The sequence below is a fragment of the Barbatula barbatula genome, assembly GCF_947034865.1.
Source record: "Barbatula barbatula genome assembly, chromosome: 8".
Lineage (NCBI taxonomy): Eukaryota > Metazoa > Chordata > Actinopteri > Cypriniformes > Nemacheilidae > Barbatula > Barbatula barbatula.
The window spans coordinates 13782660-13913310 of NC_136771.1; the positions used below are offsets into that span (position 1 = coordinate 13782660).

The 130651-nt window shown below is 40.6% G+C and overlaps 1 protein-coding gene and 1 long non-coding RNA gene across 6 annotated transcripts; both read left to right on the plus strand.

The window, feature by feature from the left end:
- Window positions 1-5281: 5281 nt before the first annotated feature.
- Window positions 5282-120679, plus strand: LOC306898024 (glycerol kinase 3). 3 transcript variants are annotated; one of them, XM_079463234.1, is made up of 20 exons: window positions 5282-5455; window positions 15676-15749; window positions 17300-17406; window positions 17514-17591; window positions 17717-17796; window positions 18528-18665; window positions 18805-18914; window positions 37070-37136; window positions 50836-50871; window positions 69047-69114; window positions 69263-69305; window positions 80068-80148; window positions 90030-90108; window positions 90202-90298; window positions 99217-99301; window positions 101834-101954; window positions 102198-102341; window positions 107365-107451; window positions 117832-117915; window positions 120175-120679. In XM_079463234.1, the coding sequence occupies exons 1-20, from the start codon at window positions 5357-5359 to the stop codon at window positions 120183-120185; spliced, it is 1689 nt and encodes a 562-aa protein (XP_079319360.1). In that variant the 5' UTR covers window positions 5282-5356; the 3' UTR covers window positions 120186-120679. The 3 variants fall into 3 exon arrangements, with proteins under 3 accessions (XP_079319360.1, XP_079319359.1, XP_079319358.1); XM_079463233.1 differs by having other exon boundaries at window positions 119488-120649; XM_079463232.1 differs by having other exon boundaries at window positions 117832-120652.
- Window positions 80155-87407, plus strand: LOC306898025. 3 transcript variants are annotated; one of them, XR_013787073.1, is made up of 4 exons: window positions 80155-82675; window positions 83631-83697; window positions 83840-83894; window positions 84319-87407. It is a non-coding gene; the product is annotated as an uncharacterized lncRNA (long non-coding RNA). The 3 variants fall into 3 exon arrangements; XR_013787071.1 differs by having other exon boundaries at window positions 80155-83701; XR_013787072.1 differs by having other exon boundaries at window positions 80155-83697.
- Window positions 120680-130651: the final 9972 nt, after the last annotated feature.

The following is a 130651-nucleotide window of genomic DNA, read 5'->3' on the forward strand; positions in this document are numbered from 1 at the left end:
AAATGATTTTCTCAACAGCATCCTGAGCGAAAGCATGCTGTGCAGCAATGACAAACTGCAATCTATTCAAAAGGTTATAGCGGTATATTTTTAAACATGTTTTGGCCTGGGGGTTGAACTACTAGAAAAAGAGTTGTTGTGAAACAATATCTGTGACAGGCCGGTTTGGATTGAATATTCTCAGCAAGTGAAACTGGGCCTTTGAAAAGCTTGTGCCTTTTGCTTTAGAAGAGATGATGTCTACCCACCATTGCAGTCCCATAGAAAGGTTCCACCGTGTAGTTGCATTTCTGTGACCCGCACACCGTGACCCTCTGATCAAATGCTCCCTTTGTAAGCAATGGTAAAAAGAAACATGCTATACAATGGTGGACCTGGACAAAAAGGGGTCAGCTATAAAAAAGAAAGCCCAGTCACACAGAGGGGGTGAGAGAGAGAAACTAAGTGAGAGTCAAAGAGAGAGAGAGAAGGCAGTGAAAATAAAACACTTAGGGGTTGTTGTGAGCGAGAGGGGCTGAAAGAGGGCAAATGGCTGGAAAGAGGCAAAGAGGGGCACAGTTGATGAAAAGGACCAGAAAGAGTGTCTCTCTGTTGAGGCAGTTGAGCATGACCATTGAAGCCTCAGGATGGGGTGGGAGGAGAGGGAAGAAGAGATTTGAGCACAAATCACAGAAATTAGCTCTTCAAACTGTTGCCTTTTCCCAGGACTTCTGATTTGTCAGTTGGCCATTGGAATGGTTCCACATGCAGAGCCATGTTTCAAGTAATTTATAAAGGCATTCGATTGACCTACTTAAACTCTTTCAATCAGTGCTTTGTTTGGTTTGTCAAAGACAGTCTGGTAAACACCATCTATGTGCCAGTCAACCAACTTGCCTATTTTTATTTTGTGTAATGTTTCTGTTCCTACATATTGGTTATAGATTTCTACAGGTAGCAATTTGCTTTAATGCTTTAAAGAAGTTAGGATTATATAAATTAGAACACTACTAAAAATTGGACTGAGGTAATTTTTTATGATGCCTTGTCATGGTGATCGCCGATCAAATATTGTGCATTTAAAAAAAAAGAATGGTGAATGATAAAAATAATGCAGATTAATTATAGTAGGATTTGTCATTTATTTATATGTGCCATATTCCCTGTTGCCAGCTGGTGGCGCAATGACTATTAGTGAGCACTGAAATGGATATGTGTTCTGTATGTATCATCACAAAGGTCTGAAGATCTTACGGGCTATACTGTTCAAATAGAATGCTGATCTGTTCAAAGCTTCATGAGCAGGTAATCACAGTGTAAAACATGCCACTTTCTGTTGCATGCAGGTGGCACTATAACTGTAACTTAATATTACCACGTAGATGTCTTCAGGCCAGGATTTTTATCGAACGTGTGAAGTCTGGGGTCTGTTGGTCATTGTATGCCTGAGTTACAACAACTTTTTCTTTCAAGTCAAAAATTGTTGCATGTTCTTAAGAATTGGCCGAAAATGCAATTGTGTCGTTTAAAGTCCTTTATTGCTGTTTGCACTATATCACATTGCAGCATTTTATATCACCTGGTCCCGAATAGACCGAGTGATGCCCCTGGTCAAGGAACACCTCGTTGAGGCCCAGCGCGCCCAGCAAAAATGGTATGACCGCCCCACTCAACCTAGAGAGTTCCAGCCATGTGACAGAGTGTTGCTTCTGACCCCCACCACCACCTCGAAGTTCTTAGCCTCATGGAAAGGACCCTACACCGTGCTGGAAAGAGTGGGGCCGGTCAACTACCGCATCCGCCAGCCGGGGCGTCGACGGGAGGAACAGCTTTATCACATCAACATTCTGAAGAAGTGGGTCGCCTCCCCGACCCAGATGGCGGCGTTCGCTGCGGCTGAACCACCGGTGGTCCAGATGGGGGAACAGCTGTCCCCCATCCAGAAGAAAGACCTCCAGTCCCTGGTCAGTCAGTTCCAAGATGTATTCTCAGAAAAACCCGGGCAGACTCGGATAATACAACACGAGATGCGAACACCACCTGGAGTCGTTGTGAGGCAGCGGCCCTACCGGGTACCAGAGGCTCGTCGACTGGCTATAGAGGAAATCAGTCGGATGAAAAAGCTTGGAGTGATAGAGCCCTCCCGCAGCCCATGGTCCAGCCCCATCGTGATGGTCCCTAAACCCGATGGCACTCTCCGCTTCAGCAACGACTTTCGACGGGTCAATGAGGTGTCCACCTTTGATGGATATCCAATGCCCCGAGTGGATGAGCTCCTGGACCGACTGGGGAAAGCTCGTTTCATCACTACGCTTGATCTTACAAAAGGTTACTGGCAGGTGCCCCTCTCTCCAGAGTCCAGTGAGAAGACCGCGTTCAGTACTCCATCAGGACACTGGCAATATACAGCGCTGCCATTCGGACTACATGGGGCACCGGCCACCTTCCAGCGGATGATGGACATTTTGCTGCGGCCCCATCAAGCCTACGCCGCAGCTTATATTGATGATCTGGTCATCCACTCGGGGACCTGGGACACCCACCTGGACAGTTTGCGGAGAGTGCTAATGGACCTCAGGAAGGCCTGCTTAACGGCAAATCCAAAAAAATGCAATCTCGGACTCGCCGAAGCCCAGTACTTGGGATACAGGGTCGGAGGAGGCGTGATCCAGCCCCAAATAAAGAAGGTTGAAGCCGTGCGGAATGCCCCCGACCCCGAAACAAGTCCCAGGTACGTGCCTTCCAGGGGCTAGCGGGGTACTATCGGTGCTTTATCCCCAACTTTTCATCCATAGCCAGTCCCCTGACCGACCTGACCAAGAAGGGAAAGCCAGACAACGTCAAGTGGACCCCTGAAACAGAGAACGCATTCCAGGTCCTGAAGGAAGCCCTGGCGTCCTCACCGGTACTACGTGCCCCTGACTTTGGCTGCCCCTTCACTCTCCAGACAGACGCATCAGACACCGGGCTGGGAGCAGTGCTTTCCCAGGAAAAAGGTGGAGTAGAACATCCTGTGGTGTATATTAGCCGAAAACTCACCCCAGCGGAAAGCCGGTACGCTACGGTGGAAAGGGAGGCCCTGGCAATAAAGTGGGCAGTCCTGGAGCTCAGGTACTATCTCCTAGGACGGAGTTTTTCCTTAGTGACAGATCACGCACCTCTACAATGGATGGCCAAAGCCAAGGACACCAATGCCAGAGTCACGAGGTGGTTCCTAGCACTCCAGGACTACCACTTCACCGTAAGACATCGGGCCGGGACCTCCCACGGCAACGCGGATGGTCTGTCTAGGTTATGGTCAGGGTGGACATCTCGGTCAGGTAGCACCACCCCTCCCTCCCTACACCTCTCTCTGTCTCTTCACAGGACGTCCCACGGAACAAGTCGACACTTGGGGGGGGGAGTGTGACGAGTCACCCCTGGCGCAATCAGTGTTGCCATGGAGACAGAGGAAATTAGAGCGGCACACCTGCCGATTGTTACCACCTGCAGCTACTTCTCAGAGGCTTTAAAAGCTGCTCACGGGAGAAGGAGGGTAAGCAACGTCTTACGGTATGGCCATAGTGCCACTGACTTTCTTGTTTCTGCAGGAACGGACGATTAAACGACCGGCAGGAACGCGCCGCCAAGAACCCGGAAGTAGACACCCGCAGGATCGCTCCTCTACAAACCCGGAAGTAGACACCAGGACAACTAAACCACAGGAACTGGACACTTACCTCATTATCCTCTTGTCTCCCTCGGGTTTGTCAATAAAAGATCCCCTTCGGGGTGGAATAGTGCATTCTCGTGTACGTGTTGTCCCTTCGCCGATCACAGTGATCAAACTAAATACTTTTCAAAGATTTGAAGTATGCAATAGATACTCAAGATTAATATGAGATTTGCAGAAACTGTGTGTGTCACCTCCGCTTTACTGAGCCATTTATTCCATCGATTTGTTCAAACTGCATCTGAATAATTCACTTGATTAAATCAGGATGGAAACACCCCTGTCCTTTGCTCAAAGATGTCCAACCATTCAACTGCTGTATTTATGTGGAAATTTTAGTTGCAACTTTTGCCTCAAGCCTCTTGAAACCTGCTGTGTGCGAAACATGATGGGAGGGGCAGGGATCTTTTCAAGTCAAAGTTTGAAACAGCAAACAGGTTTTACCACTCAGCATACCATTTAAAAAGGTCACTGCTTGCAACTGGTAGCTGTGTATATTATATTGCATTTCTATCGATAGATACTCCAGAAAATACTTTAAATATGTAGTTTTGATGGTCAACAATTTGTTTTAAGGGATACAATTATCGACCACAGGGACTTTAAATTTCTAGAAATGTTATTTTCCATTAAAAAACATGCCGTACTTTGCTCTTCATGCACTAGCCATCTTCTTCTAGATTGAATGAAACAGCCATCTGCCCTAAATATATAGGGCCTACATTGTGTTTAACATAATCTGCAGATTCAGCAAGTTCTATTAGTTTAGCTCCTGACTAGCCTTCCTTTATCACAGCTAGTCATTGTTTTAGATATAAGAAATATTATTATAATTGATATAAGTCAATTGTGGCAGCCGAGTTATGCAACATTCCCAGGACGTCTTTGCGATTGTATGATGTTGTATAAGGACTGAGGGATTTTGATTGTTATATCTAAAGACGGAGCCACACTATAAATTCTGTGGTGAGACAAGAATATTGTTAGCCTGAAAATAATTAAATGTTTATTCCTCTGTAAATAAAATGTGCTTTGAATATTGTGTTGAAGTCATTGGTTATTTTATTTCAATATCTATCATATCTCATGTTGACGTAGGCCTATACACAGTGTGGTTTTATTAAAATTATATTCTGTTTAAATCGAAATTTAGGCTACTTCAGTAATGGAAAAGCAATTATTAGGCTAAAACAATAATCGAATGCATTGATTTTTTTTGTGTGGGATGATGTATTTTACTTATTTTAATTAGACAGAGAAGCAATGTGATGTGTAGTGGGGCCAAATGGACCCGAGAAAAATAACTAACTTTAGAAAGTCCCCCTAACGTTAGTTTCCCAGAAAGCTTTTTAAGGTTTGTTTTAGGTTATTTTTACGGAAATAAAACGTTAGTTTCTTTATGGTTCCAAGAACGTTATGGGAATCATAAACTATAACGTTCTACTTCCGCAAAAAAATACCTTACTGGAGAACTTAAAACGAACCTTAGAAAATAACGTTCTGGAACCAAAAACTAACGTTAGAGTAACGTTCGGGGAACCAAAAATTGTTAGCCCCTATACATTTTCAGCGTGGTAAGCACAGACCAATGACAAGAGTAGGGACGTAGGCGGAGCCCTAAGCAGTGAGTTTCAAAGTCCTTTTTGACTGCTACTTAATCGCTGTATGAAAACAATCCGTAAAATGGCTAAATCATCGAACAGAATCATGATGGATCCCCTTGTGGGTGCTATCGACCAAGGCACTAGTTCCACTCGTTTCTTGGTAAGTTAAATTTCTGTCTTTTTGAGGTAATTTGAGTGAAGTGTATACACAGTCATAGTACTCAGTGACTTTGCTGGTTAGCAGCAGTGGCTGAGAACAAGCTTTTAAATTAGCCCTCGCCCAAATTTAGCCTCTGGTTCAGACCGATATAATGTTGGTACGACATTTGACATTTGTCATAGATTCAGTACAACGACAAGAAACATGCAAATGTAGAAGATAGATAACGTTATTTGTTTTAATCTGCCTTAAGGTATTGTAAATGATAGACCTTACAATGTATTAGTGCCGGAGAGGGATCGTATGCAAAGTGCGAAACGAAGAGCAAAAAGCACATTTATTCCTCGATTCCAAAGGTTGGAGCGACTCCTCTTTAAGAGCCTTCACGGGCACAAGCCCCGCCCCTTAGCTGATGTCATTGGTCAACTAAATCATATTGGTTTCTTGTCTAAAACAGTGCAGACTTCAGAAAAACTGATGCATGAAGTCAAGAGCTGTGGAATGACATAAAATATTCTGCATCAATAATAGCAAAAGCTTTGTTTGCACAAACAATGCAGATATAATTTCATGTTTCCACACATATAACAAATCGTATAAGTATGTTTGCTTTTCAGACAGACAGACAGTAAATGGACCATCTTCTCTTACTATCGATGAGCTCAGTATGTGCGTGAAGAGAATTACATGTAGGCCTATATAAAGCAGTCTCACAACATATTTACTTGGACGTCTATTTAATGGTGGATTCACACGGTACGCGGCAGTCGCGTTTGTCCAGTTCATTTTCAAAGGGAAACAAGTGTTAAGCAGCAAAACACAGGCTGCTACGTTGGCGGCGCGCAAGTGGTGCTCGTGCATCCAAAATCCTGCAACTTCAATGGGCACAGGTCTTTGGGCATGCGCAGCTGAAGATAAAAATATTTTCTCTTTTTGTGAACGGCAGCGGCAGCCATATCATCTAATGCAGCCACATCGGCAATTCTACCACTCGTGTGAATCCAGCAAAAAGCTGTTACAGCTGGGCAGGACTTTTTCAACACCTGTCTGCACTACTTGAAAATAACAGTAATATTAATATGCAAAGTATTCTTACATTTTCGCAAACATACTGCTTTCGACTTGTGCGCATGCTGCTTCTCCCGCTCTCCATGGTTGATGCGTGGGCGTGCCGCATGCTTTTCTGGGAGAATTATCTAATAAGGGACTATGAACAGTTGTTACGTAATGATTTTTCATGTAAAAAATACTTTCCGCAACCTGTGCGAACACTGGGGGAGTGTATCGAGCACAGAAATACTATGTAATATGTCCAATTTGGTTTTGGACAGATTTACCATGTTGAGCGTGAGAAGACAGCACGATAAACACTAGGGCTGAACGTTTAATCGAAATCGAATCATGTGAGAGTGCGATTTGCTAATCACAGGAGGCTGCGATGTGGATGTGATGTGAAAAATATGAAATGTGTCCGTTTCGCTTTGAGTGGCATTCATTAGACCACACTAGGGTTGCACGATTTGAAGAAAAAATCTAATTGCGACCAGAATTGGGATTTGCTATTTAAAATGCGATTGACTGCTATTTTAAAAAAGAGCTAGGTTTGTTGTGTTGGTTTTAACAGCATGCATCAAAGCAAGACCACTCATAATCACAAACTATTGTAACATAATGCCACTGTTTATTTAAAACCACTTAAACACTGTGGGCATTTTTTTAAATAAAGTTTATGCTAAAATGTCATGACAAATGAAGAAGTATAAAAAAAACCTTTAACTTTTAAGATCCCCAAAACACTGTAAACAATTACAGTAAAATATTGACCATAACCTACTTTAAGGTAAGGTTAAAACAATGATAGCAAGTTTTTTGCATTAAATAGCATTTTTCTATTTAAAGTGCAAAATGAATAATTCTGAGACCAAAAGTCCTATGAGAAAAAGAAAACCTTCACATTTTAATTGCTTTAAATTTACACATTGTTCAGGGTTATGTGCTTAAAGATTTTTTTGACAAAAAGAGAAGCATGCAACTAAACATTGTCTGTGGTGATGCCCACCTGTCCTTCATCTTTCAAACCCCAGCCAGCTATTGCATCTTTTAAAGCAGAAGTGATGTTTTCTCCCGTATGGTCAATGGGAAAGTACGACGTTTGTAAACAACGACTCTTTAATTAAAAATCCTCACATATGAAATGGACAGTGAGACTTTGATAGGGTTCAGTCGTCCTGCTGGACCACATGTCAGTTGTTGTAATATTCAACTTCTTTTAGCTCAGCTTCAACCTTCTTCATGGTCGTATTGCACATTTTTTCAATAGCTTGAGTAAAAAACATTCGGAAGGGAATGTGATATCTTTTATTGAGCGTTAGGAAAAGATTCATAAAACCATCTTTTGTGACCAGATTAATAGGCACCATATCTTTAGCCAGGTACCTTGTTATTGCGTCTGTTTTGCCGTACCTTCATGAAGATTTGTCGTAGGGTGTGCTACTTTCAAACACGTGAGCAATTGAAGTTTGCTTAGATCTCAGTTGTGGTTGTTGTAGCGATGAAGTTGGTTCATCTGTGGACTTTTTGGCCATGCATTTATCATAGAATACTCTGTGATACCTCTGCAGGTGTTGATAGAGATTGGTTGTATTGCCTCGCGAGGTCGACACAGACTTTCAGCATGTTTTACAAAGCACTTGCATTTGAAGAACATCAGAAGGGCGAAATCCAAAATAATTCCAAACATAAGCGTTGCTTTTTCTTTTAGGTACCAAGTCGTCTGCTGCTGCAGGACTTTGCTCTTCAGCAGACATAAAGTTACTTTGTTGCGAATTTGAACTACTGCTCGTGCTCGCACTCATCTTTCCAAATGACTTTCTTTGCTAATTCAATAGCATCTCCAGTGTTAAAATGCCCCCTATTGGTTAAACGTAAAATTGCAGAAGCAAACTGTCAAAAACTACGTAGGTGCATTTTATCATATTTAAAGCGAAATAATCACAGCTTTTGCTGTTTGAACGTCGCACCCCTTGAAATTGTGATTTCGGTTTAAAAACGATTAAACTCACCAACACAATAGAAAACGTTATGGATTTAAGGGTTATAATGGAAGTTGTATTTGTTTTAATGGAAACTATAATTGTGTACACTGGTATTTGGATTCTATTGTTGTGATGTAATCTAGCTGTTGGCAACCAATACAACAACAGTAATTCCTGTTTGAATGATGCCCAACACACACTTCAAAGGGAATTTTGTAATAGTTTTAATGGAAACAATTAGAATTTCTAAAATGTTTTTTTAGTGTATAATTTATATAATTTTATAGTTTTATTCAATAAACACTGCATATAGGAATTTATAGTCTGCCTGATATTTGACCTGTCTTTTGACTTGCATAACCTTATATGTTTTGCTTATAGTCAATGTTTTCTTGTACAGTTGCTTTGTAACAATGACAATTGTCAAAAGCGCTATATAAATAAAGCTGGCTTAATTTCAGAATGGTGAATATAGCCATACTGTGCTTCACAATATTGACAATATTGAGGTGAAGCTTGACTTAGAAAAATTAAATCGCATATCAAATCGCAATGTCTTTTAAAAAAATCGCAATTAGATATTTTCCCCAAATCGCACAGCCCTATTTATCACTGTAAAGAAGTCAGAATGCATGACACACCGTTACACCACCCCTTTAAAAATAGTAAATTGGCCTGTGCTTTATTTTTTTAAACGCTAGTAAATTTGATTAATGATGACATTATGAATGATACATTGGAATTGCAGGACAATATCAACATATTTGGTTAAGGTTTTTGATATAGAAACAATTGACAATTAATAAATGTAAAAAGTGACAGCTTAGAAAATTGTATTGCATTATAAATATGAAATTTTTTCAAATAAATACAAATCTGTAGTTAAACAGGGAATGGAGCAGGAATCGAAAACAACAGCTAGAAATGCCATGGCATATTTACATTTACATTTAGTCTTTTGGCAGACGCTTTTATCCAAAGCATATATTTCACAACGTGCTTTATTGATCCAGTTTACCAAATGAGTTTCATCTTTAATATTTTGATATGTTTTGACAGACCATCTTTTCACAACAATACAATTCATGAACGGGGCTTGTCTGTGAACATTTAAAATAACTTTAAAAACATTATGAAAATGCCTACTACAGAGACATTTCTTGATTTATGACAACATACCCTAATGTATGTGAATGTAGCCTACCAATATGTATAAGTGAATGTTTATAACTTAATCCTGGGTTAACAGCAGAGAAACGCAGCTGTGTTTGCAGTTCTATATAGCTATATATGCTGATAATCCAAAGATATTATAGAGCACATTCGGCTTTAAAGGAAACAAAGCTGAATCATGTTGCAGTTGGGTAGGGCTGTGCAAAATTATCGATACAGCTAATATTGCGATATTTTTTTTCACGATAGTGTATCGATAGTCCAACCTATAGTATCGATACCTTAAATAAGTCATGTTTTGAATGGATTCAAAATGACGTTTCATCTCATAACCATTTTTTCCGTTCATGTTGATGTCGCTGTGATTCGCTGTCATATGGACGTCTGCAGAGTTATCACTATAATGTGATGAACATACCAGAATACCATAGATTGTACACACCAACATGTATTTTAGCTCACTCTTAATTTGTATTTATTTAAAACAAATTATTGCAATATATCGAACGTTTGTATCGTATCGAATGTATTGTGATATATTGTATCGGGACACCTCTATCGTGATATGTATCGTATCGTGAGGCCCTTGCCAATACACAGCCCTAGAGTTGGGTATTTTTATTATTGACACGCATCTCAATACACACGAGTAAACACGCTCAGAGATCTCACTCGCTGTATTTCTCAATTTGCACAAAACACAGAGCAAATACAAACATTAAGATCAGTATGCAACCCATCAATAAATGACAAAAAACTGTCCCTACACTTTTTAATGTTGAAAATGATTAAAACCGAATAAAGCATTAATTCGAGCAAATTTATAATGTAAACCCTTGTTTAATGAAATTATGTATTAAATATAATTATTAGTGCCTGTGATTTAAAGTTCTTGTTACTTTGTCGTATATGCCTACACCTCTTAATTCTTGCCTTTCTGCTGAGTGAGGCAATGAGCTAGGCGTCAACTTGCGCTGAGTGAAGATCTGTGAATAGACTACCGAGTAGCAGTACCACTTCTTTCTGCACCACTGGCCAGTTCTTGATTATCCTCCACTGGACCTGTCCTCTGAGTGACCTATTTGTCAGCTATGGTGACCTTAACCTGTCCAGTGAGTAGCGACCTCACGCACTGCAAGTCATTAACACATATGCCCCACAGCTCTGTTAATGCAAGCTCAATGCCCCAGGTCCCATATGGCATAACATTATAAAATATTTCCAAAGATCAACGCAACCATACGCAACAACCCGTTGGCTAAGGCTGTTATAGGCCCACTGGCTCCGTTCTTTCAAATGCATGTTAACAGCCTCTTCCCAAGGTACAATCAACTCAACTATGAGGACTGTCCTACTGGAGCTGGTCCACAGATCCATGTCAGGCCGCAGGTTGGTCGCTGCGATTTTCAAGGGGAAAGTCTGTTGGTTTAAATCAAATTGCATTTCCCAATCCCTGGCTCTACTCAGCAGGCCTGAATCTGGGGTTAAGGGCTTGGCCCGCGGTTTCTGCCCCTCCCGAATAAAGGGTTGCCATTTTTGCAAGATAGCCTTGGACTTTTGGGGGATGGCATTTGATGCCACTCTCTTGGTCTCTAATGCTGCAGCCGTACTTTAGTACTTGATTGTGGTGCCATGTGTATCTCCCCTGTGTCAAGCTCTACTTACTACCCACAAGAATATGTTTGAGGTTTGGTGGAGCTGCACATAGGTGGCAGGCTAGATCCTGTCCAAACCAAACATGCAGATTTTTTGGTGAGGGCAGATGTAGCTCTTATGATAAAACTTAGCCTGTTTATTTCCATACTCCACAGCTCACTCCAAGTAACTTTGCGCAGTTCAATGCCTTCCCACCTCATCCAACAGCCTTGCTGGGCTTGAAAGACCGCTCTGGCACATCTATTTTCTTCCTCTTGACACCGAACCTCCTCCACTACCAGGTGATGCTGTTCCTTTGGTGTCATTTTTCGCAACGGTAGTGTAGTTGATGAGGAAGACGATTGCAGGATTTAGTTTTATTGGGCGTTTGACGATAGCTTTACACAAACAGTAAAATGGTCGTGAAATGATTTGTTACATTTATATATCGCTTTTCTGGGCACTCAAAGCGCTTTACGTTGAAGGGGGTAATCTCCACAACCACCACCAATGTGAAGCGTCCACCTAGATGATGCAACGGCAACCATATTGCGCCAGAAAGCCCACCACACACCAGCTTATTGGTGTAGAAGAGACAGAGTTACCAAGCCGATTGGTACATATGGGAATGATTAGGAAGCCAGGATGTAGGGGTTACACCCCAACTCTTATTCAAAGGACATCCTGGGATTTTTAATGACCACAGAGAGTCAGGACCTTGGTTTAACGTATTGGTTTTAGTGTCCTCGTCACTATACTGGGGCATTAGGACCCACACAGACCATAGGGTGAGCACCCCCTGCTGGCCTCACTTACACTAGAGGTCTTCACGGGTCCACTTAGATCTGAAAACCCGAGGTCTGGCCCGAGACCCGAGCGGGTTCGGGTCTAAAAGATTCACGGGGAGCTTCGGACACGGGTTGGGTATATTATTAGTTTCTTCGGGTCTCGGGTAATAAAAAGTAAAAAATTGTTTTGCTTAATTGACCCGAGGAAGACCCGAACTATCCTGTACAATAACAGCGCATCGCTTGTGTGTGTGCGTGTAGTTACCAACTCTCCTCCAACCCTCAGCCGATCGGTTGAAAGCCACGCAAATCTTCCGAAAGTCGCAGTGATCTGAAATCACCTTAGAATTGAAATCCCGAAGTTTCCAACACTGCAGGGGTTTGCACTCGATGTAGTTACCATCGTATTCAGGAAAAACATACTTCCACCAGGCGACCAGAAGTAGATATTAAAAGATGCGCACATTTCAGTACTACGTGGTTTGGAACACATTGTTGAGACGGAATGTTCGCGCGAGTGGTTGCCATGTCGTCATACCTACTTATTTAGATTTGATTCAGCTAAAACTGGCACAACCCATTTAGCCTCAGTTTGCGCAATTTGCCAGAGCAAAACAAGAGGATCAACGTGTTCATTGCCATATCAATTTCATTAATAAACGTCGGTTTACATTCAGGTCTAGTCGGGTTTAAAAAATATATACGATGGGTCGGACTCGGGTCTAACGTTATCGGGTCTGTCTCGGGTCGGGGCTTTAAAATAAAAACGTTATCGGGTCTGTCTCAGATAAAAAGTGATTCGGGTCATTTCAGGTCGGGTAAAAATCTTTGGACCCGAGAAGACCTCTAACTTACACATCTTCCAGCAGCAACCTAGTTTTCGTGAAGCAATCGTTGGTCAAATGCTCTGCACAAACCTGAACATTTGGATTGTACTTCTCTGGAACAGTGCTGAATATAAAATGTAACCATTCGTTGTTGTTGTATCGTCTTTTGGCAGGCAAACAAAGAGGATTTCTTTTCACAACGAAACACACATAGTCTCCGCGACATGGTTGCGCCGGCGACGGTACAGTGAAATTTACAAGACCACCCACCTTACCTGCGTTTAGATTTGGGCGGTCTTAGTCAAATCGTGTAACGAACTGACATAGATTCGTGGGGGTATGGTTACACAAGTCGTTTCAGGCAGGTCTGCTTGAGCATTCACTTCTAGATAAAATACATTTTATCTAGAAGTGTCTAATACATGCATGGACAACTTATAACACATCAAAGAAAAAGAAAAACATGTATTTCCGGCGAATTACCCCTTTAAGAAATCACTGTTTAGTTGATCATGATGAATGTTCATTATCACCGATACAAACATGACAGCTTTCTTCATAGATCAGATCACTTTGTGTTATTTCCTGGAGTATAGTTAAAGAACACGACACAGGCGTTGGTGAGGCTGATTTGACTCAAAGCCACTAGATGGAAAGCCTTTAACCAAAAAAGCTTCAGCGGTATGCAGGAAAGAAGACCAGAGTAGTGTTGGGCGATTTTCTCTATAGTCAGATCATTCTATCTCTAGCCTGTAGATTGCCGACATATGATAGTATCGAGGGACAGGGCAATTTACGCATTTATCTATGACAAGCTGAATTTGTGAACAAAAAAGAGAAGCAAACATGGCCCATGTGTAACCCCTATTAACATTCTATTAGAGTGTGAATTCAGTGCAGCTGGCAGCATTATTACTTACCACTGCAACCTTTTATACGAGAGAAAGTAAACTATTGCTGTTAATCAATGTCATTAATCCAAATTTGCCACTGACACCCACGTGTGCTTTTATTACCTGATTGCCAAACTGGAACAAGTCTCTTGCTAGCGGAAAACACAGACCCCATACGTTACAAACTCTCTCTGATGCCAGGAAAAGCCTGAGTTGCGCACATTACACGCTGTGTTTGTGCATGAGGTGTGTAAAAAACCCTCTTGTAGTTTACTTCCGCCTTATTTGTTCCAAAGATGTCACATTATTATGTTTATTGAAATTTGTGAATCAACTCAGATGGAGATGGTTTAGCAGTTAGTTGAGTTACATACATAAAGCTTATATTCTAATAATTGACAAGCTGTATAATATAAGTTGAGAGAGCCCTCTGCTATGAACAAAACAATTCTAAATCAAAGTGCTTCTAGATGCCAGCAGCGTACAAAGCTACATGTGATAGGAATAAAATCTATCTGTATGGGCCTGTGCCATATTTATTTAAATGTTATCATAATTTATTTATGTCCACATAATTGTATGTTTGACGTTGTATTTCCATTATTCATCTCAACACCTCGGTAATAGGCCATACATGGCTGGGCGCTGAAGAAAGGAAACACAAGCACCTGCAGATACAGATTTCTGTGTATGCGGTTAATGTGTGACTGTGAATTGCATGTATACACTGACAAAAAAGGTAAATTGTTGCTTATAAACTTGAGATTTATACTGGGGTACAGCAGATTTATATTTGGGCATGACAGAGTCGCGCTTCATAACACCAGAAGCATACTGGCACGGAACAGAGCGAGACCGTCAGGACGATCCCGGCGTATCAAAACCCTGAGAATAAAAGTTTCATTGCTGTAACTAGGGCTGCAACAACTAATCGATAAAATAATAGTAATGATCAACTATGAAAATAGTTCAGATTCAACCGTTATAAAAACTCTGTTGTTCCTTTTGCTATAAGTTAGTTGAACTCAAAGGTAAAGGATGTGACTGTGTAAGGGTTATTTTTTATGGATGATTGTTATTTATTGTGGAACTTGTTTGTATAAATGTACCTCTATTTTCCAAAACAAATTTCCCTTTTAGTGAGTAATAACAATAATAATATAATAATTTTATAACAAAAACCTCAGTACATTGACCTTGACAATATAAAGAACACAAAACTAAAACTAGAGATTTAGTTTAAAAAATATGGGAGATTTAGAAACAATTTTTAACATTGTTTACCGACCACCTAATATCACTTATTGCAGGTAAAAGATGACACTGATCCATGGAGATAAAAAAAAATTCATGTTTGTTTGTGGCGAGTAAGGTGGGATGAGAGCCATGAGGGAAAGGTGCAAGGCTGGTCTCGTGATTTAGATCGTCCTACCCTCCTGGTGCTCGTCTCTTATGCTTCCGGAGCTCCTCCGTGAGAGATGCAAGTCTGGTGCACGCACAGCTGACGCCCGTTATCACTCTCGTGACTGGCCTTGCGCCTATCCCTCACGGCTCTCGTCCCGCCCTGCTCGCCACATACCACCATCGCCCCTCGCATACCCATCGCCACTTGCATACTCGCAAGACTGCACTCTACTACCCAACCCACTCTCTTAACTCTTTTATAGGTCTGCATATAAAAACTGTGTGTTTCTGGAGCCGGTCTCAAAACCAGGGTAGAAAATAGCCTATTTCTTATTGATTTTGATGTTTTCAAATGTAAAAACCAGGCGAACGTCATAATTGGACCTCAGGCAACAGTATAAAATAATAAAAACGGCCAGTTCAGGACACCTTTGAATCTAATCTCTCCTTTTGTTTTAATTGTAGGTTTTTAACGCAACAACTGCAGAGCTTCTCAGCCACCACCAGGTTGAGATTAAACAGAGCTTTCCCAAAGAAGGGTAAATATTAACACTTGTGCTCTTCAGTCAGAGGTCAATGGGGCAATGCATTAAGTAATTGAAGTATAATGTGATTTGTGTCATTGTTGGGTCGAAGTACTATTCTGGATGAGCTGTGTAGAATTTATTTTATTCACATTGACAATAAAGTCTGCTATGTTATCTTTTTACAACAAGATTACTTAAATTTTTACTTTAAGTTTAGCATTAAGCCAGGGACACACTGTAAAATATTTGCCTAATTCTAGCTGTCAGTGACGCCTGCAATCACAATTTTTTCTGATAACAGGTAAGAACTTATTAGTAGTAAAGCAGTGTGGTTTTCATAATAGCTTTCAAAACAAGAACCAGTCAAGTCATTATGACAACTAAGACTGAAGATGTTTTTGTTTCTTAACCGCAATTTCATTTAATTTGGCTTAATATGTCTAACACTAAACGTGCTATTGACTGATCAAGCGGTGCAGAAATCTTCTTATGTGTGGTAGTCTTAAATGATGAACAGTCCCCAGATCAGCAACCCAGATCCAAAGATAAGACATGACGAGTAATACCATATCTATACAGTCTGACAAGCAACAATAATAGGGTATGACGAGAGAGGACCAGACCTGGACTTTATGTTGTTTTATTATGTTTGTGTGGCCGGCAGTCGACCGTGAGGGAGCTTTGTTACATAAAGTCTCTTTCAATTTTTTAGAGGAGACTGTTCAAAGGAAGGATGCATACTTTCATGTCTCGATTCACCCTCGTCACTGGGTGTTCCTGTGGGTACCTTCGGTCTGGGTCTGTTTCCTTGCCTGTCTCATCCTTGCCTCTTTATCAAAGTCATGGCTGCCCTCACTTCCCTTCAGGGAGCAGCATCTCGATGACTGGCTCATCGGCACAGGGACCTTGTACTCGGGCAGCTTGACCGACTGGGCCTATGGGTAAACTGCGACAAGCTCTCCCCTGCACAGAGCATCTCTTATCTGTGTATCGAACTGGACTCTGTCACTATGCGTCTTATCAATGGGCGCACCCAGTCAGTGCTGAACTATCTGAGATAATTCAGATGGGAAACAGCGTTCCCACTCAGACTCCATCAGAGGCTTCTGAGGAATATGGTATCCTCCGCAGGGGTTACCCCTAGGGGTTATGCATATGAGACTGCTTCAGCCCTGGTTTCAGAGTCGGGTTCCCTTGAGAGCATGGCAGACTGGCACAAAGCATATTTCCATCACACCCCAGTGCCGTCGCACCCTAGACCCTTGGTCATATGTGACCTTTCTCCAAAATGCGTTTCATCCAGCCCGCATTTTAAGTTCGGGGTCTGACCCTCCCTTCGGTCACCTCACCAAATACGCATATCTTTCCCTATCCCTTAAATGGAAGTGTTAACTTGTTAATCAAATCGAAAGTCGAAAACACGATCGCTGGTCACGCATGGCTTGTCGTGGCTGCCTAAATCTTTGACAAATAAAAGGAATATATTTTCCATGTAAATCTTAGCTGGTTAGGACGTGGTGTTAAAGTGAATACATTAAAAAATATTTATTGTCTGCTCTCAGTTGGGTTGAGCAGGATCCAAAAGAGATTCTTCACTCTGTGTACGAGTGCATGGATAGGACCTGTGAGAAACTAACTCAGCTCAACGCTGACATTTCCAACATAAAAGGTATCAGGCTAGAAATTGTCACAGGCACCAACCATGACAATGTCTTATTTTATTTTATTTTATTTATTATTTTATTTTATTTATTGCTAATTGTAATGTCTTTGTAGCCATTGGTGTGACCAATCAGAGAGAGACAACTCTTGTGTGGGATAAAGAAACTGGTGAACCACTTTATAATGCTGTGGGTAAGTGATCTATTCCTCTGTATTTTATGACCAGCATGAAATAAGAAAACTGATATTTTGCTCGATAGTTTAGGATCTATGCAAAATGAACCATAAAATGTTTGAATTTCTTTGGATAAATTTAGTTTGGCTTGATCTACGGACCCAATCCACAGTGGAGAAACTCATCAACAAAACACCAGGCAGGAACAAAAATCACCTCAAGGTAAGAGTGACTGTGTACTCCTGATATTATTTTACGGGGAAGTAGATGATTTTTCAAAAAGGCTTTTTTTCTGAAAGTTCAGTGAATTACTTTGTTTTGTTTGTCGAAAAATGTTTTTACAAATTGTCATGGCTGTAAAAATAAATCTGCATTGTATATCATTTTAATTTATATTTCAAAGATAATATCAAAGTACAGATTATTTTACTGAAATGTTTGTCAGGGAGGCTCATAAAAAACTGAATTGAATTTCAATATTTTATGTACATTTTAATTATATTTAATGCAAGTATTAATTGTTATTAATTTATTAGCTTTTAATAAAAACAAGAACATGCATACTGTAATAAACCTCTTAAAGAGGATGAACTTTCAAGAGAGTTTATCTGTGGAGGACAGAGGGTACAAGACACACAAGGGTTTTAGAATTACTTTAATTGACAATTTAATCTGGGTAATTAGAAAGTTATTATTTAAATAAATATATATTCATCAAGTTCAACAAACATCTACATTGCATGCCTTCACAGGACCAATGGGAAAAAAAGACCAGATCAATGCTGCTTGCAGCTTTAATTTATTTTAAAACTTGGAATTAATGTTGTTATTATGTATAAAAAAGTGCCCAGAATATGATATTTATAATTAACATTTAGGAGTCATAGTTGTTTTATTTGATTGTATTCAAAAAGGTTACAAACCCATTAAATGTCCTCTTGCCTTTCATAAAGCTCAAGACGGGCCTTCCCATCAGTACATATTTCAGTGCTGTAAAGTTACGCTGGCTAATGGATAATGTGGAAGAGGTTCATGAAGCTGTTATTTCGCATAGGGCCATGTTTGGAACAATTGACTCCTGGCTCATCTGGGTAAGTTGTTTTATATATATATATATATATATATATAACAGCTACACAACATTATTCTAAAGTATTACTTAATCCAAGTCTGCTCTAATCAATATGGAGTATTCAATATCTAAATGTATCTACTTTTTTATATAATCAGAATCTGACAGGGGGGAGGGAGGGAGGTATCCACTGCACAGATGTGACCAATGCCAGTCGGACCATGCTCTTCAATATTCATACATTGGATTGGGATCCTGAGCTCTGCACGTAAGTACATTGTCACATCTATATAATAAAGGGTGAAAATAGTATCACTATAATTAGATGAAGCAAATATGGGTGGTACTTGCCTTGGCAAAACTTAAACATGACTCAAAAATGTTTGAACAAAGTGCTGCCAAGGTTAAAAATGATGTTATCATGTGTTAACATTACGTTAACATAGTATAACACATCATTAACATGCAGTAACATTGTTGTGCTCTTGAATTATCATGATCATTTTTTGCATAATGTTAACACGAATATCACATTGGTAACATCATTAAATATGATTAACAAATTGTTAGCAAAATACTAACATGAATTATCCCAATGTTAACATAATGCTAACATAATTAGTTTGATGTTAACACAATAAGTGTGTTGCTAGCACAATATCAACACAATTAACATGTTTTTTTTAACAGTATAGTTAACATTATTAACATGTTGCTTCCTGTTTGCTTACAATTTGTCAAAAGTGCCTGCCCAGATGGCTCTACGATTTTCTGATGCAGTGATACTAGGGTTGCTAGGGTACTCTGCTTGGTTGTTAGGTTGTGCACAAGGGCACTCCAGCTGACAGGTGTGACAGCGTGTGTGTGTGTAGTAATTAGTGGGTTTTAAATTACCTTTTAGATGCATAACCTAAAAATCTAAATAATAAACAACAATCTATATCATGTGATATCTATATGATTAGGATTGTCCGAAGTATGTTTTCTTATCTCCTCCTTTGCATCTTTAATCCATTTTATTACTCCAGCTGTAAGGGAGGAAATACAAAAAAGAGGGTAACAATAGCATTATAAAATGAATTATGATGTGTTTTGTTCTCAAATTCTTTTGTTAATACATACATTGAAACTCTTTATTTTAGTTTATTTTACCAGCTGTTTTACCAGCAATTATTGTTCTGAAAAATTACTAACCTTGAAACAAGATATGCCAGGAAAAAAACTCTGGAGGAGGCAGTGGTGGACGATGCAAAATCTAATAAATTAAAGAAATAATATTCTTTTTACTCACAACTTTTGACATTACACAATATTACACTACAACCTTTACCAAATCTTGAGAATTATGTTAATATGAATATCTAAGATAAATGTAAACTTCAAGAAGGTGCCTGGCAGTTAAAAATATCTTAGGATGCGAATGATCATTGTTTAACATTGAATGACGGTAAACCAGTTTGTGTCAGAAGTTAATCTGTTACATTTACTGGAAAAGCCAATCATGACAATTTATTGAGTTTCATATGTAAATGCAACCATTATTACCCTGAGAAAAAAAACATTTCCCTTCAGACTGTCCAATTAATTATTTCATTTTAACATACATTTTATGTGTCCTTTTGTTTTAATGTTGGCTTATTTTATTACATTTATATAAAACAGTTAAATAATAAAACCTTCAATTATATTTCAACAGAGACAATTTTCCTGACATAATTAAATACAGTATAAGTGAGATATTATAAACGTCTGAATGAATACAATTTATTCTTTGATTGTTATTGAGGTTAATCAAAACATGTCAAAGACGCTTGGTAATATGTCTAAGAGCATTTGGGGTGTATGTAGCTGCTGTTGACACAAGCAAAAAGGAGAAAATGAAAAATGATTGACTATAAGTGAGATATTGCAAATATCTGTACAGGTATGAATTACAAATATTTCATGTTATTATAAATAGCTAGGTTATATTTTAAAAGATGTATCCCTTTATTGAGACATTGATGAATCTGACTTGCTGCACTATGTAGCTTCATGTAATATAGCAACTGCACGTCTAGTTTTCAATCTAAAAACATAATCCATGTAACACCACTCCTGATTTCACTTAACAAGAGAAGAAACATGAATAGGAGTCAGCTATATTGCAAATGTCTTTGTGAATGAATATGCATTCAGTTCCCTATCGATACTTCACTCGTACTGCGTAGCAGGACGCTATGGGGAAAACTCCTTTTTCTCCGATGACTGAAGCAATTCAATAGCGCAGTGAAAACTGCACGGTGATTGGTTGGAAAAAAGTATAAATTTAAACCAATCGTAGCGGAGCTGCCGGACCAATGGCGATGGCACCCGCCAAAATGGGCGGGGCTTATGGCTATATAAGCAGACACATCGCCATAGGGTCTTCAGATCTCTTCTCCTTCAGCGACGACCTGATCTTCGCTTCCTGAGACTGACTGCTTCGCCGTCGAGAGAGCACCTGCAGCGGATTCGACCTCCTGCTCAGCGTCTTCGCTCTGCGGCTTCGTTCAGCGCTTCGCCTCCGGCGGATTATGTTGCCGGCTTCGCTAGCGAACGGTTCGCTACTCAGCTACGGTCTTTTCCCTGCCGCTATCCGGCGAAGCTAAAAGAGTTAATTTCTGAGCAAATTTCCTGTGGTATTTAAGTGCAGTTTTCACTGCGCTACAATGCCGTGTCGTCCCTGTCAATCGTGTGGGGTCTTCCTACACGCCGCTGACGGGCACGACGAGTGCGTCTCATGCCTGGGTCTCTCTCACGCAGAGAACGCGCTCAAAGAGACGGAATGCTCTCACTGCGAGAGTATGAGTCTCTCCTCTCTGCGCTCGCGGATAGCTTTCTTTTCAGAGAGTGACTCCGCCCCTCGATCCCCGCAGCCTCTACCCGCACAGGCCACTGTGCGAATGAAGCAGCTGGGTAGAGGAACTAAGCGCTCGGGGAAGCGCGAGCTCACGCTGGCTCGCCGTGCCTTGCCTTCCCCGGAGAGAGAGCTTTCCCCGGTCTGTTTCACCCGGACAGATCAACGTCCACTGGCGGCCGCCTGTGACATGATCTCGTTCGGTGAAAACGAACTCGAGAAAGACGACACCATGTCGTTAGCGGCTTCAGACGGGGAGGAGTTAGCGGGCTCGGTAGATGACCCTGCCTCCTCGCCGTCTCCAGAACCCAGCGGACACGGCCCAAGTGCGGACTCCGAGCTCTTCCGGGTCCTCACAAAGGCAGTTAACGAGCTGGGTTTAGAGTGGTCTCCCCCAGAGGAACCCGTTCTTTCCGGAAGTTCACAGCGAACTCACAAAGTCATGGCGCGCCCCCTACACGGCCCGTCTTCGACCTTCTTCCAGAGGAGAAAGGGTATGAGAAGCTGCCCCCCCTCGATGAGTCAGTGGCCGCACATCTGTGTCCGCCCACCGCCATCGGATGGAAGGCAAAGGCATCTCATCCCTCCAAGCCGTGCAGAACCACCTCGGCCCTTGCTGGACGCGCATACTCGTCCTCAGGCCAGGCGGCTTCAGCACTACACTCCATGGCGGTGCTCCAGGTATACCAGGCCAAGCTCCTCCAAGGAATGGACGAGTCCGACCCTGACCCTGTGCTCTTCAGAGAGCTACGGAGCGCAACGGATCTTGCTCTACGCGCCACCAAGGCCACGGCCCAGGCGATAGGAAGATCCATGGCCAGCTTAGTAGTGCTCGAGCGTCATCTGTGGCTGACGCTTACGGAGATCAAGGAAGACGACAAGGTCCCCGGCCTAAGATCACGCTGGACCCTGCGCCTCAGGCCCCATCCTGAGATCGATGCGAGGAAGAGGAAGGCTACAGGGCCCGCTCCGGCTGGCCCTCCTTCAAAGACTGCTCTCATGTCCGCCTGGTCACCCCGTTCAGTTCCGGGTGCCGGTAAAATGTTGATAATGTGCAAAGTTGTAAGTGCGGGGCCTTTTCTAAAGCCCACACCACATTCTGCAAAATGTTTAATAAAACACAAACATTGTCAAAAAAAGAGCGAACTTCCTCTTCCATTGTCCTTGGGAGCCAAGCCCCCAAAAGGCGGCGTACCTCCTCATTGCTCCCAAACCCTTGCCACCCGGGCCAAGGCCTGGAGAGCCATCCCCGGTGTGTCAGATTGGGTTCTGGATATAATATCCTTTCTGGATATTCACTCCAGTTTGCTCGTCGACCCCCGAGCCATAGAAATGGTTCCCCCAGACCAAATCGAGTCAGGCTTCTACAGCCGGTACTTCCTCGTACCAAAGAAGGACGGCGGCATCCGCCCCATCCTCGATCTCAGACATCTGAATCGCGCCCTTATGAAACGGCGCTTCAGAATGCTCACGATGAAGCAGATCCTCTCGCAAATACGCCCAGAGGACTGGTTCTTCTCTCTGGACCTGGAAGATGCTTACTTCCATATTCAGATAGCCCCCCGTCACAGGCGATTCTTGAGATTCGCCTACGAGGGAATTGCTTATCAAGACTTGGTCCTTCCATTCGGACTCTCTCTAGCTCCCCGCACTTTCACGAAGTGCATGGATGCGGCTCTTTCCCCTCTCAGACAGAAGGGAATCCGCATTCTGAATTACCTCGACGACTGGCTTGTCCTAGCCCAGTCGGAGGACGAGCTAAGGTCCCACAGATCCCTCCTCCTCAGCCACCTGGAGTTCCTGGGACTCAGGATCAATCTTACCAAGAGTGCACTGTCACCCAGCCAACGTATTTCGTTCCTGGGAACAGTCTTCGACTCAAAACGCATGACCGCCAGAATATCGCCAGAACGAGCTCTGGTCATTCGACGGCTTGCGGCCTCATTCACCTCAGGGTTTTTCAGAAAACCGGTGCTAAAAGATCGTCACGTCTTAGTCCGATCAGACAGCATGACGGTGGTATCTTACATAAATCACCAGGGAGGCCTCTCCTCAAGACGCCTTTTTTCCCTAGTATTTCACCTCTTGGAATGGGCCCAGTCCAATCTACGCTCACTGAGGGCAACTCATGTTCCAGGCAAACTGAACCGGGGAGCAGATATGCTATCTCGGAGCAATGTTCCTTCGGACGAATGGACGCTCCACCCCATGTCGGTTCAGCAAATCTGGCAAATCTTCGGCAAGGCAGAAATCGCCCTTTTCTCCTCAAAAGACAATACTCATTGCCCGACGTACTTCTCAAAGGGCAAGGATGCCTTGGCCCACACTTGGCCCAACCGGCTCCTCTATGCTTTTCCCCTGATCGCGCTCTTGCAGCAGACGATCAGGAGAATCAGGGATCAAGCGCACCGAGTGCTATTGGTAGCCCCTCTATGGACAAACCAGCCTTGGGTCGCAGATCTCTCCCAGCTGCTAGTAGCAGCCCCGTGGCCCATTCCCCTGAGGCGGGACCTCCTCTCTCAGGCAGGGAACACGATGTGGCACCCCCAGCCACGGACCTCCCCGAGAGCGTACTGAACACCATATCCCAGGCTAGAGCCCCGTCTCTTTGCCCTCAAATGGTCTGTCTTCGCCTCCTGGTGTGCACCACGCGGCGCTGACCCGCTGTCCTGTGACATATCGCTGATACTATCATTCTTACAAGAGTTGTTGGATAACGGCCGTGCCCCTTCCACGCTCAAAGTCTATGTGGCAGCTATTTCAGCCTCACATACCCACATCGGAGGAAAAGGAGTGGGCAAGAACGACCTTATCGTTCATTTCTTGAAGGGCTCCAGGCGGCTACACCCCCCTCGCCCTCTTACAGTTCCCACTTGGGATCTGCCCACGGTCCTGAGGGCTCTAAAGGGTCCTCCCTTTGAGCCTCTGCTATCTGCGGATCTCCGTTCATTAACGCTCAAGACCGTTCTGCTTCTCGCTTTAGCATCGGTGAAGCGTGTGGGTGACCTACAGGCTCTCTCTGTGAGCCCATCCTGTCTTGAATTTGGGCCTAACGACGCCAGGGTCGTCCTCAAACCAAAGGCATGGCTATGTACCTAAGGTGCTCTCTACTCCGTTCAGAGCACAGGTTATTACGCTCTCTGCTCTCCCCTCCTCCGAGCGGGACCCAGAGCTTAGTCTGCTCTGCCCAGTCAAAGCATTAAAAATATACATTGAGTGCTCCGCCCTTTTCAGACGGTCGGAACAGCTCTTCGTGTGCTTCGGTGACCGCACCAGAGGGTCCTCGGTCTCGAAACATAGACTATCAAAGTGGATAGTTGAGGCTATATCGCTGGCGTACTCTTCCTTGGGCCTTCAATGTCCCACGAGAGTTAGAGCCCATTCCACTAGTGGCATTGCCTCCTCCTGGGCATGGTATAGCGGTGTCTCTATAAAAGATATCTGTGCGGCGGCCTGCTGGGCTTCGCCGTCCACTTTTACAAGATTTTACAATCCGGACGTTCCGGCCCTTCAGGCCCGGGTCCTTTCTGCTTGAATTAGGTCGCTGAGCCCTGGCTCTATAGCCACGCCAGCGCCTAATAACTTTGGGACGATAACCGGACTTTCCCTGTTTTACCCCGTCTCCAAGCCAAGGCTCCGAGACTATCTGTGTTTTTCGTTCCATCTGTAGCACGGCGTGATTATACTGGTTCCCCATAGCGTCCTGCTACGCAGTACGAGTGAAGTATCGATAGGAAACGTACTCGGTTACTAACGTAACCTCGGTTCCCTGAGATACGGGAACGAGTACTGCGTTCCTTGCCGTGCTACGAGCTGCATTGTCGTCGCTTCAGTCGAAGTAACCTGAACCCCCTTTGGCGATGTGTCTGCTTATATAGCCATAAGCCCCGCCCATTTTGGCGGGTGCCATCGCCATTGGTCCGGCAGCTCCGCTACGATTGGTTTAAAGTTTTACTTTTTTCCAACCAATCACCGTGCAGTTTTCACTGCGCTATTGAATTGCTTCAGTCATCGGAGAAAAAGGAGTTTTCCCCATAGCGTCCTGCTACGCAGTACTCGTTCCCGTATCTCAAGGAACCGAGGTTACGTTAGTAACCGAGTACGTTTTCATTGATCAGTATTGACTAAAATGTATGTTTTAAGAACGTAAAATCAGAAATGCAGGATGACTTTTAGATTGATCACTTACAAACATCAGATGGTAATTGACACTAAAACAAATCAGAGAAGACAATTATTTTACTTTGTTTAAATTCCCATGGTAAATAAATGCTTGCTTTTATGAATCGGTATGTGCCCAAAAACACCATGCAGGCGTGACATAGTCACAATATTATTTGAATTAAACCTATCATGTTAATGTTAGTTACTACATTACCACTTCCTTGACCAACACAAAATTAGTGTAATTTTAAAGCTTAGAAGCTTGACTTTTCAGTGAATATAATAAATAGTCTGTCAATTTTATGACCGTTTATTTAGTTTCACCTGTCTGTTATCATCTGTAACACCGGCTCCGCCGACCACACACACCTCAAGGGCTATATGAAGGACTGAGAATAACAGGGTCTTTATTAATATATATATATATATATATATATATAAAGAAGTAAAAAACTGAAATACAGCACTCAATCACCTTAACTAGTACTAATAATAACATGACTTGAGTCATAAAAATCCCTACATCAATATCCCTATCAAAATGCCTCCTGAATTGTCTCTCCCTCTCCTGAATCCACCTCTTTTCAGTGGGCATCTTGGCTTCAAACAATACCCAAAATAGTGATAGGATTTAGGCATTTAACCATTTTGAATACAATAATTAATGTGATGCATTACTTCCATCATTCATTCTTCTTGCTAAAACGAAATGTGAGAAACTAACTATCAGCAGACATGTAGCTTAGTTTGCCTAATGCCTACTTACCAAAAATAATAGTAGCCTAGGCTGCTTGTCTGCAAGCTATCTGTCTTATTATTTAGGCTAAACGTGGCAAACTCAGCCTGGATTTATGAAGATTTTAATTAATTTCATAAAACTTGATGATGATGATTGTTCGTTTGTTACACATCACAAACTCACCTTTTGGTGGCCATTTCCATAACAGCAAAAAGGAGGACACTTTGCAGCATTTAGTGAGGCAAGAAGAATTGCATAGGACTTTGGTGTACTACAACACAATTATGTGCATCATATTGATGGTATCATGATACAGTGATTCTGAAACAGTCTACTCTATTCATTTCCAGACAATTTTTCGAAAAAATATTTAACCTAAGCCTAAGGGAAGATGTACCTGTGACAATTTTCTGTGCTGGCATGTCGCATGTCCCTTGACTACAATCGTCCACTTCACAGCGACATCCATGCAGGGCCGGATTGGGACTCATTTTCAGCCCTGGAGTTTCATGCCTTAGACCGGCCCACTTTAGTTTACAACTGACTATATTAAAATAATGATAATTAAAACCTCAGAATATAAGTCTGCAATAGCGCACTGTTATCTACAGCCTTTTAATTCATTGTATTTTTCAAAAATATCATAATTTCCAATTCAGTGAAAATACAGTAGCCTAAGTTTTGCTTCACAGTGAAGATTTATTAGAACAGTAAATAGCCGGACAATATCAGAATAAATTTTCTTTAAGCATTAGTGTTCATAAATATCCAAACATTGAAATGAGGAAAAAATCTAACAAAAACATAAAACAAAATAAATAAAAAAATATAAAAATAAAATGTATTGGACTGTCTAATGACACAAAAATTTATTTTTCAATGTTTTTTACGTTTTTAACAACAAATGTTTTTCACAAATATGAGAACATTAGTTAAATAATAAAACAAGCTACCCTAAAACAGTCAACCCTAAAACATTAATAAACGCCTGAGCAGAGCACTGGTCTCTGCAACTTTATCTATTACAGTGTCATTATCCAAAGACATGAGAATTTCTTTCTCAGTGCACATGAGCATGAATGCCTCAAGGTTCTTCTGGGTTAAAGTGCTTCTTAGCCTGTTTTTTATGAATTTCACTGTTGAGAAGCTTCTCTCACAGGCTACTTGTGTGATGGACAGTGTTAATAGCAACTTGTAGGCGAGTCCAATCACATGGTAGGCATCAGTTAGAAGATTGTACTGAGAGAGAATGAGATGAACACAAATGACACAGTTTTTACAGGAGGAACAAGTTTTGCTCTCTAGTTCGACATCCTGCTGTTCCATGGAAGGATGCTCATCACCACCTTGTGGGATTTCACTAGCTGTCCTGACAATGTAACCCTCCAGAGGGGACATCTTTAGTCTGTCCCACTGACATGCAAGGCTGTACAGTTCACCACATAATGTGCCAACTGTAGCCCTGTCGTCAAACTTAAGCAGACATTTGCTTATTTCTTCCAGAGCTGAGCTGGGTAGTCCATTTTCCCTCACATGAGCAAAGTTTCTAGGGTCTAAACAGGCAAAATCTGAGAAAAGTTCTGCATTAGCAGAAAACCTCCTTTGGATACTTCCTGTTACTGTATCTACAATGACATTGTGTACTTTTACCTCAAAGTCAGTATGAGCTGATGCTAGCTGCTCATCTTCTGCAAGCTCTCCTAGCATCCTTTTCTTTTTTCTGATCCTTCTCTCAGAAAAGGCAGCCTGCACTACAAGCTCACACTCTTCCTCCTCTTGCAACTTTCCATTAGCCCACTTCACAAACTCATCAGCTGCAGACTTAACTCCTTCAAAGTCCCTAGCACACTTCCTGAGACCCTCTTCTGTCCCCTCAACCAGACGTTGAGCTGTGATGATATCCATTCCCTTTGTCTGCAAGTATTTTGAAAGAGGGGATGTAAGCTCAAAAATGCGAAGGAAGAGTTGAGCAGTGACCACTGTCTCATACTTCAAAAAGCCTTCTATGAATCCCTTTGCCTTGGCCCTCACAGTTGGCTTTTGTGTACTGTCATCTATAATGGTGTCTAAAGTCATAAGCACTTCAATAAACAAGCCTCCCTGAGGATTCCTGAAGCACCCAAACACTTTACTTAGTGCCTGATCCTTAGCCCACCACCTAGTTGCCCCTATTGGGCACAGTCGTCTGTGATGCTTGTCCTGACTCTTCTCCTCCCACTTCTGCATGCGCTTGTATGACTCTCTTAAAAAAACTGCTACATCGTTAAGCAGTGAAAACAGAGATGCACTTTCCACAACACTGCCTGTTGTCTCTGCCAGTACAAGATTCAAAAGATGTGCATAACACCAAATATGAACCTGATTGGGGGAATGCTCAGAGAGGAGTGTAGAAAACCCCCTAAACTGACCCTGCATATTAGCTGCACCATCTGTTGAGTTGCCCACACATGTGCCAATGTCAATGTCAAGGTTCAGTAGCACTTTTTTCAGAAGCTCGACAAAATTCTGGCCAGTAGATGTATCACAGTCGACCACAGCAATCAGTCTTTCATGAATGACATCTGTTACATATCGAAGTATGATTGAACACTGGTCTTTGGAGCTGATGTCTTGGGTTGTGTCAATTTGAACTGAAAACATGCCAGCTTGTCTCACCTCTTCTGCTATAGTCATCTTTATCAGTTGGCTAATGACATCCACCACTTTATTTATTGTCTCTTTTGACAGCAGAGTAACAAGAGCACCTCTGCCTTTTGCACCAGTTTCATGCTGCTTTTTGCAGTTTTCAATGCAAGTGTTAACATGCTGTTGGAGGCAAATGTCATATCTACTCAAGAGTAGAATCAACTCCAGGACATTACCATGATTAACAGCAATGTTTTCTAAGCTATAACCTGCCTCTTCTTTATCTCCCCTGTAGCTAAGGCCACATTTGCCTATGACTTTAACAACGTCCACTATACGCTCCATCACCTGACGTTTCTTTTTCACTTGCTCAGCACGTAATGACATTTGGTTGCCAGTCAACAGGCTTTTCACATCTGCCTTTTGTATTTTCAGAAAGTAAGCATCTGCACTATCTCTGTGTGTCTTACTTTTTTCATGTTCCACTATTCTTTGGTGAATGTGTTTCCAGTCTTTCATGCCTCCCTTTATGAAAGGGCCATCACTTACCAAAGGTGCAAATGCCAAACAAACCGAACAGTACAGAGATTGGGTTTTTTCACAGTAAGTTAGCCACTTGCGGTTTGTTCCATCTTTGCTATTGAAAACCTTTGGTATAGGAACATTTGGGATTTGTCGAGGATGATAAGAAAAAAATGTATTTATTTCCTGTGACTGAGGTCGAGCAAAGTAATCAAAACTATCTACAGAATCATCTTTATCTGCCTTGTTTCTAGCTTGTGGTTCTGGGTTCTGCTGCTGTGTTGTTGCCTCTGCTATCTGTCCCTGAGTAGGCTCTGGTCTCCCTTTCACACTTCCTTCTGTATCCCTAGACTCGAGTGCACCTGTATTTAATCACAATAAAAGCATTCTAAAATCTTTAACATATTTGACATGGAAAGCACGTTCAAATGAAATTAAATCAAATCAAAGCCAATTCAAATTTCCAAATGTCAAAATATGCAGGCTTAATTCATATGACTTTTATTCTATTCCCTTTCAATTGTGGGCTTTGTAACTATCGTTTGATTAAAAATATAATGGGTCACTAGTAACACTTGGGCATAGAGAGTTGTTATATTGTAAATAATGTGATCACTGCAAAAAAATGCTTTTTTTACTTCGTATTTTTGTCTCGTTTCCAGTCCAAATATCAAAAGAATCTTAAATCAAGATACATTTACAAAACATGATTTTTTGCTTAAAACAAGCTAGCCTACACTATCTGCCAATGGGGAAGAAAACTAATTGTGTTTCCGTTTGAATTAAGATTTAGCTTGTTTTAAGCAAAAACATTTTTAGGTGTTTTTTCAGAAAACAAGACATAATTTCTTATGCCATTTCACTTGTCTAGTAAATGTATCTTGAATTAAGAATATTTAGATATTTGAACTGGAAACAAGAAAAAAATAATAAGTAAGAAAAGCATTTTTTCGCAGTGATCATGTTTGCTTATTCACACACACTGTGACTGTCCTACAACAACAGCTTACCTGCTGTGTCATTCACAGTGAGAGTCTCTGGCATGATACAACTGGGTCCTGGCTCTGTTTCTGACACTAAATACAATTTTAAACATTTATTTCTGTTACCACAAATATCATTAATTATCACAGGGCATTTTTCAGGGCTCTTCATTACTAGTTCTTCTGAATGACAATCCTACCTGCCCATTCTGGTGTATTGGGCTCATGACTGGAGCTTGGTAATGTTACTGGGCCTGGCTCTTCATCACTGTTATCAACAAACTGGACTAGAGGCGGCTGCTGCTGAATAGCTACAAGAAAACGTTTGATACATGAACGGTGGTTTTGCAGACAACTTTGTTTTGCACGGCCGCTAGCATCTTGCAGTGCTCCTAATCCTAACTACCTTAACGTTATCTTACCGGCCGTCTCGTCGTCTTCATTTGGTTTGTGAAAAAATGTGGTCAGCTTCGAACATTTAGCCGCTTCAGTTTCCAGAGCTTTCTTCTTTTTTATTCTGGCCTTTTCAGCGCCGCCTTTGCGCTTTCTGTTATCCATTTTTATGTCTGACGTTTTTTTATTTTGAGCAACGAAGTGCCGCTGTCGGGGGCGGGGCCACGGAGTCAAAAAATAATCACGTCATCATTAACCTGCAGGCTGCACTCTGAGCACCCTCTGAGTGGGGCTGCGGTAAAATAATAAATAAAAAGATTAGGGCTGCTGTGATTGCAGGCAGCATAGGGAAAGCAGCATCCACATTTCAACCGTGCCATGACAACACCGGCCCTCGCGGCCAAAAAACAGACCGGCCCACCGGGAATTCTCCCGGTGCTCCCGATTAGCCAATCCGTGGCTGCATCCATGAAAAGTGTCTCTACTGCTTTTTTATATAAAGTTGTGCTCTTTTGTCCATTCCGGATTAAATGAGGTCTGACGTTTCAGCAAGTTACCGTTATGATATGACGACGCCAGCACGTGGACTCCACGTCGTGGAGGCTTGTTAACGTTTTTAACCAATGATATATCAGGTATTTATTTGACAGAAATCCGGACGTATAGCCACCCTAGAGTCGTATCACCCGATAACCGCGATCTCCTTCTAGGGCCGCTTATGCAGCCTCAGCTCAGGTGCCTGTCGCGTGCAGCGCTGCAGCCATGTAAACAGAGTTTGCATTTCCCATTCTGACTTTCACTTTATTTGCCCGAATATGGAAGTGAATGAGGCTCTGCATTTTTTTTTTTTTGTGAAATTCTGCATTCATCGTATGATTTATTTATTTATTTTCCACCTCGGAAGGGCAATGTGAGTCGAGAAGGGAAAAAAGGGCAGTTGCCTGGGCTGTGCATACCCTGTCCCCAGCAACCACTGGAACAAGACATAGGTGTTTATGATGTGCACTTGATCTACTTGCACACCGCTCGTCTCCTGGCTCACTCTCTCGCTGCAGACCTCGCTGAACAACGCCTCCCTCATTAGCACTAGCATTTCCTTCAACTGCAAAGGTCAAGCCGAGGCGTATCAATTTTCTTTTGGCCATGCGTCATCATGTCATAGGAACGTGCTTTGGCAATTTTTTGGAAGGAGCTTACTTTTACAGTCTGATGCATTTGCATTCATACAAATGGTGTGACCGGCCCTTTAAATAGGGCATCTGTGATAACTCAACATTTCTGCCAAATACCCTTTACATTCACAGTTGTTTGGTTAAAAGGCTTACACTTTGTGTGCAAGTGTGTAAAGTTTGCTCGTAACTTTAAAATCATATAAATTGTTCCTCTATAGACGCTGGGTAATGATTTCATTGAGCTAATTCATAAAGGTCCACAAACTACAAAAGTAACAATCAAACACAACAAAATATAGGGCTTTTCACAATGTACATTGTTCCAAAGCAGCTTTATAGAAGAAAATAATAGTAAATAATATATACTATAAATGCAGTCTCCCGATGAGCAAGCCAACACGGCCCTCTGTGTGAGAAAAAAAACCTAAGGGAGAAACCAGCCGGTAGGAATAGGTCCCCACTGACATGTCCCGGCTGCACTCATTGACTTTGATTAAAAATGTTTATAACAAATGGGGAGGGCTTATTAGTTGTGATTTAGTAAATTTAATTTGTTGAAACTGTTTAGGTGTAATTTTGTCTTATTTTGTGATCGATATCAGACAAAATAGTAAAGGCGTAATGTGTAATGAAGGCATGTCTGTCTGGCACAGTAGACCAAACATTATCTAGAATTTCCAAAATGGAGTTCAGGATTACAGAATAGTAGAACACAACCACCAGCAACACTTTTAATTTTTTAATGTTTTCAACACAACAACTTAACTGACAATTGGCATTTACCATTCATGAACTATGCTGCTTATTTTCAATCAATTAATTGACAAGCTATAATGCCTTTCTTTGTGCATTGCCCCTATCGTTGTACATCCATGTTTTTTTCCATAACGTGTCTTTCGTCCTTCAACCTGAAACAGACAAAAACTGAATATTACACATTAATTTTTATAAATATATTTTAGTAGATTCAAATGAGAATGAAAAGTGAATTATTGGTCCGGGCAAAAGCCAGCTATAAAAGGGCTCTGCATTGTGACCATTTCATTCACATTTGCGACTGGATCGAGTCTGTGCATAAATATTCAGACGCACTAGTGCAACTGACCTGATCTAAACTCATAACCCATTTAAATACAATCAAGTCAAGAAACTAGGACTCCAAATTTGCCTCCATTTATATACGTGACATTATGCACTAGGATCGGCTGCATCTTATGCTAGTCAACTGAGTGGAGTTTCCCGTTATGAGAATGGAAAATAAGCTTACACGCCATTTAGTGCTTTGCTTTTTACTTTCGGTTCTGAGGTGATGTCTGTGGATGTGCAAGTGTGCGTGAGTGTTTCATCAGGTGTGTGTCTGGCATAACTGACACTTGTTGGATGCAGGATAAATGTTTCTGTGTGGCATTTCTTTGAGCGATCGCCTAGCGTTCGATAGCTGAGCTAACACACTTTCTTTACTATGTTCCTTTTCGTGCTAATAAATAAGTGTTTGGTTGCCCCCCACTTTCTGGAAGAAATAAACAAATAAACAGTTTTTAAGTGTAATGCACAGCAACAGAAGTGACCTTTCCCAAATTGGCAGTCGAAAAGCGGAGAAGCTAATGGAAGGACTGCCCACTATATATGATAAATATTCCCAATGAGTTATTAAAGAAACTATTTATTTAATAGTGCTGCGTCTGATCTCTCTCTTTTGTTGCAGTTTGAGACCAAGTAAAGAATCAAAGTTCACAGGAGACTAACGTGCAGTTTGATGATTCCCTGCGTGTTTCGGTTTGTCTCTCTTCTGTGGTGGACAGTATTCTACAGTATAATAACGTTTTTATTTAAACGTGGCGCAGTTGATGAAACTGTAATGTGGTGGACAGGTCTGGAACTACTTTATAGGTGTGCTTTTTCTGAAAAACAATGCACACCCTTAGAATCTTCTCAGCCCCCTCGGTATAATCGATAATAACCAATAAGCTTGGTTTATCATTTTTGTGCATGCTTTACAGTGCCGACTATATGTTTCTGGATAGGTTTTCTGGATAAAAACAATTAACATTTATCAACTAATTTCAGTGCTTTATAATCTACATGGAATACAGAAATGTTTTGGCTCTGGTTAGACTTGTAAAATGATTTATTGTCATATGGAACTGCACATTTAAAGAACTACTCTTTTGGTTAAAGTTTTCAAACCGCTTTCAGAATGGGCAGCAGACCCCGTGAACACATCGACACCCATAGCTCAGTGTGTAATGGTCTGATTGATTTAAAATGATATGAGTTAACTTATTATATTATTTTAGACTTCAATTATTTAAGACTTCAAGTATGATAATATTTTATTTTATAATTTAAGCTCAAAGTGTGCTTAATGGGTATGTGAGCTTAATAGGGTTATTCAATATTATGTAAATGATATGTAGATTGACCGTAGTCCGGGTATAAATATGTGGCCCACAGCTCTACATTTGATATCTGGGCCAAATTATAAACTTAACAGCTGGCCCATATGTTGTTTGCCACGTTAAAAACCGTGCCACATTTATAATGACGAACTGAATACAGCAGTGAAACCATTCATGCCTTAATGAGAGAAAACCGATCCCAGCAACGCACACGCACAGGACTGAAGAATTTGTTATCTTTTCCAGAACTGCGCTGATATTAGCTCAATGATTCGTTCAGGTAAGGAAGCCTTTTCAACACCCGAGCTGCAACCAATCCATGACAAAAAACAGAAGTAAAGGGAAATTGCAACCTTTTAAAAGGATATTTGGGTATCGAGCGATGTATTGCTTAATTTTTTGAACAATAGCCTTGACTTTATAATTGTGAAATAAAACAGTGTAACTGTCACACTATTCATAAACTTTGAAAAAATATTTTTACTTGTAGGCTGCTATTTTTTTGTCTCAAAATCTGTGATGTAAAAATGGTTGCAACCTAAACCTGTTTTCTTTCGGCAACGCCGAAGCACACACATATTCCATATATAACAGTAAAATATGACATGTAAAACATATGATCAGATATACAGTGCATCCGGAAAGTATTCACAGTGCTTTACTTTTTCCACATTTTGTCATGTGGGCAGCCTTATTCAAAAATGGATTCAATTAATTATTTTCCTCAAAATTCTACAAACAATCCCCCATAATGACAACGTGAAAGTAGTTTGTTTGAAATTTTTGCAAATTTATAAAAATAAAAAAACGAAAATAGCACAGGTACATAAGAATTCACAAACTTTGCTCAATACTTTGTTGAAGCACCTTTGACACTAATTACAGCCTCAAGTCTTTTTGAGCTTGTCAAGCTTATTTTTGGGCAGTTCAAAACTCTAAGCTCCATCAAGTTGGATGGGGAGAGTCGGTTCACAGCCATTTTCAGATCTCTCCAGAGATGTTCAATTGGGTTCAAGTCTGGGCTCTGGCTGGGCCACTCAAGGCCATCCACAGAGTTGTCCTGCAGCCACTCTGGCTCACACTAATTTTCAATAGGACACTCTTGCATTGTGCTTTGGATCATTGTCCTGTAGGAGAACAAACCGTCTGTGTAATGAGTTAAGTGCTCTGTAGTGTCCGAAGTGGGTCTACAACCCTGGTCTTCCTGCTGAGAACACAACTTAACTACCTCTAGACCACCGAGGAACCATGTGCAGAGGAAGAAAGAACCAGGAGGCTGAACCTGTTCCCAGTTATGCACGCTTTACTTGGCATTAAATACAAACAAAGGGCAAAATCACAGTCGAACTAAAACAAAGGTGTCTAAAGCAAAAACTCAGGTTCCCTTTCGAGAGCGGTCACTTCGACATTGCGGAGACCGCATATGAAACTCCTCCTCTTTTTCACTTTTCTGAGTATTCCATGCAATGGTAGGCTCAAGACGGAACGGGGAACAAAGCACTGGCCAAACTTGAATAGATAAACAACAGGTGATGCGAATTATAACTAATGAGCTGTGCTAATAGTTCTTGGTTGGTGCCACCTAGTGGTTGGGAGAGTCGTTGCAGACAAATCCTTATAGTCTGGTTGTTCCAAACGTCTTCTATTTCTGATTAATAGAAATTAAAAAAATAAATGAATTTAATAATTATTAATAAATATACAAGTAAACATCACATAAATCTAAGCTTTATTTAAATTTATTGTTATAACAATTATCCTGTGTCTACAGGCGTTGAACCCCACATCTTGCTGCCATCTCGCAGCTGACCACCATCGACACCTTATTGATTTTAACGAGTATGCTCATATAGCCCTGTAACAGTCAAACAAGCTTAAAGTGACCTCTGTGATTTGTACTCAATACTGCATTTGAATGTGGAGTATGTGTTAACTCGCTGTTTATGAAAGTCAAATTTTCCTGAATTCATCAACAGTAGTAATGGACAAAGAAAATATATACTGTATATTATGTTTATTTACATTACGTATATGTATCTATGCAAGCAGTGAACCACATATTAAAAGACGTAAGGTATATTACTGTGATGTGTATTTCATGTTGTGATGTGGTCATTTACAATACTTATCGAAAATGGCAGGTCACATGTTACACAGACATTAAAAAGCGTCTTTAACATGCGTATTATTTTAATGTAACGTTAAGTCAACTTCCAAGATGTGTGTGCGTGGAGCTGACCTTTAAACTAGACATATTTAACACTGCATTTTCACAGCAAAATCACAAATGTACTTTACTATGTAGCATGTTACAGGTTAACCTTACACTACAGCACTTTAAAAAATGCGACTGCAATGCAATGCAAATCGTTGTTGGCTAGTAATACTCACTTTAGAAAACACCTGCCTCCAAAACAAGTGTCCTCTATTGTGTTTGCTGAAGTAATGTTTTTTAAACCATCACACCAGTATTTATTCACCAATTTATTTAAAAGTGTATACCTTTGGCAAGAAGAATGTTTTGTAAGTTACATTTTTTATATTTCAGATATTTTGAGGTACCAATGGACATTCTGCCAAAAGTGAGAAGTTCTTCAGAGATCTATGGTTTAATGGTAAGTGGTACCCCATATAGAGGAATGGATGCATCTTATAATAGCATCTTGCTGTATATTGTTATGACTCTCTTTGGGCTGGCTGATATTAAATCACCTATGAGTATTTTAACGGTCCTCGCTGTCATGTCTGACAAAACTAGCATTTTGCCAGTGCAGTAGGTGGTGTATTTCCGACAGAGTAAACAAGGTTCCCTTGTGTTTTCAGAATTGTGTTTGACTTGAGAACCTATCATCTCCGATTATACTCTTGAAAAGGCAAATGAACTTGGCGAATGGGAAGGCACGTGCCCATTCACTCACCTTTTTGTTCTTCAGAACCTGCGAGGCTTACGCGGAGCGATCTTTGATTCTTGATACTGGATCTACCTCGCAGAGCAGCGGAACTCATCCTGCTGTTTTGCGACTTCCCCATTTTGATAGTTGCGCCACTGCAATCTTGGGTGTGACTGCACCATCCTCGAGCCAGTCAGGAACGATACCTGCGTCACATGTCTGGGTCTCCAGCATGTTGAGATAGCGTTCGTGGGTACAACATGTCCGCATTGGAAGCACCTCTATCTTGCCTCTAGAGTAGCAAGGCCACCGCCTGCATGGCCGGTAATAAAAACCTCTCGTGATCACACAAATTGATGCCTTACCACACCACTGGATGGTTACGATTCACAGGGACGCTCACTTGGGACTCGCCCAGGCCGGTCAGTGTCGTTCCGGTGGAAATCGTGTCACATCGCAGTACTGTGGCATTTTGGTATAGTAACGCTATTCTGTCAGTCTCGACACAACGTTGAGAGAACGATGGGGGAACGTCTGTTGGAGGGAACGAGACATTGTGTCAATCATGCCACAAGCGCTGGGCCGGCCCGCTGCAGCGAACGAGAGTGCCTCTCAGTTCCAACAGCCCAAAGGTGAGTTAATGGGCACACCATCTTCCCTTTTATACCCGTATGTATGGGGGAGAGACTGGTGTGCTGTCCCATTCGCCAAGTTCATTGGCCTTTAATCTGAGATGATAGGTTCTCAAGTCAAATCCCTTTCTGTCAGTCTCGACACAACGTCTCGTGCTCTCTATCAGGGAACCGAGGTTACATCTGTAACCAAGACGTTTTCCCGCTGTGCTTCAATAGGAACAGAATTACATTTTAAAGTTTTTTTGTGTGTCTCAATTAATTAGAATATTGTAAAAAAAGGTCAATATTCTTTGTCACTCATTTCAGAAGGTAAAACCAATATATTATATAGATTCATTACAATATTTCAAGCCTTTATTTCTTGAAATTTTGATGATTATGGCTCACAGATAATTAAAAACCCAAAATTCAGTGTCTAAGAAAATTAGAATATTACATAAGATCAATAAAAAAGTATATTTTAAACAAAAAAGTATATTAATTTCTATGCACTCAATACTTGGTTGGGCCTCCTTTTGCATGAATTACTGCATCAATTCAGCGTGGCATGGAGGCAATCAGTCTGTGGCACTGCTCAGGTGTAATGCAAGCCCAGCTTGCTTTGATAGCGGCCTTCAGGTCATCTGCATTGTTGGGTCTGCTTTCTCTCATCTTGCACTTGACAATAACCCATAGAATCTCTATGGGGTTCAGGTCAGGCGGGTTCAGCTATGATCAGTGCATAGCTTGATCAGCTATGCACTCATGCAGTGAATACTCATGGAATGCATATCAACTCTTAGGAATTTTTTCTTCTTAGAAAGACATAGTAAGAGAGAGAAGGGGGAAGAGAAGAGAATGGCTGAGCTTTTCTGAAAGATGGATGCCATTTTCCATTGTATATACATTTTAAACAATCCAGTGATGTTGATGAGCATTCCATTTGCGACACATGCTATACACAGTAGACCAGTCACAGCAGACTTGACCATTTGAGCAATCTGATCAGAGTGGGCTCACAGACGGAGGGGATTAGATAGATAAATCGCAGAAAGAATCATGTAAGAGTCAGCCTAGAAGGATGCTGATTATAGATTTAGTTAAAATTTATTTCTGTCATGACATCTCTCGCATGGTGTATATGACATATAAATGTACAGTGGGTACTCTATGTGGCGGTACTTCTTTAATGTGTGTTGTCTCACTCAGCAGACGGGCAAGAGTTAAGAGGTTTAGGCGTAAAAGACAAACGCTGTCCCAAAGTTTCAAGAACTTAAATCCATAGGCTCTAATAATTTTATTTAATACTAGTTATGCTGCCCTCGTACTGCGTCACCAGCAGGCAGAACTAGACAGCTAGATAACACTTTGACAAAGCTCCAAATAAATCCAAGGACTGATTGAATTTGTTTATTCTTTGTCTTTTTTGTGTAAAACTGTAAAAGAATTCAGAAAATACATATAAGTTTTACATTACGATACAAATGAAATACAAGTCAGCTATGTTGCTAACCACATAGCTTCAGCACATACAGATCGCTAGGAATAGCGTTTACAACATGACCAACGAGAGCTAGCATAACTTAGCTAACTAAAGTATGCACAAAACATATATCTAAGTTACAGAAGTAAGAAAACTAAAGAGATATGACGAGGAATATTACTCTAACACAAATCATCTACTTACAGACAAATAATGTCCAAAGCTCAAACGTAAAATGGAAAATAGCTGGCACCGTGTTCATCTGCGTAAACTCGCGGTTGACTGAAACGTGAATCAGGAAGTTAACAGGAAGTAGTACTTAATTACTAAACAGTTACCTCAAAAGACCAGAAGGTGGCAGCATACACAAAGGAATGAGAAATTAGGTAATCACATACAAAATAGGATGCATTCTTATGGAAGGCAGAACACTAGTCATAGATACATAATTTCATTTAACAGGGGTTTAAATTTTACATTTGCTCCATGCATTCAATCAATGCTTTATTCGGTTTGAATAATTTTCCATAGGTTTAGATTTTTTTCATTTATTCTGTGTTGCATACAGAGCTTTATGTTTGTATTTGCTCTGTGTTTTGTGCATATTGAGAAATACAGCAAGTGAGAGTGCCTGTGCAAAACTCTGCCCGTGTTTGCCCGTGTAAATTGCGATTCCCCTCATTCATAAAAAATGGCAAAACCCAACTCCATGATTTAGCTTTATTTCCTTGAAAACTGAATGTGATCTATAATATCGTTGGATTATCAGCATCTACCCCATATAGAATAAATACCTCTGCAAACACAGCTGCGTTTCTCCGATGTTAACCCCCGTTTACCAAATGAAAGCATGTAGTGAAATATATGCCATGGCATTAAATAGGACGTGATGAGATTGGTGGATAGCCTACCGGAACTGCGGGTTACATGAACATTGAAGAAACATTGTTTATTTCTTTCTTTCTTTCTTTGTTTTATGCCTCATGATTCTTGTTTCATTAGTTTCAGAAACTAAATTTTTACCATTAGAACAGTGGTTCTTAAACTTGTTGGAGTTACTGAACCCCACCAGTTTCATATGCGCATTCACCGAACCCTTCGTAAATTGAAAAATTAAATATGATTTTTTTCAAATTCAAAACATAGGTATATATTTTACTGGTGCACAAAATGAACCGTGCATCAACATCACCGTGTTTTAAAGAACAAAACCATTAAAAAAAATTTCCATCTCCATGCAGGTTAAGGAAGTGTTCTCTTAGTTTTGCCGGTGCTAGACTAGAATTGCAAATCATGCAGTTAGGACGCTGACTCCCACCACGTTCCGTTATACATGTGAATCCATATTGTACATATTCGTCCGACCAAATTCTTTTTTTGCTCGACATAGTTAGTATGAAGGGATTCAAATATTAAGAACAAAATCACACGACGCACCATCACGACAGTCACAAGTCGACTACTGAGCGCACCAAATTCCCTGCAGCACAGATAGGCCAAGCGATGTTGTGTGATCACCTGCAGCCAATGATGGCCAATCGGGGCGTGTCATCACGAATCATATGAGTCGAGTGTGTGTCTTGACCTCCACCGAACCCCTGAGACTGACTCACCGAACCCCTGGAGTTCGATCGAACCCAGGTTAAGAACCACTGCATTAGAAAGTTAAAACTGATCATAATATTAAATCCACCCAGCAAAAATTAGGTCAGTGCAGTGCGAAGAAAGAAACTTGTGACTTTTCTCCTGTTCTTCTTTCTGTGTAAATATTTTTCGCATCATCAGCCAAAATTTTAGAAACAGTTATTTGTTTTGTAGCACAACTTCTGTCAAGACGTGCCGAAACAATTCAGTTCTTGAATGAATTGCAAGGCTCAATGTGAGACGGCTCACTCACAATTCACATGAGCAGAAGCAGCATTTGAAAGGTTATTCCTAGCACAGTTTAAGCTTAGGAAACAAAATGTCAGGTTTAATTAATGATCGGAAATATGTTATTTAATTGTGATTTTGCCAGCGATTACTGCTCACACAAACCTGATCAAACCCCACATCCTGCTTCAGGAAGAAATTGCCCTATAACACTTCACCGAAAACTCAAAAGAAGGTGTCTATTGAGGAGTCTTACTCACATGTTAACCATTTACACTTAAACCATTTAACTCCATCAGATCTAATGATCATATCCACAAAACGAGTTATTTAAAACATCAGTTTCAGTCAGGGAAACATTGGTTCCCTTTCTGTCGGTCTCTCGACGTTGTGTCGACAGAATGGGGTTTGACTTGAGTACCTATCATCCCTGAATTACTTGAAAAGGCCAATGAAAATTGTCGAATGAAATTTGCATGCCAGTCTCTGCCCTAGATATCTGGGTATAACAGGAAGACTGCGTGCTGCATTCATTCACCTTTTGTTCTTCTGAGCCTTCTCATCTATGCTGACGACTCCTGCTAATACTATTGCAGGATTTCTACAACGTGGTGCAGCGGATTGTCCCTTCTTGTCAGTGACTTCTCCTGGGCGTCTGGCAGTAAACCAGAAGTGTCTAAAAGAGCACATTTCTCCAGCGCGGCATGTTCCACTGTGCTCGTGGGTGCAACTCACTCAGCGAGGAGGAGGACGGGCACGATGTCTGCCTCAGGTGTCTGGGTGTAGGTGCGGGCGGATAGCAATTCAGAAGTCGCGGTCACGAGTGGCTGTGTTCTTTAGGGAATCAGCCACCACCTTGCTTGTTTCCCGTTCCTTGACATCAGTGCCAGCCTTGCTGTCTGCTACGGCGAGCAGCGGGGATGATATGGGGATCACCTTGAGCCTCAATTCGTCAGCCACTGGCTGGCGGACCGTTAATGCCTCGTCTCGCTCATCTGACTGTTCTCCAAAAGATGGTCCTACCTGGTCTTGCTCCTCAGCCACGTATTCAGAAACTGTGTGTGATGATATGTCGCTTGCAGCATCAGAGTGCAACCTCTTGGCATCCGACCCGACGATTCCTGGGAGCACCCTCCCTTGGGCAGCTAGGGGCTACTTCGACGTGTCCCAGGTGGAATGTGCCGTCGCTGTGCATTTAGGCCTGCAGACGACTGCCACCTGGAGAGATCGACCAAGGCTTCACTCCAAAGCGTGTACGTTTTCGGCATCCCTGGTGCCGAAGGCTTACTTTGCCGCGGGTCAAACTGCCTCCACTCTTCACACCCGCCCATCCTGCAGGTCCACCAGGCCAAGGTGATGAAAGAGTTGCACGAGGGAAGGACCTAACCAGGAGCTTAGCAGGAACTCCGCACCACCACTGTCCTCATCCTCCGGGTGACCAAGGTGACGGGGCGGACCCTGGGTCGGACGATGTTCACACTAGTGGTCCACGAGAGACACCTCTGGCTTAACCTTGCTCGGATGCGAACCTTTTCACAGACAGGGGTATCTCTTGAGCAAGTTTCGAGGCATGTTGTGGCAATGACAGATTCTTCCCTGCAGGGTTGGTGTGCTGTGTGCCATGGTATTCAGTGGACGGGCCCCCGCCTTGGCACATCAATTGACTAGAGTTGTTGTCTGTGCTACTTGCACTGAAGAATTTCCCCCCTTGCCAATTCCCCTGACGAAGGACCTTCTTTTGCAGGGGAAGGGCATGTTGTGGCATCCGAGACCAGACCTCTGGAACCTCCATGTCCACCAGGCCAATGTGATGAAAGAGTTGCACGAGGGAAGGACTTAACCAGGAGCTTAGCAGGACCTCCGCACCACCACTGTCCTCACCCTCCGGGTGACCAAGGTGACGGGGCGGACGATGTTCACACTAGTGGTCCATGAGAGACACCTCTGGCTTAACCTTGCTCGGATGCGAACCTTTTCACAGACAGGGGTATCTCTTGGGCAAGTTTCGAGGCATGTTGTGGCAATGACAGATTCTTCCCTGCAGGGTTGGTGTGCTGTGTGCCATGGTATGCAGTGTCAGGGTCAGTGGACTGGCCCCCGCCTTGGCACATCAATTGACTAGAGTTGTTTTCTGTGCTACTTGCACTGAAGAGTTTCCCCCCTTGCCAATTCCCCTGACGAAGGACCTTCTTTTGCAGGGGAAGGGCATGTTGTGGCATCCGAGACCAGACCTCTGGAACCTCCATGTCCACCAGGCCAATGTGATGAAAGAGTTGCACGAGGGAAGGACCTAACCAGGAGCTTAGCAGGAACTCCGCACCACCACTGTCCTCACCCTCCGGGTGACCAAGGTGACGGGGCGGACCCTGGGTCGGACGATGTTCACACTAGTGGTCCATGAGAGACACCTCTGGCTTAACCTTGCTCGGATGCGAACCTTTTCACAGACAGGGGTATCTCTTGGGCAAGTTTCGAGGCATGTTGTGGCAATGACAGATTCTTCCCTGCAGGGTTGGGGTGCTGTGTGCCATGGTATGCAGTGTCAGGGTCAGTGGACGGGCCCCCGCCTTGGCACATCAATTGACTAGAGTTGTTGTCTGTGCTATTTACACTGAAGAGTTTCCCTCCTTGCCAATTCCCCTGACAAAGGACCTTCTTTTGCAGGGGAAGGGCATGTTGTGGCATCCGAGACCAGACCTCTGGAACCTCCATGTCCACCAGGCCAAGGTGATGAAAGAGTTGCACGAGGGAAGGACTTAACCAGGAGCTTAGCAGGACCTCCGCACCACCACTGTCCTCACCCTCCGGGTGACCAAGGTGACGGGGCGGACGATGTTCACACTAGTGGTCCATGAGAGACACCTCTGGCTTAACCTTGCTCGGATGCGAACCTTTTCACAGACAGGGGTATCTCTTGGGCAAGTTTCGAGGCATGTTGTGGCAATGACAGATTCTTCCCTGCAGGGTTGGTGTGCTGTGTGCCATGGTATGCAGTGTCAGGGTCAGTGGACTGGCCCCCGCCTTGGCACATCAATTGACTAGAGTTGTTGTCTGTGCTACTTGCACTGAAGAGTTTCCCCCCTTGCCAATTCCCCTGACGAAGGACCTTCTTTTGCAGGGGAAGGGCATGTTGTGGCATCCGAGACCAGACCTCTGGAACCTCCATGTCCACCAGGCCAATGTGATGAAAGAGTTGCACGATTGAAGGACCTAACCAGGAGCTTAGCAGGAACTCCGCACCACCACTGTCCTCACCCTCCGGGTGACCAAGGTGACGGGGCGGACCCTGGGTCGGACGATGTTCACACTAGTGGTCCATGAGAGACACCTCTGGCTTAACCTTGCTCGGATGCGAACCTTTTCACAGACAGGGGTATCTCTTGGGCAAGTTTCGAGGCATGTTGTGGCAATGACAGATTCTTCCCTGCAGGGTTGGGGTGCTGTGTGCCATGGTATGCAGTGTCAGGGTCAGTGGACGGGCCCCCGCCTTGGCACATCAATTGACTAGAGTTGTTGTCTGTGCTATTTACACTGAAGAGTTTCCCTCCTTGCCAATTCCCCTGACAAAGGACCTTCTTTTGCAGGGGAAGGGCACGTTGTGGCATCCGAGACCAGACCTCTGGAACCTCCATGTCTGCCTGTTGGAGGGGACAAGGAGATCCTGAGTGGCCTACCCCCGGTGGAGGTTGAGACCATCACTCAGGCTAGGGCCCAGGCCACAAGGCGGCTGTATGCCTTTAAGTGGCGCCTCTTCTCGTCCTTGTGCTCTTCTCAGAGAGAAGACCCGCGGAGTTGCTCGATCGGGAGTGTGTTGTCCTTCCTTCAAGAGAGGCTCGAATGCTATATCTCCTCTTCCACACTAAAAGTGTATGTAGCCGCCATTCCCCTTAATCATAAACCAGTGGGTGGGAAATCTCTGGGTCAACACGACCTGATTGCTAGGTTCCTGAGGGGGCAGGAGAATGCTGAATACGCCTCGTCCACGCTCCGTACCCTCTTGGTACCTCGATGTGGTCACTGGCTCAGAGCGCTTCTCTGTAGGACATTCAGAGAGGCTACGCCCAATTCCTTCGCTAGGTTTTACAGCCTAGGTTACAATTTCGCGCCAGCACTCACATCTGACATATCCAGGTCAGTCAGCGTAGCTCTGCTAGAGATTGTGACGTGGCACAGCACAATGGCATTTTCAAAGGAACCCCATTCTGTCGACAGAACGTCGAGAGACAGACAGAAAGGGAAAGTCTCAGTTATGTATGTAAACTCTGTTCCCTGATGGAGGGAACGAGACGTTGTTTTCTTCATGCCACAACACTGGCCGCCCACTGCAGCAGTCACGACACGATTCTCAGGCTCCTCAGCACAAAAGGTGAATGAATTCAGCAAGCCGTCTTTCTTTTATACCCCGATATCTGGGGCGGAGACCGGCATGCAAATTTAATTCGCCAATTTTCAGTGGTCTTTTTAAGTCAGTCAGAGATGATAGGTTCTTAAGTCAAACACCATTCTGTCGACACAACGTCTCGTTCCCTCCATCAGTGAACGGAGGTTACATCCATGACGCATAATAATCGTCATTAAAAATACATATTTTGGGGTCTGATCAATAGAAGTGATGATAATTAGGGATCAAGTCCCGAAGGGGCGGAGATCCTTATTGCATTTCTTAGTTTTCATATTAATAGGGGGAAAACTATTGCTTCGGTTAGTGGTGTTGTTCTGCTTCTTTTTCTATAACCATACACATAGAAGACAGTCTGATCTGTTACCATCTGTTACTGGCAAATATGGAGTCTCTAACCCAAACTCCATAGCACCACCAACAGTCCACACTTCAAAATATTTTTTCCCTATTACTTTTGAACTGTACATATTAGAATCAGAATAATCAGAACTTTTGACTCATGCTGATTCGAATGCAATATATGAAATTATTTTCCATCATGAAAATTTTCCTGTCATATTAAAACATTTTGAAAAACTTTTTAGAACTCCTCCTAGATGGTTTGCTCGATTTCAACAATATTTGGTATGCAGCATCAGAAGACATTGGTGACAGAAAAAATGATTCTCATGTAGCATATCTATGAATTCAATGGTGAGCATGCCAAAATGGATTTGGTGCTATATCTTCAACAAACTGTGATGTATTGACACGAAACTTGGTACATGTCATCGTAGTCATGGCCTGAGGTAACATAAACAGTTTGGGCAAATTTATTAAAAACCTTAATACATATGAAAAAATCCACATAATGTAATTTGGTTTACATTTACTATATTTGTTGGCTCAAGCTGAGTACATTGATATCAAACTTGACATATTCCAGCATACACCCTTTTGTTAGTTTTCTTCTTCTACTGCCACGGAAGATTATAACAGCCCACAAAACCGTATATGGGAGAGTTGTGAAATTTTGCACATGCATAGATGACAGGCTGAACTGTTACCATGGCAAATATGGTGTCTGTCCATAGTGCCACCAACAGTCCAAACTTCCACACACATTTTTGGATGTAACTTTCCATCCATACATCCTAGAAACAAAATACTCTGAACTCTTGACTCATGCTGATTCTAATGCACTACATGTTGGCATATGACGTCTAATTATATAGAGACTCTGCAGACAAAATGTATTACAATATTTTTGATCCATTGAGCCAATCCATTCTCATATAGTTCATCTACGAATTTGATGACGAGCACGTCAAAATGGATTTGATGCTGTATCTTCACAAAACTTTTGTGTATCAACACGAAACTTGGTAAAGGTCAAAGCAGTCATGACCTGAGGTAACATACACAGTTCGTGTACAACACCACCTACTGGTCTAGAGATAAAAAATATCTTTTTTTGCTTATAACTTCTGAAAACTTTGGTGTAAAATCATAACTTTCAATTCAATTTTATTTATATAGCGCTTTTCACAATTTGCATTGTTCCAAAGCAGCTTTACAGGGGAAAAAAACGGAAAACACAGAAAAAGGTAAAACACAGTACATGAATAGTTTAACTTGTTATAAAAACACCTACTAAATAATATCTAATGTCAGCAGTCTCCCGGTGGTTTATTTAGCATATTTTGCATTAAGTGAATGCTTGTGTTATGGTTGTGGACAGAACCCAAGCGCAGGCAGACATGTGTCGAACAACAAGACTTTAATCCAAAACAAAGACCCTCGATGGGGAAAACATGAACACAAACAAGACTGAAAACTAAAACTTCCCACAAGGGGAACAAAACAAACAAGGTCTTAAGAAAAACAAACTAAGTCCACAAACTTGAGTCCAGGGAACAGGAACACAGGTAATCCAGACAGACTAGGAAGGGTAAATGTGCAAAAGTGAGCAAAATGCAAAATGAACCGACAAGAGACAGAGGGAAACTGGGGCTTGATAAGGGGAAACACTAACAAGGACTGATGACACAGGGAGAGTGGCGGCAGGTGACATGGATGAAACACTAAGGGAAAGCTAACAGGAGGATTGCACGAGGCAGGTTAGGGGACTAAAACACTAAGGGAAGATGGATCAGGGCTGGAGACAAGACTAACACTAATGGACCGCTAACCGGGGAAACAAGGGGGCGGGACTAAAGGATGCGACACTGGAGAGAGAGCATGGCTTCTTAAACCAAAACAATGCTCTTTCTCCACACAAAACACATGGGACTGACATGATCCTACCACAAGACTCGAAAACCAAGACAAGGAGAGGCAGGATCATGACAGCTTGGCTAAAAAGATGTGTCTTTAATCTAGATTTAAATTGGGCGAGTGTGTCTGATCCTCGAATAGTATCAAGAAAACTATTCCAGAGTTTTGGTGCAACGTATGAGAAAGCACAACCCCCTTTGGTGGATTTTGTTATTCTAGGTATTATCAAAAGTCCTGAGTTTTGAGATCTTGGAGAGCATGATGTTTTGTAGTGTGATAGAAGCTCTGTTAGGTAGGAAGGGTCTAAACCCTTTAAGGCTTTATAAGTGATTAAAAGAACTTTAAAGTCAATACGATACTTAATGGGTAGCCAGTGAAGGGTTGATAAAATTGGGGTTATGTGATCGTATTTTCTGGACCTCTGACAGCTGCATTCTGAACAAACTGTAGTTTGTTTATTGATGATGCAGGACAACCACTAAGTAGCGCATTACAGTAGTCAAGTCTTGAGGTCATAAATGCATGAATAAGCTTCTCCGTGTCAGCAACACATCGAATATTTCGTAATTTGGCAACATTTCTTTGGTGGAAAAAGGCTGTTTTTGTGACATTTGAGATGTGATTTCGAAATGACAGGTTGCTGTCTAATATAATGCCTAAATATTTTACTGTATTTGTTGGAGTAACAGTACATCCTTCAACTTGCAGTTTATAATAAAAAATATTCAATAAGTAATATTTCGGTTTTATTTGAGTGTAAAAGAAGGACATTACAGGTCATCCAATGTTTTCAATCTTTAATGCACTCTGCCAATTTGGATAGGTGGGAGGAATCATCTGGTCTTGATGATATATATAGCTGAGTATCATCTGCATAGCATTGGAACCTAATTCCATGTCTTTTAATAATTTTTCTGAGGGGCAGCCTGTATATGGAGAACAGCACGGGTCCCAGAACCGATCCCTGAGGTAATCCATAATTTACTTGAGTTAAATGGACAAATTGATGTCTGTCTGACAAGTAAGATCTGAACCATTGTAGTGCCTGTCCCTCAATACAATAAGATCTAGAAGTATGTTATGGTCTACGGTATCAAAAGCAGCACTAAGGTGAGCAGGACTAGGAGTGAGATGTTACCTTTATCTGATGCTATAAGCAGGTTGTTTGTTATTTTAACGAGCGCAGTTTCAGTGCTATGATGCGGTCTAAAACCTGACTGAAATTTTTCGTGTATTCCGTTATTTTGTAAGAAAGAGCACAACTGACTGGACACTACTTTTTCTAGTATTTTAGACAGGTAACTGTGGTCTTGTTTGATCCCTTGAGGTATTTCGAGTTGAACTATATCTCTATTTTTTTCCTTATTCTTCCATTGTGGGGATCACCCATTTTGAATAAAATATAAAATGCAGTATTTTATGAACGCAATAAAATATCACTCAAAAACCAGGCATGGTTAAACAAGATCAAGTTCTGACAGGACTTGTAAAGTTATAGGCCAGTGCCCCCTTAGTGGTAGAGATATAATGAAATAAATCCAAATACTTTGAGAAATCAACACAATGGTATTCAATTCACATTAGTATATTTGCTGGTTAACGCAGAGTTGTTTTTATACCAGAGTTGTCATATTCCACTATGCATTTTGTCAGCCATATCGCATTATATGTAAAACATACTTTTTCGAACTCCTCCTACAAAATATGTCAGATTTGCATGAAATGTAGCATACCGACAAAAAGTTATTGAAAGATTTTTGATATAGCTTCAACAATTCTAAGGCAAGCTCACCAAAGAGTCATGTGGCTGTATCTTCACAACACTTTTGTGTTTTGACGATACATACACGAATATACACTTAACTTTAAGCATCATCACTGGCACATACTGTGTGCCTCATAACAATTTTGTGACAGGCCACCTAGTGGTCAATGGTTATAAGCAATTTCCTTTTTTCTTACTGCATTTCCCTGTGTTTTAAAGTCGTTTTTCCAAATTGAATTATCAGACATGTCAAAAATATTTCCTCTGTCTGCCATTGTGGAATTTTGTCGTAAAATCCAGTATTTTACAAACGCAATGGCGAATTGCTACGAAACATGGTGTGTGTTAATCAAGGTCAGGTTCTGAGTGGATATGTAAAGTTATAGGCCCTAGTGGTCAAGATATATAACTAGCATATGAGGAAATCATATTGTTATTCGATTCACATTAATATATTTGTTGGCTCAAGCCAAGTTAATTTATATCAAAGTTTGGTATATAGCTTCTAGAGATATCTCCAAATAAAAGTTAATAAAAGCTTTTTTGATTGGGCAAACGATTATTGTATTCAACATCAATGGCGTGCGAGCCAAAGGGTAATGTGGCTGTATCTTCGCGACACTTTTATGTATTAACACAAAACCTGTTATGTATCATGACTGGCTCATCTTGTCTGCCTCATAAAGATTTGTTGACAGCACCCCGTAGTAGCCAAACGTTATAAGTAATTTTATTGTGTTCTAACTGCTTTTCCATATGTTTTTAAACTTTGTTTTCAAAATCTGATCATCTGTAATGTGGTAATATGGTCTTAATTTTAACATTTGTTACACTGTCTTATGCAACACAATGTAAAGAACATACAAATATCTTTAGACTTAATCAGCGAGGCCAGGTCAAAGTATGAAATCATTGTGAAATGAATAATTAAAATTAGACTTTAATGCTGAATAGCCTAGTTTTAACATTCAGGCTCACGTTTGTGTATCATACCTAAAATAATGTAATATTCTTTATTTGTCTTCACACAGAAATCTGGCCCTTTATCTGGTGTTCCCATATCTGGGGTAAGATTGTTATCATTTCTAAAAATGTTTGATAATTGAAAATAAAGTTTTTTTTGTGAAAAATAGAAATGAATGTTAATATGAATTTGCTGCATTCCTGAGTACAGGATAACAGCCATGGGTCGGAAATGGGGAGGCCTCCAGGGCTAGTCTGTTCGTATAAATAGTTTGGGAAAAAATCTGATGTCAATACAGTAATACGTCCATATTAATGTCCGGGCTGGTCCTCGTCAACAGTCCTGCCGGTCGCCCTTTTAAGCTCCCGTTCTCCTCCGTAAGCGATCTCCTCCGTAAGATATGTGGGACTGGTGCGCCTGGGGATATGCACCGACAGGGACGAGAGGGAAGAAAAATAATTGGTCCGGTTCCCCGACACGCTGTCGCTCGGTCCTCAGCCCAGCCGAGAGGCTCTTCCTCGCGGTGCTATGCGGTGGTGCTGGACATCGGGGGGACGGCCCGCACCTCCTCCGCCCCCTGGTGATTGGTGGTGGCTTCTTTGGCTGAGGGCAGCCGGCAGGAAGTTTTCCTTTCCCTGCTCCTCCCCTTTCCTTGGTGGACTGCAGCAGGCTCCAGCCAACGGCAAACGGCCCCAACTCCTCCGCTCCCTCTTCTACGGCCGCCACCCCACCTAGGCCCAAACTCCTCGGCACCGTGATGCCCCTCGGCAGCGAGGGCTCTTCGACAGCATGCCCCTTCTTCCTCCCAGGTTTCGGCCCCAGTGTAATGAGGTTCAATAGAAGGGAAGGAAGGAGGCGGGAACAATACACAAAATACATGTGAAATTGGTGATTCAGTGCAGGTACCCCTATTAGGCTGAAATCTATCATGGCCTATTCTGAATGCCAAAAAGAATGATGTGTTTAACTAAAATGAAAACCAAAGTTTCTATGCATTTACCTCTTCCTTTCCCCTGCCCGGTAGGAAATACACAACTACAAAAAAATAAATAATTAATTATATTTTATTTTTTCACCATCATTACTTCGAACTCAGTAACAAAAACTCAATAACACAGTCAATTATACTTTAAATAACTGATGGTGTACTCCTCCATGTGGTGTACAGATTTATACAACAGAGAGCATGTCAAGCATAAAAGCCTCGTCGGTTTAATGAGTGCGCGCAGTAAACAGGTTCGCGGCGTATCCATGCGAATTGCGAAAGTATAAACAAGGCTTCAACTGCACAAAGCTACAAGCGAAAGCGGCAACTGTGCGCTTATTCCAACGCGTCATGCGTGACACTCCGTCTCGGAGAGCGTGCACATAAAAAACGTCCTGCCAACGTGCAAAGTGAGAATTAGAATTTCCTTTCACAGCAGTTATAATAACACAAATCACAATTACTCATTCACACTTGTTTCTTTTTCCACTCTAATGTTCCAATTATTCCTGCCCACTAAAAGGTGCACATATACACTCACTGGCCACTTTATTAGGTGTCCGACTGATCGTTAACTCAAATTTCTAATCAGCCAATCACATGGCAGCAACTCAATGCATTAAGGCATGTAGACATGGTCAAGACGATCTGCTGCAGTTCAAACCGAGCGTCAGAATGGGGAAGAAAGGTGATTTAAGTGACTTTGAACGTGGCATGGTTGTTGGTGCCAGACGGGCTGGTCTGAGTATTTCAGAAACTGCTTATCTACTGGGATTTTCCCGCACCACCATTTCTTGGGTTACAGAAAATGGTCAGAAAAAGAGAAAATAACCAGTGAGCGGCAGTTCTGTGGGCGCAAATGCCTTGTTGATGCCAGAGGTCAGAGGAGAATGGCCAGACTGCTTAGAACTGATAGAAAGGCAACAGTAACTGAAATAACCACTCGTTACAACGGAGTTATGCAGAAGAGCATCTCTGAACGCACAACACGTCGAACCTTGAGGTGGATGGGCTACAGCAGGAGAAGACCAAACCGGGTGCCACTCCTGACAGCTAAGAACAGGAAACTGAGGCTACAATTCGCACAGGTTCACCAAAATTGGACGATAGAAGATTGGAAAAATGTTGCCTGGTCTGATGAGTTTCGATTTCTCCTGTGACATTCGGATGGTAGGGTCAGAATTTGGCATCAACAACATGAACGCATGGATCCATCCTGCCTTGTATCAACGGATTCAGGCTGGTGGTGGTAGTGTAATGGTGTGGGGGATATTTTCTTGGCACACTTTGGGCCCATTAGTACCAATTGAGCATCGTGTCAACGCCACAGCCTACCTGAGTAATGTGCCTGACCATGTCCATCCCTTTATGACCACAGTGTACCCATCTTCTGATGGCTACTTCCAGCAGGATAATGCACAAATCATCTCAGACTGGTTTCTTGAACATGACAATGAGTTCACTGTACTCAAATGGCCTCCACAGTCACCAGATCTCAATCCAATAGAGCACCTTTGGGATGTGGTGGAACCGGAGATTCGCATCATGGATGTACAGCCGACAAATCTGCAGCAACTGCGTGATGCTATCATTTCAATATGGACCAAAAAAACAGGAATGTTTCCAGTACCTTGTTGAATCTATGCCACGAAGGATTAAGGCAGTTCTGAATGCAAAAGGGGTCCAACCCGGTACTGGTAAGGTGTACCTAATAAAGTGGCCAGTGAGTGTATATTTACTTCAATAGCTCTGTAAACTATTTAGAAAAAGTTCAATCAATTCACAATTTATATAATCGCTACGAATTTACGACATGTTGATGTTGTCATGACATCATCACCCATACCTAACATGCAGTAACGTTAATATTTTAAACACAAATAAACTTGACCTTGAAATCCTCCCCTTATTCCAGAAAAGTCGCAGATCCAATGCTGGGTTGTTGCTACAGCTGAAGCTCACGTGCATGAATGTTGGGGTTGGTGGAAGTTGATGCACGAAAACGAAGATTGACTGGCTCAAAAGTATTTTGAAAATGCAAAAATACTCATGTTAAATGTATTTAAATACAAATTACATTTGATTTTTCCAAAGGATTTCAAATACAAAATACTATTTTGTATTTCAAATACATATTTTAAATACATGTATTTCAAATACTGCCCATCCCTGCTCATCCACATGATTTTAACATGTTTTGAGAACTCCAAAGTCTTTGGAGCACAAATAAAGATATTAAGTTGACATCCGAAAGATTTCCAGGCCTCCTCATAGACATCATGGTGTCAGTTTTTGCCAAGGTTTAGAAAAGTACTAAAGACATCTAGAGCTCCACGATTCTGGATAAATTGAGAATCAAGATTCTTTATTTCAAATAGAGACCACGATTCTCTTACGATTCTGAATGACAAACAAAAAGTAGTTAATTAAGGAATTATTTACAACAATTATTATAATGTAAAAGTTAAACTTAATAAAAAGTGTTAATGCATTGAAGTGACTTGTATAAATATGAAATATTTATACAGTAAAACAAATTCATAAGGGGACATCTGCAATTAAAGGTCTTTAGAAAGATTGGTAAAGTCTTTATCAAAGAAGTCTTTAAAAAATGACCAGAAGATTTCTGAACCCATTCGAACCTTTCCGTCTCCACAGGCACACAGGACTGAATCTGTTTTATATATACATAGAATAGTTGCATAACTAAGTGCCTCTTTGCATTAGTGAACCCTCAAGGGCCTCTAAGATCTCTGTGATATACTATCGTAAAAAATTATATTTAAAAACGATGCAGACTCTATCCACGTGATATTTCCAAGTCATACAAGAGAAAAAAAAGATCACGGTGCAGTCGCAGTTCCGCAATGTCATAGCTGTCTGTGCAACCTGCGCATGCTGCAAAAAGTTGAACGTGTGCTTACACAGGTTGGGGAGCCTTCAAGTAGCATACTACCCGTTGGTCATGTGATCACCAAAATAGTACAAACATGTTACGTCACTGAACCGTTCTTGGTTATCTTGCAACGTTGGGAGACCGTAATGGTGACGTTATGAATTGGTAATTTAATGTTAATTGTGAAATTACATGCCTGAGACGTGCCAGTTACGTTGACAGCTGGTAATTCATGAAATGACTTAACTGGAACGTATTAAGTAAATTACTTAACATTACGTAACTGGAAAGTCATGTGTTAGCTGGGGTGTACCATTTGGCTAACGGCTTACAGTTATTTCTGTCACGATCCTGCTCTCCTGTTCAGGTTTTCCAGTCTTGTGGCAGTACCCACGTGTTTAGTGTGGAGAGAGACATGGCATTGTTTGTTTAGGCGTGCCATGCGCTCTCTCCGGTTTTGTCTTTGTTCCCGTCCTCTGGTCTCCTCATAATTGATTGTTAATGATTTCATGCCCTGGACCTAACTTGATTTGGTTGCTTTTTTTATGCACTTGTGTTTGCTGTCCTGTGCTGTTTCATTTTGCCTTGCTGCCATGCCATACTTTTGCCTTGTGACCTTGCCATGTTGGATTTATTACTTTGACAGTACTAGCCAAATAAGGCATCAAGACAAGGTAATAATACAACATGACAGAGTCTTGTGAGCGTATTGATCCTGTTCTCCTGTTTTTTGCCCCCTAGTGGAAAGTGTTTCTTGTTTCAGTATTCTTGTTTTACCCCCATCCTGGGCTTTTGTTTTGTTTTATTAATAAAGTTTAAGTTATTTTGTGAACTGCTGCTGGCATTTGGGTTCGCCTTTCCTGAATAGTCTTGACACATTTCCTGTTAAATTCTTTACATGTAGAATAAAAACACAATATTAAATACCAGTACTTTACTTTGTACCTTCAATGTAACAGAAAAATAAATTTAAGGGAAATGTAAAAATATTTATCTTTGAAAAAATTCCCCTGACAGTGGGAAAACAAGCATGAGTACAATAGTATGTCATATTCAGAACATGAAAAATAGCTCTGTACATGCAAGGTTTTCAGTAATTACACAAAGATACTTAATTGAGCAACTGGAGTCATATACTATGGTGATTTATGGTGACTTCGATTGGATTAAGTTTTGGTCCCGCTCACTGTCATTATATTCCAAAAATCCTGAAGTTATCTGCTGAAGAAAAAAAAACATACATCTTAGATGGCATCAGTTTAACCTTTTTTCAAATGTCAACGATTGCAGAAAAATAATTAGACTGAGTGCAAATCTCTATGTACATTATACACTATTCAGTTAACCTATAACAAAACCTCCCAAGAGTTACTTCTACAATAACAAATGTTGACAGGCTCACAAGGACCAAACAAATTAAGAATGGATATTATAGCGTGTAGATCAGATTTAAATGATGCCACATCAATCGTATGGAATCGAATTACTTGTAGATTAAAATAAGTTCCAGTTTTAGCCAGCGGGCCGCCTGTTGCTGACCCCTGTTCTACTGCATCTTAAAATTTTCAGAAATGTTACTGACGCTTGCACTGCCAGAAGTCCACACAGACAGACATAGGCCTATCGAGCTCTGGCTTAAAGGAATTAAGTAATTTTTTTCATTCCGCACACAATGTTCACATAAATCGTATGCATTGTCATCATTTACAGGACATTTATTGTGTTTGCGATAACTATGATCTCAACTAGCAGCCGCTCTGATTTTAATAGGTATCCTCCCACTATGTGCATCTGTTTATATTGTATATTGTAGCATCTTGTTTTAAATTGCAACTCTCAGAAAATGCTTGATATTGTGGAGACGTTCTGCGTTTTTTATTTTGATAATACGAGACAGAAAAATGAATCTTTCAGCCACGCCTGTTGAAGGCCAGATACAATAGACCAGATAGAAATAGACAGCACTTTCTTTAGAACCCGACTGGGACCCATGAGGACCTCTACCTCAACGCAAGTCAGTTTTACATGGTTGAGCAGTGAAAAAATATATATAATTACTGGTAAGAAAACAATGAGTCCTCACTGGAAATATATTCAATTAGATCTGTATATGTTTGGGACATTGTATTTTGTAGGCCTATTATACTTTTATATTAGGCTATATAGTTTCGGCCACGCCATCAGATTCAACTTTAGATTAGATTCAACTTTATTGTCATTACACATATACAAGTACAGTGTAACCAGAACCAGAAGTGCAATTAGCAAGTGCAGGATATACAGTTAGAATAAATACAGAATCAGCGTGCATCGATCCATCGGCCGGGGTAGGCTTACCGTGCTAAAATGCTTAATGTTGCTTAATCTATTCAGACCAAATGGCTAAAATTAGTATAGCCTACACCTTTTTAATAAAGCATAGGCTATACAGAAATGCGTAAGAGCCCTGAGTATGAACACAAGAATTTTAGGATGTCCTGCCGTATTTCTCACATAATAGGTTACCAGAACTAACATTGAAAGAAAAACAAAGATGAGAGTTAGGTAGGTGTAAGATTATTACTTTGTCTAGGTATAAAGTTTTACTAGTAGATGTGTCTAGTCGATGGGAACACTCCGCAGGTCCAGATCCGGGGATTTAGAATGACACAGACACAGAAGTGTAGTTCACTCAAAGTCAAAGTTTATTACAAATGGGTTCAGTATATATATATGTAAAAAGAGGAAGTGAGATTGGGATCAGATCTATCAGATTGGTACACAGAACATATATCACACCTTAGTTAGTATTCCTGTCTAAGACATTTATTAGTTCTTTGTTCTCCGAACACTTCTGTGCTCCTCTACCCCACCTCTAACTCACAATGATATCCCCGTAGGAAACATATCATCCTCGTGGAAACCAGGCTCAAGGTGTCTTATCAGAAACCTAGATTCTAGAATCTCACAATGGCCACTTTAAGACCATCAGTCTTACAAATAACCATGTGTCCCTATAATAAACAAAACATTTACTCAAATGTGTTAGTGATATATCATTTCCAATTAGCGTATTTTTATTTTGTTTTCACCTGCAAGCTGTTTTACATAACATTGCATTAAATAGGAAATCAAAGAAATCATCACTTTCTTCCCTTCTTAAAAAGGAATTACTCATCCTCATCGCTCTCCTCATTCACATCACTTTTCTCATCATTCTGCTATCATTTCGGAGTCTGCTCTACTGTCTTCAACTACTTGAACCTCTCTTTCCTCCCCTTCCATCACCTGGGCTTCCCTTCTTATGATTGGAGCAAGTGCCTCTTCATATAGGTGCACATAATCATCATCATCGTCGTCATTATCACTATCAAATTCGGTTCCACATACCCTATGGTTAGTTTCAATAGCGAGACCTTCAGGTGTGGCTCTAGCCATCCTAATTCAGTTCATTTCTGTCAAGTGGCGTGATATCATCATTGCCTGATAAGCTCCTGGCCTTGTCAATGGAGCAAATGATTGCGTCACACATTTATGTAGGCGTTGTAAGATACAGGGCCCAAACAGTATGAAAACTACTAAACAAACAATTATTGGCATTACGGTGCTGAAGATCCAGCCACCCCATCCTTCAGCCATTTAAAACACGAGGAATCAGCCGTTTCAGGTACTGGGATTGATTACCTCATATGTGTAACAATGTCGGTGATGCTGTCTGAATAGTCTGGAATTTAAAAACAACAAGAGACTCCTAACATTTTGCACACTCCTCCTTTTTCGGCTGTCAATATGTCCAGAGCGAGTCTATTCTGAACAACTGCTTGTCTCATTGTTCTTAACTGAGTGCTAATCCAATTCAATGCTTGTGCTGTGTCATTCTCCAAAGATAGAACCTGCCATGCCAGACCATTTACTTTGTTTAAAGCAATGGCTGTCCCTATGCCTGTAAAGTAACCTGCCACAGACCATTCTACAGTTTCCCACGGGCTGGTCCATGGATTACTAGTTTTATGACCGGCATAATAGTCTGGCGGGGGTTTGATATCCTGCTTCTATCGGCTTAGTGATTCTCTTCCCATATCTTTTATTTTCTTCCTTAAAATAGTCGTTCCTGTAGACATAATATCAGGATAACAACAACCTCTCCACTGTCCCTCATCTAAATGATAATACGCAGTTTCACTGCATACCCACACCATCCCAGGTGCGCTGTCTATGTGTGAAAAGGGACAGTTGAACCCTTCACTGGTGCTGTTCTTATAAGTTCGTACAATTATGAATTTTTTTCTTCTCCTGAATCAGAGTAATAGTATTTTTACAGTCAGACATTCCTACTATATGTTTTCCTACCCCAGAACACACAATACTGCTGGATGAGCATTTACGATGCTCGAGCATTTACGATGGAATGTGGGTCCCTGATCAAGGTAATCTGTTTAGGCATTTCACATATGCCTTTGCTATTACAAACCATATCTGTGCTTACCTCCTGCGTTTTCCACATGGACTGAAGTTGCAAACATACCCAACAATCTGCTTCTCCTTCCTCCTGCACTACCCTTCTCTGTAATATTGCTAAAGCACATGCATAATTTCCATCACATTGAGCCTTCGCCACTCTTATCTCTTTGGTGTCTTCTTAACTCTTGAGTCTTCTTTTTCACTCTTAGTTCCCCTTCAATCTTTTCAAATGAGTATAGGACTAGTTGGCCTGCCAATTTATGAACTGGCAGGCCAACTAGTCCTATACTCATCCGTATCCAATATCATCCGTAAGGGATCTTGAGCTTCTTCTAATGAGTCTACCACTGTCCAAATAATTACTGGACCAAACGCAAAAAGAGCATCTGTAACGGTACACTCGAAGAAAGCGTCGTTATCGAATATATCCATAAGATATGGGAATTGATTTATCAATTTGGCCCTTTGTGCACTTCAGGGGAATTATGGGTGTGGTGAGGAAGGCGGGACGAGAGCCGTGACGCGGGGCCGGTGGCGTGAGTGATAAGTGGAAGCAGCTGTGCGCGCACCGGTCCCGCATCTTATCACGGAGGAGATTGGGAGCTTAAAAGGATGTTCGGCAGGACTGTTGACGAGAGAGGACCGGGCCCGGACATATGTTTAGTGTGTGTATGTTTTATGGCCGGCAGTCTACCGTGAGGTGGCTGTCGGTCAGTTACGTTATTGTTTATTTAATTAAAGTTTTTATTGTTCAAATGTTCGCCGGTTCCCGCCTCCTTCCTTCCCTTCTACGAACTGTATTACACTGGTGCCGAAACCCGGGAGGAAGGAGGGACATGCTGTCAGAGAGCCCTCGCTGCCGAGGGTAATCGCGGTGCTGAGGAGTTCGGGCAGCGCGGACGGGGGAAGTCCGCGAGTGGCTGCCCGAGGCGGTGGTGCTGGATCAAGAAGTCGGATGGGACGAGGACCTCGCTGCCGTGCTCCTGGGTCGAGGTGGGGTGGCTGCCGTCCAGGAGGGAGCCAAGGCCCGTTCGCCGTGGGCCGAGCCTGCTGCCAGCCGCCATGATGGGGAGGAGCAGGGAACGGAAGACCAGCTGCCCTCAGCTGGAGGGCCATCGCCGGCCGCCAGGGGGCGGAGGAGGATCGAGCCGTCCACCGAGCGTCCAGTACCATCGCATGGCACCGCGAGGAAGAGTTTCTCGGCTGGCTGAGGACCGAGCGACAGCATGTCAGGGAACCGGACAATTTTTTTTTCTTTTCCTCTCTCCCCTCTCTCGTCCCTGTCGCTCCGGGGGCTCCCGTCTCCGTTCTTTCGTCTCGCCGGTGCATACCCCCAAGCGCCGCGGACTCCGAGACTGGCTCCCCGGGGGGGGGAGTAGGTACAGTCTCGGTGGTGCCCCCCGGCCTGTAAGGGGTGATGGGGGTATGTGGTGAGGAAGGCGGGACGAGAGCCGTGACGCGGGGCCGGTGGCGTGAGTGATAAGTGGAAGCAGCTGTGCGCGCACCGGTCCCGCATCTTATCACGGAGGAGATTGGGAGCTTAAAAGGATGTTCGGCAGGACTGTTGACGAGAGAGGACCGGGCCCGGACATATGTTTAGTGTGTGTATGTTTTATGGCCGGCAGTCTACCGTGAGGTGGCTGTCGGTCAGTTACGTTATTGTTTATTTAATTAAAGTTTTTATTGTTCAAATGTTCGCCGGTTCCCGCCTCCTTCCTTCCCTTCTACGAACTGTATTACAATGGGGTAAGGCACTGTTGACTCAATGGGCCATCTATCTTCTTGCTTTGGGTGGCCCCCACCTCACGAAAGGTAGTTCTTTCCTCAGCGTGGTCAGTGCTTCACCCACCCTAAAATGCAGTAAGGTGAATCCCCTTTTGAGATTGTATTTTAAATTGGAGCTTGTCTGCTCTCCTGAAGAACAGGACTTCTAGAATCGTGTATGTAATCTGTCAGAACTCCTGTCCTGGTTACGGCAATCACAGTCACTGGTCCGTGGAACTTTGGTTCTCCAACCTTGATAGGCTTCAGACTCTTAACAAAGACTCTTTGTCCTGGAACAAAACTATGAGTAGGTTTTTCTGAGGGAAGAGGAAGACACAGAGAAACATCAGCACATATAGAATTTAGCTTTTCGACAAGGGAAGTCACGTAGTCCTCCTGGATTACCTGCATGTCACCTAAGGAAGAATTGCCTGCGCGGCCTTTGACCCACAGGGTCGGGAAAGGCCTACCCATTAGCACCTCGAAAGGTGATAACTTAGTAGTGGAAGATTGGGTCATCCGTATTTCGGTTAACACGGCGGGTAACACATGCGTCCAGTTATCGCTTTCGAAAGTCTAAATTATTCCATAACGGGGTATTATCTCTTTCGTTAAGATCTTTACTACCGTTTTAGTGTCCTCTTTTGTGCACGCAAATGCTTCTGGCCACTTTGAGAATCGATCAATAATGACCAAGAGATATTTAAGATTGCCTATCGGCGGCATGTGAGTGAAATCGATTTGTACATGTTGGAACGGTGATTCTGGGTGTGGCAACGCATCATGCTTAATTGGTGTGTGCGGATTTACCTGCGCACATGTTTGACTCTGTAAAGCCTCCAATTCCTCTCGGAACCTCATCCTTTGGGAAAAGCTTACGATTTCCAGTTCACTTACCTTCAGCTCATCTACTGAAAGATATCGCTTACCAATAATGGATTGTAATTTGTGCATGTTCTTACAGAGATCTCCCAATTTGATTCCAGTTGTTTCCCTCTCTGATTTAGATTTAGCAGAATTTTCTTTAGCCTTAGTATCCAGGCTATAGGCTTTAGAAGACATGTCCATGATGAATAGTACTTAATTACATAAACAAAGGCTCCAGTGTTTTTCACCTATAAAACAGGAAGATTTAATTAAACTTATCGCAACTTCTACCTTTCTAAAATACTAGAAAAAGTAGTGTGCACTCAGTTGTGCTCTTTCTTACAAAATAACAACATGCATGAAAAATTTCAGTCAGGCTTTAGATCACATCATAGCATGGAAACTGCGCTCGTTAAAATTACAAATGACCTGCTTATAGCATCAGATAAAGGTAACATCTCACTCCTGGTCCTGCTTGACCTTAGTGCTGCATTCGATACCGTAGACCATAACATACTTCTAGATCGCTTGACAGGCACTACAGTGGTTTAGATCGTACTTGTCAGACAGACATCAATTTGTCCATTTAAATGGGGAATCATCCAATCTAACGCAAGTAAATTATGGATTACCTCAGGGATCGGTTCTGGGACCCGTGCTGTTCTCCATATACATGCTTCCCCTCGGAAACATTATAAAAAAAATGGAATTAGCTTCCATTGCTATGCAGATGATACTCAGCTATATATCTCATCAAGACCAGATGATTCCTCCCAGCTATCCAAATTGGCAGAGTGCATTGAAGATATACAACATTGGATGACCTGTAATTTCCTTCTTTTAAATTCTAATAAAACAGAAATATTACTTATCGGACCAAAGACACGCAAACCAAATATTTTTGAAGGATGTACTGTTACTTCAACAAATACAGTAAAAGATCTAGGCGTTATATTAGACAGCAACCTGTCAAGTCGAAATCACATCTCAAATGTCACAAAAACAGCCTTTTTCCAACTAAGAAATGTTGCCAAGTTACGAAATATTCTGTGTGTTGCTGACGCGGAGAAGCTTATTCATGCATTTATGACCTCAAGTAATGCGCTACTTAGTGGTTGTCCTGCATCATCAATAAACAAACTACAGTTAGTTCAGATGCAGCTGCCAGAGTTCTAACCAGGTCCAGAAATATGATCACATAACCCCAATTTTATCAACCCTTCACTGGCTACCCATTAAGTATCGTATTGACTTTAAGGCTTTATAAGTGATTAAAATAACTTTAAAGGGTTTAGCCCCTACCTACCTAACAGAGCTTCTATCACACTACAACCCATCACGCTCTCTAAGATCTCAAAACGCAGGACTTTTGATAATACCCAGAATAACTAAATCCACCAAAGGGGGTCGAGCTTTCTCATACGTAGCACCTAAACTCTGGAATAGCCTTCCTGATATTATTCGAGGATCAGACACACTGTTAGGACTCTGTCCTTCCTGTCTCGAGCTTTCAAGCTCCCTGGGCAGAGTCATGACATTGCCACGTCTTTCGGGTTTCTGTTGTGTTATGTGTGGAGACACGTGGCTTTATGTTGTTACTTAATGCCACGTGTCTTCCTGTTATGTCTCTCAGCCCCACCCTCCTATCTCCTGTAATTTCATTAGGGTTTCATTCCCATCGTCTGTTTTGTAATTCACCTCGTTAGGGTTTCATTCCCATCAGCTGTCACCACTCTCCCCATGTAATCACTCCTCGTTAGTGTCTCCCTTTATATGGTCTCAGTTTTTCTCTGTTCAGTGTTGGTGCATTGTCTTTGTCTTTATCTATTGTCTACTGTTCATGCGTAACACGGATGTCTTGTCGTTGGATTACATGTTGTTCCTGTTCCAGTTTGTAGACTTATTATTTCGCTTTTATATAGACCTTGTTTTTTCCCCTCGTGGAAAGTGTTTGTTTCTCGTATTTGTAGGCTAGTGTGTTTTTGTTCTTGTTTTTCCCCATTGCGGGTGTTTTATTTAATAAACATTTATATTTAACCTTCATCTGCCTGCATCTGGGTTCTGTCCAAAGCCATTTTGTGACACACACTCCCCCAATTTAAATCTAGATTAAAAACGCATCTTTTCAGCCAAGCATTCACTTAATGCAAATATGCTAAATAAACCACCAGGAGATGCTGACATTAGATATTATTTACTAGAATAATTGGAGTTATTATATAACACACCAAGTAGTGTGTTTTACCCTTTCTTGGGTTTTTCGTTTTTCCTGTAAAGCTGCTTTTGAACAATGCAAATTGTGAAAAGCGCTATATAAATAAAATTGAGTAAATAAATAAAATCCTTGAGTGTCAATTTGCAGCGTATTGACCGAGAATTCCTTCTTGATTTCTGGATATGCAAGCATGATTTTCTCAACTTCAACTGGATTAGTTTGCCATTCTTCCTCTTTTCTTTAAGTAATGAACACACTCTTAATCCCTTTAAAGTGAAGTCTGCAGGATTAACTGAGGAATTCACATACTTCCATTGAGTTGTGTTAGATGTTCTCAAGATCTCTGCCACTCTGTTTGCAACAAAGTACTTAAATCTGGAGGACTCATTTTGAATATACTTCAACACAACCGTGCTATCAGTCCAAAACACTGAATCTTGCAATTCCATTCTTAGATCCCTTTTCCACAATTTATCCATTCGACTGGCAAGAGTAGCTGCAGTAAGTTCCATACTAGGAATAGTGGAAGATTTTAATGGTGCTACACAAGATTTACTCACCAAAAGAGCAGAATGCCCCAAACCTTGCTGGTTGTGCAAAAGCAGATAAGATACTACACCATAATCATTTCCACAAGCATCAGAGAAGTGGTTTAGCTGAGCTGACAAGAGTTTTTCAAATTCTCCAGGTTTCACACATATTTTTATCTTAAATCTTTCCAAGTCATGGAGATCATCAAGCCAATTTCTCCATCTCTGAACATACCTTGTGGGTATCAGAGTGTCCCATCCGATCTTTTCTCTACAGAGATCTTGAAGAATGTTCTTTGCTAACAGTACCACTGGAGACATGAATCCAAGAGGATCATATATGCTACTAATCATTGAAAGAATCCCTCTTCTAGTGAATGGTCTATCTTTGATTACAACCTTGAATTTAAAGGTGTCAGATTCATCACACCACTGTACACCTAATACTCTTTCCATGGGAAGCATGTCATGATTCAAATCAAGGTCCTTCACTTCTTTTACTCTCTCTTTTTCAGGAATTGCGTTCAACACTTTACAACGGTTACTCATCCATTTAGTAAGGTGAAAACCACCTTTACAGCACATCTCCAGAAGTTCCTCATTCTGTTGTATAGCATCAGATTCTGTAGGCACTGAAGTAAGGCAATCGTCCACATAAAAACAATTCATTATGGTCTCAGTTGTTCTGGGGTGGAACAAACTCCCATAGTCCTCTGTACATTTCCTAAGTGCATAATTGGAGCAACTTGGAGATGAGGAAGCTCCAAATAAATGTACCACCATTATGAACTCTTCCAAGTTCTTACTTATATTGCCCTTTGGCCACCACAGAAACCTTAAAAGGTCTGAATCTTCTGGGGGAACTCTTACTTGGTAGAACATGGATTCTACATCAGCCATTAAAGCAACAGGTTCCATCCTGTAAGAACACTTATAAGGGGACTTGTCAAGTCTGGACCCTGTAGCAGCTGTTGATTCAATGAAGACCCCTGGTACGTGGCAGTACAATCAAAACAATCCTGATCTTTTTCGGATGGTAAACCCTATGATGAGGTATGTACCACATACGTCTGTCCAGTCTCTCTAGATCTTCCTCAGGTACCTTTTCAGCATAATCTTTAGAAATCACATCCTCCATAAAGGCAGTATAATCTTCCTTAAAGGCACAGTCCTTCATGATTCGCTTACGCAAGTTCAAAGCCCGTTGTTCAGCAATTACTTTGTTATTTGTAAGGACCATCTCTTTATTCCTAAGAGGAAAACCAATGTTGTAAATACCATCGGTTAACTTTACAGATTGAGATACCAACTCCATGAACTTGTCATCTTCTTTAGAAAGTCCCTACCAAATCATCTAGAGCACTTTCAGGAAAATCATTCTTAAACGCTGCTTCCAAAGCTCATCCAATTTTACAACAGAGATTCGGTTTACAGTTCTATTAAGTTTGTCATTACAGGCAATTCCACTCCTTTTCCATTCCTTTAAGTGGTCCATTCACTGTCCATCCAAGTACAGTTTTTACAGCATACGGTCCCTTATTTTGACTGTGGACAACTTACCACAGCTCTAGAGCTTCTGGTACATTAGATCCTATCAAGGGCTTAACTCCTGCTTCAATTGAAGGCAAATTAATGTACTTCAAGTGAGGTAGTACTTGGTCAAGATCAGTTTCTGTGGGAATATTTGATTTAGATACTGGTATACTTTTCTGTGTATACACTTCCGGAAGTGAACAGTAATGTGTCTGTTTTAGCCCAGCCACTTCCAAATCCTTTAAAACATAACTGGAAACAGACTTATCCTGATTCATGCTTTTAAGAAGAATACTAATTTTCTTCCCAGACAAATTAAGCTTATGCATGAGACTTTAAGTACAAAAGGAGGCTGAACTGCCTGGATCAAGGAAGGCATACGTCATAACAATCTTACTCCCATCCTTAGATTTAACACATACTGGAAGAATGGATAACATGAATCTTCACAAGCACCCGCAAAGTCCCATTTTTGAATCACATTGACTGGCTAAATAAAAATGATGCAATGTTTTGTGGACTGATGAAAGCAAGATTGTTCTTTTTGGGTCTAGGGGTCAAGGAAAGTTTGTCAGGCAACACCCAAACACTGAATTCAAGTCAACTTTATTTATATACCGCTTTTTAAAAATGTCATTGTTAAAAAGCAGCTGTACAAGAAAACACATTGACTATAAGCAAACATAAAGTTATGCAAGTCAAAACACAGGTCAAATATCAGACAGACTATACATTTCTATATGCAGTGTCAATTAAATAAAACTAGAAAATTCTATCAGCCCCCCCGGCCAGGCAAACAGTATGCAAATGGTGTAGAGGAAAAAAAACAGTCCTGTTCCCCTCTGGCAAAAGCTGAACACTACTTGCATAACAAAGCAAAATAAAAAAGAGATTTAAGATTATCATTAATAATCTAATAGTGGCTGAAATTTTATCCAGCTCTATCATCACAGTTTTTGTCAGGTCTGGGTATGGACTGCGTCCTGCCCGCTCTGGTAACCTTGGAACAACGAGACTAGACTGGCTGAGAGTAGAGTACTGTTCTGCACTCTGTGTTGCAACAAATACATCAGTTGCTTTTGGAAGTGTTCCTGGTTCCGGTCTAACTAGTGCGGCCTAAACCTTCGGAATTATTATATCATGATAGTGTAGTGTATGCAAGATTTAAAAAAAATGTGTATTTAGTCTAGATTTAAACTGACATAGAGGTTGTCTGCCTCCCGGACAGTGCAGGGAAGACTGTTCCAAAGTTAAGGCGCTAGATAGGAAAAGGATCTGCCGCCTGCACTTGATTTTGAAATTATAGGTATTACCAACTAACCGGACACCTGAGAGTGTAGTGCACGTGAAGGACTGTAATACAAGATAAATTCACTCAAGTAGTGAGGAGCTAAACCATGCAGGGCTTTATAGCCAATAAGCAAGATTTTAAAGTTCATGCGATACTTTTTACGTAACCAGTGTAAGGTTGACAGAACAGGCTAATATGCTCATACTTATTTGTACATGTAAGAACTCGAGCTGACACATTTTGGACCAGTTGGAGTTTTTATAATAAGTCTGCAGGGCAACCACCTAATAGTGTAGTTACAGTAATCTAATCTTGATGTCATAAATGCATGAATTAACTTCTCTGCATCTGATGATGACAGCATATGACTTAGTTTAGATATATTTTTAAGGTGGAAAAGCGCTATTTTACAGGTGTTGGCGACATGGTTCTCAAATGACAGAGTACTATAGAATAAAATGGCAAGATTATTTGCTGAAGACGAGGGTTTTATGGAACATCCATCAATAGTTAAGCAGTATTCTTGGTTGTTACGTATGGCGGTTTTCGGTCCAATAAGTAACACTTCAGTTTTGTCTGAGTTCAGTAATAAGAAATTGTTGCTCATCCACTTTTTTATATAGACTATGCATTCCACTATTCGATGGAATTTTTATGTTTCATGAGGCATCAAGGAAATATAAAGTTGCGTATCATCGGTATAACAGTAAAAGCTAACACTGTGTCCCTTTATTATATGTCCTAGATGTAGAATGTATAATGCGAAGAGCATACGCCCCAAGACGGAGCCCTGTTGTACACCGTACTAAACTTGTAATTTGCGTGACACCTCATTATTTATTACTACATATTGAAAATGGTCAGATAAATAAGATCTAAGCTATTCCCTTAATGCCGAAATAATTTTTGAGTCTATGTAGGAGCGTGCTGTGGTCAATGATGTCGAATGCAGCACTAAGATCTAGCAGCACCGATATGGAGATACAACCTCGGTCAGATGCTAAAAGCAGATCATTTGTAACTCTGATCAAAGCCGTCTCTGTACTGTGATGTGCTCTAAATCCACACTGGAAATCTTCATTGATGTCATTCCTTGGGAGGAAGGAACATAATTGAGTTGAGACGACTTTTTCCAGAACTTTAGATATGAAAGGTAGATTTGATTATAGGTCTGTAGTTAACTAGTTCTCTAGGGTCGAGTTGATGTTTTTTGACAAGGGGCCTTATAACAGCAACCTTGTATGCTTTAGGCATGTCCTAGTGTCAGAGATGAGTAATAATGCTAAGTAGAGGATCTATCATTTCTGGGAGCATCTTTTTCAGTTGATTTGTAGGTAATAGAGTCTAGCATGCGTGTTGTTGATTTAGATGATCTGATGTTTTGTGATAACTATGGTAGAAAATAATAGCAATTTCACCTTAGGGGCGCTGTAGATAGTTGTTTTTTCAGCGGGTTTCACTTCTGGTTGCATAGTTCAAAAAATGTCTCTAATATCTTGGAGTGTATTTGTGAAGTAGTTCATAAATTCATCACTGCTATGCTGGTATACAGAATATAGAATCGCTGACGATGTTAGGGATGAAAGGTATGTGGTTCTAGACATTTTTAGGGCTTTCCTGTATTTTCGAATATAACACAAGATATTGTTTCTAGCTGCACAACACTAGGTTTATCACTTACGTATTATCATCACTTATTTACATGAGTAGTGTGCTGTGTAAATAAATAATTTACATTATTTTACATCTCTACACAGTGTCTTGGTGATCAGTCTGCTGCCCTGGTTGGACAGATGTGCTTCAGGGATGGACAAGCCAAAAATACGTATGATTTTATTTAGTTAACTTCCCTTAAGCAACAATGTAATTGTAACATGGCCCTATGCACATTTATTAAAATGGTTTATTTTGCCATGCATTGTTACTTTGGTAATTGTTATTTGCTCAAAGTGCCACACTTTTTTTATTTACAGCTATGGGACTGGTTGTTTCCTGCTAAGAAACATAGGAACAAAGGTATTTAATATACTGTGCCATTTATAATGTGTATATGTTTGAAACAATGTATATCACTGATTTCTGACTGTTAAAATAAGGGACAAAACATGTCCTACCTACAGAAGCCAGTTTTATGTTGAAATATATATAGCTTGCATAATAGGATTTTACACTGCTCAAAAAATAAAGGGAACACCTAAATCACACTACATTAGATCTCAATGAACAAAATATCCAGGTTAAATCTCGTCACTTACATACTTTGCATAACTTGCGAGAACAAAATAATGTGACAATGGTCAATGAAAGCCAAAATTATAAACACATTCAGGGCAGGAATTACAGTAAAATCACTGTAAAAAAATTAAATACTGGCTCATTCTACTTTTTACCACAGTAACTAAAATAATGTTAGTCAGTAATGTGCATGGCCTTACGTGCCCGTATGAACTCCCCGCTATGTCTGGGCATACTCCTGATGAGATGGCACATGGTCTCATGTGAAATCTCCTCTCAGACCTGGATCAGAGCATAAGTGAGCTCCTGGGCAGTCTATGGTGCTACTTAATGGCTTTGGATACATGAGATCCAACTGTATGATGAACTGGGTTTAGGTCTGGGGAACATGAGGGGCCAGTCAATGTCATCAATGCCTTCATCATCCAGAAACAGCCTAGAGACTCTGGCCACATAAGGTCGGGTATTATCATGCACCAGGAGGGCTCTGCGCTGCACCAGCATAAGATCTGACAATAGAGTTGAGGATTTCATCCCAATACTTCATAGCATGTGGAGGTCTGTAAGACTCTCCCCAGACTACCCTTGTTGTTGCCTCTCCAGTGTACCTGTTGTCACTTTTATTTGCACCCAAACAAGTGAAAATGGTTCACAATCACTTATGCTTACTTAACGGGTTGACTGATAGTCCTGAGGGTTAACTGACTTGGTGTTGAGCTGTGATAATCAGGGTTTTTTGAGCAGTGTATAATCCCAATTGTAAGCACAATTTAGCCATAGTCTAGAACTTTCCCTCTCGGGAATTATTTTACGATATTGGATCAGCAATTATCCAGGATAATGGCCTAGTGCTATGTCCATGGTTCTGTGCCTCAATACCCAATAATCAGTCATATGACTGGGGAACAATGATATAAATGATTAGTGTTGTAAAATGGATAGACAAAGATGTTACACCTCTTGACTGCAGTTTTGTTGAGGTGAATTGTGTTGCTCGATGACCTTTCTATGTTGTTTCCACCAATGCGATACAATCAGATGAGTACCTCACCATCATTGTGTGTTTCTGTCTTTTATCACCAGACATATGCATGCATTTAAGGCATTCCTACCACATGCTAAACATAAACATGATTTGAAAAGAAAGAAAGCGTATACTCAAGGTTTTCAATGTACTATATATTTTGAATAATTTTGTTAAAATTGTTTAAAATGCATGCTCTAAAAATACATTATATTTAACATGTCCTTAGCCCGAACTCATTCTTCAAAAGGAAGAGTTTAAATATACAACAAAATAAAAATATACAGGTACATTTAAAGACAGAGATCTATAATATATCAAACAATACAAGTAGTATTTTTTATTACATAGTTACATAAACATTTATATTTTCATTTAAACATTTATTTTATGGTTGTGTCATGGGTTTTGTAATCTCCATCACGGTTTTTGTAATCCTGAATAAAACAGCCAGTGTTATGGACAGCTATAACTATAAGCCAATTTTTTCATTGCGGATGCCACAGTAATCAAAAGTTTGAATTCAATGCCAATGATTCATACATCAAGAATTTTTTTATATAACAAAAAAAAACAAATTTGATCCAGATGAGAAGTCTGCTTTCCTTATGTCCTTACCGCTAGAGCGATTGAATTTTATAGTTTTATTTAATTAGCACTGCATATAGGAATGTATATTCTGTCTGACATTTGACCTGTGTTTTGCTTATAGTCAATATGTTTTCTTGTACAGCTGCTTTGTAACAATGGAAATTGTAAAAAGCGCTATATACTGTAAATGATCTTGACTTGACTTTACTTGAATGGGCTGTGGCGGTTTGGGAATTGTAACAATGAGGCTTTGGGGCTGTTTAAATCCAAGTCCAAAACGCAATCCACATTCATATACCAATGACCCATCGTAGACCAATGGTGGTGGAGGTTCTTTAGGATCATGGTTGGGGTCACCATTATGGTGGACCAGTTTTAGTAGGGAGACATGAAAGGAAGGAGAGATCTTATATTGAGAATGAAGCTGGTAGTTGCAGCTTTTCAAAGGCACGTGACGCCTCTTCATTCCAGGGGATCTTGGATTGTTTACCTTTCACTAATGAAATCAGGGGACCAGCGACCATACTGTAGTTTCTAATGAATCGTCAATAAAAATTAGCAAAGCCCAGAAAGTTCCTTGATAGTTTTAGGTTGAGGCTATTCAGTAACAACAGTTATCCTTGACACGGCAAACTGTACACCCCCATGACTAATGTTGTATCTCAGTAATGTGGTACTTTTAACATGAAAGTCAAATTTATCTGCTTTGACATACAGCTGATTTTTCACAGGCGAGACAACGGCTTAAAGTCCCAGTTTGGACAGGGCTTAAATGTCCCCCTTCTGACTGAGAGTAGATGAGGATGTCATCAATGTATGCTTCTACAAACTTGTTTAGAATGCCCATAAATATGTAAAGTTCATGTATTTGCACGGCAGAATAACTAATTACCTAAAATGAAATTAAGAATAGTTTTGGAATTGAATCATTACTCCATAAATGCATAAATAAGCTTGTCCGCATAGGCAACACACAGAATATTTTGTAACTTGGCAACATTTCTTAGGTGGAAAAAGGCTGTTTTTGTGACATTTGAGATGTGATTTCGAAATGACAGGTTGCTGTCTAATATAACGCCTAGATCTTTTACTGTATTTGTTGGAGTAACAGTACATCCTTCAACTTGCAGTTTATAATCAGAAATATTTGGTTTGCGTGTCTTTGGTCCGATAACTAATATTTTTGTTTTATTAGAATTTAAAAGAAGGAAATTACAGGTCATCCAATGTTGTATATCTTAAATGCACTCTGCCAATTTGGATAGCTGGGAGGAATCATCTGGTTTTGATGAGATATATAGCCGAGTATCATCTGCATAGCAATGGAAACTAATTCCATGTTTTTTAATAATGTTTCCGAGGGGAAGCATGTATATGGAGAACAGCACGGGTCCCAGAACCGATCCCCGAGGTAATCCATAATTTATGTGCGTTAGATTGGATGATTCCCCATTTAAATGGACAAATTGATGTCTGTCTGACATGTTAGATCTAAACCATTGTAGTGCCTGTCCCTCAATACCGGTATAATTGTGTAAGCGATCTAGAAGTATGTTATGGTCTACGGTATCGAACGCAGCACTACGGTCAAGCAGGACCAGGAGTGAGATGTTACCTTTATCTGATGCTATAAACAGGTCGTTTATAATTTTAACGAGCGCAGTTTCAGTGCTATGATGCGATCTAAAGCCTGACTGAAATTTTTCGTGCATGAACAACTGATTGCACACTACTTTTTCTAGTATTTTAGACAAGTATGGGAGATTTGAAATCGGTCTATAGTTTCCAAGTGCATTTGGATCTAAGTTTGGTTTCTTGATTAGAGGCTTAATGACGGCCATCTTAAAGGGTCCTGGGACATGGCCTAGATTAATTGACGAGTTGATAATGTTATAAATGGGCTCAATTGCAACAGGTAGTAACTCTTTTAATAATTTAGTTGGTATGGGGTCTAGTAAGCAAGTTGTAGGTTTAGAAGTTGCGATAAGTTGAATTAAATCTTCCTGTTTTATAGGTGAAAAACGCTGGAGCCTTTGTTTTGGAGCGATGGTTGGTGCTAATTTATAGGACAGATTTGGGGTTGAGTTTGTACAATTTTGTCACGAATGTTTTCGATTTTCTCTGTAAAAAATTTCATGAATTCATTGCTACCGAGGTGCGGCGGAATAGCCAGGTCAGGTGGTGTCTGTTTATTTGTTAATTTAGCGACTGTGCTAAATAGAAACCTTGGATTGTTTTTGTTGGTTTCTATGAGGTTACGAAGGTGCTCAGCCTTTGCTGCTTTTTGTAACTTTTTATAACAATTTGCACTCTCTTTCCACGCCATTTTAAAGACTTCTAATTGCGATTTTATCCATTTGCGCTCTAGTTTGCGAGTTTCTCTTTTAAGGGCGCGAGTGGTGCTATTGTACCATGGTGCAATATTTTTCTCATTAATCTTTTTTGACTTCGTAGGTGCAACAGCTTCTAATGTATTAGAGAAAATAGTACCCAATTTCCTGGTCATGACATCGAGCGATTCTTTTTATTGGTATGGTTATTAAAGGAGTCAGATCTGGCAAGCTCTTTGCGAAGCTATCTTTAGTAGCGGATGTGATTGTTCTACCCTGTCGATAACAAGTTAAAGGGCTGATTCCTGACGTGCGCAAAGTACCCGTTATAAGATAGTGATCGGTGACATCGTCGCTTTGAGGCATAATATCTATATTGGTTAGATCGGCTCCGTGAGATATAATCAGGTCTAGTGTATGATTAAATCGATGAGTGGGTCCTTTAATGTGTTGTATTACCCCAAAAGATTATAGTAGTTCTGTAAAAGCCAGTGCTAATGCATCGTTAGCGCTATCTACGTGGATATTAAAATCTCAGACAATTAGTATTTTATCAACGTTAACCAATAGGTCCGATAGGAAGTCCGCAAACTCTTTCAGAAAATCAGTATAGGGACCAGGGGGTCTATACACCGTAGCCAATGTAAAAGAAAGCAATGGTTTTCTACTTTTGTTAGGAATAATTATGTTCAACGCAAGCACTTCAAATGATTTAAATTTATGCTCTGTTCTCTGAGTTACAGTAAGAAAGTTTCTAAATATTGTAGCGACGCCGCCACCCCGACCAACCGGACGTGGCTCATGCATATAACAGTAACTTGGTGGGGTACACTCATTTAGACATAATCATTAATCATTTGGTTAAGCCAGGTCTCGGTAAGACAGAGTATATCAAAACTGTTGTCCGTGATCATTTCATTTACAATTCCTGCCTTTGAATTTAGTGATCTAATATTAAGTAGGCCGAACTTCATAAATTGGTTTTGGTTGTTTATTACATTGTCTTCAGGTTTAATCACGATCAGATTTTTTCTCTGACTTTTGCCAAAATTTTTACTTTGTAGTATTATTCGGGGGAACATATAGTCTCTATATATTTGGAAGCAGTAACATTTATAGCAGTTGAGGCGCGCATACTATGGTTAAAGTTTTGACTTACCTGAGGGAGACTTACCTCAACTCATCAGTTTCCTGTAACGCCACTCCAGCAGAGGGAGCTATCTCCTGAGTATTGACTGCTTACCCCTCCCTCTGCAGAAACTTCCTGTTTGGCAGCCATATTAACCTGGATGCCACATGGACTCCTTGCGATGTATTGCCAGTTTATCTGCCTAACCGAGCGTTATTCTATTGCCATTGTTTGCTTACTGTTTTTGACCTTGCCTGTCTTTTTCACTGTCTTATCTCTTGGGTTACCCTTGGATTGTTTACCTGGTTGGACTGCCTATTTTGAATTTGACCTTTTTTGTTGTTCATAATTGTGGAGTATATTTTTGACTTTTTGCACTTCTGTTTTATTAAACATCTGCACTTGGATTCAAACAACCCCAAAGCCTTGTTGTTACAGAATACTTGGCCTCTAATGAATCCAGCTGAGCTTACATAACTGCAAATGACGTTGCTTAGCAGCATGAGATCCTCAAGGGATATCAGGACCAGCTTGGCAAATCACAAGCAGCAAACTTCTTTCTCATCCACCATATTCGATGGAACCCTTTCAAACATCAAAAACAGTAAGCCGTGTTCCTCCTCATAAGTTTGATGGCATAGCAAAACATTGCCATGGGTTTCTCCGTCAAGTGGATATATCTTTTTGAAAATCAGAAGATGGAGTTTGATTCTGACTCAAAGAGATGTGCCTATAACATTTCTTTACTTGCTGGCAAAGTGATCGATTGGGCAGCAGTGACTTAATCTTTGGACGTTTTATGACAAAAAATGCAAAGTCAAAGTGGATGGAATGATACAGATATCAAAGCACTTTTTCAGATTTACATTTACATCCAAAGCGACTTACAAAGAGTTCGGGGAGCAATAAGCCATATGTCATACAAAGAGTAATAGTAAAATAGGTGCAAATACACCTTTTAGTGCCATGGTACGGCAGACGCCTCCCTGCTAGATTGGGATGCGGTGTGCAACGGGCAGGCAGTGTCGGGGTGCTGGACGGGCAGTGGCAATCCAACTGCCTGGAGTTGCTGACAGCTTGCCTTACGATGTAGAGGCCCGTGCCTCATTTGGCGAAATCGCATGCTGCAGACAGCATGGCTGCCCTAGCGTATGTCAACCGTCAGGTGGCGTTCGTTCATGGCAGATGTCGCAACTCGCCCGACACCTCCTCTGGAGTCAGCAGTGGGTGGTGTCCCTGTGGGCCATTCATATCCCGGACGATCTCGATCAGCCAGCCGACGTGCTCTCTTGGCAGGTTGCTCCGCGGAAGTTGGCGGGCCATCCCTGCGGTCCAGCTCATTGGGAGCAGTGCGAGCAGGCACAGGTGGTCCTGTTTGCCCCCCTGCACACCTCCAATTGCCTGCTTGGGTACTCCCTGACCGAGACCTCCTCGGTACGGATGCCTTTTGCACACAGCTGGCTGCGGCACAAGCGGGAGTGCATCTTCCCCCCAGTGAGCCTCCCCACACAGATAATGTGCGGAGCCAGGGTAGAGGAGCATCTAAATCTGCGACCCAATCAGCAGATTCCTAAGGGACGCGTGGGGGGGCTAATGCCCCCTGTAATTATCAGTACCCTCCTTGGACTTTAACATGGTCCTGGTGGGCCTGCGTAAGGCCCTGTTGGAGCCCCTGGAGAACCCAATCTTTCTTCTAATGATGAAGACCCTTCCCCTGTCGGCGCTTCATCAGGAGGGTAGGGGATCAGCACGCACTCTCCGTGTCCAGCGGGTGCCTAGAGTTGGGGTACCCTATATGGGCTAGACCCGCCGCGGACTAGGTGGTGAGGAACCTGCAGGCGCTCCCCCTGGGAGGAAGTCCCAACCCTTTCCCTGTTGTGTCCAGTACGCGTTCTGCGCCTCTACTCGGACTGAACGCAGAGCTCTTGCTCTGAGCAGCTCTTTGTCTGTGTCAGGGGACAGTCTCCACAGTCTCCAAACAGAGACTGGCGCACTGGATCGTATAGATGCCATCCCTTGGCTTGCCGATCTAAGGCCCCTGCCCACTGTAGTGACGCTCACTCCGCCGGGGTGCAGCCTCCTTGTGGGCACGGGCTCAGAGTGCCTCTCTGGCAGACATCTGCAGAGCTGCGGGTTAGGCTGCGTCCAGCCTTTTTTTTCGCATGGGCGTCGAACCTGTGTCAGACCAGTTCTTGAGTGAGACTTACAGTGGCTGGCCGAGTCCCTCTCCCCTCTTCAGGCAAGTAAGCACGCTATTCCAGCCTCCCTATTTCCTCCATAGGACGAAGTATGGGCATTCCATCCATCTCTAAGCACTTGGGGGGTACGAGCCTGGCGGAGCAGCTCATTTTCACGCCCTGTATATGTGAGTTTCCCTCACGAGGTGAACCTTTGTACCTGGGCTAGTGCTCCACACAGGGCTGGGCTGGTAATCTGGCATATCAGGCAAATGCCCGGTGGGCCGACGCATTTGGGGGCCGATATAATATAATATTTTTTTTTTAATTGGCCAACGACCGGCCCATAAAGCAGGGACAGCGGGCCATTGGTTCATTTTCCATACTGACACTGGGCTGGCACAATCATCTCTTAACAGGCTCCACCCCTCCTCCTCCGTTTCTTGCAATCAGTGTCTTATAGAGTGTTCACACCAAACACTGTATATCGCGCTATTCGCGCGTAGTTAGACGCTTGAACATTTTGCGTTTAATCGCTTCATTCACGCATGAAATTCGTGTCATGGAAGGGGCTTCTGTCAGGCGGCTCCTGTCTAATTGCGAAATGGCGGAGATGGATTTTGTTGAGAGGGTAGCTAAGCATTGTGTGCTATGGAAGGCTGAAGAACGACGTAGACTCGCAGTCCTTCATTGTTGTTTCAGATTTCTGCCTCTGCTTGCTATGTCATAATCACGTCCCTACTAGAGCAAGCTCCTGGTTGGTAAACTCAGCGGGAATCTTCGCCAAAGCTCAGATTTTTCAACTTGCGCGAATCATGCAAACTATGGGATGCCAAACAATCCAAAAGTGGGACGAGACAGAGGGGTATTACAGAGCTCGCGCCACACTGACATATCATCTGCGCGATTCAATGGACCAAGCCGCGCAGCCGACTCGTCAGCGCACACGGACGTGTTTCCTAGCGCCACCACCAGTGCTGCGCCGACAAATTTAAACAGCGCAAACCGTACACTCAAATGTACAATAAAGAAACCCCTCATTCCATAAAAACATTTACATTGGTTCTCGGCTGAAGTCTATCAGTTTTTCCCTACAGAAGACAAAGGAAATCAGGATGAAATGCATAATCTAAAAGAAGAACTGCATATATGTATAGATTCTATACTATAGAGGCTACGGAAAGACCTGTACAAAGCAGAAACTTCAATGACTTCCAATATCATAGTCTTGAGGAGCACGCCAACCTCCTGGTAATTATATCGGACAGTTTACATGTTCAGGTAATTTATTTTATTATTGTAGTACCTTTTGCGTCTAGCCATTTTACCTCAACTATTTACGTTAATAATAGCAGAGGTTTATGGGTAAAATGTAAATGAGTGGTGCCAAATTAACCTGTATATGTTTTAATTGGTCAGCGCAGTGGATTGGTTGGTGCCGCGCTGCCCATTGGTTGGCGCTAGGAAATTGAAAATTTGCACTGCAAGTAGGTGTAGATCTATCACCAGGGAGTCAGTCAAGAGAGAGTGAGTACACTGGTCCGCTTGCACTGGTACACTGGTCCATGGCACTTAGTTCTCAGCTTTGTAGGTTTTTTGGGGAATGGAACAGTGGATATGTATATCTACAGAGACCGCAGGGATGGTGTACTTGTTGGTTGTGTCTGACCGATTGTGATGGCCGTTCTGAGCAAAAATGCCAGGGCCCTTTTTTGTCCAAGGCCAGCCCTTGCTCCACACTTAGTGACTCCCCTCCTTGGGTAGTCCCGTCTGATGCTTTCTCACACTTGGTTCCCCTGTTGGCAAACCTGTGACCTCCCCTCTGTCCTGTGACAACAGTCATTGCTGCCACTGGAGTATGAACTTTTGATAATATATTCTGTGTGAAAATACTTGATATTCATCATGAAACATTGTATCTTGTATGTCATAACCTGATCTATTTTGAGAGTTATGTGTATACCGTATGTGTTTAACGGTATTCGTGCAGATATGCATTTATTTGGTCGAGTGCACTGATTAGACAGATCTATGAGTTACACCTACCGTATATGCATAATATAAGTGTATATTTTTCATACTAAAATAACCATTCCATAGACTTTTTTAATTTGGTTAAAGTTCCTTTATTGAATACGAAGTTGTTCACATATTTGTATTGACTTACCTTCATCTCTTCTTCGTTGTTGACTTATGAATAGGGTAGACGGTAGAGGTAAAGATAAGGAAAAAAGTTTCCCTGTACAATTAAATTCTTACTTTGCTGTCCACTGTGAATGCCAGAACAAGTGCAAAACACACCCAAACATAATAAAACCTAAACTAAATAACACAGCAGAAAAAACAAGAAACAAACAAAAAACTAAGAAAAGACAGCATTCTAGAGCGGAGCAGGCAAACACGTCTTCCACAGGGGCGCCATATTGCATTTTGTCAACAGACTAAAAATTCCCACTCAACCTTCAGACTTTACCCGTACTACTACGCATTAGATTGTCTTCATTACAACAATTAAACTTATCATGTTATTTCAGCCATAGTCATCTCTTGAATTTAGCCTGTTCCACCTTTTGTAGGATACACTGTAGGTCAGATTACAGTAGCTTTTGTCTGTCTAAATCAACGAAAAGTTAATAGTTTTTGCAATAATGTGTAGAATTACCCACCATATAACTGACTGAAATTAACATCTGCACTGTAGATAAAACATTTAGAACTGCCTTTTATGCTCAACTTAAACAAAAAGTTATGCGTCCTAAAATATGAAATAAAACTCATAAATCATTCAAATGTGACTTTTCTATACATTACAACACTATATTAAAAAACAAATTGAATGTTTTAACAAACAATATAATGTATTGCTTTAATGAATGTTTTGCAGATAGAACCTTATAATTCTAAACAGAAAGTGTTTTTTCAGAATCGAAGGTTCTATCTGCATTTGACCGGTTTCAAAAATATACAAATTTCAGAAAATGTTGATATTGTATTTTTATATTACATTTACAGTCTCTGTCTTTTTCATGCATGTAAGAGATTTGTTTCCCATATCCTTTTTGCTTTATGAAATGCAAAAACTTTAAAGCTAAATATCTTAAAACTACCCAGAACGCAGATAGAAAGAACCCTATAATTCTAAGGCAACGAAAAGCAAGTATACTGCAGAATTGTTCAAATGAAATGATATTTGTTTTAGCACTGAATGTCACAAAAGTTCAGTGTTTGTTTGGGTTTTGAGTGATTGTATGTATTTTTTGTATTCTAACATTTTCTATTTCATTTCCTAAAGCCTGTAATGTCAGACCATGGACTTCTGACAACGGTTGCTTACAAATTAGGATGTCACACACCAGCATGCTATGCCCTAGAGGTAATATGATATTATCCATCTGGTTATATGTTTTAATTAAATGTTATCATGGTTCTTCGAATTGTATAACCTTTTTGTATAAAATTACTTTAAAGGTCCAGTCAGTAGTTGGTAAGGTTGCGAATTGCAACCAAACGGTTCATTCCACAAATCACCCCTTCCGATTCGAAGCACTGCGGTGGCTGACACAGGACAAAGATGTTGTCACGTTTTCAATTTTTGCAGGGGGGGATAACATATTTTTGAAACACGCTCTGTAGTTCAGTGTTTACATTTAGGTTTACCGTCACAACATGACGGATTCCATGTTTAAAGAGCGCTTTAGTAATATGCACCTTGGGCTGGTGCGCACATACACAGAGGGACTTGCAGCAGCGCACAATAATGGCAAATATTACAAATACATAGATTACAATGTAAAATATTATTGTGTACATGGGATAAAAATCTAACCTTTCCTGAATTCTGCTTGTATTAACTTTGCAAATGAGCAGACGCGTTTCCTCTCCGGAGAAGCGTTCAGTTGTTCTTGCAAATTCCGCCATGTAAATAGTGAATCCGCCATATGGCGCCAGTGCAACTGGCTTTTGAAGGGAATGGGAGATAATACTCTGATTGATTTACTGCACGTTATGCCCAAAACATACCCATGGCTCATTAAGAGAATAGGCACAACCCTTTTACATCATGCACCACATCGGGTCTACAATCACATGTTTCACCCATCAGACGAATACATTTTGCATGTACAAGATCAAGTTCAATGTCCACTTCTGATGCAGGATGGGTCAGTAATGACGTTGATTTTTATTCTGTTGTAGTTAAGATGTTTTTATTTTGAACGTTAATCATGAATAGGCTCTATATGTGTTGGTAAAACGGTTATGGTTTTCTTGTAACTGCTATTTGTGCTAAAATTGACAATACTTTTTCTACCTCAGGAAAATTAACCATGGTAAAAAGCAAAATGTCAAATCTATGAAAAACAATACTTTAATTACGAAAAATAATTATATGATAACTCCTCAATATGATAACAGTGGGCGAGCACATGCCCTTCAGGTCCGTCCATTGGTTACTGTGCTGCGATTGTCAACTACAGCTCTTGGGGTTCCCAAACTGCGCACTCGGCTGCGGTACATTACATTTAAGAGACAGTTAGATGACTAAAAAGGACACTAGTTCATTGAATGATGCGTTTATTGTGCTTGGATAATGGATGCGTAAGTGGCCCACTTTTGCACGTTTTTATCCTTTCACAGATGCGCAACCATTTATAGCGGTCACAAATAACAGATATATAAAAAGTATTCTCAACTGGATATAGGTCTGGGGAACGTGAGGGGCCAGTCAATGTCATCAATGCCTTCATTATCCAGAAACAGCTTAGAGACTCTGGCCACATAAGGTCGGGTATTATCATGCACCAGGAGGGCTCTGCACTGCACCAGCAAAAGATCTGACAGAGTTAAAAATTTCATCCCAATACTTCATAGCACGTGGAGGTCTGTAAGACCCTCTGAGAATGTTCCTCCCCAGACCATCCTTGTTGTTGCCTCTCCAGTGTACCTGTTGTCACTTTTATTTGCACCAAAACAAGTGAAAATGGTTCACAATCACTTATGCTTACTTACCGGGTTGATTGATAGTCCTGAGGGTTAACTGACTTGGTGTTGAGCTGTGATGATCAGGTGTTCCATTTTTTTTTTGAGCAGTGTATAAACAATAATGGCTGCTATAACCATGCAGCCCTAACATAAGGTATATTAATATTGCAATAAAAGGTATTCGGAGAAAGAAAACACTGAAGGGGAACGAATTTGTTTTCCCCTCATTAAAAATAGTTAATTACTGTAATATGCCTTGCATTATGGGTATTTTTATGTAACATTGTAATTTACAGTGACATACTGCATTTTGGGAATTTGCAGTACTCTACTGTTGACACAACAGCAGTAGTGCTACTGTATTTGAAGACTTACTTTTATCAGTGAAGATATAAAAAAAATGTGTCACTTAAAGTTTTGCATATGGAAACAAGTGTAATTGAAAATCGTTTAAGAAAGAGGAAACTAAAGCATGCAAGCCTGAAGCCAAATTTGAACTTACTACTGCCTAAGCGTATTTTGGTGTAAAAACCATGGAGCTAGCAATCCTGGCCTGAGCACGACGGTTGGTCTGACTGACTGAAAGCGACACATGTGGGAGTGAGCGGCTGGCAGAAGGTAAGAGCTGCTTTTCTGTAAAATACCTAGCGAAACATTAATAAATCCAGTGTACGTTTAGTTTTGCTAGGTTACATTTTGAATTATATATTAACGTTGCTGCTGAGGAGAGATATTTCCCAAGTTTTACTTTTTTTTGTCAGAAAAAATAAAAATTTTAGGCGAGAATGTATGTTTTTAAAGTTCAAATTTGCAGTCGGTTAATTATATGGTATGAACTCCAGGCGGTCACCGGGCGCTCAGAGCTCATCTACCCCGCCCAACACAGCCTCACCTCAGCAAGTGCTTCTTTATTTATGAAGGTTAATCTTTTTTTTTATTTTAAAAGATTTTAATTTGTGAACTTGAAAAATAAATATTTGTACCTGTACTCTAAAATGTTCACTCAAAGACCCATTTTGATCACTTGTAAAATAAAAAACTGAAGTTGAATGTTCTGTATCAGTGATATAAAAAACCTCCTTTCATTGTGATTTTCCTGCCGTTAGGGGGCGGTGTGGCTCAGACACATGACATCATCAAATGCCGCTCTTTCTCTCGCCTCTGAGCTTTCAAGTGCACAAGTTAGTTTTGCAACGGTTTATCGCGAAAGTAGTAGCAAAAGTCAAGGCGGGAAGATTCGAAACTGCAGTGACAGATTTCAGAGGTTGTAGATGCCTATTTATGGTTGCAATTCAAATATGTGCAACACATTTGTATATGCCGATGTATTTTGTAAATGCCAGTTTACACATTTGTTACTATTTTTCTGCAACTTTAAATTGGGAAGACAGATTTGTGAGTTCTGTCCATGAGTCCAAATCTCAACATTCAACAAGTTTTCACATTGGGGCTGTGAGTGTACCATTTAATTTACATACTTTACAAGTTCACAAATTAAAATCTACATGCTCTCAAATTTTGCTACTGATTTACCTTCATATTTATTCTACGGTGGCTCTAATGTCTCTGTAGCAGTTAACCATGAGATAATAAATCATGCATATATGTTTAAGACAACCACAAAATCATTCAGACATTGCTTACTTACATGTTTTATCAGGGTTTTGGTACCCTGCTGCTACCACTTTATTTTGGTAATCTGCTGCTACATTTGATAAAATAAGCTATCGTGAGTACAGGTCCATATCACTAGCACAATGTGATTTCTTGGTATTATGCTGCTGTATTTATACATTTATATGACGTTACATATTTATACTTTACTAGTGGTGTTCAAACTGTTTATTAATTTGTACAATGTTGTATTGTTTACAGAAACTACATCAGATGCTCACAATTGTATGTGGTCAATATGCTGCATAAAAGGAAAATAATCATCTGAGTGGGTAATATCCAAAACTGGCCTTCAGTGGGATAATATTGCTCCAGTGGGGCAATCCCCAACAATTATTCTAATATTTAAAAAGTCACGTTATAACTATAACAATGTGTTATTGTGCCTAATTTTTTGTTTTCCAAAACAGGAATCCTAAATGGAACAAAAGACTCAGCTCTATGACATGGACTGTGAAAGCAGAGGTATATACAACTACCAGGTTGCCATCATTACCATTCTTCTGTTTATTGGGGTAGCCTACTTCAGAAAGAGGTAAAAAGTACTTACAATATCTGAGAGGCTTTGCTTTTTGGGTTTGCAGTCAACATCCACCAAGATGCCTGAGGCTGCACTTTACAATAACTTTTTTAGTATTTCCCAGAAGTCTAACTCTAATTAAAATAATTTTGAAGTCATGGTACTTCATGTATCAACACCTAATACTAAGGATAAAACATTGTTAAAATGTATTCTGGCTATTGTATATTGGTCTCCAGGGCACCACACCCATTTTATTAAATAATTTGGTTATTATCAGAACTTGTACTAGCCGCACACACAGTCCTTGTCGTTGGTGACTTTAACATCCATGTAGATAACGATTCCCATAACTTGAAACACTATCAGGAAACTGGCACCGGGGCGGTATCCAGGTACCAGGAATCCAGCCGTGAACTGTGGGGAAGGCAATGCCCGATGCTCACGGCGCTCTGGGCAAGCACGACTGACATCTCCACGTCGGTCTCATCCTGGGCTCGACAGGCCATAGCCGGGAGCTGCAGGGACCCCTTGGCGTCTGATGTCAGGAGATCGCCACCCAAATTTGCAACCGAAATATCATCCTCTGCACGCCGTGGCGTGGATCTGCTATGGGACTGTCTGGCGACGCCCATAGGAGACAGGTTTGGTGAGGGTGACAGGGCCTGGGCGGTCCGCGGCAATGCTGCAATGGAGTTATGCCCACCGCCGCATTCAAGGTCCACCAACTTCTGCTGATTGGTGTGGACCAACCTCATTAAATCACTCCGACTGAGCCTGTATGTCAAGGACCCCCTGGTGGACAGGCTGCCATCAAGACAAGACTAGGCTGGACACTCCATGGCCATGCTAAGCTCCTGCTGAATTCCCTGGACCATCGCCAGATCCTTTTTACTAAAGTGACATTCCAACAGGAAGAGCTGATGAGAAACCTGTCAAAGTTGTGGGAACTGGACACATGTCCTTACCGTAATGAGAAATCAGTCACCCGCTCCAGAGAGAATCAAGAAGCCCTTGAGCTACTGACTGTCAGAACCACCATAGATGGTGTCCAAAGGTATGCTACCCCCCTGTTGCGCAAGCCAGGCATGAGTTGCCTTAATGCCTCCACAGAAGCGGTCATACCAAACCTGCAGAAAACTGAGAAACATCTCTTGAGAGACCCGGAGCGCTCAGTTGCCTACTCAGCTGAACTCAACAGGCTTATGAAGGAAGGATATGTGGTCAAGCTGGATCCTGATGAGGTACTGAAGAGCAATGCATGTTGGTTCATCCCTCATCATAGGTTCACCCACAATGGCAAGAATCGACGGGTCTCCAACTGCTCTTTCGAGTACAAAGGGATGAATTTTAATGAATCATCGGTCGCCTCAGGAAGCTGCCAGCTGATGATTCGAAATTAGGCAGTCAACCAGTACAGAACTTTGGTTGTCACACAAAGAAACTGAAGCCTCAGAATCCCCCTTGGGTCTCAATTGGCACTGGGTGACTGATATTCTCGGATATTCTCACGTCCTTTTGAGTACCGAACTCCCACTATGCACAACCTGAACCTGTAGCTCAAATCTCTTTCCCCTATTACCGTCCCTAGGTGTTATGTGACGCCAGAGATGGACAATGATTCTGTTATCATTGTGTTATGCTACACCTCTGAGAGGGCGTATGGTGCAGTCTCATATCTGAGAACACAGGATGACAAAGGAAGATTACAGCTGACATTCTTAATGGCCTGATTTAGGGTAGCACCCGAAACCAGTTGTCCATTTCTAGACTCGAGCTGTGTGCTGCAATTGACAGCTGACAGTTTTTTTCCTTTAGTTGCTGTTTAAGCCAGAGTGCGTCTAAAACAAATGTAAGTCTTGTTTTCTTTATGTAAGTTTGTGAGTTCTATAGTTACCATGTATCACTTGATATAAGCTTATTAGCAAAGTAGCCGCTACCGTTATATCGAGCACCTGTTTATTGAGCTCGGTAAAAAATGCTACAGGTGCTATAAAAACCCTGTAAATAATGTTGAATTCCTTTGTTTGTGTAATAACTTCTGAATATGTTTGGCATTGAGGTTGAGCTAGATTGTAACAAGTGACTATTCCTGTATTGTTTCTATCCAGAACCACTCATTCACTCACATACACATCTACTTCAACCTACCTCAATATTCACATGTTTTTTGAATTTGTATATAACCTGTATGCCATGCCGTGCTGTTGTAGTCATGTTTACAACATCTCTGTAAGACTTTATTTTCCACACATAATTATTTTTATGTTGTCTGTGTGAAATGGTAAAAAACATTAACAAAAGGAAAATATGCTATGTTTTTTTCTGATTTAAAGAGTTAAACAAGTTTGGTCATAGTCCAACTAATTGTATAAACTGTATAAAGTTGGTGGTTTGAATAAAATTATATAATATTTTGATTGTTGTATTTTATGCCTGTCTGTTCCTCGACAGTTTAAATGAGAGAAAATCCATGACCATTTCTCACACATTTTCTTTTTGTTTTTTCTTTAGATAATCTGTCTAGCAATTTACCGGTGCCAGTTGAACGCCAGAACAGAGACAAGCCTAAAATTGATCTTTTAAGGTTTGTGCCTGTAGGCTCATTAACATCACCATGGTGTGTTTTGTTATAAAATATTTTAAACCAGTATTGGCTGCATTTGCAGTGTTCAACTTATTGTTAGATTATTCTGAAAGATACTGTTATATTGTTATGGTTTCATCAGTGGTCATCAGGCACCGGTGTATCACATTGTTCTGAAAGCCATTATTAATGGATTATGTATTAATTATAATGTACTGAATAAAAATATTACTGTTGTACATGGACTTATCTCACTTTATTTGAATTTATAAAATGTAAAAGTATTCATGTAAAATGTCAACTAATCATAGAGATTTTGCACTGCTAGTGGCACATATTTTAAACGATATGAAATACAATGATTATGAAGGAATGCATTTTACAATGCAATTCAGCAAGTTATAATTGCAGTAAAGTTACTGTAGAGTTATAACACTGTGGAGCCAAATTGTGGTAAGGGTATAAAACTGTATAAAAACATTACAGTATGGATTTTATACTGTAAAGAGAAGTTGCAGTAAAGTCATACAGTATTACTCTAAGGTACACATAAAGTTAAGATACTGTAAAGCGGCACTTACAGTATGTCACTGGCAATAGTGCTGCCAGTGACATACCGCAAAAATACAATTAAGTCTTAACAGTGTAGGCTATATTGCCAAATAACGTAGTCAACTTTTTGTCAAAAGAAAAAAAATTACAAATATATAATAGTATATTGCCTAATATTTTTAGAGACTAGTTTTGCATAATTTCGTTAGGCCTAATCCTGCAACAGACTGAGTGCGCTGAGGGTTTGTTACGTGTGACTTATATTTTAAAGAATAAGGATTTGTAAATGCCGCTCAGGAACAGGGCTCAATGAAAAACATAGAAGCCCTGTGCTGAGAGTGGAATCCATTTTAACCATAAATTGTATTTGGCTTTCAATCCTGTCATGTTGTCTATTCCATATGAATAATTCAGATGCAAAACTCTCGAAGTCTGTCAGATAACTTTTTGTTTAAACATGCATTTTTTGCAGGCTTTCTTTTTTTCTTTTCGTCTTTTATTATATATACAACATATTATGACATTATATTTTCAAATGATAAAACCAAATGCCTGTTTGTGACATTTGAATGTCGTCTCTTACCTTAAAATAAACAGAAAACAAAGTTACTTACTTAATTAGCCTTTCAATGCCATTCATACCAGAATTACTTCTATCCTTAAGTCTTAAAATGTACAAGTTTCCTTTATTCGGCAGAAAACATTAGCTATAATACAAGATAATATGCTTTTGTTTGGCTGTTATACATGTGCTTCAGAAACACACTATTACAGCTAACCAAAGATATTTTAAATACGAAATTAAGGATGAGAGCCTAACTAAAGGAAACACTAAACACTATTAGGGTAACGTCTTATTTTTCATGTTTTCTTCAGTGATTGTGTTTGATATCAGCAGGTGTTCAACATTAATGGCTCAATCATCACTTCATTAATCAAATTAATTATCTCATTAACTTTACATCTGCTTCAGGATTACTTTAACTCTCTAAACGTGCGGATTCAAATAAACTCCCAGCAGAGTAAACTTAACTCTTATTTAAATTTTTGCTAGGTTGGAGTCCTATAGCAAACAGTAAACGGACTGACTGATACAAATGCTTTATTATTGCTGCATTCTGTTTACTGTTGTGTGTCCATTTACCTGCTCTGCGTTTCTGCACTACTGTTGTTTCATCTCTTTGCTGATTAGATGTTTTTAGTCGTGGCAGTTTTTAAGATGGTCTTTATTTGTTCGTCCTAACTTGCACACATTTAACAAGGGGAAAGTTAGATTGCAACTGTTTACTTGCCATTTTCCCAGTGTGCAGCGAATGTTGACTGCGCTGATGACCTATGGTGTCTGCTCGAACAGTGTGCGCAGTGTGATGCAAAATACATTGACTAAAAATTGACACATGACCTATCATTGTCCTCATACTGAGGAGACGTGGGTTCTAATCCACTTCCTGCTGACAACACTCTTTAACCTTTTTCTATTACCTTACAGATCATAAAGGAATTTATTTTCAATAAAATTGATTCAAGACTTACAATTAGTTTTTATCAAAAAGTTTAGGTTTAGGATAAGGTGAACAGCCATCCTGCATCATGAATGGGTGTGTGCCAAATCTATTGGTATTACCAGAGATTTTAAGGCACGGTTGAACTGATTTTGTTTGGGAACTTTTTTTATTGACTTTGCAGCAATTTTTGGTCCGATTCCAACAAATTATAGATAATTTTCAGATCTGGGTTGTAAAGAATTACATGTAATCTGGATTACTTAATCGGATTTCATAAATCAATTTCTTGTAATTAGAGTAAACTACATTTTTAACTACTCGTAATTAGTATACAGTTACTTTTTTATGGATTACATGATTACATATTATTCACAGAATGGCAGTAAATTCTTCAGTTCAGTGGTTTCCCCCTCAAAAAATTAATTTTTAATTATTTTTTTTTATAATAAACATACTCACCCCTTATATATGTTTGTGATTCTTCTAGTTTTTTCCGGCAGACAGGGGAGGGGTTAAGAATCGCACTTAGATGCAAAATGGAGCGGCACTTAGTTTATGGCTAGATGTATAGACACTAGGGGGTATGACGAGACACTTATCCCACGAGATGAGACGAGACACAAGATTGGGTTCACGAGAAAAAGACGTTTAAACAAGTGTAAAGATTTTTACACTATTTTAAGAATAGTCTGTTATTAAATTGAAAATCACAAAATGCAGTAGGTGCATTTTTATAATTTGTCTTAAAATTGATGGAATTTTTCGTCTGTTTTAAAAAAAATTGAATATGGTTTAAAAGTGGAAGGGCATCTTCAATTTTAATTTCAACTTCAAACTCCTACATGCTGATATCACGAGACCTTGACGAGAAATCTGGTCACATTTTAATCTTGCAAGAATTTGTGGTACGATATCTTGACACACCCTTACATTTTTAAGGAAACACATGGGGAAACTATTCATTATTACTATTAGTAAACACTGACAACAAGTTATATGAGTGTTAGTATTTGTCCATACTGTGCTATAAAAAGAGGTTGAGGCTATGGTGGTGATAGAGAATGGAATATTTTTCCTTGTTGTACCTGTCAAGATAAGTACAACATATTCCTGCATCAATATATGTAACATCAAGTAAGATTTCAGTCAAAAGTATTCTAAATGTAATCCAAAAGTAGTAATATTACGTTTCCAAAAATGTGTAAGAGACTAAGAGACTACAAATGTTGTCATGTAATCTGCAATCGGTAAAATCTACCCAGTAATCTACCCAGCTCTGATTATGTTTAAGGTTAATAGAGAATGTACTTTTTATAGATTTGCTGCTTTTGTCTCAATACGCCAGCACAGGTCACATATACTGCTGGTTTTCTCGTAAAATGCTATGACGTCATAGCTGCGTTTCTTCCAATGCTATGTGATTTGCTCTTTTCCAGGGTTCTGTTGCCATTGCAGGAGCAGTAGTGCGTTGGCTAAAGGATAACCTTGGAATCATTCAAACCTCCACAGAACTGGGTGTGTGTAAGAGTCAAATACAATAAAGTCCAGTTTAACACATTTAATATCGATTTAAAGTTTTTTGTTAAAATATTCCTCATTTCATTACAGAGAAATTAGCTGCTGATGTTGGTACATCATATGGCTGTTATTTTGTCCCTGCTTTCTCTGGATTATATGCTCCTTACTGGGAACCAAGTGCCAGAGGGTTAGTAAATGATCCATTCATTTTCTTTCACGCTTGGAGATCTATAGAATGGACGGATAACAAAAAGCCATGTAATTGCTTATGCATGGGTTTTAATGGCATAGTTTCAGATCAACCATAATGGGGAGGTGGTCCTCGCTGCAGATCCATCCCCTCCCACTTAACCCTTTTATGCATCTATTGAAACCCCTTCTAGTGCACAACACAGGGCTAAAACTACCATATTAATTTTCATTTTTTTCACCTTTGAAATTTATTTGTTTCACCATTGATTATTGCATGATCTATGATAGCCATGATATAATGAACATTTGAATAAAAATGTGGCTTTGGGCTTAATAAGTTTGCAGGGGGCTCATGTATCTAAACATCAGTCCACACATTCATAAGAGAGTTTAAGTGATCTTCCGCATTTTGGTCAGATAAAGTTCTTTTAACTCTTCGCAGAAATGTGAATGCAGAAAGCCTGTTTGTATGAAGTTTGGACAGGAGAATCTACGGGAGGCACATTTGAAACATGATGGGAAAATGGTCAGAGATTAGTGATTCCACCACCACAACATCAGTTATATCTAGGCCATAGGACAATGTTAAGTCTAGGGTATGGCCTTAGATGTGTGTAGGGCTCTGAACCCATTGCTGCAGGTTAAAAGAGTCAAGTGGTTAGGAATCTGTAGTTAGCTGTTTCGAGGGACAACAGGTGTGCACATTAAAATCACCAAATAAAACAAAATAATCAAATGCAGTTATAAATACCCCAACAAACTCTACAAAATCCATCATAAACCCACCAACTGAGTGTGTTGGCTGATATATCAGAGCTGGCATTGTAGGCTTGTGGTCTTCCAGCAGCAATAGTTGAGTTTCAAAGCAAGTGTATGTGGTAGAAGGTATTGGCTGTAGGTATTGTTCGTGAAAATAAATGCCAGTCCTTCACCCCTTCCAGTAGTCCGAGGGGCATAATTGAAATAATATTCAGGGAACCGAACAAGAAGTGAGCGGAGTCCTTAATACGGGCAGCAAAACACGCACTGGGTGGTGTGCTAGAGCCTGGATATTGCTTTACTCTCACAACCACACCTCCGCGTCTCCCCCGTCTTCTCCGATGTTTATGCGGTGTGGTGACGTACGGCCAACAACGAAGAACCTTCAGAACATCTTCTAGATTTTTCCTTTGTATGCTTTTTTGCGAACATTCCCAAGTTTCCCTTCAGCAGCGAGCGGCGATCATAAGTAAGAGATTCCACATGACTTATACACATAAAAACACAGATAGGACATAGCAGAGACCAAACGGCAAGCCATCCACACCGGCGCACTTTTGCACCTTTACCTAAAGTAACACCTGGCTCTGGAACCATCTAGCTTTTTACTAATCAAATGAGTGAGTAACCAAAATAAAACATGATAAATATAGTTTACTCGTGAAAGCTAAGCATTAAAACACATCAATTATTCTGTAAATGTGAGGACACAAAAAATACATATTATGTATGGGCAACCATGGGCAAACGAAATACAGTTGGTGTGCAATATAGCTGAGACTCAAATGAACGTCGTACAGCTGGTTTTGTGACTGTAAGTCATTCCCTGTAAATGCTATTGAAGTTAGAATATTAATGTGTATGTAACTTTGGAGACGGTCCCTAAATTCATGACTATCGAACGTCCACAGTCAAACCAATTGTATGCCAGTGGACAATTACTGAATAAGTAAATCTGTTCTTGCATATGTTCTGTGATATGGTTGAGAGCTCGGTAATCTATGCAAGGCCTTAACCCCCCCCCCCTTCTTGGCCACGAAGAACAAGCTCAAGGCGGCAGGGGAACTAGAAGGTCGGATGAAGCCTTGCTATAGGGCTTCTGTGATATACTCCTCCATGGCACTCTGTTTGGGAAGTAAAAAAGTGAATAAATCTTTCCATGGGGCACTGGCTCACCCACCTTTAAATCGATGGCGCAGTCCCATGGTTGGTGAGGGGGTAGTTGGGTCGCCCAGGCTGGGCAAAAATCAAGATCGACTGGAGTGGATGTCTTGAGTTGGAAAGCAGCCAGGGTTGGGAAACAGGATGGGGAACAGTTCTCATCCCATTTGAGAATTTCTCCGGTTTTCCAACAGATTTCTGGTTGGTGCTGGATAAGCCACAGGGGACCGAAGATGATGTCGGTGATAGCCTGCTCCAGCACTAGAATATTTATCTCCTCTTCGTGACATGCACCAATCTGTAACCGGACACGGCCCACTTGGAATTTTACTGTCCGTTTACTCAGGGGTCTTCCTAGAATTGACTGTACTTGGTAGTGGACAGGAGTGCTCTCCTTCCGGCAGAGGGCGCCGGGAATGAATCTGCCGCTCTGCTGACGGGGTAGGTTTTGGCGGAGTTAATGGCACATTTGTAGGTCGTCCAAGAGCTGGATGGAAAGCTTTATGAAGTTCTCCAATTCTATTAGCATCTTCACAACTTGCTAGATGGAATTGGAGTCTTGATTGAAGCCCATGGCGGTTGGTGGTGAGTTAAACTGGTTCATTCCAACCACTAGCTGTGGCCATTGTGTGGAACCTGATGGCAAAGTCATGGACAGACATATTTCCTTGCCGTAAAGCATATAATTGAGCACTGGAAGTACTGCAGGAACATTGATACCGACTGCACCAGGGGGCCAGCTTGTGCCCAGATGGAATACGCCCATTGGTGAGCATTCCCGGTGAGTAACAAGATGACAAACGAGATTTTAGCAGCTGCTGTGCAGAAACAATGAGAGTTATTCTGAATATACAAGGTGCACTTGTGTAGGAACCCATTATAATTCCCTGTCAGACCAGAGAAGGGAGCTGGAGGGACCATGGGACCGGCAGAACCAGAAAGTGAAGTATGGATGTTGAATGTCTGACAGTTTGTGCTGGTTGCCGGTGTTAAACCCCTTTGAGTGTGTCCAAGTTCTTCTGAAAGGGGTCAGGAGCAGTCATCATGAAGCAGTTTGGTCTTCTGTAACAGAACCACTAAGACGGTGAGAGGTAAGACTCCAACAATGTTTATTGAACACACTAGAGAACAACAGGTAAGCAATTTGCATGAGATATTGACTGATGAGAGTAAACTGGTATTGATACTGTTCTTGTTTGTTCAGGATATCGTGGACGTGGGCAGAGGAATCCGGAGCTGTTCGTGGATCGTGAGATCATGAAGAGTATGGAGATCTTGGAAGGTTTGGAGAACTTGGAAACTTCAGGCAAGTCAATCGGGTAAGTATACATTTAATGAGTCGGTTTCAAAGCGAGACCAGATGCTGACTGCGTGTGAGTCTTTTGTAGTGGCGTTGATGACAGTGCTAATGATGAGCAGGTGGTGATGATTAGAACTCTGGTGAAGGGAAGCTTGTAAGTGATTAGAGAGCCTAGTGTATCTGTGAAACTTTCCCAATGGAGTCAATGGTAGCCCTATGAACCGTATGTAGGAAAATAATGACATTTGGTACACTTGTAGTGGTGGTCCTCAACAGTCATGTGACCAATTATGGGTGCCCTAAAACTCACTGTATAGCGCCACCATCTGTTCAAATTTTCTTTTTAATCTACAGAAATTCTACTCGGCACATATCATCCACTTTTCCAATCTTTGATCCATCTATACGAAACATGTCACGTATCATCGACACCTCGGACTGGGGGTCTCTGCCAAATTTGATAACATCGCTACCTATGGGTCGTGAGATTTGAAAATTTGCTGTTTTTGCACCATATTTTTATATGTTTGACAGAAATTTGTGATCTCTGTAACTACGGATTCCTCAGGTCACGCCAGATCATATGATTATGACGATAGGATGATCGGCCAGTCCGCCATTTTTTAACTAGTCATAACTCCTAACACCTGAATGCCTTGTCTGAAATGTTTCTGAATCTTATTGTTTCTCGTGGTCCTTGCTTATACCATTGATGTCTCGTTTGTCATTTTCCAACATTCGGCTCATAACTTATTGTAAAGCTTATGAGATAAAAAAAATTCCGCTGCTCATTTGACAATTGTGGTTTATTTGTTTCAAAGCTCCGCTCTTAAGATCTTTGGATCGAGCTGCACAGAAATAGCCGAACTGATTTTTCATCTCTTTGGCGATTTTTCGAGAAATACCTCTTCAAAGATGATAGTACCTGTGACATTTTCCCCTTTCTCATAATAAACTATTATGAATGGATGTTACGTTTTTTGCATTACTTTGCAAAATTATCTTCTTGAGTTCATTCTCACTTATGCTGTCTGTTTCTTAAATGCATCGTATTTCTGCTCTACGCCCTCATTTCAGCACCTTCAGGGATTGACCCATATCAATGCTTGCAGCACTGAAAGTTCTCCTCCGCATCCTCTGCTGAGTACATCAACTGAGTGGCACAACCTAATAAATCTCAAGCTGTTCGAAACCAGTGTGACATTTATATATAAATTCTACAGTTTGATCTCATTCTCCCCTCAGCTTATTAACCTGTATGGTCTCACATACATTCCGTTTCTGTGGTTTTGCTCTTGTTACTCTGCACCTGTCTGGCTCTCTACTGCTATATGTCCAGACAGCACTTGAGTGTGCAGCTGACTGGCACAACTTGTTGAAATGCATGCTTTGATACTCGGAGGTTGTGGGTTAGATTCCTGTGTGGTGTGATTGTAAAATTTATTACAATCTACAGAGTTCTACAGTTTGATTGTATTCTATATGGCTCTTTGCTGCTATAGCTCCAGACTTGACCAAAACTTGAAAATTCTTTTGTAGGTGTTTTTAGACACTTAATATGCTTATAAATTCAGGAAAATTTACACACACATTAATATAAATGATAGTTAGACATAGCTAATAAATGGGGGTGGAGCAGGCGTTCTAGTGCCACCTTTGACAAAAGGTTATATTTCCTACAGTCACCAAACTCCAAACACTAAATGCATATATTATTCTCATCAAGCCGGACAACTTTCTAATTTACAGTCATTAGCTTCGAATTAGCTTGAACAAATCAAGCCGAACATATATATGAATACAAATGAATATTTCTCTTAGGAGAATTGTGCAGTTAAAACCAAACGTAGTCCACCTGATACCACATACTGAAGATGCTGAGAAGATTAGATTATTCATATCTTGAACAGTGTTGCCATGGTGATTTTTTTTAAGTAAAAATAAGAATGCTGTAATTGTAAGGTCATGCACCAGATGGCGTAAGGACATTCTTATCATTATTTTCCTCAGGTAAACATAACCACATTATAAAATGTCACATACACAGGATATTCACAGACATCATACACATTCATATTACATCTGAAGCTTACTGAATTCTATTTTACCAAAAATTCCATCATACCCACCAAGTGCAACGACACGCAACACAGATCATTCCATATCCTATCCAAAAAATACATGTATTACATACTCAGGATAAAACAACAACATTCTGTTACATCAGGTTTAACGTGAGTCTCTTAATTTACTAATAGGAAACATGAATTTGACCTGTGATGACATTAACGGTCTGAAGTCATCTCTCATCCACTGTGCTAGGCCTCTCTTCCTGTATCGCACTCTGATTACGTCATTTACAGCAGCCGCACTCTTAAAGGGAAAACAACACCTTAGGCTGGGCTTAAATTCTACTACCACCCGGTTACATGTACTTAGTATGTAACCACAGTGTAACATAGTATCTACAGCTGTACTGTTTGTGTAAATACACACATGTAAGAACCCACAGAATTGCTGGTCGAAGTACAAATGTGTAACAAAACATTGGTAACAACACTTCAATAAGTGCACATGTTTAACAGGAATTGTGCAACTATATTTTGTAACAACAATATATTCACAGAAGTTTTTCCAATTCTTTAGTCTTCAAGGGGTTAAGGTTTTGGATAAAACACAGTAAATTGTGACTATTTCACACTTTATATTGAGTGGACAGTCCCAGAGGAGTAACCATGTATGTACACTGGTGTTACAGTGTTAAACAGAGGTTAAGGTTTTGCATATTACACAGTAAGTTGTGACTGTTTTACACTTTATATTGAGTGGACAGTTCCCGAGGAGTAACCATGTATGTACACTGGTGTTACAGTGTTAAACAGAGATTAAGGTTTTGCATATTACACATTAAGTTGTGACTGTTTTACACATTATATTGAGGTGGACAGTTCCCGAGGAGTAACAAGGTGAAACCTTACTATTGATTCAATATTAGTCTTGCCTTTAGTCGTGTGTTAAATCATCGTGATTTCCATAACGTATCATCGTATTCCAAACTGGTAACTGCAACATTATGGACTAAGGAATTGGACAAACTTCTGTGAATATATTGTTTGTATATTAGTAATATACCTACTCCGAGAGGGCCTCGAACCGACAATTGGTCTACACCGGCTTAGGACACAATTAGGAGGCTACGCTCCGCTATGTTCTTCATAGGCATATTGAAGTAGTTTATGCATACTGCCCTCTCCTGCGTCAACATTCGATCTGTGTAGTACTGAAGGTACTGTTTTTGGTGCAAACTCTCCCTTTAAGGCTCCTGGCGGAAATTTTGCAAACTAGTTTCACATGTAAATGTTTTTTAACTGCCGCCCTTCCCCATCGGCCACACTCAATGTGGCAGTAGTAGGCATCCTGGTTGACTACCTACTGTAAGTGGTATATAAATATTGTTAATGTTATTTAGTTCTGACTCTGATTACCTCTGGGGAATTACCTGTTGTTAAAACTAATCTTAAGATCCAGTGGAACCTGCAGTAAAAAAGGAACCGTGAAAACCGATGCAAAAGTTAATATCAACAGGAAATTTGAGATCCTACATCTAAAAGGATGGCAGTGAAGGCTTTATCCGCTGAACAGGTCAGATGTCACTATTGTGAATTATTCTTTTTTTAAATTTAGTCTGAACAAAAGCAGCAGATATGTTTATTTCTTGTTCATATGATTCTATATTTGTAGTTTTTTGTTAAACGTCTCTTATCTTACTGTCACATTGATGTAGAGATGTGCTCTTATGCAGTGAGCACAAAGCTTGGATTCAACCACGCAGGGAAGCAGTGCCAAAGCACAACCCACTTAATGCTTATAACTGCTTTTTTTTATTGCAACTTTCTATAATCAGTTTTCAATGTTGTTGAATCTTCTGGCTCAACTAACTGGTAAACAGTCTCCCACTGAGCAGATGATCTCACTCTATCTCTTTATGTGTGTTTTGATACTAGGCTATAGTATTAACCTTTCATTAGTTCAACCCTTAAAACCAGAATGCCAGAGGGTTACTTCAAATGCACGTGCCCACTATGCACCGCTTTCCTGATGGCACATGGGTAGCGGGTGTGCTGATGGCTTGGGCCCATCATCACTGCTTTGCAGCTATATTTATTATTAATCTTTAAAGTTTTTCAGCTTTTTCGGGTCCTTAACATGCTCATAAACTCTTGCAAATTAGCACAGACATTGGAATGTTTTCAAAAGCACATGCTCTGGAATTTGCGATACCCCTCCTAGGAATTTCACCGAGTGTCACCAAACTTGTCAACATGATCGCAAAACACATTGGGGATGCAATTTAGCCGTGGCGGGGCAACAAAGCTTTTGAAGGAGTGTATTATAACTTCCTCATACATTGTCAGATTTTGATCCAAATTCATCAGTTTGCGTGTTATAGATAAGTCGCGTAGAAATGACTATTAATGTGCACTTGATCTACTTACACACCATTCGTTTCCCACCTCTGTCTCCCGCTGCAGACCTTGCTGAACCACACGCCCCCCTCGCCACAAACGTATTAGTACATTTTGAACTTAACATTAGCTAATATTTGTAAGTGTTGTATGAATATTGTACATGTTAAATAATATAATTAATTTTAACATCTGAAAGCTTTTTGTAAAGTGTGTGTATCTGTTTCAACACTCTGATGTTCGAAGTAACAGTTTCTTTGTTGTGTAATAACCAAAACGACCATACTGCTAAAAAATTAATTATATATTTTTTCATGTGAAATGATTCATTTATTATGGTAAAAAAATTCTAATTATGCTTTATGGTAAGGTAACGTGCCGATTATTACTTATAAATGATTGCATTTCGATGTATATTTAGACTTCAACAGACTACTTTTGGTCACAGTTAAAATTTTAATGTATTTTTATTAATAATTTTTTTTCAATGTCGTTAAATTGTCTGGCTCAACTAACTGGTAACCAGTCTCCAAATTATTAGGTACTCTTACTCTATCTCTGTTTGTCTGTGTTTCATACTTTTGGGTTCTTGGACTGGGATTAATTTAAACCAGTATTAGGCTTTGGTTAAACTAGGACATTTAAGTAGTTTAACAAACATGCCTGACAAAATAAATTACACTGATATTTCAGTGCAAGCTGTTTTCAGTTTGGACAGCTCTTACATTTATTGGACTACTAGTCTTGGACTATTCTAATTCCTGTCCGTGAAACCACTCCTTGATGTTATAGTGTAACCCTTTCATTACTGTATCTCTTAAAACCAGAATGCCACAGGCTTACTGTAAATGCATGTGCTGGCTGTGCACCATTTTTCTGATGCTACTAGGTTTGCGGTTGTGCTGATGGCTTGGGCCCATCATCGCTGTTTTGCAGCTGTATTTCTTCTTCTCCCTTTTCAATCCAAATTTGAAGGCCTAAACATGTTCGAAAACTCAAGAAAATTTGCACACAGATTAGTAATAAATGATCTGTTAAGTATTATATAATGTTTATTAATGATGTATACAGGAAAGTAATTATAAAGTGTTATTATTTTGCAGTCGAGCATATTTAACAAAGAAATGTAATGCCAAGCAATGTAAAAGTCAATTACAAATTATGGCAGAATTATTTAAAGACATGCAGCCCTTTTCTACAACATTAAACTTTATTTTACTTATACAGAATCATCTGTGGGCTAACACAGTTCACCAATAGAAGTCATTTGGCTTTTGCAGCACTTGAAGCTGTCTGCTTCCAAACACGCGAGGTAGGCATCTTTCAATGTTGGTATTACTTTCTACACAATACGCAACATAGGAAAAATACATCCATTGCTTATATAGGCTCCATTGATGCAATGTTGGGCCTTGTCTTGTGTAGAGTGTTATATTATTTGGCTAAGTTCAAATACCCCCTCTTTGCACTTGACCACTACTTTCATGACGTATTATCTCTTCTGTTCTAATGGGCAAGAAGATCCCAAGTGAGCATGTAGTTTTTCTAACCCGGTTGGACACACTTAGCAAGTGCAAACATATGTTGTGTCATATGTATTGTATCAAAGTAGACGTACCCAAAAAATTTAAACAAATAAAAACATCTCACGAGACCGAAGACATTGGACAGACTCACGCTCTTACGTCCTGTCGCGTGCATGCGCTTTCAAGTGGCCAAGACCTCAATTGGGGGTATTTGGATGCAGCCTTTGTTTTTACAGTCTTGAGCAAGGGTGTCCTGCAGAGTTTAGCTCCAATTTGGCTCAACACACCTGTCTGGAAGTTTCTAGTCTGCCAAGTGAGACCTTGATTAACTGGTTAATGTGTGTTTGATTAGGGTTGAAGCTAAACTCTGCAGAGCTTTCCAGGACCAATTTTGGATACCACTGGGCCGGTTGTTCAAAAAGTTTAATATGGATAATTTTACATTTATTCATTTGGCAGACACTTTTATTCAAAGCGACTTACAAGTAGTTTTTTTTACAGTGGCACATTACTGCAGAGCAATCTCGGGTAAGGTGCCTTGCTCAAGGGCACTTCAGTCATGACCTGCTGGCACTGAGATTTAAACCGGCAACCTTCTGATCACAAGCCCAACACTCTAACCACTAGGCCACAGCTGACCCACGAGGGATTACAATTTTGGCTACCAGTGATGATGCTGACCTCATCGTCACAAACTGCGTTGTGAAATGGAGTCTCTCCATGATGCACATATGCTGAGGTAGAGTCTTTATACAGAGAGCTTCAAACTAGCTTCAAATTAACAGACCGGACGGCATAATATTAGGTCCATCATCATGGTCTCATTTATGTTACATGTTGGAGAAGTTGACCAAGTTAATCTCTTTTTATTTATAAATCTCTGTGTTTGCATTTCATCGTGTCTCTGGTCTGTGGCCACACATGTGACAGAAGACCAGACCACCTTTATGGCTTATACAGTGCACTCTCCAGAGGGCCATCTCCGCTTCCATCTCCACCAAGACGGCTGTGGAGAGTTACTTGGGAGAATTTTTGGACTCCATCACTGAGGTGATCTGGTGCAATTCTATGGACAGCATGTGCTTTTGGATGCCCCGACCCCTCTCCAGTTTCACTCTTTGAGTCCTGTCTGAGATTTCCCCTCACCACGCTTCCAAGGCTTCCCCTGGCTCCACCTCTGAGATTCCCCTGGGTCCCCCTCAGAGGTTTTCTTTTTCACCCTCTCCAAGGTTTCCCATGGATCTGCCTAAGAGGTTTCCCCCGAGTCCACTAAAGTGGCCGTCATGATATTGGTGGTGGCATTTGCCTGGGTTGTGGTAACATCCTTGGACTTTCCCCAATAAATGTTTTTTTTGGGGGGGTGTACATGACTAAAGTGGCCGTCCCAGTCTCCATCACAGCAACAAGGACTGGTGTCTGCAAGTTCCGCTCCTATGCCGTGGTCGTGGCGACCATCTTTGGCCTCCTTGCCAGCGGACAACTCTATCGTGGCTGCCTCCAGCGTTGTGGCGGTACACATCACTCAAGCCTCCACCGTCTTGGCCATGATGACCTTCTTCTCTGCTCCCTATCACGTCGGCTGTCTCCTACCCCAGGCTTCCGGTGTGTGTTGCACCTCCCTGGCCCTCTGAGCTACCGGCACCTTCCTGGTCTACGGACTAGTGCTGCTTACAACGGATGTGCCTTCTGGGATGGGGGAGTACTGTCACGGCTCTTAACCCATGGACTTAATTTCCCAGCATGCTCCACGCTGCTTCATCCATCCCTTATGTGCAATCACTGTCACCTGCTAGCGATCTTCTCATCGTCAGGACTCTTAATATTAACACACTGTTTACATGGTTGAGAAATGTTCTTTATCTTTTGTTTATATTGATTAATCTCTGTGTTTGCATTTCGTTGTGTTTCTGGTCTGTGGCCTAACGCGTGACAGATAAATGAAAGTAAAAAAAACATTTTGTTTGCCACTGACAGCAAGGTTTATTTGGTTGCCCATTGTATATTTTAAATATTGTCTCATTATAACGGTTGAATTAATCAAGAGCAAAATAAAAAATGACATATGTGTACATAAAAAATATTGTGTATTTTTATGGCTAAGACATATCTTAATCGTACTAAAATACAAAATTTTTTAATTTTTTTTCTTTTGAACATCACATTTTTAATATTTGAGTAAATCCAATTTAGATTACTTTTGAACAACTGGCCCACAGTATAGAGGTGATCTTAACTGATCTAACATTAAAAATGTTGCAAATAAATCAGTGATTATCAGCAATATTTTTGAGATGCTGTAGCGTTGTTATTTGTTTCAGATTCTGGATGCAATGAATCAGGATAGTGGAATTGCTCTCTCTCAGCTCCAGGTTGATGGAGGAATGACCTCTAATCGGTTACTGATGCAGCTGCAGGCAGACATACTGTGTATTCCAGTTGGTATGATTTCCTCCATTTGAATTGACACATTTTGCAGACTATTCATCCAATGGGATTTACATTGCATTATACTGTACATTTGTTTCAGAGTATGTGCAATCCCTGAGATTCAACCCATGACCTTGCCATTGCTAGAGCCATGCTCTGACCAAAGGGCTACAGGATTTTATTTCCATAAAATCAGAGCCTGTATGAAAATGGCATATGTTCTTGGTTTCATTGTTATGTGACATGTATTTGCAGTCAAGCCATCTATGCCTGAGACCACTGCTTTGGGTGCTGCCATGGTGGCAGGAGCAGCTGAGGGGGTCAGCATTTGGAGCCTAAACCCAAAAGATCTTACTGAGGTCATTTCTGAGAAATTTGAACCTCAAATCAACCTAGAAGGTAAAGGAATTTCAAGTACACCACATGCTTAATTTGAATTGATTTGAATGAAATTTTTAAATAGAAAGCACAATTTGGCATACACAGAAAATACATAAATTAAAAATGAATAAAGTATAACCAGACCAGCTGGATGTCAACCAATTTTATAAGCTTGAGGAACAAAAGACAATTTGGACCTGTTTTTCGTACATCAAGGAACACAGTGCCGTCAACTGGATGGCAACAATTCAAAAGGACAGTAGATGATGTCTCTTGTCATCCAAAATATTGTTAGCTTTGTTCAACACTCTTTCTAATGTATGTTTGTAAATATTTTCTAAACCTGGTAATGAAAACCTCTTTGCTGAGAAGTTTCTTCTCATTCCAGCATATTAAACAAAATGTTACAGTGCTAAACAAAAACAAAGCTTTCTGTTGTGGACATTAAATAAGAGTAATTTCTTTAAGAAGTAAAAAAATGTATTCAATATTTTGTCTGCACATCTTATTTAAGTATATTGTTCAAAACTGTTCAAAAAGTTATTTGTAAATTGTAATCAATTTATAGACTCCTCATGGACTAATGTAGGGTGAGGTGTATTGTGTACTCTAAAATCGATAACAATCTCCTCTGTTACCTGAATTATTCATGAGGAAATTTGATTCCTCACACCAGGTAAATCCAAGTAAAAAAAAACTTGAACAATAATTTGAGTATAAATGAATAATAGATGAGATAAATACATCCCAGCTGAAGTAAAAAAAAATTAAATTGTTCTGAGAATATTAACAAGCAATCTTGCATTACTGTTTTCAGCGGGTACTTTTATTTTAGTTCCCAGAATTTTCTCTTGAATGATGGGAAAACTTTCTCAAAAACATTCTAAAAACGTTTGATGGTAATATTGTTTGAACTGTATACTTGAACATTCTTATAAAGTTTTCAGCGGGTAGTTTTATTTTGGTTCCCAGAACGTTCTCAAAAAAGAATGAAAGCATTCTCAAAAAACATTCTAAACACGTTTTAGTGGAAACATTGTTGGAACATTATTGTAAAGAGGTTCAGTGAATGCAAGGAAGGAGACAGGAGAACACAAAGTAAAAGTTCTAATTTCTCATCCTTTTCAGTGAGGTCAGTAGGGAGAACCTTCTATAATATCTCACCAACCCCAGGAACTGCCTCACCTCCTTTTTGGTCTTGGGTCTCGTATACGGTCCATGAGACGCTGGACGGTAGCTGGAGCTCTGAATAAGCCGAAATGAAGTTGACGAATTGATGCAATCCGAACGGCGTGGTGAAGACTGCCTTTTCTTTGGATAGAGGCGATATGGGGATCTGCCAATACCCTTTTTTCAAATCCAGCATCGAATAAAAATGAGCCAAACCTAGGCGATCAAGCAGTACGTCAACCCGCGGCATTGGATATGTGTCGAACTTCAACACAGCATTCACCTTGCGATAGTCCACACAGAACCGGACTGAGCCGTCTGTTTTAGTGACAACAACTATCGGGCTCGCCCAATCTCTGCTGGACTCCGCGATTACTCCCATATCGAGCATAGCGCCTAATTCTTCCTGAACCACCTTTTTCTTTCAGGTAGTCTATAGGGCCGGCTGAAAACCACCAACTCCCGGCATGGTCTCGATATAGTGCTCTATGAGAGTAGTTCAGTCAGGCAGGTGCGAGAACACATCAGCGAATTGCACCTGCAACTTGGTCACATCAGTGATCTGAGACGGTGAGAGGTGATCTCCCCCAGAGCGATAGATTGGCTTCTTACGCCCACACTGGAGATTGATGAGAACAGGGCGTATGCTACGCTTTTTGCTGACATATTTCGGAGCATCACTGCCTCCGGGTATCGCGTTGCATAGTCCACTATGACTAATGCAAAGCGATGCCCCGAAGCCGATCACAATAACCGATCAGGTCCATTCCAATTCTTTTGAAGGGGACCTGAACAAGGGGGAGAGGGCACAAAGGTGCTTTTGGGGTGGCCGGGGGGTTTACCAAATGGAATTCACGACAAGTGGCGCACCATCTGCACATATTTTCGTGGATGCCTGGCCAAAAAATCGTGCATGCCCGGCCATCGGATTAGAATGAGCCACCTGGAAAAGCATTCCCCAACGCCTCTTTGGTACGACCAATTGTGTTATATCTTCCTTTGATTGAGCGTCTTGGGTCACTCGATACAACCTGTCTTTTATAATCGCAAAGTACGGGTGGGGGAGTGGTCGTGCAAGTTGGAGAGGCAGTCCGTCGATAGTGCGGACCTGATCAAACGCATGTTTGAGCGACTCATCTTGAGACTGCTCCAGGGGAAAATCATCGCACGACGAGAGACTCTCTCTCTCAATTGCCTTCCGTTCCCCTGCATCACACCTCGATGGTCCCGGCTCTGCCTCTCCAAGTTGCGCCAATGCCCCCTTACGCCGCTTTTGGTTACGCCCAGAGACATCTGCACATATATATCCCAATAACGTGCTAAAATACAGCAACTTTGTTCCCAAAATTAGCGGATGCCGGAGGTGCGAATCAACGGCCACCTCCACCATATACTTTTTCCCCTGAATTGTATTGTAAGGGATAATAAACCACCTCCCCGTGTACCTTACCCTAACCTTGCAGCTCGTATCCCATATAGTAGATTGAATCAGGCCAGCTTGATCGAGGGCGGCTCGTGGGGTGCCGGTGATCCGGATCACCGTACCGACCTCCATCGCTGGACAGCTGGTGATAAAGTGTCCAGGATCCACACACCACCAACTGGCCAGCCCAGGCTTCCCCAGCGGCAGGAAGCAGGCCAAGGGATTGGCGAGAAGAAGGCAAAGGAGTGAAAACAGTGGGGACCCCACCATCGGAAGCATCCTGGTTCCTCCAAGGTGAGAAAGGCTCTGGCCCCAAGGACTACCCAGACGCGGGGCGCTACCCACGGCTGCAGCTCCGGCCCACAGGACTCCCCGGAAGCGGGGTGCCACCCGCGGCTGCAGCTCTGGTTGGGACCTGGGAAAGAGAGTCAGACAGGAAGGAGGAGAAACAAAAAAAAGTAGAAGAGTGAGAGAGAGAGTTATGGGGTTCACCGACCCCGGGGCAGACCGCCATTTGGTCATCCGCCAACTGATGGCCTGCGTCAGCGACGTTATCCGGTGGCACTGGACCCATTGGGCGGCCTTCCTCGGCAGCCGTCCCACAAACTGCTCCAGTACCATCTTTTCCAGGATGGTATCGACATCGCTGTCCTTCTTGCAGTTGTCCTTCTGGGCCTGGAGGAGAACCTTGAACCATTTCTCCTGCTCTCCTTGTAGGCCCAGCAGGGCTCGATGTTGCTCCTGATGGAGACCAGCAAGGGCTTGGATCACCTCTGCAAACGGAATACCCGGTGGATTCTGCATAGTGGTGGTGGCAGCGTTCTCCTTTCTATCCCGGGTTTTGGCACCAGGGTAAAGAGGTTCAGTACACGTAAGGAAGGAGACAGGGTCGGCGAGAACACAACTTTTATTGACCACAAAACACACCTCTCCAGTCAGGTCCCTCTTTTTCGCCTCCTGCTCGCTTTAACCGTCTTCCCGCAAATCACTGGAACGAGACAAAAGCGTTTACAATCTGCACTTGACCTACTTACGTCCCGTCGATCTCCTGTCTCTGCCTCCTCCACCGCAGATCCCGCTAAACCACGCCCCTCTCGCCACAATTATACTTTAAAACTTTTATAACATTTTCTGTTCCCAGAACGTTCTCTTGAATGATAGGAAAACATTCTGAAAAACATTCTAAAATGAGATCAGAACGCACTTTCCGTGTGCAGCGGATGCCTAGGGTTGCGGGTACCCCCTATGTGGGCTAGATCCCAGCCTGGCCACATGCCCAGAGTCCCAACCACTCCCTTCTGGGACCAGGTGGGGAACTTGCAGGTGCTCCCCCTGGGAGGAAGTCCCAACCCTCTCCCTGTCGTCTCCAGTACGCGCCCTGTGCTTATAATCGGACCGAACACAGAGCTCCTGACACTCTGAGCCGCTCTTTGTCTGTGTAAGGGGACAGCAGGAAAGCTGTCTCCAAACAGAGACTGGCTCACTGGATTGTGGACATTATCATTGGCTACCAATCTCAGGCCCCTGGCCACTACAGTAGGCCAATTGTGGGAACTGGCTCTTAGCGCCTCTTTGGCAGACAAACTCAGAGCTGTGGGTCGGTCTGCAACCAGCATTTTCACACAGGTGTTGGACCGGGTCTTGAGTGAGACCGACAGTAACTGGGCATACACCTGCAAAGCGCCTTCTCCCCTCTTTAGGCGAGTAAGTGTGCTACTCCAGTCTCCATATTTCCTCCACTGAATGAAGTATAGGCATTCTATCCATCACTTAGCACTTGAGGTTTACGAGCCCTACGGAGCAGCTCGTATGCATGCCCAGTATATGTGGGTTGACGCTTTCTCACTCTTGGTTCCCGTGTAGGCGAACCTGTTACCTTCCCTCGGTGACCTCACCACTTCTGTGTACACCTGGTTGGAGTCCCGCACTACTGCCACTGACTGTGGCAGATGTGGTTTTTGTAGCGCCCCCCCCCCCCTTTACGGTGTCGGGCGAGATAATCACCTCTAGAGTAGCAAGTCCACTGACTGTACGGCCGGTAGTAAGAATCTCTCGTCGTGGTCACACAAATTGATACCTTAATACACCACTGCATGGTTACGATTCGCACGGACGCTCACTTGCGACTCCCCCAGTGTCGTTTCACTGAAAATCGTCACACGGCGCAGCACAGTGGTATTACTATTCGTTCGCCTACTTCTTTTTGCCTACTATATAGTAAGGAAGTATGCCATTTACCAGGGGATGTATACATGTTTAGGTTAATGCGAAGTAAGTTGCTTTGGAAAAAAGCATCTACCAAATGCATAAATGTAAATGTAAAATAATAATAAAAAATGTTTAAGGCCGTACAAAATATACAGTACATATTCATGACTTTGAAAATGATAAATCAGCATTTTATTCCAGGTAATATTCTGATTTGTATAATTATTTTTCTTCATATAGAGAGTGAACTGCGATATGCTCGCTGGAAGAAAGCTGTTCAGAGGGCTATGAACTGGGAAACCACTGAAGCAGTCAACAATGGAAATGGTGTGTGTGTGTGTTTTCATTGCCTGAACTTAATGGTTGGATTAAATATTGAGAATAAATATGATTTAAAATAATAGCGTTAATAATTCAGACTAATTAAATATGTTAATTATGTATAATCGAGTAATGACAAATATATGCCAGATTAGCACATCAGATACAAGGTTGCTATGCTGTTGTCTGTCTGCTGGAGGAGACAAAAACACTGAATAAAGCTGTGCATAGCAGCCTCATACGCTTCAGCTGCAGGTTCATTAGACACAGTAATCCAGTGCATCAGCTACACGTCATCATATTATTGAAGTGACTATGAGTTTTGGGGAATAATTAACTCAAATGGATTGAAAATTCATTAGTTTATGAATATAATTTGCTTGTCGTTAACAACAAATATCAATTTCCCGATTTCCCGAGGGGAATTGTTTAATTAAGTACAAGTAACCTTTATAGAATTGCTTTAAGTTATCTGACGACTTCGTTTGTCCTGCAAACTAAAGTTGTAGACTTCCAACTCACTTCTCAATAGAGGATTACTGCTTTACAAACGTTTAAGAAACATTAAATTTCTGATCAGGATAAAATAATATTTCCTATGTTCGTACAGTTTGTATTACTAAAATAGTAATACAATATACAGCTTAAATAACGTTTAAAATCTTATTTCATTGACTTCGAGTTATATGAGCAAATAACAGATTCAATTCAGGTGTACTTTTGGGATTTTATTGACTACGAGACAAAGGGGAAATAAACCAACTAACTAAACAATGATGAACAATTAGACAAACACACATGGAACGTAAAAGCAGTAAAGAATGAAAGTAATAGACAAAGTAGGAGTGGCAGTATTACATCAGCAATTCACATCTGCATAAACCATCAAGGACAATCTCCTTATTGAAAGGGGTAAAACTTATGCGCAGCTATTTAGAAATAGACCAGATACTTGCATTGGCTTTTAGATGTGCTGGGACATGTTCTGGTCTGCGCTGATGGAAGTCCTGATGCGTTTAAAGCGAGCGGTGAGTCCGTTGGGTTCTCCCTGAGAACCGGATTGGCTGCCGAAGGAAGTACGAACTTAGCCGAAGCAAACTGCCGGAAAAGGGCTGTCTCCAGGGAGGAGACAGGTCTCGAGATATTGCAACGAACAGCAACGAGCGCATTTTCTTCCGTGCACAGATGTTTTAACCCTGAGGGTGCCACGCCCCTCCCGAGTGGGTGATCCAATGTAGTGAGCTGATTTTTGAGCTGGAAATGTTCCTTTGTCCGGCTCAACAGCTCATTTGCATTTATGGTCACCTGGAAGTTTTGGCGCTGTAATATTCTTAGATGAAAATAAAACTAGTATGGTATACAATACATTACTGTGCTATACACCATCATCTAAAGAAGGAAAAGGGGAACCTTTATGTATGAAACATGATAGGGTTATTAGAACATTGACCCATAATTTGTACAAGAACACAATTATGAGCCTAGTTACGGTGTAACACCTATGCCTTTGATATTATGGTTAGGCTAGCATATCATGGGAACAAACATAAACGGTAGAAACAATTATTTACACTTTAAGCCTTTCTAAGGTGGCAAGAGGGGAGAAAGAGACATTCTTTGGTAGACTTTGAATCTCTCTCTGTTCCTGGTGCCACATGGCTTTTGTCACCTTAGGACGCATTCGGGACCCCCCCCCCGAGAATGCCTTTGAAGCTCAGGGAGAGTGTCGGAATGTCCCCTGGTCAGTCCAGATAGGTGATAGCTCGGCCATTTACATTTTACGATCCCATGTGTTGGCCTTTGGTCCGACCAGACGCTACATTATTGCAAGAAAAAATAACCGTGTTCAACTCTACAAAGCACTGGTCTGACTGATCAATGTATGACATCACCATACTGTGAGAGCGACACAGCAGTGTGCTATAGAATCATTCTCGTGGTACTGCGATGTCATACACCGGTCAGTCTGCACCAGAGCCGTTGAAAAACAGAGACGGACACTTGAATTCCCCACCGTGGACTCACATGGTTCATGGCTCAATAGTTCAAAAAAATCTGTGCTCTCAACCTATTTAAATGGATTTTTGCAGGACAGACAACAGCAACTAAATTTTGCTAAATATATTTGCACATTGTGTACACTGAATACTACAACCCGAATTCCGGAAACGTTAGGACATTTTTTAAATGAGAAATAAAGTGAAAACTAAAGGAATTTCAAATCACATGAGCCAATATTTTATTCACAATAGAACATAGATAACAGCAAATGTTTAAACTGAGAAATTTTACACTTGTATACACTAAATTAGCTCATTTAAAATGTATCAAAAAAGTTGGGACGGGGGCATGTTTACCATGGTGTAGCATCTCCATTTCTTTTCAAAACAGTTTGAAGACGTCTGGGCATTGAGGCTATGAGTTGCTGGAGTTTTGGTGTTGGAATTTGGTCCCATTCTTGCCTCATATAGGTTTCCAGCTGCTGAAGAGTTTGTGGTCGTCTTTGACGTATTTTTCTTTAATGATGCGCCAAATGTTCTCTATGGGTGAAAATTCTGGACTACAGTCAGGCCAATTCAGTACCCAGACTCTTCTACGACGAAGCCATGCTGTTGTAATAGCTACAGTATGTGGTTTTGCATTGTCCTGCTGAAGTATACAAGGCCTTCCCTGAAATAGACGTTGTTTGGAGGGAATCATATGTTTCTCTAAAACCTTTAAATACCTTTAATAAGCTGCCCATATCGTATGCACTTATGCACCCCCATACCATCACAGATGCTGGCTTTTGAACTGAATGCTCATAACACGCTGGAATGTCTCCCTCCTCTTTAGCACTGAGGACACGGCGTCCGTGATTTCCAACAAGAATGTCAGATTTGGACTCGTCTGAACAGTGGAACACTATTCCACTTTGAAATAGTCCATTTTAAATTAGTCTTGGCCCACAGGACACGACGGAGCTTTTGGGCCATGTTTACATATGGCTTCCTTTTTGCATGATAGAGGTTTAGTTGTTATCTGCTGATGGCACGGTGGATTGTGTTTACCGACAGTGGTATCTGGAAGTATTCCTGGGCGCATTTAGTAATGTCATTGACTCAATCATGCTGATGAGTGATGCAGTATCATCTGAGGGCCCGAAGACCACGAGCATCCAATAAAGGTCTCCAGCCTTGTCCCTTACGCACAGAGATTTCTCCAGTTTCTCTGAATCTTTTGATGATGTTATGCTGTAGATGATGAGATTTGCAAAGCCTTTGCAATTTGACGTTAAGGAACATTGTTTTTTAAGTATTCCACAATCTTTTAACGCAGTCTATCACAGATTGGAGAACCTCTGCCCATCTTTACTTCTGAGAGACTCTGCTTCTCCAAGACATCCCTTTTATAGCTCATCATGTTACAGAACTGATATCAATTAACTGAATTAGTCACTAGATGTTCTCCCAGCTGAATCTTTTCAAAACTGCTTGCTTTTTTAGGGGAGAAAAATAAATATAAGATCTATGAGTACAAGTATATTAATATAAGATAATATATGACAAATCGTTAAAATGTCAAAATGACCTGAGAAAATAAGTCTTGTTTTAAGCACAACTTTACTGACATTTCATATTTTTGGTCTAAAAACAAGACTTATCAAAAAAATGCATCTTGATTCAATCATTTTTAGACACTTGTACGGGAAAAAATAAGAAGTAAGAAAGTAATCTTTTGCAGTGTATACAGTAAACATTACATACAAAATAATTAATGAATACATTCTTAAATTCAAAGAAGGGTTATATTTTGATGAATGTGACTGATAACAATCACATGGCCGTTTAGGCAACATTAGCCTCTTCCGTTTAGCGGTAGTATATGCCTGTTTGTGCATACTGTTTTGCTATGTGCTAAAATGTGTATTACAAAAACAGTTCATACTTTAAGGGCATAGCATAATTAGGCAAATTGGGATACATCACTACTGTGAAATTTAGAGAAATTTAGCCTAACCGAATTAAGGGAAACTTAGTTTCTTTTGATCTCCTCTTCCTTTAAAACACAAGTGGTGTACCTCATCGATTCATTCATTTTATAGCTTTGCTTTGATCAATTTGAGTGTTTTGTTCATTCACAAATGATTCGTTCAGTGAACATTTCATCATATATTACATACAGTACAAACGCAAGTAGCTTTTATGCATTATAAGTCTTTTTTATAACGTGTTTGAATGATTGCTGTATATTATGCTACAATATATCATATTCTGTTGTTCTTGCGAATGAGAGTGACTCACGTCCTGTATTGAGCGATTAGCATACTTTCTTTAATTCATTCGGTCAGCAGCTCCTTGTTCCCAAATGAGATATCTGATTCACATGTCAATTCAATTCAATTTTGGTTATATAGCGCTTTTGTTCCAAAGGAGCTACACAGGAGAAAATTTGAAATACTGAAAACCCCAAAAAGGTAAAACACAGCACAGTATACGGTGTTTATAGAAAAAGCTAAATTATTAAAGTAAATGATATCTAATAAATGTAATCTCCCGGTGGTTTATTTAGCATATTTTGCTAAACTTCACACAAAATGAACACACAAAATGCACAACATGCGGTTATGCTTTCTCACAAACATCATAAAAAAGAGACTGTGTCTGTCCCCGGACTAGCAAACATAAAATAATGCGTCCTTTAACATCCATGTAGATAACGATACAGATGCTCTAGGAATGGCTTTTAAAGACACTTCTAACTCCATGGGCGTTAGACAACATGTGTCAGGACCCACTCAGCTTCGTTATTATACTTTGGATTTAATGCTGTCTTACGGTATAAATGTGGACGACGTAAAAATCCTTCAGCAGAGCGAAGACATTTCGGATCATTATCTGGTATCATGCTTGCTTCACTGGCCTATGGCTGCAAATCAAGCTCCTAGTTACAAGTATGGTAGAACAATAACTTCGAACTACAAAAGGCATTTCTTGATAATTTGCCTGAATTGTCTCAAATCTCTTGCATGAGTAAGAACGTATGAGATCTTGACTTTACCATAGAAAATTTTCAATTGAAAACAGCATGGAAGGATAGTATTCGAAAATACAGGAAAGCCCAAAAATGTCTAGATCCGCCTACCTTTCATCACTAATAGAAGAAAACCAGCACAACCCTAGGTTTTTATTTAACACAGTGGCTAAATTAACCAAAAATAAATCGTCAGCGACTTCTGATACTTTATACCAGCATAGCAGTGATGAATTTATGAACTATTTCACAAATAAAATTCAAGATATTAGAGAAAACTATGCAACCAGAAGCGAAACCCGCTGAACAAATGACTAACTACAGCGGCCCTAAGGAGAAATTGTTTTTATCTACAATAGATCACGTGAACTATCTAAAATCATTAGATCATCTAAATCAACTACATGCATGCTAGACCCTATACCTACAAATCTACTGAAAGAGATGCTCCCTAAAATTATAGATCCTCTTCTTAGCATTATTAACTCATCCCTGACACTAGGACATGTGCCTAAAGCATATAAGGTGGCTGTTATAAGGCCCCTTGTCAAAAAAAACACCTCTACCCTGGAGAACTAGTTAACTACAGACCTATTTCGAGTCTACCTTTCATATTTAAAGTTCTGGAAAAAGTAGTCTCAACTCAATTATGTTTCTTTCCAAAGGAATGACATCAATGAAGATTTACAGTCTGGATTTAGAGCACATCACATTAGAGAAACTGCTTTGATCAGAGTTACAAATTATCTGCTTATGGCGTCTGACCTGAGGTTGTATCTCCTTATTGGTATGATCTTAGTGCTGCATTCAACACCCTTGACCACAGCATGCTCCTACATAGACTCAAAAATTATGTCGGTATTAAGAGAATTGCTTTGAAATGGCTTGGATCTTATTTATCCGACCTTTTTCAATATGTAGCAAAAAACAATGAGGTGTCGCGCAAATCGCAAGTCGAGTACGGTGAAACACAGGGCTCAGTCTTAGGGCCTATGCTCTTCGCATTATACATGCTACCTCTAGGAGATATAATAAAGCGACACAGAGTTAGCTTTCACTGTTATGCTGATGATACGCAACTTTATATATCCTCGAAGCCTCATTTAACACAGCAATTCCATCGAATAGTGGAATGCAAAGTCAATATAAAAAATGTGGATGAGTAACAATTTCTTATCACTGAACTCAGACAAAAATGAAGTGTTACTTATTGGACTGAAAACCACCCTACGTAACAACCAAGAATTCTGCTTAACTATTGATGGATGTTCCATAAAATCCTCATCTTTGTCACCATTTGGCCGGTTCTTGGCCACCAGAGGTCCCCAGAGTATTTCAAGCTTGATTTTGATCATTGTTTGCACCTGTGCCTTTGTGTTTGAGAGTATTTATACCTCTAGTTTTTCCCTAGTCCCTCGCTCTAAGTTTGTATGTTGTAGCCCTTCACGTGTAACTGTGAGGGCAGAGATTTTTTTGGGGGGGAATATCTTTTGTGCAATTACCCTACTGTTGATTTACATTTTTGCTTGGAGGATTATTTCTTCAGTTTTTCCAATTAAGGTCCTCACCATTTAGGTTCAAACAACTCCTAGTGGCTCAGTCAGGAAATTTACCACATCTCCACACTGGAGGCCCAAGTTCGAGACCGGGCTCTGACAATCTTCAGCAAATAATCTTTGCCTTTTATTCGATAGTACTCTGCCATTTGAGAAACAAGTCGCCAACACCTGTAAAATTGTGTTTTTCCATCTTAAAAATATATCTAAACTACGTCATATGCTGTCACAATCAGATGCAGAGAAGCTAAATCATGCCTTTATGACATCAAGACTAGATTACTGTAATGCACTATTAGGTGGTTGCCCTACAGACCTATTACAAAAACTCCAACTGGTCCAAAATGCGGCAGCTCGAGTTCTTACACGTACAAAAAAGTATCAGCATATTAGCCCAGTTCTGTCAACCTTGCACTGGTTACCTATAAACTTTAAAATCTTGCGTATTGCCTATAAAACCCTGCATGGTTTAGCTCCTCACTACTTGAGTGAACTTCTCTCAAAATTACAGTCCTTCACGTGCACTTCGCTCTTAGGCGTCCGGTCAGTTGTTAATACCTAGAATTTCAAAATCAAGTGCGGGCGGCAGATAATTTTCCTATCTAGCGTCTAATCTTTGGAACAGTCTTCCCGGCACAGTCCGGGAGGCAGACACACTCAGTTTAAATCTAGACTAAAGACACATCTTTTTAATCTTGCATACACTACATTATCATAATATATATATTCCGAAGGTTTAGGCTGCACTAGTTAGATCAACCAGAACCAGGAACACTTCCAATAACAACTAAAGCATTTGTTGCAGCAAACTCTCAGCCAGTCTTGTCTCATTGTTCCAATGTTACTAGAGCAGGCAGGACGCAGTCCAAGATTACGAGAGCGAGCAGGACGCAATCCATGCTCAGACCTGACAAATGCTGTGATGATTGAGCTGGTCATAGGACATGGCGACTCTACAATTTTATTAATGATAATTTATTATATTTTTTGTTTATTTTGCCTTGTTGTGCAAGTACTGTCAAGCTTGTGCAGAGGCTGCAGCTTTTGCCAGAGGGGAACTGGAATCCCCTGGTTAGGCCTGGTTTCCTTCTGAGGTTTTTTTTCTCCTCCAATGCAGTTTTGGGTTCCTCGCCACCGTTTGCAATAGTGTTTTGCACTGTTTGCCTGGCCGGGGGGGGCTGCTAGAATTTTATAGTTTTATTTAATTAACACTGCATATAGGAATTTATAGTCTGTCTGATAATTGACCTGTGTTTTGCTTATAGTCAATGTTTCCTTGTACAGCTGCTTTGTAACAATGAAAATTGTCAAAAGCTCTATATAAATAAAGCTGACTTGACTTGACTTAAGTGAATGCTTGGCTGAAAAGATGTGTCTTTAATCTAGATTTAAATTGGGAAAGTGTGTGACCCTCGAAAAGTGTCGGAAAGGCTATTCCAGAGTTTAGATGCTACATAATAAGAAAGCTTGACCCCTTTGGTAGATTTAGTTATTCTATGTGTTATCAAAAGTCCTGAGTTTTGAGATTTTGGAGAGCGTGATTGCTTGTAGTGTGATAGAAGCTCTGTTATGTATTTAGGGACTAAACAGTTTAAGGCTTTATAAGTGATTATAAAAACTTTAAAGTCATTACGATACTTAATGGGTAGCCAGTGAAGGTATGATAACATTGGGGTTATGTGATCATATTTTCTGGACCTGGTATAAACTTTGGCAGCTGCATTCTGAACTAACTGTAGTTTGTTTATTGATGATTCAGGACAACCACTAAGAAAATGCATGAATAAGCTTCTCTGCGTCAGCAACACATCGAATATGCATACCCCCAGGGGATAGGTCCGCCGAGGCTGGATGTGGAGTTTGTGTTGTGTTTTTGTGTGGTCAGCAGTCGACCGTGAGGGAGCTGCTGGCATTTTACTTTCGTTTTTTTTATTAATAGTCTTATTTTACGTTCGCCAGTTCCCGCCTCCTTCCTTCCTTGTACGGCTCTTTGTTACAGAGATGTTACCTTTACCTGATACTATTAGCAGGTCATTTGTAAATTTATTGCAGTTTCATTACTATGATGCGGTCCAAAGCCTGACTGAAATTTTCGTGTGTCATTATTTTGAAAGAAAGAGCATAACTATGTGGACACTACTTTTTGTAGTATTTTTTAAAGGGAAGGGAGATTTGAAATCGGTCTATAGTTTCCTAGTTCATTGGGGTCTAAGTTTGGTTTCTTGATTAGAGGCTTAATGACAGAAATCTTAAAGGGCCCTGGTTAGGACTAGATTAATTGACTAGTTGATAATGTTATAAATATGCTCAATTGCAATGGGTACTAAATATTTTTATAATTTCGTTGGTATGGGGTCTAATAAGCAAGTTGTAGGTTTAGATGTTCCAATAAGTTTAAATAAATATTCCTGTTTTATAGGTGAACAACACTGTAGCCTTTCTTTTGGGGCGATGGTTGTCACTAATTCATAGGGCAGACGTGAGATATAAGTTCTCCTACTTTTGCCAAAATTATTATTTTGTAGTATTATTCGGGAGACTTATACGGTCTCTATACAATTAGAAGCAGTAACATTTATAACAGTTGAGTGGGAGGAACACAGACTATGGTTAAAGTTTTGTCTTACCGGTTGGAGACGTAGTCAAACGGTGCGAAGCGCCTTTGAGATGTTGTCAGACAGAAGATCCGCTCCGATGCTGCTGGGGTGCAGGCCGTCGGAGCAGAAGAGCCTAGGACGCTCCCAGAAAAAATGTCAGATGAATGACTAGCTCAATGAAGATGCGGATTCATTCAGTAGCTTAAACAAATGATTGTGTTTTTAACCAGTGTTGGTAACGTTAATTATCAATTCTAGTAACGCTGCATTTTTTTTGTCAGTAAAGTCTTTGTAACGGGGAAACGGTTTTTCGTTTGATTAATCGTTCCTGAAAAAAACTAACGCCGTCAGTTACGCCGTTTATTTATAATGATGTTTTATTCCCATCACTGGTTTTAACATCCCGCACTCAGAGACTATTGGCTCATGCTCAGTTGGACTTTCACAGCAGTGATCTTCGAATCGGGTGCAGATTAAAAAGTGCCTGACGTGACTGATGTCTCAAATTTAAAAACAACAACATGTAAACAACAGAAGTTTTAATCCTTAATCCTGAAATACTCACCATAACTTTGAAATATGTCTAAAAATGTCGTCCTTCAGCATCGACTTCACCCCTTCTCCCCCATGCACAAGCATTTAAAACCGCTGCCTAAACCAACGCATGTGCAAGGCTTTTTTGGCCAATATAGAATTTTTAATTCGGCTGATAGATTTGCTGAGCAAATCTATATATCTATATATATATATTTATATATATTTCATTTTTACCTTAGACCTTAAGTTATAATTACCGTGATGCATGTTTTCATTTGGCTATAATTGGTTGGTAGCTGTTTCTTTAGTCAATATAATATTTTCATTTTCTACAATTCTTCAAAATGTGAGTAATGGATGCTATAACTAGTAAATCATTTATTTTGACGATGGCAAAGCCAGTAAAAACACACTGCATGGGTAGCCACTGTTGTTTCTTGTCCACGACATGACAAGAATTTCAAAGTCAAAATCAAATAATCTGACAGAGTGACAAAAAATTACAAATTATAATAAATGAAACACTTCAACTATGAAGACAATGAAACTAAACTAACCTTTAAGAAGAGGAGGATTTATTCCCTATTGTGGTTTATGCTTGAAAATATGTAGTTATTAATTAATTGTTCTGCTTCTTTTCTCTTTCTTTTTACTGTCTCGCTGTTCTGGGCAACCAATTGAAGAGACCAGTGTCTTCAGTAGTGTACCCTTGGGATTTTACATTCTGGGTAGCATGTTTATGTTAATTGGATCAAAGTGCATTGCAGGTCAGTATGTTCAGAGAAAGTTTGAGCGGGTGCGTGTGTCTAATGCTGAGAGAGTGTGATGAAAGTTATCTTGAAACTGTATTGTCAGCATAATAGAAGAGGTTTTAATTTTCTTTGTCTATAAAGGAATAAATGATGTATGATTTTTCAATTAATTTGTGTTCATCAGTATGACCTTGTATTAGCATTTGTGAGCAGGCCAGAACATATTTCCTAGTGCGTACATATAGCTTTGCTACACACTAAAATGTATATACTTTTCCATAAGAATAGGCTAAATACATTTAGTCCAAGTAGGCGAATTGGGATCCAGCATTGTATTCAGTGCATTTACATTCAGATCCGCTGAAGGGTTTAGCAATTACAGCTCTTTAATATGTATCTCCAAAATTACCTAAATTAATTGAACAGGCAAATTGTTTTATTCACAGGTATGGTCTTTTCATTACGTAATTTCTTCATAAATTAAGCATGTTAAAGGTCTGTGTTACGATCTGCTCCGAGACTTGATTAGTGAAGATCTAAATGCAGCTTCAATGCAACAGAGAAATGGTCAGAAATGCAGTGTTTCAACCAACAAGACTTTGCAATGGCTGAATGTGACAAGAGGGTTTAAATACACTGAGTGAAACAGTTTAACAAAATACAGGTGGTAGTGATTAACATAATGAATCCAACAATGGATTATGGGAAATGTATGGCACTCTGGGTGATGAGGTGAATGCCCTCTAGTGGACATAAGAGCCCTCTGGTGACTGTGACAGTCTGGAGTTGATTCTATATCTAATGTTTGCATTTGAGTTTGCTGTTGCTGTGAACTCACATCATGCATTTCAGGGAGATCTCCATGCAAGTAAGATATACCATAGTTACATTTCAAAAACACAACAAATCCATCAGAATGGTCTCAGTAACATTAAGAGTTGCCAAATAAACAGTTTGGTACATTCTGAGAATAAACAACACACTGGTGAGCTCACCAATAAAACTATTCTATATTTCCATACAGTGCTTGATATATTTACTCCTCTCAATGATAAAGAAAAACCCCTTCACAATGTCCAGACAAGTGAAGAATTAATCTGGATGCTTCTGTCTTCTGTCGCATCACCAAAACAACACCAGTGACCTAGTGAGTGCCTTAGGAAGCCATACGTTGAAGTAAAACCACACTACCTGCCTTGAACACAATTTTACTGAAGATTTTGTCTGCTCATATCATATGCGGTTGCATGAAACCACACGTAGAATCAACACTAGACATTTAACATGCTTAATATCTGAATAAATTCCTAAAAAACTTAGCACAGGTTTTATTCGACTGTCCAATTACTTTTGATCTCTTGAAAAAGGGTGCGGCGGATCTCTTGAAAAAGGGTGCGGCGGGTTACCTATTAGAGAACTGTAATTCCTAAACCCTTCAACTAATCTGGACGTGAATACACTTTAAATAAAGCTGAGAGTGAATATTCATTATTAAAACTTTTAACTTGAACATTTTGGTACACAGCTGAAATGACAAAAAGTCTGCCTCTGTTTTAACTGTACACATGGATACCGCCCCTTTGGTAGACTGTGGTCAACTGTGGCGTGCTCTTCCTTTGGAGAAGTTTTAGGGGCTTCCCAGTTCCCACCGCTTGTTCCAGCCATTAGTAAGAACCTATCATCTTCTGTCAAGTTCAAGATGATGACTCACACTTGAAGAATGTGATGTCATAGAGTGCTGGCCTGTGACATGACCAGCCCAGTCAGTGCTCACTCTGCCCATGTCATGACATGGTTAAGTACTGTGGCCTTTCATATGGGACCCCAAACTGTCTACTTGCCAAAACATTGAGAAACAGACTAAAAAGGGAACCTCTTGGTTATGACTGTAACCTCTGTTCTCTGACGGAGGAAACGAGATCTCATGCCAAGACAGGGCTCTGTCTGCTGCTGCTGCGACTGGTACACACCTCCCAGGTTCCTCAGCACAAAACCTGAGTGAATGGGGCATGGAATCTTTCTTTTTTACCTGTATGTATGGGATGGAGAATGACATGCACATTCAATTGGCCGAAGTTCATTGGCCTTTTAAAATTATGATCAGAGGTTCTCAAGTTCAAACTCATACTCTCTACTGAACATCACGTCTCGTTCCCGTAATCAGGGAAGAGAGCTTACAGTCATAACTGAGACAATTTGTCTGCTCAACCGCTAAGCAATTATAAAATGTTATCTTTTTCTGTTTTAATTATTTATTATGTTCTTCCAAAACAGGACAGAAATAGTATTTCTACATTTCAGAAGATGTGAGACAAAAGCAAAAAATAAAGCCAGAAAACTCTTTATGAGAAGATCAGAGGTTCTTCATGACTGTGGCGCAGGAAGTTCTACATTGTTTGAATGACACATTGTTTGAATTCCCTTTTTACAATTCTAAATGTATTTGTACATTTCCTGCATACTGTGGTGTGACATGTTTACCAATAACAAGTAAATAAAAATGATGTGATCCTGTTGATGTGTGCCTGGAGTTGCCTGTTGAGTCAAAATCTTAATAATTGCTGATAAGACTTTGTAAGTACGTCATGTAATTGTTAAAATGTAAAGTAACATACTGTTTTGATCCCATTCTTGCTTTTTCATGTTTTTAAATGTCATTTAACTTAATGTTAATTTAATAATAGTATTACTTATATTTTGTATTGTTTTATTCAACTAATATGCAGTACTGTGGTGCTCAAGAAATGGTTCACACACATTAAAGTGGGTGTAACACACAAAGTATGCAGTACTATTATTATGACATTGGCATGCCATGCCATTCGCAAAGTACAATATGAGATGATAGGTTCTCAAGTTCAAACCCCATTCTGTCTCGGCACAATGTTTCTTTCCCTCCATCAGGGACAGATGTTACAGACGTATCCGAGACTTTCGGTTGCCAAAAGATAGACTTTAATATCACAGATACAAAGCCGATTTGCTTGCAGAACAACTGACGTTTTTTATCTCTTGAGCCCCTTGCATATATACATCCCACCTGAAGGTCGTCAGCATTTTCCACATACTGCTTTTATTATAAAACATAACAGCGACGAGAGAGAGCAACATTGCGGAGAAAGAAGTCAGTATGTACAGTAGAAAAGATGATACTGGAGATCGCTGGCAGGTGTGGGTTATTGAAGACGAGTGACAGATGAGGGAGTGTGGAGAAAACTGGGAAGTGAGTGAAGTCCGGGGAGACAACACGGAAGAAACTGCTAGCGGAACAGACATGGCAGAAGGCACCTTGACCTTTCTTGTGTCAGACTTATGTGATCAGTTTACCATTGTAAGGAACCACGCATCAGCCCAACTACGGAATGCAATGGTGTGGGCGAAGGTATCGCATGTTCTGTCTTCCATGATTCTTTTAACGGATTTAGCACTATAGTTCGTTTTAATATGACTCCAATTATAAAGTGAACACTTATATTGCGGTAACACCAGACTAATTTTGAAATAAACATTTATTTTTATATAGTATTTTTATTAGGATTTTAACATTTTCAAAAAAGTACACAACAAAAAAGAATATACAGAGTAGGCATATAAGTGCACACAGCAACGAATTATGATGTAATTGTCGTAAAAAAGTATACACAGGAGAAAAAAAGGAACCAAGAACAAGCGTATATGCAGTTTCAATGATAAATCATAAACTAACAAGCACTCTCTAGGGGGTAGAGCAGACGGCATAAAATGCCCTCCATTACTGATCAGAGTCAGTGTTAAACTGGTTAAGATGATACAGAAATGGTTGCCAGAAATTGTAAAATTTGTCAAGGTTACCCTAATTCCATAACGGACTCTTTCCATGTGCAATATTCCAGTAATATAGGTCAACCAGGTCTTGAACTGAGGGGACATCAACGGATTTCCAGAGTCTTAGAATGATGCTCTTAGCAATAATCATTCCATAAATAATAGTACTTTGTACAGAGACATTATAATCTGAGAGAGAGAGAGAATATCCAAATAATGCAATCTTTGGATCGGGCTTAAACACAAAACCATACATGTCAGAAAACCACTTAAATATGTCAAACCAAAAATCATAAAGTTTAGGGCATGTCCAAAAGAGATGGGTAAGAGAGCCCTCTGTAGATTTACACCGGTCATATGTAGAAGAAATGGTGGTAAAAATTCTGTGTAATTTAGATTTTGAGTAGTGCAATCTATGCATCACTTTAAATTGAATTAACTGAGGCCTAGAATAAACAGAACAAGACATAATCCTGCTAAGGCTCTCATCCCACACTTCATCTCCTATCGTTTATCTAATTCTCCCAAAATGCTTTTAATGAATGTGTAGAATATCTTATTTCTTCAGAAAACAGTCACAAAATCTGAAATCAAATGTTTGGAATCAGGCGAGCCAAACAAAAGTCTATAAATCCTTCTTCCCTCCGGCAGTGACTCAAAATTAGGTACTGCATGATGCACATAATTTTGAATCTGTAAATGTGTGTTGAGGGAAGAGAAAATGTTTCTTTAAATTGAGAAAAAGAAGCAAAATGTTTGTTAATATATAAGTCCTCCAAAGTAACAATACCATTCAGCATCCACATGTTGAATGTTCCATCTGAGAGAGAGGGGGGAAATCCGTGATTGAGATAAGCCTTCGTCAAGAAAATATGTAGACTTTCAAAGAGATACAAGAATCTAGGTAGAGTAACCATTTTAACAGCGTTTATACGACCTACCATAGAAAGAGGAAGAGTCCTCCAATTGCTAATGTCCTTCTTTAGATCCTCCAATTTCTGAAGAAAATAAACTTAAAACTGAATCTTGGGTTTTTGGGCAGAACGACACCAAGATACTTAAATCTGTCTGTGGTTTTGAAAGGGAGATTGTGCAGGAATTAAGCACCAAGATCAGCACTCAAAGACATGAATTCACTCTTCTGCCAATTAATTGTGTATCCAGAGACTGTGCCAAAAGATTTTATAAGATCTAACAGTAAAGGGACCGACCACTCAGGATTCGACAAAAAGAGAACCACATCAGCTGCATACAAGGTGATTTAATGATCAACATTTCCCAGTCTTACAGCCTCTATAGATTGATGGTTTCCAATACTCATCGCAAGGGGTTCAATTGCAACTGCAAAAAGCAGGGGGCTGAGGGGACATCCTTGACGTGTCCCTCAATGTAATAAAAATGACTTAGATTTTTCTTGATTTGTGAGTACAGAAGAAGTTGGGCCAAGATCAAAAACCACTGAGGTCGGAGAATGATCAGAGATTAAGATATTGTGATACTCCGGGGAGATCACATTTGATATAAATCTGCAGTCAAGTAAACAATAATCTATTCTAGAAAATGACTTGTGCCTTTGTGAAAAAAAAAGAGTAGTCACTACCTATCAGTGTCAGTCTCCTTATATCAACCAGATTCATGGAGGACATTAGGTCGTTTAAAACTATATGGAGGCAGAAGGTAACTGGCTTATTTAGGCTGACCTTTCCAAAACATTATCAAGCACACCATTAAAATCACCACCTACAATAACATGTGAATCAGTAAAATCAGACAATAAATTAAATATTTTAGTAAAGAATGTAAAAAGTTTGGTCCATATACATTAAGAAGTGTAACATGAAATGAGTACATATAACCAGTTACCAGAATGAATCAACCCTTTGGTCAGAGGAGAATGATCCGATTTAGTCAAGCTGATAGAAGAGCAACCTTGACTGAAATATCCACTCGTGACAACCGAGGTATGCAGCAAAGCATTTGTGAAGCGACAACATGAACAAACTTGAGGCAGATGGGCTACAACAGCAGAAAACCCCACCGGGTACCACTCATCTCCACTACAAATAGGAAAAAGAGGCAAGGATTTGCACAAGCTCACCAAAATTGGACAGTTGAAGACTGGAAAATGTTGCCTGGTCTGATGAGTCTCGATTTCTGTTGAGACATTCAGATGGTAGAATCAGAATTTGGCATAAACAGAATGAGAACATGGATCCATCATGCCTTGTTACCACTGTGCAGGCTGGTGGTGTAATGGTGGTGTAATGGTGTGGGTTTCCCAACCATTTGTAATGGTTTTCTTTGTGATAAGAAGAGACCACGCCCATCTGGAGTATTGACGTGTCTGCACACATGAACCATGGACAAAGCAAAACACAGGCAACAATATAGTATTATGCAGAAAGTTCTCCAGGTCATAACACCACCATGTACCCATCCTCTGATGGCTACTTCCAGCAGGATAATGCCCCATGTCACAAAGCTCGAATCATTTCAAATTGGTTTCTTGAACATGACAATGAGTTCACTGTACTAAAATGGCTCCCACAACCCCACGAGCCAGTCCTGCATGAAATTGCTTTGGTTAGTGGAGCTGAATGGATACAAGTTGCAGGCAAGGCTAAATTCTGTTTATGACATCATGACACATGTTAAATAGAATTGATGTTGACAGAAGGCTTCCATGGCTGACCAAAAGAGAAAGACAAAGTGTTTATTACCACACGGGTCACTGTTTTCAAATATTTTAGCCTGATTCCGCGACTTTTTTAGCCTATTCTTTCGCCCTGGTCTGGAACATTTTCATGCGAGCTGTCTGCCTGGACTTTAGGTCCAGCAGCATCCCAGCAAGGGGGAGAGATGGAGGACACAGTATTACAGAAAAAAGGTTGGTGTAAAATGTGGTGTGTGTTGACAAGACAGACTAAATATGCAGCTAAGCTTTAACATAACCACATTGTTATTTAAAAGGTTTTATTTTTCTTCCTCTCGCAGATATTTGAAAACTAAAATAAAATGCCAAAAAAAATGAAAACGGCTAGCTAGGTAAGCTGATAAACTTAAAAATACAAATAATTTTTTACAATTTATTTACAAATAAAATTCACGTTTATTGTCAACCATCATGGATAAATTGTGTTGGACCTAGGGATGGGTGAAATGGAACACATCAGACAAATTGCATATTCAGTAATACAATGATTGGTAACAATATTTAACTGCTGGAAGGCAATAAGTGTGTGATATCAAAGTAAGTATTAACCAAAATAGGTTAAGGGAAATTTTAAACAACAGTCCCTTTCACACATACAGTGTTTACTGATAAATTACAAGAAAATTGCAGTTAACATCTGCACTCTATCATGTGTGAAAAGGACCTTTACAGTAAATCGGAATTTCCCATTTTCAATTAATAGAAGTAGTTGCATGACCGGCATTTACATTTATTTATTTGGCACACGCTTTTATCCAAAGCAACTTACAAGAAGATCTTTACAGTGGCACATTACTGCAGAGAAATCAGGGGTAAGGTGTCTTGCTCAAGGGCACTTTAGTTATGACCTGCTGGCACTGAGATTTGAACCAGCAACCTTCTGATCACAAGCCCAACACTCTAACCCCCAGGCCACAACTGACAATGCGTATGAAGCCAAATACTGATCTGAGATAAATACAGTAGAATTTATCTTAGGCTAATGGTAGGCTACCAGCTGTGCGAACTGAGCACACAATATAACACTAACAACAAACTTGAACGCACCCAGCTAACAATTTTTGGTTTCCAGAACTTTAGCGCTTGGTTCCCAGAACCCAGCAAACACAGAACGTTCCCCTAACATTAGTTGTTGGTGAACTGAAAAATGTTCCCAGAACGTTGCAGGCTGTTTTTTTTAAATAACCAGAAAAGAACAAGAAAAGAACGTCCCCTGATGGTTATTTTTTGGTAATTTTCTTATACCAGAAAATAACCAGAAACTAACGTTCCCTGAAGGTTATTTTATTGGTTCTTTTTTAAACCAGAACATAAGCAAAATATAACCATCTGGGTACGTTATTTATGGGGGGTTTTTTGTGGTAAAAATTTTAGAAACTGGTAAACGTCAGTGACATGTGCAGTACAATGCATCACAATAACACTTGCTAAATTAAATGAATAAATGTGCCCTTTAATGGCTGAAAAATAATAAACTAGTCCAGGTAAATGAAAATACAATCATATATATCCATGAGTTCTTTAGCGTGGTTGTCTGTTACTGTATGTGTGTGCGCGCTTGAGCATGTGCATTCTCTGGTCTGCCAAGCACTCATACCTCACCCACTAACCAGGGGCCTCATTTATAAACGTTGCGTACGCACAAAAGAAGGCGTACGCCACACTCTACGCAATAATTGGTATTTATAAAAAGCAAACTTGATGGGAAAATGTGCGGTCCTTCACGCAAGCTCTGACCCAGGCGTGCAGACCTATGTTCCTGCCAGATCACTGCGGTCTGCAAAGGAACAACGACTGCGGTCCTTCACGCAATCCATGAGTTCTTGAGATGGAAGAAACACGCACAAAAACGGGTGAAATGAGAAATGGCGACACCGTCGGCAGATGGAAGAAACACGTGAAAGTGTGTGAAACTGTAGACCGTTGTGTGAAATGGCAATACTGCCTCTCATAAATAACACAAAGACTTCACAAAGCAAGTCTTACAATTAACAGCCTACATGAACACCCGTTTGATCGATCTGCAATGTAAAACAAACAAAATCAAACGAAAATTACAACAGAAATGCAAATTAACTCATATTTGCAGAAAGAAAAGTGAAATATGTTCTGCAAGAATCTTGGTATGTTATGCAATTCATCCTCATTAATAATATTGTAAACAGAACTAAATAATGTACAAAACTGATATTCTCGTAAATGTGTCCGCAACATCAACGTAGCATGCACTACTGCAATCTGGCGCGAACAACCAACTGCTAACGTTCGCTAGTAGTGTACATGGTATCTTGATTTTTCTTTAGTATGGCCCTCGTATTGAGATTAATAATTATTTGTATGGTTCTAATGAGAAAAATATTCAGTCACGTTTATTGTTTTTAAACAATATAGCATGTTTCTTTTAAGCCACAAAAAACTGTCAAATAGCCTATCATAACTTTCTATAAGCCTACTGTATAATTGAGACAGAAGGCAGAAAGACATTGGCTAGGAAAACATAGGTCCTATAGTGGGTTTGTTTGAACGCACTTCAATACACACCCGACGTTCTTGGTTTGCTTCTTATTTATTACATCGAGGCAATTGTTTGATTAAACATAGATTAAAATTAAGATTCAATTTATACAAAACCAAATTCACTTTAAAGAAAGTCTTTCTTCTAAACAAACCTATGAAGTGGTCATAATCATGTCTGGCATGTCATGTTGCGCCTACTATAATGCTGTTCAGTGTTCACTTTTCATAACCAAAATAGATTAAATAAATAAAACAATATTATAATATTGAACATATATATGAACCTAGATACGTTTTCTTTAATGGCTACAGTAACTACAATAACTACAATAACTTAACTAAAGGGATACCATGAGGCGTGTTCCCTGAACAATACTTTAGGAAGCTGTTTAAGATATACCTTCTTACGTGCGGCGCTACCAGGTGCTGTCCGCGGTGATGGTGCGGAATCTGTTGATATCGACAGCTCGAGAATCAACTATTCTCTCACGCACGGGCTGCTAAATCACTGCGTTATTTACATTTTACATTAAAATTTAGTAATTTTTTATCCAAAGCGACTTACAGATGAGGAAACATTGGAAGCAATTATAACACCATAGGCAACAAAATACATAAGTGCATCAAAACTAGTCCATTAAAGCCTAGCACAGTATACAAAGCTAAGAATAGTGAGGTCAGTAATTTATTTATTTTTATTTCTATAATTTTTTTAATAAGAAGAAAGAATGGGAAAAGAATTAAGTTAAATCAATCAGCGACGTGTTGACGGAAGAGATGCGTTTTCAGGCATTTTTTAAAGATGGCAACTGAGTCTGCTGATCTTGTAGCAGCAGGTATATCATTCCACCAATGTGGAACAGATCCAGAGAAGGTACAGGAGAGTGACTTTTTTCCTTTTTGTTGATGGTACCACCAGTCGTTGTTCCTTTGCAGACCGCAGTGATCTGGCAGGAACATAGGTCTGCATTAGCGAGTGGAGATATGATGGTGCAGACCCGATGGTGGTCTTGTAGGCCAGGAGCATAGCTTTGAACTTTATGCGGGCGGCAACATGGAGCCAGTGTAACCTGATGAAGAGCGGAGTTACATGCGCTCTCTTCGGTTAATTGAAGACAACTCTTGCCGCCGCATTCTGGATCATCTGGAGAGGTTTGATTGTGCAAGCAGGAAGTCCATCCGGAAGCGCATTGCAATAATCCAGTTTGGACAAGACAAGAGCCTGGAGATCTATCTACAGGCTGTGCTGGCAACATGACTTGTGAGTTTAAGCCGATCATCGATTACCACCCCCAGGTTTCTGGCTGTGCTGGACGGTGTAATAGTTGATGAGCCTAGTTGAATGGCAAGGTTGTGGTGAATCTTTGGGTTGGCTGGGATCACAAGCAGTTCCGTTTTTGCAAGGTTCAGCTGCAGGTGATGATCCTTCAACCAAAGCGAGATGTCACTCAGGCATGCCGCACAGAGCACAGATGACGTTGATGATGCTTTTGTCAGTCTCAGGGCTTCAATGACTAAGAGCAGTGCAATCTCTGTGGAATGACCGCTCTTGAAACCAGACTGATTGCTGTCCAGGAGGTTGTTTCACATGAGAAAGGAGGAGAGCTGGTTGAACACAACTCGCTCCTGGGCTTTGGCAATGAAAGGAAAAAAGGAAACAGGCCTGTAGTTTTCTAGCAGTGTACGGTCGAGGGTGGGTTTCTTTAGAAGCGGTGTGATGCAGGCCTCTTTGAACGCTGCGGGAAATGTCCCAGTAGTGAGTGAAGAGTTGATGATGTGGGTCAGAGCAGGCACAACCGTTGGAGAGATGGCCTGGAGGAGATGGATGGGGACGGGATCCGGTGGGCAGGTGGTAGGAACCAATTACCTTGGAAACATCAGCTACAAACAGAGGAGAATACTACTATAATACTAACCTCTATGTTATGATGAATGCAAAAAAGTCTAAAATCATGTGTTATGGATTGTTTATTGCTCAAAGAGAACAGAAACTGGAGCTAAATAAATAAACATTTATTAAATTAAACTGCATAAACAACCTTCAACAACAAACAGATGGAACACATAATGAAAACTTCATAACAATAATAAAAACATTAAAATTAAATATATAATAAATGATTATAATATATATATATATATATATATATATATATATATATATATATATATATTTCAGTATAGAATGATAAATATAAAACTGGCTATAACTAATAGCCAGTATTAAATAAAACAACATTTATTAAATTAAACTAATTAAAGTAAACAACATACAGTTGGAACATGTAGAAAGTAAACATTGATAACGACAATAAAAATTTAAATAATGCAATATTGGTAAATTATTTATCATATGTTGTATATACATATAAATATTGTATATACATAGTATATCATAGAATTCATAGTAACAATTTCTTAAATATAAAATGAGAAATATAAAAAAGCCTATAAATATATACAAGGGAATTGAAGTCGATCTTCACTTCAGCATAATCTGAAAACAAACAAAATAAAGGACAAGAGTAAGATGGATATGATCTCAAACGCTTGAGTTGGAGCTAATAACTATATGTGACATTTTTGCAAGTTTTTATGATGTACATTAAGGTTTTACTATAGGAAACTTTGTTTCTGAAAGATTTTACAAAAACATTCAAACAGCCTTTAACATCACATCACTAGATGGTGTGTTAGTTTACAAATATTTTCAAAATGTTTTATTTGGCCCATTTTAGAAAAATCAATAACTTTCTCTAACCTTTTAGTTTGCATAATTATTCTAGTATTGATCGTTTAAAAAATGCTATTGTATACCATTTTAAGTCTCAGTGTGAAGCATATTTCAAATAGAGGGAAATTAGGTCCACCACATCAGCTGCCCTCAGCTCCTTAAAATGTTTTTGTGTTGCCTATAAAAATATAATGATAATATCTCTCAAATAGAAATAGTCTCTGTATGTTAACACAGTAAAACAAAACAAAATTATGACCCTAAACTTATTAATTGATCCAAGGGATCGGAGGTAGTTCATCTGTAAAAAGAAAATTCATGAGTAAATAAAAAATGGAATGAAAGCATTTAATTTAAAAAGTAAAGTGTGCTCACTAAGGTCATAACGATGTATTCGTTTATAATCATTGATCAGTGTGTTGAGATCTGCTTATCAAGTTTTAACTGACATGCTAGATTATATATGAGATTATATAGGCCTAGTTTTGCAGGTTTACATCTGAAGAAAGCTGGTGATGAGAAGGAGAATAAGAGAGACAAGCAAACATTTACTTATAATTTGCATTGGTACATCTTACAATTCATTTTACTTTTATACAGTATCTTGTTCCCCAAAGCCATTGTACCAGTACCAGTACTATTTAAAGTATAGACCCTTACATGTGAAAATTGTTTTGTTTATCTAAGCTCAAGTTATTGTTTTTCATTTCAATTAACAGATTTAAAGTTGTTCTGTTTTAAAAAATTTGTGCAGTTTATAAATAAATATTTTCTCCTTAAATCATTTAACAATTTAAAATGTATTTCTGATATAATGTTGTGAAGTTTTAATCTAGTGGTTAAATAATTCAAGCAATATTTAAAATTGTGGGATTACATTATACACATTTTATATCCGGGCCAGCTCCGGCGCGCTGTGTATATCAGTGCCGCGCCGATTCCATATTGACTCCGTTAGCGTCGGCTGCTGGGCCGATTGCTAT

Bases quoted from the DNA above. Each gene is read 5' to 3' on its own strand.
- LOC306898024 (XM_079463232.1), top strand. From the start codon at position 5,357: ATGAAAACAATCCGTAAAATGGCTAAATCATCGAACAGAATCATGATG. The intron at 17,407-17,513 runs GTATCAGGCTAG...ATGTCTTTGTAG, and splicing joins TGACATTTCCAACATAAAAG to CCATTGGTGTGACCAATCAG. The intron at 90,109-90,201 runs GTGTGTGTAAGA...ATTTCATTACAG, and splicing joins TCAAACCTCCACAGAACTGG to AGAAATTAGCTGCTGATGTT.